The following is a 144179-nucleotide window of genomic DNA, read 5'->3' on the forward strand; positions in this document are numbered from 1 at the left end:
TACTACATTTACCCATATTATCAAGTCCCCACCCACACCCCAATGCAGTCACTGTCCATCAGGGCAGCAAAATGCTAGAGATTCACTATATGCTTGTCTGTGCTACACTGTTCTCTCCGTGTTCCCCACACCAGGTGTACTAAACATAGTACCCCTCAGTCCCCTTCTCCCTCCCTCCCCACCTGCCCTCCCACAGCCTCCCCTTTGGTAACCATTAGTTCATTCTTGGAATCTCCGAGTCTGCTGCGATTTTTTTCCTTCAGTTTTGCTTCTTTATTATACTCCACAAATGAGGGAAATCATTTGACATTTGTCTTTCTCTGCCTGGCTTATTTCACTGAGCATAATGTCCTCCAGCTCCATCCATGCTGTTGCAAATGTTAGAATTTCTTTCTTTCTTATGGTCGAATAGTATTCCATTGTGTATATGTACCACGTCTTCTTTATCCATTCATCTTCTGGTGGAGCCATGCATTGTTAATCTTCTCAAGTTGCTCCAAAAAAGAAAATCCAACTCCAGATGTTCCTACTTAACCTAATAACACGATTTGTTCTATCTTGCCTAGAAGCCATAAAAGTGCAAATAGTAATAGAAATGGAACCCCGAATAGAAATGCCAATCTTCTGTGGCCCTTTCAACTGACCATTTGTGGAGACCTAACTGCACCCCTTACCCAACCCCTCTCAGGATGAAGCAAGCAGAGTGGTCATGGCCCCTTTTTCCTAGAAGCAGCTAGAGTCTCTGTCTGTAGAGGGGAGAATGAGACAAGGACTGTGAGCTTAGACAGAATAAGGTGAGGGCCTCTGGAAAAAGCAGGGCCAGATATTTGCAGTCAGAGCAATGTACTAACTACATGCAAGGAAACCCCCTACCAAAACTCAGGGTCACCCAACCAGACAGCCCCCAAGAATTTGACTGACAAACCAGGTCCCTGAAACGTGGTGCTGTTCACAGCCCATCCTTTCTCCTGTAAGTGTTGCAGCAGTCTAGGTGCTGCACAATGTTTGTTGCATGCAGGTCTTCTGGTAAGAAAAGAAAGAGTCAGCATGATATCATCAATGTAATGGTCCAGCTGCACCATTGGCAGGTTCTCCCATGCTGCATATCCTGGGCTCCAAGCCCATGGCACACGGGGGGGCTGTGGAGGTGCTCTTGTGGAAGGACAGCGACAGCCCACTGCCGTCCTTCCCGTGTGAAGGAAAACTGCTCCTCACTGTCCTGTGCTATGTTTATGGAGAAGAAAGCATTAGCCAGATCCACAGCATAGTATGTCCCTAGTTCATGACTTCGGGGATTCATGAGGGCTGCACTAGTGGGGACAGCAGCCTGCAGAGGGGTATGACTGACTGAATCAGTTCTCTGTAATCCACGGTCATGTGCCAGGAGCCATCTGGCTGTTCCACCAGCCACTCCAGCAGGTTAAAAGGGCTATGAGGACGCTTTATAATGCCCAGTTTTCCAGTTCCTGGAGGGGTTCCCCAATTTCCTTATGCCGTCCAGGGAATTTGTATTGCTTGGCATTCCTCCCCTACTGATGTTGAAGAAAAGCTATAGGCAGGTGCTTAGCATGTCCACTCAGAACTGCCTTTACCAGACGTATCCTCAGTCTGAACTCACCTGCAGTGGTCTGCAAGCACAGGCCCTGGAGGATGTCAATCCCCAAAATATATTCAGGGATGGGAGAGAGATACACAGTATATTCCTTCAGGTATAGATGCCCTACTCCCAACAGGATTCAGGCTTGTTTCACTCTGATAGCCTTAGCTCCGCACCTAACTATTAACAGCGGGGGTCCATGAAAACTGCTCAGGGTTGCCATAAATCAGTGAACATTTAGCTCCTGTGTCTACCAGAGTTGGGATGTGTTGAATATTCACTGGGTAGCGATGAATTGATATTTGCACATGTGGCCTCTGGTCCCCACCTGGTTCCCCAAGGTGTGTGCCTTGACCCTCCACTCAGTAAAACTGTATAGTCCAATCAGCTTCCCGTGTGGGTTCAGGTGAGGATGGTTCACTGTCTAGCAGGCAGTCTTGCAGGCTCCTCCTTTCCTCCAGTGACAATCGTCCCACATGAGGCTGCATCCCCACAGTGAACCAAGCCTGGACACCTGCCGGTGATACCCCAGAATTAATCCATCCCCAGCATCACCATGCACCTGGGAGTAGCGTTTACTGCAGCCCACGCTGTGTTTACAGCAGGGTGTGCCCTCAGAGCTGTGTCCCCCTCTGTGTGCCTATGCCTGCACCCATTAGGGGGCACCTTGGCATTTCAGACCAGAAACCCATGGCTGGTTTTGCCCCTAATGAGGAAAGTAGGCGGGGAGCCTGATGTTCACTGGTAGGACAAGTCCAGATAGCAGATGCAAATCCCTCCAAATGTATCTACGTATTTAACTTTATTTTGCTAAAATACTGAGAGAGGTTTAGGTGAGTGGAGAGTTGATGATATGATTCCAAAATTTACATGGAAGAGCAAGTGGGTTTTCCATGGAGGAAAGTCAACCCATGCCCGCTCAGCCATCTCTGAATTTCTAGTCCACAGAACCTGTGAGCATATGGAATTGTTCTCTTTTATGTTCCCAGGTCTGGGATGGTTCAATACACAGCAGCAGATAGCTGGAATGTCCCTCATTCACGAAGGACACTGGCCTGCTTTCACAACCTTCCTCTAGATCCTCCTATCCCTTGGGTGACTTCAGTGTCCCCACAAACAAACTTCAGAGCACTCCTGTCTCCACCTGCTCACACTCAGTGATGTCCGTGTGTGGGCCCCCTCAGCTGCCCGCTGTCAGTTTACCAAAGGGCTGGCTTTCCCTGAAATTGTAAAGACCCTGGGAGGTTTGGGGATAAGGGACAAATGGAGGCCTCATCTTACCACCCCTGCAAACTCCTGCCTGGGGTTGCCCACAGGGAGAGCACTGGGCAGAGCTGCAGTTCACAAGGGCACCATGGCAACCTCTTGTCCATCATAATGGACATACCTCAGCAGGGCGGGGCAAAGGTGCATAAATACTGGGGCTATCACCCCACAGGCAACCACTTGCTACTTGGACCCCCAGGGCAGGTATCAGGTGGCTGCTTGCAGGTGCAAGATATATTGATTAGCGCGTGAGTAGAGCTGAGGTTGGGAGTGCCGAGGACCCTGAGCACGGGAGGAAGCAGAGGAGGTGTTGGCTTGAGGTGGCCTGCAGGTTACGGGCTCCAGGATGCTGGGGCCCACGCTCGTCGTCTTCCTGCTGCTGCTGCTGCTGCTGCCATCTCCGCTCCTGACCACCAGCAGCACCCCCCACCCCTACCGCACCCAGGACCAAGGTCACCACCCCAGCTCCAGGCTCCAGGAGAGCCCAGCAGATGTGGAATCCTGCTGGAGCACTTACGACGTGTACTTCGTCCTAGACTCGTGAGTGGCCCACCTGCTCTAGTCAGTGCCATAGAATGTCCCTGGAGTCAGTTTGGGGCCCCAGGCTCTGAGAGAGGGAAGCAGGGACTGTCTTGGTCACATTCAAGCAAGAGACTCTCTGCTGCCTCCCTGTTCCTGGGGCAGAAAGAATGCCCCAGGCATTTGTTCCCTGGGACTTTTTCTCCTGAAAAGGATTAAAGGCCCCCATCTGGTTTGTAGGTGACTCAGTCCCTCCAACCACATGGCCCAGATCTGTGACCTGCAGGCCCTTAATCAGCTGGCAGGGAAATTCCTGGGGGCAAACTTCTCAGCAGTTAGCGCCCTCTGGGCTTTGGCTGTTGGTTTTTGTCTGTTGGCATGTTTTGTTTTGTTTTTCACACTGATGACTATTGTGTAAATGGTCCCCAGGGAGATGGCCAGGTGGCTTTTGGGCATCCCCAGTGTCACTAATTGAAAGTCCTTTGCTTTCATGCTGCCAAGTGCTTTGCTTCTTTCTCGAACACCTTGGAGACCCAAGGTACAGTGTGTGTGTGCACCTCCAGGGCACTTTGGTTAGTCCAGAGCCCGGGGGAGCTAGGCTGTGGGGTAGGCCCCTGCCAGCCCTCAGAGAAGGATGGGGGTTGGGGGTCTCAGTCTTTGGGGGAGATGACCTTGCGTCCATATTCACCTCCTGTGTTGGGATGGGATAAATGCTACTTACTCAGTGTTGACAGTGGTGTTGAAAGGACTCTCTGGTGTCCTAGAACGTTCTTGGCCTCTCTGACATCCTCAGAACCGTCCCTGGAGGGAGAGCAGGGCAGGCCTGTGATGTGCAGTCTCCTGAAAGGGGGCGGCTCCTGGGGGCTGGAGGAAGCAGCCCAGGGGCTGGAGGGGCTGCAGGACCCAGGCCCACTGAGCTGCCTCATTCCCTCCCAGGCGGGATGGCCTCTGACTCCCCCTAGTGTCACTGGAGCCTGCTGGAAGCGGGGTGCAGGCCCAGCTGAACCCGCAGGGCTGGGCGCCTCCCCTGCCAGGAGGAAAGATCCCTCCTCACTGTCTCGGGGAAGGGCACTGTGTTGCCCTGGGCATCTCTTGCCTCCCTGATCCTCCGCACAGCCCAGGGGCTAGTGACCCCCAGCTGTGGCGTGGGTTGGGGTCTGAATGGTCCTGGGGGACTGAGAGCCTCCTTGGGTCAGTCTTCCCAGAGAGGGCCAGTGAGCACAAAGGGGCCTCTCAGCTGCCATGCTGTTCTAGTGCCCCTGCCTGCACCCTGCTCTCTGCTGCTGGGCCTGCTCAGGCACATCTAGGCCCTGGGGTGCATGGGGAATGGCTCAGGGTGCAGGAGGGGCATGTGTAATAATAATAATTGGGCATCATGTGCCAGGCAACGTGCCCTCCCATGTAGGCCTCCTAAACCTTAAGGCAATGGATCTTTCCTTATTTTGGGGTGACGGAACTGAGGCTGAGGTGCAAGTGATTTACTCAATGTCAGCTGAGCTAATTTGCTTCCAAACACTAGACTGTGGGAAGATAGTCCCCTCTCTTCCCCAAGGAAGTGTGACATGGGCGTGTGAGAAAGGCACTAGAGAAAGAGCTTTTGAGCCAGGACCTCCCCACTCCTGCCCCTCTCTTCACACTGCCTCCTTTGGCTTCTTTTTTTGATATTTTATATTTTATTATTTATTATTAATTTTTATTTTGGTATCATGAATATACAATTACATGAAGAACATTATGTTTACTAGGCTCCGCTTTCAGCAAGTCCTCCCCACATACCCCTTCACAGTCACTGTCCATCAGTGTAGTAAGATGCTGTAAAATCACTACTGGTCTTCTCTGTGTTGCACAGCCCTCCCCGTGCCCCCCCACACTATACATGCTAATGGTAATGTCCCCTTTCTTTTTCCCTGCCCTTCTTCCTCCCTCCCACCCATCCTCCCCAGTAACTGTTAGTCCATTCGTGGGTTCTGTGATTCTGCTGCTGTTTTGTTCCTTCAGTTTTCCTTTGTTCTTATACTCCACATATGAGTGAAATCATTTGGTACTTGTCTTTCTCTGCCTGGCTTATTTCACTGAGCATAATACCCTCTAGCTCCTTCCATGTTCTAGCAAATGGTAGGATTTGTTTTCTTCTTATGGCTGAATAATATTCCATTGTGTATATGTACCACATCTTCTTTATCCATTTATCTACTGATGGACATTTAGGTTTCTGACATTTCTTGGCTATTGTAAATAGTGCTGCGATAAACATAGGGGTGCATCTGTCTTTTTCAAACTGGGCTGCTGCATTCTTAGGGTAAATTCCTAAAAGTGGAATTCCTGGGTCAAATGGTATTTCTATTTGAAGTGTTTAGAGGAACCTCCATACTGCTTTCCACGATGGTTGAACTAATTTACATTCCCACCAGCAGTGTAGGAGGGTTCCCCTTTCTCCACAACCTCGCCAGCATTTGTTGTTTGCTTTTGGATGGCAGCTATCCTCACTGTTGTGAGGTGATATCTCATTGTGGTTTTAATTTGCATTACTTTGATGACAAGCGATGTGGAGCATCTTTTCATGTGTCTGTTGGCCATCTGAATTTCTTCTTTAGAGAACAGTGTATCCAGCTCCTCTGACCATTGTTTAATTGGATTATTTGCTTTTTGTTTGTTGATGTGTGTGAGCTCTTTATATATTTTGAATGTCAACCCTTTGTCGGATCTGTCATTTATGAATATATTCTCCCATACTGTAGGATACCTTTTTATTCTATTGATGGTGTCCTTTGCTGTACAGAAGGTTTTCAGCTTCATATAGTCCCACTTGTTCATTTTTGCTTTTGTTTCCCTTGCCCGGGGAGATATGTTCAAGAAGAGGTCACTCATGTTTATGTCTAAGAGATTTTTGCCTATGTTTTTTTCTAAGAGTTTTATGGTTTCATGACTTACATTCAGGTCTTTAATCCATTTTGAATTTACTTTTGTGTATGGGTTTGACAGTGATTCAGTTTCATTCTCTTACATGTAGCTGTCCGGTTTTCCCAGCACCATCTGTTGAAGAAACTATCATTTTCCCATTGTATGTCCATGGCTCCTTTATCGAATATTAGTTGACCATATATGTTTGGCTTAATGTTTGGAGTCTCTCTTCTGTTCCACTGGTCTGTGGCTCTGTTCTTATGCCAGTACCAAATTGTCTTGATTACTGTGGCTTTGTAGTTGAGCTTGAAGTTGGGGAGCGAGATCCCGCCCACTTTATTCTTCCTTCTCAAGATTGCTTTGGGTATTCGGGTCTTTGGTGTTTCCATATGAATTTTTAAACTATTTGTTCCAGTTCATTGAAGAATGCTGTTGGTAATTGATAGGGATTGCATCGAATCTGTATATTGCTTTGGGCAGGATGGCCATTTTGACAACATTAATTCTTCCTAGCCAAGGGCATGGGATGAGTTTCCATTTGTTATTTTCCTCTTTAATTTCTCTTGAGTGTCTTGTAGTTTTCAGGGTATAGGTCTTTCACTTCCTTGCTTAGGTGTATTCTTAGGTATTTTATTTATTTTGATGCTATTGTGAATGGAACTGTTTTTCTGGTTTCTCTTTCTATTAGTTCATTATTAGTGTATAGGAAAGCCACAGATTTCTGGGTGTTAATTTTGTATCCTGCAAGTTTGCTGAATTCTGATATTAGCTCTAGTAGTTTTGGAGTGGAGTCTTATGGTTTATTATGTACAATATCATGTCATCCGCAAATAGTGACAGTTTAAATTCTTCTTTACCAATCTGGATTCCTTGTGTTTCTTTGTTTTGCCTAATTGCCATGGCGATTACCTCCAGTACTATGTTGAAAAGCAGTGGGGAGAGTGGGCATCCATGTCTTGTTCCCGATCGCAGAGGGAAAGCTCCTTTGGCTTCTTAAATGCTGGCAGGCAGCCCTCAACCCTCCGACCACAGCTGGCTCTCTCGGCATGTCAGGGTGAGGAGTATAGGCCTTGTCCTGAAAGTAGAGAAGGAAGGAGAGGAAAGGGAGCCACTGAAGTTCCTGGTACCCCACTCAGGCTCCAGGACGAGCTGTGCAACAGCACTGTGCCCCCCACACCCCATCATGGCCTTTGCCTTGACACTTGCCCTTTTCGTTGGCCAGGACTAAATCCTGCCAGATTGTGCAAATAGGAGGAGGAGCTGAGGGTGCCCCAGAAAGCATTTACACACACAGTTCCCAGACCTGGGCCACCAGTGGGGAATGTGCCCAGAGTGTTGCTGCAGTGGCCAGGCCAGACCTGAAACCACAGCAACCTCAGCCCCAGGGCCAGGAGTTGCACACACCCAGACAGGGCCCACTGGGTGAGAAGTGCTTAGAGAGAGAGAACATCCTCCCTCCTGGGGCTGCTCCCTGCCCTTCCCGGGGAACGGGCAGTGGGAGGCAGCCCCAGCCCTACAGTCAGGCAGTCTCCATTCACCATCAGGGAGCCTTGGGCCAGTTGCTCCATCTCTCTGAGCCTCAGTGTCTCCATCTGTACAGTCAAGGTCTTCATACCCATCTCACCATGTTGCAATGAAGGGGAAGGGGAATTTGTAGGTAGTTTGCTCAGCACAACATCACACATAGTCATGGAAGATAAGTATAAAGTGACCTGGCATTTAAGCCAAAATCACACCTACTGGGATCTCCCTGCCCCACGGGGGCCGCTGACCCAGCCCAGATTCCCTGACTCGGCTTTCTTCCCATGTGCCCTCTGGAGTGGGGGATGTGTGAGCCTAATGTCTCTGCTGGGAGCCCTCCTGAGGTTTTCTGGGCGCTGTCACCATGTGATGAGTAGACCTGTTCATTCATTCTAGGCCGGGGGAAGTCAAGTAGGATCCCAAGGTGGGTGTGCCCAGTGAGAGGATAATGGAGAGTCAGAATCCAGGGGAGCACCCACACACGTGACAAAGGTGGAGGAAGAGGGGATGGCCTAGGGGAGAAAGCAGAGCTTCTAGATCCGTCCACTCCGGATGCAGGATGCTCATTACCCAGCACCTTGGCACCAACCCCTGTGGGACAAAATGGGCAGAAGTAGGATTAGGTGGAGCTTCCATGCGGGTCCGACAGCCTCAGCTGGCACTCAGGGTTGTCCCAAGCTGGACCAGATGTTAGGGCCACCCGTCACTGCCTGGGGCTACCACGGGAAAGGCGCGCGGAGAGGTTCACAGAGAGGATGACAGCTGAAGGGGCATCGTCAGTGAGGCATCTGGACCCAGCATGTGTGCGTCCTGCCCAGCTTCCTCCCGAGTTCCGGTGAGCGGAAGGGCAGAGCTGTGCAGGCCTGGCTGTGGATCTGCGCTCCCCATTGGATGGGCCGTTCCGTGTCTTTTGTTTCTTCCTGCTCAGGGCCCTTCACACGTTTTCCTCTCCGAGTGAGCCATGGCTTCTGTGCTTCTCAGGGACAGAGGCTACTGAAACTTGTATGAACAATAACTCCACATTCACCCCTCCCCAACTCCTGGCAACCTCCTTTCTGTTTTCTGTATCTACGAATTTCCCTGTCCCAGACACTTCATATAAATGGAATCATAGGACAGTTGGCATTTTGTGTTTGCCTTGTTGTGTGAGGTCCACCCATGTTGTAGCATGTATCAGATTTAAGCCTCTGTTCAGTGTTTCTTTGTGGAATTGAAGGCTTAGAGCTTCCAAGTCTGCCATTTTCACACTTCATGCCACTAGTTTGTAATTTCCTTTTTAAATTTATCATGAAAACTCTTGAACTTAAATTTAAGATGGAACACTATTCCAAATACACACACACACACACACACACACACACACCCACATATGGACTCTTGCCCCATATGGCCCCACTTCTGATCCTGTTCTTCAGAGACAGCCATTTGCAAGTACTTCAGGATTGTTTTTTGACGTTGTTACCATGTATCTCATAATGTGTTCACACGCTAAAACATATTTATACTTTATGGTATTTCTTGCTGCTTGAGGTTACATATTCTCAGTTAACTTCTTACCGTGGAGGAAGAGTATTTAGCTTAGTTACATCTCAGCTCACTTATATGATTCTGCTCTGTGCGTCCATTCTCCCAGAATAGTTATATCACCAGGATGTCTTGGCCTCAAGGTTTAATTGTGGAGCTGTCTATGGATGCCCATCTCTCCATGCTCATTTAAGAGTGGGACACTGTATCATGGCTGGAGCCCTGAGTGCCAGAAGCCCACGTGTCTGCTGGGTTCCCTACTGCCTCCTTGCTGGGAACTGTAGGTCCCTGTGGTTGCCTATGAGCTCTCATATTCTTGTGTAAGAGACTCAAGAGTTTCCTTCCAAATTATCATAAATTAACAGCTATCCCAAAGAAGATAGGTGGGTTGAAGAATCTTGTTTCCTTTAAATTGTCTTTGGAGTGTCCTTTTCATTCAGTGGGATAACAGGAGAGAGGTAATGGGGAGGAAATGGAAAGTGTTAGTTAGGAATGGAGTTGTCTTGCATGTCTGCGTGGGTCTTAGAGTAAATCTCTACTTAAGCAGGTTGACAAAGTCTGCTGCTTTGCTTTCCAGCAGTTGTCTGACTCAGTGTCATCCTGACCTGCCAAGTGCAATGGGTAGAGTGTGGGGTTTGCCGCCAGGGCTGGTTTCACATCCATGCTAGCTATTGAAATTGTATCACATTCTATGACCTGTGGAATCCTCTTTTCTCATCTCAAAAGTGGGAATAATTACCATCATAGGGGTTGTTCTGGAATCAGAAATCATGTAGGTAAAGTGCCTGGTAGATATGTACCCACTGGAATCTTGATGTTCACGTCATTTGTCCTTAGTTTCCTCACTATTCGTGGTGGTTTTAGATGTAGCCATGGAGGCAGAGGGAATGGTGGGGAGGAAGAACCGAGAGCCACGACCCACCCCCGTGTTCAAGCGGTGGAAGAGAAGCAGAGAGCTGGGAATGGTGATTCCCAAGAGGAAATGGGGCAGCAGGAGAGCCAGCATATCAGAATTTCCGGAGGCTTTACTGACCAATGCATCCTACCTCATTTCCTAACATTCCCGTGTAGGATGATCAACCGTCCATGTCTGCCACCAAAGGCCCCTTATCTGAGAAGTCCCCCATCCCCTCCACACAGGTCTAATCGGTCAATTGCTGCCACTCACATTGAGTAAAGTCACCACGAGGGTAACCCACTGACCTCAGTCCGGGAGCTGTGCTGCCTTTAGCTATTTCAGGAGCTGGGGGCTCTCATGGAGGAGCTTGCTAAGGGCCTGCAGGAAGGCAGGGAAGGCAGAAAGTATGCTCACATGATACATGCACCTCTGTCTGTGACTCATGTCTTCTTCTTTTTCAGATCCCGCAGTGTAAATGACACCTGGGAGTTCACACAGCACTTTGTGCAGGATTTGGTGAACAGATTTAAAAAGTACGGCTTCTCCGCTCTGTGTTGCAGGGCATTTTCCTCTGACTGAGTACATTGCTATTTAGATGCAGTGGACCTGGGACTGCCTCAGGTCCCAAAGCTCAGGGCAGTGTTCTGAAGGAGGGGAGGAGAGATCCCATTTGTTTCCTAAGATCTCCACAGCCCTGCCTGGCTCCTTCCTGGGGGTCAGGCCTTGTTCTCAGGGGCACAGTGTTCCCGGGAGGACCTCACAGACTAGGAAATAGGCAAACTCCTTAACACTGTAACTAAACATCTGGATATGGAAATTTTCTGTAGATCCTGAAGGATGAGAAATACAGGGTAACAAGAACCATGAAGGTCGTTTGAGCAGGAAGGGGTCTATTTGGCTGAACATGGTTAACATGGGAAGGCTGGCAGATGAAGCGAGAGGTCAACTTGTGGCCAAGGCAGAGAGGCAATAATGCCAGGAAGCAGGTCTTGGATTTCCTGCTGCAGGCCATAGGGAGCTATGGATGATGCATGATCAGAGGGGCTGGTGGGACTTCAGAAAGACAGGGCTCCAGTTGTACTCCAGGCAGAGAAGTCTCATAATGGTGGGCAAGAGCCAGGACCAGTGGGGAGCTCATACAGGGACCTATGGGAACAGTGTAACTAAAGGATAATGAGGGCCAGGTGATCAGAAGAGGGGCCAGAAGGTGAAAAGGGAGGGGAGAATATGAATGGTGATGAGGGAGGAAAATTTGTTAGAGATGAGGGGAGGGAGTTGGGGAAGATGGTCCAGAGAGGAGGAGATGTGAAGTTACAAAGAATTTGTCAGGAGAGGAGAGGCCAGCTTGGGAGGGCCCTCGTGGAAGAGCATGTAGCTGTCTATCCCCTTGTGCATGCAGCCGCCCTGTGTGCATGTGTGTGTGTGAGAGAGGCAGAGAGAGCCAACAGACTTTTGGGATTTGGGTCTACAGGGTGCCATGCCGCACTTTGACAAGAGGGCAGCACGCCTTCCAGGCCTCATAATCCTTCACTAAAGTGATGAGAACTCCTGGAGTCCAGGAAATGGACTCCACACTAAAAGAGACAGAATGGAGAACAGAGAAGTTGGTGGGCACCCCCTCCCTGTTGCACATCAGCATCACTTTCCGCCTGTGTGTATAGTTGCTCACAAGCCCATGTTTCCTCCCAAGCCCCACACAGCGTATGTCGTTCATTACCTACTCGACGCATGGCCACGTCAATATGCAGCTGACCTCGGACAGGTAAGTGTTTCACTGATCCCCTAAAGCAGACCCAGTGGTCAGGCCACAGGGATGGCCAGGGAGCAGAGGGGGTCCCTGAGCCCGCACCGAGGAGCCCATGGGTGTGCAGGCATGGCTGTGCTGGACCCTCCCCTCACTGCCCACCGTGACCTTCAGGCCAGCCCCCCGGGTCCCTCATGCCGCCTCTGCACTGGCACTGGCTGGACCCTGTGCTAGTAGACAGACTCCTCCCCTCCTAGCCCAGCCCTCCACCTGACCAGAGTCCTTCCCTCCGTGCTCTACCCTTCCCCTAGAGCAGGCTGACTGTGAAGATTCCCTGATCAGGTGGTGCAGTTCTAGTTGGACATACCCGGCACCTGCTGTTGTGTGTCACTTTGTGCCCTGGGTGCTGGGGAAAGGGGGAGACAATCAGAACCAGGGAGGAAGGGATGGGTGTCATCCAAGTGTGGGTGCTTCAGTGGAGGGGAACATGTTCCCAGTGAGTCTGGTCAGGTGAGCCCAGGAGTGGGTCCTGAACCCCAGACAGACAGGGTGCTGGAGGAAGGCCCTGTGGGCCTGCATCCCAGGAGGGTCTAGGTGGGAGGTGGGACGTTATGGAGGTTCCGAGTAGCAGGGAGGTTAGATTCTCATGGAGGAAAATGACTGGAACCCCCCTGAGAGTGGGAGGAGCACCAGGCAGAGCCCGAGGACGCTGCACTATAGGGTCCCAGGGCCTGTGGACAGGAGGGGCCAGGGTGAGCCTGGTGACGTTTCCAAGCTCTGCCCTAAGTGTGGGGGTACAGTGTGCCCTCTCCAGGGCCCCCGAGGGGCGGTCGTGCTGCCAGTCACTCTGTGGTGGAATCACCGTTGGGATCTCCCCGTACTCACCATGAACAGTCAGGGTGTACTCCTCGGGGGTCCCCAGTTCTGCACGGCTTAGACAGAGCTCAGCGCAGACACGGCCAGGCCACACCTATGGGGCTAGAAGGCAGCGTCCCCTCACCACCCTGCTCACCCGATAGGGGACTGGGAAGGTGGGAACCAGGCCATCCAATGCCAAAGGCACAGGACAGAGGGCCGGGACCGGGCTCCTTGACGTGGTCCTCCCCCTTCCCGGCAGGGCTGCACGTGCAGACGGGCAAGGACAGCCTGGGGCTGGTTGTAAGAGGCAACCCCTCATTCCATCTCCCACCTGCTCTGATTTTTTTTTCAGAAAAAAAATAAACAATGCTCTTGTCGAATTGCTCCATGTACTACCTACTGGAGCCATAAATATGCAGCACGGATTGGAAAAGGTACAGAAGCTAAATTTCTGAGATGTGGCTCTGCTTTATCAAGTGCTCAGAGGGTCATCATTGGGTCATCTCACTGTCCCCCCGACACACTTTTTCCTTCATTTTGTTGCAGGCCAATGAGCAGATCAAAAGAACACGTGCTGCAGGTAAGTGAGCTGCTTCCTGCCTTCTTGGTGATGGTTTCCCGGCAAGAACCAGGCCTGGGCCTCAGTGAGGTCGGTGCAGACCGTCCCAGGCCACATCCACGCTCTGACTCCTGGAGCCAGCTGCTTGCCCTCTCTGAGGGGCAGCCTCCTGCTCTGAGCAGTGGCGATGACAGCCACCCCGTGATGTTCCGCAGCACAGGAAGGGGTCGCGTGTGCAGCGTCACGGTTCTTGGGAAATATGGGGTGCTGGACCTGGAGCTGGGCTGCCTGAAGAAGAAATGGGGAAACCCAGCGGGTCCTGGAGCAGTGTGGCCTCCTTGTAAGAAGGGAGCCTGACCTTCCCCCTTGCTGAGCTCACACTCCTCCCTGACTCCTTCTCCCTTCAGCTCCTTCCCTTGGCTTGATGCTCCTGCTCTGTGTCTCCCGCAGTGTAAACAACTGTGCCTGTCCCAGAAACATCTTCATCTTGGCTGTAGGGTCTAGGGAATATGTGTGGCCCAGGGAAAGGCATTGAGCTGGGGAGGGGGTCTACTGGTCACCTGCCTCTGACCTCAAGCCCTGCGCCTGGGTCTACAGGTGCCCACGGGAGAGCTGTGGGTGAGGCCCAGAGCTGGAACAGGCCTGCATGGACCTGCGGGAGTCTTGCACAGGGGGTGTGCCCACTCCTGCTTTTGCTCATCTGGAAGGCTGATGCTTAACCCGTGTAATTGCTGGCATTGCCTTTCAGGGCCAAGGTTATACCTTCTGGTAGAAGTGACAGTTCTGTAGGAAGAACCCTAAACTGGGCTCAGTCCCCTCATCTGCAAAGTGGGTCTTGGGCTACGGGCCCTTCTTGTTGCATAATAAACTGCAAAGCCTTCCAGGCATTTGGGTGGCAGGTGCTCAGCTCTGGGTGGCCTCTCCCCAGGAGGGTGAGGTGTGGCGAGCAGTGCTCAGGTCCTGGAAGCCTGTGGCCATTGCTCTCATTGACCCAGTCATTCCCTGCATCTCCCACAGGACAGAGGGTTCCCAGCCTCATTATCGTGCTGACAGGTGGAGAACTGCTGCCAGAATCGTTTGCACAGACACAAGTTGAAGTGAGTCAAGCCCATTGTTACCAGCCTTTGGGTCCACATATTTGGATGAAATTTATTATACCCAACATTTCCTCTTTCTCAGGCTGCAAAATCCAGGGAGTTGGGGGCAACTCTGTATTTCGTGGGCATGCAAGATTATCAGCTGTACCAGGTAGTTCTGAGCAGGGAACAAGGGGTCACTTGTGAGCCTAGGTGGAGAAAGCTTCAAAGATGGCGGGTCTCTCAGGGTCACCCAGAGGATGGGCCTTTACTCACCAACAAGTGCCTGGGGAGTGGGGTCGGGGCCCTCTCTGCTTAGGGTGGGCCCACAGAGTTGAAAGATGTGCAAGGTGGCCATTCAGAATGATTAACAAGTGTTGTGTAAGACCTACCCAGCAGAGGTGAGGGTGGAAGAGCTTTCCCTCCCCTGAGGGTGGGCTGCTGGCGGGTGCCAGGGTCTAGCCCTCGGTGTCTGTCCCCTGGGATGGGGACCTCTGAGTCATCACCCCTGGCTGTGTGCCCAGACTGTCTCCTCTCCATTTCAGCTACTGGAAATTTCTGGTGAAGAGGATCATGTGTTTGGAGTGGACAATGGATACAGTGGACTGGAAGACATCGTTGGTCCCGTGAGTGAGGGCGGATGAAGGGGGCTGCACACCATTCCCCCCGCCTTTCCCTCCCGTGACCCTGCCACTCCTCTCTCTCTATTTCAGCTCATAGCGAGGTCATGTGTGCAGATTACATCTGTCGATTACTCCACTACCTGCGCTAGAGGTAATTAATGGAGTCACTGTTGTAAACACAGGAGTGTGTGTGTGTGTGTGTGTGTGTGTGTGTGTGTGTTTTGTGAATGTGCCATGTGTGTGGTGGGAGTCGTGTATGTGGTTCCATTTTGTGCAGTGTGTTTGAGCGCGCTGTGTGTGTGTGTGTGTGTGTGTGTGTGTGTGGAGCATGCGTGTGAGTGTGAATAATGTGGTGTGTGTATGTGAATATGGTGTCTACGGATGCATTGGTCTGGAATGCGCATTGGGTCCATAGAACGTTCGTGTCAGGTACATATGTAAGTCTGTGTGAGGTACGGGTGCCTGGGGATGTGGAGGTGTGGGTATGTGATGGCATCTTTGCCCAGGATTGTAACGGGCCCCCTATCACTTCAGAACCCACTGCACAAGGCCTTGGTGACCATACTGCAAAATGACTGCCGCATAAGTTTAGTGTAATTGCTTTCTTTAATCTCACAACCAAAACATTGATTAGGAAATTTAAAAAACTGTTTTAAAAAACCTGAACGACACTACCAAATGGGACCCAACCACGTATAACCAGGACAATAGGCCAAACTATTTAGAAACCACCCCAGAAATCCAAGTCTGATTAGTATTTGAAATGTAATTTGAGTGGGTAAGGGACCTCCGGGATGATGGCTTCCATCTGAGCCAGCTGTTGGGGGTAGCTGTCTGCGTCCCCATCTTCTGAACATGCAGTGTGGAGGGTGCTCCTTCCCTTTCCCTCCTGGGTTGAGCGCCCAACCATGCAGCCAGTTTGACATCTTCATTTCTGTGATTATGTCTGCTGTACACACCGGCCATGGCATCTGACCACCATGACAAGCCACAGGTGAGGGTGCCAGTCACCATTCGTCCCTCATGGCAGCCAAGACGAAGTGGCAGGTGCCTGCCACATGCCCTCTACCAGTGTGGCCCAGAGTTTTGGCTCTGATCTGTTAAACTGCTGCCTTCTTGTCAAAGGCCACTACACAGAGTGACAGTCACTTGGAAGTACAAAGCAGAAACCTGGAGCCCAAAGGAAGTAAAAGAGCCCGTTTCATCAGGCTGCCCTGGGGAAGCAATCAGGGGACCCTGAGGAAGCAGGCAGGGGCTGGGCATGAGGCTCAAGGGCTCCTCCCGGCCCCTACGCCTGTGCTCCAGCCCGTCACAGGTACAAGTGCTCAGAGAGGCCACTTACTCACCCCAGGCTGACCACAGAACCTGAGGTCACTAGCTGACCACCTGCAGGGCAAGGACCCCTCTGCTCTAAACCTCATTTGCTGCAGAGGTGGGGTTGGGTAGCGAGGCTACTGTAGGCCCTGCCTCAGTTTCCCACCCATCCTCTGAGGCCCAACTCACAGGAGTCTCACCCTCCAAGCTGCTTCTGGTAGAGCGCCCCCTCGGCCTCCCTCTGCCATTGGTCTCTGCCTCTCATTAGTCACTTGTCATCCAAGGTGCACCATGACTTCTGCTGGGCTCTGTCCATGATATTATTTCTATCAGGCAGCTTTCTGTTTCCAGTCTTTTATTATGCAAAGCTTAAAATCTTCAGCATTGGAAACAATTGTACAATGAACCCCCATCTCCACTAACTGGTGCTCAGAATCCCTGTGTGACCGTATTTCCTTATGATGAATGGAGCTAGTCCTTGCTGGCTCTCCCTCTCTCTCCTTCAATGCCCCATCTGATTTCTGAAGCATCTCACAGTGAAATACTGGCATCAGGCTACCTCCCATGAAACCCTTCAGTCTGCATATCTCAAACTAGGGACTAATGATCGTTGAGAGTTCTCTTTCTGAAATGCAGAAATGGTAACGGTGCCATTTGACAAGACTGAGAATTGTAAGACAACCCTGTGTAAGTCAGCCCACGGACATTCAGAATTGAGCGCTGCCCCAGGAATACCCCCTGGATGCCCTCCCAGGCAGTTGCCTCCAGCCCGGCCCCTGGGGGCAGCTCCCCTCCTGGCATTTCTGCCACAGGCAGTCGGCTGCTTTGCACCTCTCCTCAGTGGGCCACGTGCTGTGAATGCTGGCTCTGGCCTGGTGCGCTGTGCACAGGGGTCTGACATTCATCCCGCCTGTGTATTTGCTGGGGATGCTGGGGCTGTTCACCCCCAGGTGGCCATGCTGGAGGTGGAGCCTTGAATTATTTTACTTATGTGACTGGCCATTGCAGGACCTTCTGTGCAGCATGGGTCCCTCCTGCCACCAGCTTGGGTAGCCACTGCTCCTCCACTTTGATGAGGGTCCCCATTGGTCCCATCCAACTCTCTCCCAGAGAGAACTACTAGGAGGACTTGACTGCATATGGCACATACCTGTGTAATGAGAACTTGATTACATGTATGCACACCTATCTGAGTAGACTTGACAGGGATATTTCCATATTAGTGGGATTGTGCACTACATAATATTTTCCAGCCATCTGCACACCAGTCTGTTATGTTGAAGGAGCAAGTTAATTTCACTAGTGTCCCTGGTTCAACGGTAAGATTGTTCTGAAGGAGATGATATTATGAGCCGCCCTGTGGCGCTTTCCCAAGCGTCCCTCTCTTTAGGTGTGGGGCAGGGGTCTCCTGGGATCAGTCCCCGCAGTAGAATAGCTGCAGGCAGGGGACACACAGGTCAACAGTGGGGGAGCAGTGTGCGAATTCTCTCCACGAGCCTGTGCCGGGCAGCACGTGGTGTCCCAGCCCCTCCCTGGCCGCCCCAGAGTGGGCACCTCCCGCCTTACTCCTGCCAGTACTGGCGGTCAGCCACCCTTCCTCACCGCCCAGCTCCACCTGGACTTTCCAGGGAGCTGCCCACCTTCAGTCCCCTGTCCTTGGGTCCCGGGCAGCCTGGTGTATAACTTTTCTCCCAGAAAGAATGCCCTCCCTTCCAGAAAGGATCTGCCTCCAGTCCTGGGCTGCAGGTCCCTCTGCGCTCTCAGAGCTGGTGGGCAGGGGGAGTGTAGCTGGGGAAGCGCAGCTGCCTGCAAGCTGGCTCTGCTCACTCTCCGATTCACTTTCTTCTTGGGGTTTTTGCTGTTGGAGGAACAGGGTGCGGGCAGGTCGAAGGTAAAAGGAGCAGCTCTCTGGGCAGAGCGGAGTCCTTTAACTCAACCTCTGTTCTGCTCAAAACCCCATCCTGGCCCCACTTGGCTACAATTCCCAGAGTAAACCAGACCCCTGAGAGCTGTAGTTCCTGCAAGAGGACAAGTGGCCAAGAGCAGGGCCTGAAGGGCAGCAGGGACACAAGGCAGGGTACAACGCATGGAGCAGAGGGGCGCTGTGCACCATTCGCAGGAGTGCCAGGGCCTGCCGTGCTCCGGGCTCTCAGCCCTGCCCTGGGCTGCCACACTCCCTGCGTGTCACAGACACGGCAGTAGAGGCTGTTGCCAAACTTCCCCACGAGGCTCAGGACAGCCAGTCCCCTCTAGGGTTTCAGGCTCAGCAGTCACAGCCCCATGAGTTGGAAAGCAGAGCGCAGGGCATTGCAGAGGAGCTGCGTGGTAGCTATTCAGCTGGGTGTAGAGCAGAGGCGGCATCCTCTGTGGTCCTGGATCGGTCACTGACAGCAGGCCCTGACCCTCTGACTGCCAGGTGTTGGGGGAAGCCACATAGTCTTTTGAAACTCCACATTCTCTTTCCGCAAGAACATGCCTGTCTTCTCCGGTTTCCATTCTGCTATAGGCCCCCCGAAAGAGTGGGGGGGCAATAAAGCTTTGACTCCAGGTGGCAGAAAGTCCCCAGGCCCCCAGGTGTGCGTGTGCAGCTCAGACATGACCCAGGGCTGACTCACCAGGATGTCTTGGCTCCTCTCTCAATTGTGTAAGGTTGCCTGGTACCTGCCTGTGCCCCTTAGGGGGACCTTGGGATTTCAGAGCAGAAACCCATGGCTGGGTTTGCCCCTATGGAGGGAACTAGGCTGGGTGCCTTTAATGGATGGATTTCATGGGTCATGGGAAGTGGGAAGCAGCCTCTGAGTGCCCTGGGCCTAGCCCAGGCTCCTGAGAGTGGGCCCTCAGTGACCCCAGGGGAGGATCTGGCCAGAGGATTGCCCAGATGTTGGTTCAGCTACAGCTGCTTCCTCCCAAGAGTTCATGGGAATTCTGTTTTGGGGGCAGCCTCCCATAGTTGTGATCTGAGGAAAATAAGTCAGTGCTACCTCACAGAGACATTTGGATATTACTCTTGCAGGTAAGAATGAAGTCAAGGTTATTGGGAAAGGTTTTGAAAACACACAGAAGGAAGAAGTCGTCTGTCAATTTCGAATTGGAAAGAAAACCATCCGTAAGTAGCCCCTCCGTTCCTCCAGTGACGGCTGTCCCCCAGCAAACCAAGCCTTCAAAGCCGTGTTGACCATTCGTTATGTACACACTGAAAACAAGCAACACGGACAGTGGAAGGGGTAACTGGTTGGGCGCCTGGGCACCTGCCACTCGTGCCCAGGACTGAATCGATCCGCAGCACCATCACACCCCTGGGAGAGCCTCTCCTGCAGCGCTGGCTGGGTGTGGGGTGGGTGTGCCCTAAGAGCTGCACCTCCTCCCTTTCCTGGGCTGTCCCTTCCCTTGAGAGGCAAGCACTTGATTCCATTAGTTTGTGGGAGGGAAGTCGAGGCAGCCCCAGGGCTCTGAGTCTCGGCCAGGTCTCCCAAGATGGTGCGTTCACTTGAGACTGAAAGATGATGCCTTTAAAAAATGCTAAAGAATCCACTCCAAAACTACTAGAGCTAATGTCTGAATCTAGCAAAGTTGCAGGATACAAAATTAATACACAGAAATCTGTTGCATTCCTATACACTAAGGATAAATTAGCAGAAACAGAAATCAGGAAAACAATTCCATTCACAATTGCATCAAAAAGAATAAAATACCTAGAATTAAACCTAACCAAGGAAGTGAAAGACCTATACCCTGAAAACTACAAGACACCCTTCAGAGAAACTAAAGAGGACACTAATAGATGGAAACTCATCCCATGCATGTAATATTGGTTTGAAAACTCCTTTCCAGTCAATCATGCTTGTCCAGACCCCTCTGCATGCCGGGCTGACGTCACATCATTCTTCTCTCGCGACTGTGAATATCCAATGGGAAAGTCAGTTTGCACCTTTTTGGGGATTTTTTCCTCATTTAATCCTAACCATTCTAGACCCCAGACACCAATCCTTTCCCCTAACCATATAGTTTTCATTATGAGCTCCAACAAAGGGGTAAGAATGGTCAGAAGGTCGTAGCTAATCTGACAGTCTGGTCAGCAGCAGTACTTGGTGTGATGTAGGTGCTCTGGTGAAGGCAGAGAACAGAAGCCGACATCTGCCAAAGGGTGGGCTCTGCTTGCCAAGGGCCACAGGAGGGGAGACGGAGATGTGGGGACATGTCCATTCACATTATTTGCGTGTAAATTTCTTCCAGGAATGAAGGCTGTATCTGTGGAAGATACCTCCATTACATGCCCAGGACCCAAGTTAAATGATCGGGGCCAGTAAGTGAAAAGCTTTAGGCACTATGGCGTGACCAGCGTCGGAGATGCCTCCTCTGGCCAAGCTGCTCACACCTGTTCTGGGAGGGCTCAGGGCTTCCTCTGCATGCACCTGTGCGGGTGGTTCCCTGAAGTGCTGTGATCCGCTGTCACACCGGTTATATCAAAGAGGGCAGGATGTAGGAGGTGACAGGCCCCAGGGATGGTACCTTTGGCCCAGGCAGCCTTTCAGGGCCAAGCCAGCATACCCTGTCATAGAAAAGAGTTTGCATGGTAACAGCAAACAGCCCGCCTGGCTACTTGGCCCATGGCCACGAGGGCATCTGGGCCATGCAGGGCTCCTCACGGCCCGCTGAGCCTTCATTGCAGAGGGTGACCTCATCTCGCCTGGGGTGGGCTCTCCTGTTCCGTGCTGCCTCCTACACGGTGTCCTGACTACCCAGTGATCACAGCCATTACATCGAGGACCACTGTAGGGCTGCAGTTTGAGCCAAGTGCACGCACTGTGCCGTCTGAGCTGCTGGTCACCATCTGGCCTTTCTGTTCTTTAGGGCCATCTTCATCGATATCAGCCTGAATAATGGCCTCACCTTCTTCAAGACGGATTTAGATGTCAGCAGGAGGAACTGCGTGACTTCCAGGGTGAGACTGCAGCCTCCCTCTGGGACTCTACTCAGTCCATTCACTGGACAGAGACACACACACACTGGGAAGCACCAGGCAGGAACAGTGTCCAGGGCAGGCCCAGCAAGCAGCTTGTGCAGCTGGGCACCTGCGCAGCACATCACAGCCACTGCAGCCCCTTTGCCCTTACCTGCGGAGCTGTGACCCACTCAGGCTTCAGAAGTGCCCTGGGGGTCCCTCTGTGAAAGTGTCTGGGGCCACGCAGCTTCTCTGCTGTGTTGCAAGCCCAGGCTCCCTGAAGGCACATGGCACCGACCACTTGGAGCACTGAGCGGACTCCGGAACAATGCTGAGTCCGGCCCCTTGACTCCCACCTTGCCACCTCCCTGGCCTGGTTCTCCTGGAGGGGAGTTCAGAGCTCCATCTGGGTCTGGCTTAGGTGAGGGGTGGAGGCTGGAGGCTGGAGGGAGCTAGAGTCCAGGCCCTCAAAACTGGGGCCCCAGAGCCAGGAGCCCTGGAGGCCTGGACCACCTGTGGCCCTGCACAGTCGAGGTGAATTTCCACTGCCCTGGTGCTTGGGCCCCTGCCCCCAAGCCTGGCTTGCAGCAGCCCTGACACTCCTGTGCATGTCTGTTTATACTGATCCCTGGGTGTCCGCTCACAGATCAGCAGACAGAACTGACCCGTTTGCCAATCAGGAGTCCCACCCGGTGACGACCGCCCTTCAACAGGCACATTGGGAAAAGAACTCAGGAGCCAGCTGGTGTCTACTCCCAGCACAGTGGCTTCTCCCCCAGCCCTGGCCTGGCCTCTCCTCTGCCCTGCCTCCTGGGCACTGAGTCACTCTCGCCCCGTCCCTCTCCCACTTGTCTGAAGCATCTCACTTGGTTGAACGGTTCAGGCCTTGCAGCACCTGACTGCACAGATGCAGTGAGCTTCTCCTTGGCTATGACTAACAACAGGACAGGAGCCCCCATTCCTTACGGGCCGGCCCTGTACCAGGACAGGCTATGAACTCTGAACCTCACAGGTGTCCCCTCACTCGCTCCCGCAGATGGGGAAGTGCAGGCTCAGAGGGCTGAGCATCTCTGTGGAAAGGGGCAGGGAGGGCGAGGCTATGCGGAGATAGACCCAGGGTGCCAACCTGATCCTGCAGTCCCCCTTCCTCCCGGCCCCAGCAGCCGCCCTGCACCCCCTGTGTGCCGTCACTGGTGTGCTCCTCCCCAGGCCCCTGTGCTGTCAGCCCAGCCGTGCCGTGGGGGCTGCCTGTCGCCCAGCACGGAGGATGCCGGACTCCCTTATGGGGCTCTGGGGCGGAGCCTCTGAGCGGGTTCTGTGGCCCGGGGCTCTTCAGGGGCCCCCAGGGTCCAGCCCTGCGCTCCTAGTCCTGCTGTGCCATCTCTGTGTGGGGCAATCTGAGTGTAAGGGGGAAAGGGGATATGGGGGTGTGGGCTGGGATGCCAAGTGACAGGCACCACAGGAAGCTGCCCAGGTGCACAGAGGACTTAACAAGTGTGCTTTCTTCAGGAGGGGTCCCCACCTGCCGTGACACCAGCTATGCCGCTATGTGCCCTTCTCGAAGATGAGCCGGAGGACACGGAGGATACTTACCAAGATAAAGAGTCTCCCAGGCTAGCGTTCCTCACCTTCGAGCCTATCTACTGGCTTGTGCCTCTCCTGTCGCTGCCCTTCCTCCTGCTGGCGTGCTGTTGTTTCTGCCCATGCTACATTCAGTGTGTGAGCGACCCCGACTACACAGCCCCGTGGCCCAGGCCCTCCCTAGCCCCCCGAAGTATCAGGCCTCCTGGCTGCCCCAGGAATCTGCCTGTTGGAAGGTTCCCATCAGTTCCGAGGTCATCACCTGAGCACGTGGAGGCTCAGAGCTGCCCTCCCATTCCTGGGCACGCAGTCTGGCCTCTAAGGAGTGCCTCAGGCTTGCCCCAGAGAGGGGACCTGTGAGCTGCCCTACCCCTGAGGAGAAGGGACCCCAGGCCCTGACTCAGGCTTCTGATGGACTCAAAGGGGCAAAGGCCAGGGAGAGGCTCTTCTGTGGATTGCATTATTTGTTGTACCAGCTTTGTATGTTCTAGTATAGTTTCAAAAACTATGAACATACTGAAATGGAAACATGAAGTATTAGAAATCAGAAACAACAAAGGGATGTGGTGGTCAACAGCATAGCTTCTATGCACCTCACCTCCCCATTCCCACAGGGACCCACCATGGGGCCTCTCAACGGTGCCGTGGTCACATTCCAACAGTCCGTTTTGGAACAGCAACCTAAGGCCCAACGGAGCCAGGCCGTTCCACCCAAAGGAAGGCCAAAGGAAATGGGGCGCGGCCGTCCGATGCCGGCTGAGGCGCGGCGCCCTCGGCAAGAGGTTTGCCTGCAGGTCAGTACTGAGAGCTGTGCTGGGTCTGGGTATCATCAAGGGTCTGCTGGAGCTCCTCATCTTCAAACCGCCCCTGCAGGCTTGGGATGGGCAACAGACCCTGCCTGGGCAGCAATGGCCCCAAAGGGAGGGCCAGGTGCCCCAGGATTCCTCTCTTCTGGGGCAGCTGTGCCTTTACAAACAGACATGGCCTCTGCCCATCTCTAGAGCCCTGTCCTTCCTTCCCAGTCACCACTCAGGACCAGGTTGTGCTGGGCCCCATGCTGAGCAGGGGACAAAATGAAGTGGCCCCATTCCTGCCATGTAGGTCCAGGTTTGGTGTCTCGACTGGCCTTGGTCCCTTGGGTACTGGGGGAAAATGTCACCTTCATGGCACGTGGCCAGTGTCCTGCCTAACCAGGGCAACAGCAAAGGGCAGAAGCAGCTCTGGGGAGGGTGGGCGCAGAGACCTGGCTAGCTGGGCTCCCAAGGACAGGTGTGCGAGCACGGCGGAAGGAAGGACCCCTGGGGGTGTGAGAGGGCAGCACCAGCAAGATGCCTGCAGGCCTGAGGTCTGCAACCTGTGGGCCTGAGGACAGGAAGCCAGGGTGCTGGGTGGACTTCCCTGAGGGCCAGGCACAGGGGCGGTTCAGGCTGTGCGAAGGAAGGGGAGGGAGGAGCAGGAAGGGAAGGGGAGGATCTCTTATCTTCATGAGACATACAGGCTGCTGATGAAAACGACCTGGTTAGACACCTGTACCAGCACCAGGCATCCCAGGCTGAATGTCTCCCAGGGACCCACAGGGAAGGGTGGGCTCAGCTCAGGCAGGGGGAGCCAGCTGGCCACAGACCCACACGCAGCGAGCACTCAGACGGACACGCAAAGCCCTGTTCTGTTCCTCTGCTGCAGAGCAGGTCCCTCCTGGGGGCATGGCTGAGCCAGAGCCGTTTCACCCTGTGTTTATCACTCCATCTTTCTATGTCCCGGAAGCCGCCACCAGCACCAGCCAAGTGAGGTCATGTTTGGTTAGGTTGCGGTGGTGTCCGAGCCTGAGGGCACACACGCCTTCACAATGAGGCCTCCCTCAACCTAGGTAGATCCCCCCGCACCCTCCAGCCCTCATGGCCTGAGCAGAGAGAGCTGGCAGAAGAGGGTGACAGGGGCCTGGTGGGCCCCCTATAAGATGTGGGGCTCCCAGTGTCACACAGAGGACACCCTTCTCGTGCTCCCATCAGAGCCTGACCAAGGGACTCGGTCATCGAATTAGCACCTCAGGGTCCTGTTTCTGCAACTGCTATGATTCCCCTTGAAACAAAGGGGCTTTTGTGCAATCCCCAAGGGCCTGTGTGTAGTAGGCTCTTCCACAGAACTCAGAGGAGTTATGGTAAAGGGGCTCAGGTTTCAGGACCCGGTCCCCTCCTCTGGGCTCTCATGTATGTGGCGCTGCATTTCACAGGCCTTCATCGCTGAATCCTGTCTGAGAGACGGGCTGCGGTGGGGTTGGCCTTTGGGGTTGCAGGGCTGGGGAGAGTGGAGGGCATCTTATGTGGCATTAGGCTGTGAGGGAGGCCCAGCCCAGGTGCACACAGAGCCCAAGTATCAGGTGAGCAGGCAGGGCTTCCCTGGGGTGGGTGTCCCGAGACAGGAAACGAGGGTCTGGCGTTAGTGGAAGGTGGGCCTCCCTGCCCGGGTCAGTACCCTGTGTGGAAGCAGGTGGCCTGGGGAGACCCATCTGCCAGGGTCTCGTGAGCACAGCCCTGTCCTTGCGAATGCTCTCACCCTGGCCACCCTCTCGGTCACAGAGTCCCAGGACCGGGTCTCTTGAAGGAGAGGTGCCTCTGGAACGAAGGGGATATGATGGAATTTCCTGCCCTTTCGGGGAACAGCCTTATTTGCAAACTAAGATTTTGCTGGCTTTTCACCAGGACGGCTCAGTCCTAAGGGACAGGGTGCTACTCCTTGGTCCTTGGGTTTCCCAGCAAACATTGCGGACTGGCCAGGAAGTGACAGGTGCAGGGCAACAGCTGCAGTGTCCCTGCCCCAGGAGCTGCCTGGGAGGAAGCAGACACTGTTTTCTCTTTCTAGTACACAGCGTTATCGAGACAGAAGGACCGCACGGTTAATATGTCGTATTATAAAGAATACGAAATGACAATGCAGGTGAGAAGGGCACTGGACACCTGGACAGGTGCTGATACCCCAGTCTGGGCTGAGGGAGAGGCAGCCGGCTCCTGCCCCACACCAGAAGGCCTGCCTTCCGTGGTGGTGAGGTTATAGGTGCTGGGCTTTGATCACCCGGCACCACAGTAAAAGCCACCATCCCGGCCCTCGAGGCCTGGGAGAGAGAAAAGGCCTGAGAGCCTGTATTCCCCGCCCCCACCAGGCAGGTCCCAGCCCCTGGGGCTCCCCCTTGGCTCGGGCCCAGGCCTCTGGGTGCGGGGGCTGCCTGACAGGTGCCAGTCCGTGGTTCGGACAGATCTTGTCATCCGCCCCAGCAAAGCTCGGGCTTCACTGGCCTCAGGTGGATCGCGGAGAAGAAACTGAATGGCACGAGCCCGCGCAGGGCAGGGAAAGGCAGGGAAGTTCTGTGCCAAGTTCTTTCTGCCATGAACACTCCCTGGAAATATGAGTGCCACCTACTGCTCTTGCAGAAGTCCCCTCCGCAGAGTGAGGGAGAGAACTGCAGGGTCCCTGTGACCCACTGAGAAAGGGTTACATGATGCAGGAAAGACAGGTTCTCGGAAGCCTGGCGTTAGCAGGGTGCATGGTGCCCCTAGCAGACCTGGCGAGCAGATAAGTGGGATAAGGGCCAGCAGGACCCGGGTGGGCTGGAGGGGACACGGGACCTGGCCAACCCCAGGAGTGAGGGAAACTATAGCCTTCAGCCCCCAATACCAGTGGCTTCTCAGTGACTTTCCGTCTCTCCTCTTCCCCACAGGTAAATTATCATGATGTCCACCTACAGATGCCCGTAGTGGATCATCCTGCTGTGCAGTGCACCAGCCCAGCTACCATTCCTCCATCCTCAGCAGCACGTGCTCATGGTGCCAGGGTCCCAACCCAGTCGCTGCCCATCTGAATAATGCTACTCATAACTCTGGCAGCCTGGACGCTCTGGAAAGCCCTCTATAACTCTCACCCCATATAATACGATCTCTACAGCACCAAAACCCCAGTATTGTTTTTTGTTTGTGTGTGTGTGTGTGTGTTTGAAATTTTGGTATGATTCTTATATACTTAAGTGAGCAACATTGTGGTCACTAGATTCCCCTCTTTATCAAGTCCCCCCCACATACCCCATTACAGTCACTGCATCTCAGTGTACTGAGATGCGATAGAGTCACTACTTGTCTTCTCTGTGATGTACCGCCTTCCCGTTGCCCCCCCACAGATTATGTGTGCTGTTCATAATACCCCTTTTCCCCCTTCTCCCTCCCTTCCCACCCATCCTCCCCAGTCCCTTTCCCTTTGGAAACTGTTAGTCCATTCTTGGGTTCTGTGAGTTTGCTGCTGTTTTGTTCCTTCAGTTTTTTCCTTTGTTCTTATACTCCACATATGAGTGAAATCATTTGATACTTGTCTTTCTCCACTTGCTTATTTCACTGAGCATAATACCCTCTAGCTCCATCCATGTTGTTCCAAATGGGAGGATCTGTTACCTTCCAGTAGCTGTATCAGCCCCTTAGGTATCATCTCAGGTTTCTGTGGGACTTGGTGTAAGTCCCTTTTATTTATTTTATTTTAAATTTTTGTTAAGGTATTACTGATATACACTGTTATGGAGGTTTCACATGAAAAACAGTGTGGCTACTACATTCCCCCATATTACCGAGCTCCCCCCATACTCCATTGTAGTCACCGTCTGTCGGTGTAGTAAGATGCCACAGAGTCACTATTTGCCTTCTATGTGCTACACTGTCTATCCCGTGATCACCCCGACACCATGTATGCCAATCATTATACCCCTCAACCTTCTCCTCCCTTGCCATTGTCCCGTCCCTACTCCACCCCTTTGGTAACCACTAGTTCCTTCTTGGAGCTGTGAGTCTGCTGCTGTTTTCTTTCTTCAGTTTTGCTTAATTGTTATACCCCACAAATGAGAGAAAGCATTTGGTACTTGTCCTTCTACACCTAGCTTATTTTACTGAGCATAATGGCCTCCAGCTCCATCTGTGTTGTTGCAAGTGGTAGGATTTGTTTCTTTCTCATGGCTGAATAATATTCCATTGTGTATATGTACCACCTCTTCTTTATCCATTCATCTACTGATGGACACTTAGGTTGCTTCCACATCTTGGCTATTGTAAATAGTGCTGTGATAAACATAGGGGTGCATAGTCTTTTTGAATCTGAGAACTTGTTTTCTTTGGGTAAATTCCTAGGTGTGGGATTCCTGGGTCAAATGGTATTTCTATTTTTAGTTTTCTGAGGAACCTGGATACTGCTTTCCACAGTGGTTGAACTAACTTACATTCCCACCAGCAGTGTAGGAGCGTTCCCCTTTCTCTGCATTCTCACCAGCATTTCTTGTTCTTTGTCTTTTCTGTGGTGGCCATACTAACTGGTGTGAGGTGATATCTCATTGTGGTTTTGATTTTCATTTCCCTTATAATTAGTGATGTGGAGCATCTTTTCATGAGCCTGTTGGCCATCTGAATTTCTTCTTTGGAGCAGTGTCTGTTCAGATCCTCTGCCCATTTTTTAATTGGCTTATTTGCTTTTTGTTTGATGTGGCATGTGAGTTCTTCATATATTTTGCACGCTAACCCCTTGTTGAATATGCCATTTACAAGTATATTCTCCCGTGCTCTAGGATGCCTTTTGGTTCTGCTGATGGTGTCCTTTCCTGTACAGAATGTTTGTAGCTTCATGTAGTCCTATGAGTTCAGTTTTGCTTTTGTTTCCCTTGGTGTTAAGTCCCTTTTAGAGCATGCAGTGCACTCCTGCTGGGCTGTGATGACTTGTTCAAAGGTTAAACTCCAGGCCCTGCTGAAGGGCTACAGCCCACATTGGCTTTTGCCCCGGATGCAACAAACATTTTTGTAACCATTGGGTCACATCAGAGTCAGGCTTTCCTTCAAGCCAACATACCTGGGCCAATTCATCTGCTTCATCAACTCATGGAGATGTCAGCAGCAAATGGGGCCTGCTCTTCTTCAGAATTTTGACCAGAATTTGGTAAGTTGGTGAGTCCATTCAAGCTACTTCCAGGGAACCCAGCCATAACTGTCTTTGGTCACATGGACATCCATTTCAGAGGGTCTTGACAGGTGTAGCGCACTCAAAGGCTAGAAGGCGTTGACTGCCCATTTTGCAGTGGTGAAAGAAAATGCACATGTGTCATCGTAGGCCCACCTGATGCCCTTTCATACCACATGGTATAAGGGCTTCATCATTTGTGCCATGTGCAGGATAAACAGTCTCCAGTAGCCTAAAAGTCCCCCAAACTCTTGCAATAGCGTGACGGATGTGGGGGTAGGATAAGCCTGAACTTTATCTATAATCTCTGCTTCTGGGATAACAATATGCACACCAGACCCCAGAAAGTCACTCCGTTCTTGATTGGCTTATGGCTGGATATACAGGTAAGGCTATCAGAGTGAAACAAGCCTGAATCCTGTTGGGAGTAGGGCATCTATGCCCGAAGGAATATACTGTGTATATCTCTCCCACCCCTAAATATATTTTGGGGATAGATATCCAGCGGGGCCTGTGCTTGCAGACCACTGCAGGTGAGTTCAGACTGAGGATATGTGTGGTAAAAGCACCTGCCTGTAGCTTTTCTTGTGCATCAGAGGACTTAACTATCCTCTCCCACTAGATGACAAACATATGCTGAGCTTCAACAGGTGTTATGGGAGTTAAGCATGAAAAATGCCATCCATAGTCTATAGAATTATGCCCTTATGAGGAGCCTGTTACTGCAGGGATGAGAAATATGGTGCTTCAGATGGCTTCCATGTCCCTCTTTGGGTTCCTAGTGGCCATTCTTGTCCCTCACTTAAGGCAACCCATAAGTGAGATTATTCATATGGTAGCAGACTTGGGAGAGGTTGAAGCAATGATAGCACAGAAGGTAATATGGTCTGCTACTCAAAGGAAGAATTTAAAAGTCCCAGGGACCCAGGTGTGGGTTGATTTAATAGGGGAAGGAACAGAGAGAAATTAGGTGTGTAGTCAAATAGAATCTTCCTGGAGCTATGGCAACAATTGAAACTGGAGCAGCAGTTCTGGCTGTTGAGGACCAAGAAGCAGAGGCTGGAGATAGAGCCACAAGTCTGACCTGTGTGTTTGCAAGACTTCCTGCTAGGGAGTGAGCCAGCCTCACCTGAACCCACACAGGAAGATCATTGGAGGACTCGGTTTGACTGAGGGGGCGTTGAGGTACTTGGCCTGAGGGACTTGGAGGGGGACCAGAGGTCACATGTTGAAATATCAATTTATTGGTACCTAATGAGTGTTCAATACATCCCAGCTCTGGTAGACACAGGAGCTGAATGTTGACTGATTTATGGCAACCCTGAGTGATTTTCAGGGCCCCCCACTGTTATAGTTGGATATACAGGTAAGGCTATCAGAGTGAAACAAGCCTGAATCCTGTTGAGAGTAGGGCATCTATGCCCAAAGGAATATACTGTGTATATCTCTCCCACCCCTAAATATATTTTGGGGATAGATATCCAGCGGGGCCTGTGCTTGCAGACCACTGCAGGTGAGTTCAGACTGCGGATACGTGTGGTAAAGGCAGTTCTGAGTGGACATGCTAAGCACCTGCCTGTAGCTTTTCTTGTGCATCAGCAGGTGACTAATGCCAAGCAATATAAATTCCCTGGAGGAAAAGAAAGAAATTGAAGAACCCCTCCAGGAACTGGAAAAGTGGGTATTAAAAATGCCACCCATAGTCCTTTCAGTTCTCTAGTGTGGCTGTTAGAAAAGTAGAATGGGTCCTGGCACAAGACCATGGATTACAGAGAATTGAAAAAAGTCATTTTGTCTGTTGCATATGTGATGGATACCCTGAATCATGAACTAGTAACATAACATTATGTTGTGGATCTTGCTAATGTCTTCTTTTCCATTGAAATAGAACAATAAAGTCAGGAACAATTTGCGTTCATGTGGGAAGGGCAGCAATGGACTTTCACTGTCCTTCCACAGGGATACCTCCACAGCCCTCCATCTGTCATGAGCTTGTAGCCAAGAACTTGCAGCATGGGAGAAACTGCCAATGGTGCCGCTGGGCCATTATATTGATGATACGCTAACGTCTGAATCTGTTTCAGATATGGAAGTTGCAGCACCTAGTCTGCTGCAACATGTACAGCATAAAGGATGGGCTGTGAACAGCACTAAGGTTCAGGCACCTGCTTTGTCTGTCAAATTATTGGGGGTGATCTTGTTGGGAAGACTGAAGTTTTCCCAGAAGTAGTCATAAGGTGAAGTCCAGGCGTTCCCTATCCCTACAATGTGGTGTTGTTACAGGAGTTTTGAGTCTTTCAGGGTACTCGAGTGTTTATCTTGCCCCTGGCACAAATTCTGCAGCCCTTGTACCTTTTCATTTAGAAGAGCATCTGGTGGGAGTGGGATGAGACATTTGTGTCTGCTTTTAGCGCTTCGAGGAAACTCCACCCGCCACCAGTACCCGACCCCAGAAAGTCACTCCGTTCTTGATTGGCTTATGGCTGGATATACAGGTAAGGCTATCAGAGTGAAACAAGCCTGAATCCTGTTGGGAGTAGGGCACACGCGTCTCCACATCTCGAGGGTCCTCGACCTCAGCGAAGGTGAAGGGTGGCCCCCCGTGGCAATTCTTGAGGTCGGAGTCACGGTGAGCGCGGCATTTGTAGAACACATGCTCAGTGCCCTTGGTTCACAAGTCTGGTGGTAAGTTACCTGCGTAGATGTGGCAATCGGTGCGCGCCCTGCTGGGCCACGAATCACACCACCTCCCGTCATGGCGGCCACGAAAAGCGTGGACCCGGGCACCGGCCTTCCCACCGAGTCTGGCGCTCCGTGAAGCGACCCCGCAGGACTCCACGTCTGCCCTGTGGCAGCGTGTTCCTGAGATTTATCCTTGGTGCCTGTATCAGATCCTTCCTTTTTTTTTTTTTATCAGGTAGTGGCATGTTAACATGTGGATACATCCGTTTGGTCATCTGTTCTACTCATGAACATTTGAGTTTTTCCAGTTCACGTACAATATTTTTAAACCAGAATTTTGTTCATGGCATTTACCAGCTTTAAAGTGTTGTCATCTGGTCATTGTCAGATGCATAATGCGATTAACCCAAACTTGAATTTCTTTTTTTTGTTAATAATACTTTCTGGCTTTCCATTAGAATCATCTGGGGTGGTTAAAAAACAAAACCCAACAATCAGGCCACACCTGAGACCAATTAATGAGGATCTCTGGAAGTGGGGCGCAGAGGCAGTGGTTTTGAAGCTCCTCGGGTGAAGGTACTGTGCGGCCGGTCGGGAGAGCTCTTACATGGTCTTCCAGAGACTAGGTTGGAAGGTTGCTCGCTAGTCTTTCACTTCCTGTAGTGACTGCTTCTCACTCCTCTTAAGTCCGGTATTTTTTTTCTTCTCTTGAATTTGATGACATTCAGATTTCAACTCTCTACTTGTGTTTTTTCTTTAAGGGCTTTAGTTTTCCTTCCTAAAGTATTGTTAAGTTCCTTCTTACAGGCTTTCCATGTCTCCTTTACATTCTCTTCTCTCTCAGTTCCCCCAGATAACAGGTAGTTTTTCCTTGCACTGACCCTGAAGCCTTGTAGAAGATTGCATTTTAAAACTCAGGCACCTCTTCAGGTAAGTTCTTCTTTTATGCACTGATTTATTCAAAATATGTCTTCTAATAGGTGGAGCATCTTCAGGCTCATCCATTTACGGTCTTGTTCTGTCTTCTTCTGTGCTGTCTTGCTGTTTCTTTGCTGGGCCATGACCCTGACATTCTCATTCACCATAGCTTCAGTTCCAGGGTCTTCTGGGTTTGGCTGCTTGCTCCTGTATGGATCTTGGGAAGCGGTCAATGGGGCATCTTTCTCCACTGTCGTGGCTGTCTGTCTGTACCTGACCCAGAGGGCATTCCCTCCAAGGGTGAGTACTCCCCCACCTCGCTTCTGTGCCTCCCAGCTGTGGATGTAGAGCAGTTGAATTCCAGGGTCATAAAACTAGGCAGGAGGACTGAGAGGTTCCAGTGTTGGACTGGGGCAGGGTAATGGGCATTTAGCCCCAGGTCCTGGCAATAAGGCAGCGCTTGATCCATGGAGATTTGTCGTCGTAACGTTGCCTTGTGTTGATTTAGGTTGTCTAGCTTGAATATCTAATATAGATTGTTTTCCCTGTTAAATGATTTCCCACCTTCAATCTTACATCTGTGGCTTTTTTCTTACATTCCTGCAAGGTTGCAAAATGTAAAATTGATGAGACAGATGTAGAGAATTTAAGAACAATAATAAAACTGATTAGCTTCTCTGTTTTTTATTATAAAACCTTGCACTGGCAATCCTAAAACATGGCAGTGATAAAATGCTCCTCGCACTGTCCCCCAAAATCTTTTGCTACAATTGCTTTGGTCATTGCTGAATTTCAGTTAAAAAACAAGTCTATCTGTGTGCTTGAAATTAGCACACTTCTATTATTTTTCCTTTATAGTGTGCATGGAAGCTAATTTGGAGAATCCCTGATATGTACAGTAGAAAAACTCCCCCAACACAGGCACATAAAGTCAGCTGTATGGGTTCTTTTGGAAAGTACGTCCTTAAAGGTTTGAAATCCTACAAGCTCACGTCAGTTGTACTTTTTTGTGTGTGTGTCTGTGTTTGACTGTGTTTTTCAATTTTAGTATCATGTACAATTACATGAGCAACATTATGGTTACTAGACTCCCCACATCATCAAGTCCCCACCACATACACTGTTACAGTCACTGTCCATCAGCATATTAAGATGCTATAGAATCACTACTTGTCTTCTCTGTGTTGTACAGCCATCCCCGTGCACCCCAGCCCAACACATAATGTCTCCTTATTGTAATGCCCCCTTTTCCCACTTGTCCCTCTCTTCCCATCCATCCTCCCCAGTTACCCTTTGGTAACTGTTAGTCTATTCTTGGGTTCTGCAAGTCGGCTGGTGTTTTGTTCCTTTAGTTTTTTTCTTTGTTCTTATACTCCACAGAAGAATGAAATCATTTGATACCTGTCTTTCTCCGCCTGGTTGATTTCACCGAGCATAATACCCTCTAGCTGAATTCTTGTTGTTGGAAATGGTAGGATTTGTTTTCTTCTGATGGCTGCATAATATTCCATTGTGTATATGTACCACATCTTCTTTATGCATTCATCTACTGATGGACACTTACCTTGCTTCCATTTCTTGCCTATTGCAATAAACATAGGGGGGCATATATCTTTTTCAATCTGGGCTGCTGCGTTCTTAGGGTAAATTCTTAGGAGTTGAATTCCCATGTCAAATGGTATTTCTATTTTGAGATTTTTGAGGCACCTCCATACTGCTTTCCACAATGGTTGAACTAATTTACATTCCCACCAGCAGTGTAGGAGGAGTCCTCTTTCTTCCACATCCTTGCCAACATTTGTTGTTGTTTGTCTTTTAGATGGTGGCCATCCTTACTGTTGTGAGGTGATAACTCATTGTGGTTTTAATTTGTATTTTTCTGATAATTAGCGATGTGGAGCATCATTACATGTGCCTGTTGGTCATCTGAATTTGTTCTTTGGAGAACTGTCTGTTGAGATCCTTTGCCCATTTTTTAATTGGATTATTTCATTTTTTTTTTGGTGAGGTGTGTGCTCTTTTATATATATATTTTGGATGTCAAGCCCTTATCATTTATGTCATTTATGAATATATTCTCCCATACTGTAGTATGTCTTTTTGTTCTATTGATGGTGTCCTTTGCTATATAGAAGCTTTTCAGCTTGATATAGTCCCACTTGTTCATTTTTACTTTTGTTTCCCTTGCCTGGGGAGATATGTTCATGACGAAGTTGCTTGTGTTTATGTCCAAAAGATTTTTGCCTCTGTTTTTTTCTATGAGTTTTATGGTTTCATGACTTACATTCAGGTCTTTGATCAGTTTTGAGTTTACTTTTGTGTATGGGGTTAGACAACAATCCAGATTCATTCTCTTACATGTAGGTGTCCAGTTTTGCCAACACCAGCCTTTGAAGAGGCTGTCATTTCCCCACTGTATATCCATGGCTCCTTTATCATACATTAATTGACCATATATGTTTGGGTTAATATCTGGACTGTCAATTCTGTTCCACTGGTCTGTGGCTCTGTTCTTGTGCCAGTACCAAATTGTCTTGATTAGTCTGGCTTTGTAGTAGAGCTTGAAGTTGGGAAGCAAGATCCCCCATTTTATTCTTCCTTCTCAGGATTGCTTTTGCTCTTCAGGGTCTTTTGTGGTTCCATATGAATTTTAGAACCACTTGTTCCCGTTTGTTGAAGAATGCTGGTATTTTGATAGGGAGAGCATTGAATCTGTAGATTGCTTTAGGCAGGATGGCCATTCTGACTATATTGATTCTTCCTACCCGTAAGCACGGGTGTGTTTTTATTTTTTGGTATCTTCAGTTTTTCTAATGAGTGTCTTGTAGTTTCATGGTATATGTCTTTCACTTCCTTGGTTAGGTTTATTCTAGGTATTTTATTCTTTTTGATGCAATTGTGAATAGAATTGATTTCCTGATTTCTTTCTCCTAAGTCATCAATAGTGTATATGAATGCAACAGATTTCTATGTATTAATTTTGTATCCTTCAAGTTTGCTGAATTCAGATATTAGATCTCGTAGTTTTGGTGTGAATTCTTTATATTTTTTTATGTACAATATCATGTCATCTGCAAACAGTGACAGTTGAACTTCTTCCTTACCAATCTGGATACCTTTTATTTCTTTATGTTGTCTGATTGCCATGGCTAGGAACTCCAGAACTATGTTGAATAAAGAGGGGAGAGTGGGCATCTTTGTCTTATTCCCAATCTTTAAGGAAAAGCTTTCAGCTTCTCTCTGTTAAGTATGATGTTGGCTGTGGGTTTGTCATATGTGGCCTTTTTTATGTTGAGGTTCTTGCCCTTTATACCCATTTTGTTGAGAGATTTTATAATAAATGGATGTTGAATTTTGTTGAATAGTTTTTCAGCATCTATGGAGATGATCATGTGGTTTTTGTCCTTTTTGTGGATATGGTGGATGATGACGATAGGTTTCGAATGTTGTACTGTCCTTGCATTCCTGGAATAAATCCTACTTGATCATGAGGGATGATCTTTCTGATGTATTTTTGAATTTGGTTTGGAATATTTTGTTGGGTATTTTTGCACCTATATGCATCAAGGATATTGGCTTGTGATTTTCTCTTTTTGTAGTGCCTTTGCCTGGTTTTAGCATTAGAGTGATGCTGGCCTCATAGAATGAGCGTAAGTCCCTCCTCTTCTACTTTTTGGAAAACTTTAAGCAGGATGGGTATTAGGTCTTCACTAATGTTTGATAAAATTCGGCTGTGAAGCCATGAGATCCAGGCCCTTTGTTCTTAGGTAGTGTGTTGATTATGAATTCCATTTCATTGCTGATAATTGGTATCATCAGATTTTCTGTTTCTCCCTGGGTCAGCCTTGCTAAGTTGTATTTTTCTAGAAAGTTGTCCATTTCTTCTAGGATATGCACTTTGTTAGCATATAGTTTTTTATAGTATTCTCTAATAATTATTTTTTCTGTGGTATCTGTAGTGATTTTTCATTTCTCTTTTCTAATTTTGTTTATGTGTGTAGATTGTCTTTTTTTCTTGAGAAGTCTGGCTAGGGGTTTATTTATTTTATTTTGTCGAAGAAGCAGCTCTTGCTTTCACTGATTACTTCTGTTGTTTTATTTTTCTCTATTTTATATTTTTCTGCTCTGATCTTTATTATGTCCCTCCTTATGGCTTTGGCCCTAAAGTTTTCTTCTTTTTCAGTTTAATTTATTGTGAGTTTAGACTGTTGATATGGGATTGTTGTTCTTTCCTGAGGGAGGCCTGTATTGTAATATACTTCCCTCTTAGCACAGCCTTGACTGCATCCCACAGATTTTGTATTGCTGAATTATTGTTGTCATTTGTCTCCATGTATTGCCTATTGTCTGTTTTTATTTGGTCATTGATCCATTGGTTGTTTAGGAGCATGTTGTTAAGCCTCCATGTGTTGTGGGCTTTTTCATTTTCTTTGCATAATTTGTTTCTTGTTTCATACCTTTGTGGTCTAAGAAGGTGGTTGGTACAATTTCAGTCTTTTTGAATTTACTGAGGCTCTTTTTGTTGCCTAGTATATGATATATTCTTGACAATGTTCCATGTGCACTTGAAAAGAATGTGTATCCTGCAGTTTTGGGTGTAGAGTTCTGTAGATGTGTGTTAGATGCATCTGTTCTAGGGTGTTATTCATTGCCTCTGTGTCCTTACTAATTTTCTGTCTTCTGGTTGATCTGTCATTTGAGTGCTGTGTTGAAGTCTCCTAAAATGAATGCACTGCATTCAATTTCCCCCTTTAATTCTATTAGTATTTGTTTCACATATGTAGGTTCTCCTGTGTTGGGTGCATAGATATTTATAATGGTTATTTCCTCTTGTTGGACTGACTCCTTTATCAATATGTCAAGTCCTTTTTTGTTTCTTGTTACTTTCTTTGTTTTGAAGTCTATTTTGTCTGATACAGGTTCTGCAACACCTGATTTTTTCTCCGTATTGTTTGCATGGAGTATCTTTTTCCATCGCTTCACTTTTGGTCTGTTCTGTGCATGTCTTTGGGTTTGAAGTGAGCCTCTTGTAGGCGGCAGCATATAGATGGGTCTTGCTTTTCTATCCACTCTGTAACTGTGTCTTTTGGTTGGTGCCTTCAGTCCATTTACATTTAGCGTGATTACTGATAGATATGGACTTAGCTGCCATTGCAGGCTTTGGATTTGTGGTTACAAAAGGTTCAAGGGCAGCAGTACCTGCAGGGCCTGCTGCACGTCTCTAGGGGGTGAGGCTTTGCGGGAAGCCACCTGGGCTTGCTGGTGTGTGGGAAATTCCAAGCGGGCGGGTCAGTGAGTGAGAAAACAGGCGTGGGGTGGGGCGTGTGCAGGGCCCATGATGCCCTTCTCTTTGGCCAATCAGCGCCTGCTGCGGGTGCCTGTGAGGCCGCACTTTCTTCTCTGCACTAGGCGGCGCAGACGACGGAAGGGGCATCTCCTCAGCTCCAGCCGGAGTCCTGGGGCGCAGCGGCGAGGCCCGGGTGCTCTGGCTATGGGGCCACTGAAAGCGGTCTGATGGACATTTCGAAGCTGACAACTTTGCTGCTGCCGCCATTCCCCTCGAGGTCCACCGCCACCCGTTAACAGGCTCCTCCGCAAGCCTCTGAGGGCCCCAGGGTGGGGGCAGCTGGCGGCGACTCCTCAGTGTGTCCCGCGAGGGTCCCCGCCCATCTGTGAGCGTTGGTGGTGGCGGCCGCTGCACCGCTGGGCCTGCGCGTTGCCCGTAAGCTCCGGCCGGGACCCGGTGCCACGCGGTGGGCGCCTGACTCCAAAGTTGAGCGCAGGCCGGCGGTGCGGGTGGTGGCCGCTCTGGATGCTCCAGCTGCACCTGCTCCAGGCTCTGCTTCAAGGTAGGACGGGGCGCGGGCACGGGGTCCCCCTGAGGAGCAGGCCGGTGGGTTTACTGGGACGAGGCCGCCAGGCGGGGAGTCCTGTGAGTCTGCTGCTGTTTGTTCCTTCATTTTTTCTTTGTTGTTATGCTTCATAAATGAGGGAAATCATTTGGTACTCGTCTGTCTCTGCCTGGCGTTTTTCACTGAGCATAATACCCTCCAGCTCCATCCATGTTGCAAATGGTAGGATTTGTTTCTTTCTTCTGGCTGAATAGTATTACATTCTGTGTATGTACCACATCTTCTTTATCCATTCATCTACTGATGGACCCTTAGGTTGCTTCCATATCTCGGCTCTTGTAAGAAGTGCTGCACTAAACATAGGGGTGCACATGCCTTTTTGAATCTGAGAAGTTGCTTTCTTTGGGCAAATTCCTAGGAGTGGAATTCTGGGTCAAATGGTATTTCTATTTTTAGATTTTTGAGGAACCTCCATACTGCTTTCCACAATAGTTGTACTAGCTTACATCCCCACCAGCAGTGTAGGAGGGTTCCCTTTTCTCTGCATCCTCACCAGCATTTGTTGTACCTAGTCTTTTAGATGTTGACTGTCCTAACTGGTGTGAGGTAATACCTCACTGTGGTTTTAATTTGAATTTCCCTGATAATTAGTGACGTGAAGCATCTTTTCATGTGCCCGTTGACCATCTGAATTTCTTCTTTGGAGAAGTGTCTGTTCAGATACTCTGCCCGATTTTTAATTGGATTATTTCATTTTTGATTGTTGAGGTGCATGAGCTCCTTATATAGTTTGGATGTCAACCCCTTGTCGAATATGTCATTTGTCAATATATTCTCCCATACAGTAGGATGCCTTTTTGTTCTATTGATGGTGTCTTTTGCTGTGCAAAAGCTTATCAACTTGATATAGTCCCACTTGCTCATCTTTGCTTTTTTTTCTTCCTACCCAGGGAGATATGTTCATGAAGAAGTTGCTCATGTTTATGTCCAAGAGATTTTTTCCTGTGTTTTTTTCTCAGAGTTTTATGGTTTCATGACTAACATTCAGGTCTTTGATCCATTTCTAGTGTACTTTTGTGTATGGGGTTACATGTAGCTGTCTGGTTTTGCCAACACCAGCTCTTGAAGAGGCTGTTATTCCCCCAATGTTGTATTTGCTGTTTTTTCAGAATATATATGGTTTCAGGAGGAAATTTCTGCTGCCCTACCATGCCGCCAACTTGAGAAAAAAAATGAAGATGTCTGTTTTAATAAGAGAAATATAAGGAATGGAAATTCCTTTTGTTGAGGGTAAAGAAAGTAATTGTTCCAAAATGCAGCTGTTTACTTAAAGAGGAAGAACTATAAATGTAAAAAAATATTGTAGAAACTTTGTGGAAGAATTAGAAAACTTTTTGCAATTTGTCAACATTAACAGCAAATTGAAATTTTGTTTTCAGTGAAAAGGGCAAGTATTTTTAAACTGTTAGTCTCCTCTTAATGTTGAAAAATTGCAGAAATTTTTCTAATTGTTTTATCGAAGCAGTTTCTCATGCTTAAAGTCTCAATGAATTTTATGAGCATTTGAGAAAATGTGATCTCCATATTAAAAGGACTAAAAGCTAAACTTTGCTAATAACTGTGTGACCTTCTGTATCTGCCATGGAAGTGTTTGTTGTCAGTCTAGTTAAATGAATAAGTATTGCTTCATGGCAATCTGTAATCATATTTAAGCAAGTGCCAAAGAAACTTTCTTCTGACAGCTTCCCAAAATCAAATTCAAAAAGGTGCTTTTACCTCTAGTTAACTCTGATACTTTCTAGAGGGCCCCTGAAACACGTCAGAGCAATTTTTCTCCTCATTGGGGAAAATATTTAGCTAATTTGGCTTATTTATCTGATATATATTTACCTGGAAAGCACTGTCAAAGGGAATGGTGCTATACTTTGTTACTGAATGTTTTGTGTTACAGAAATATCCAAATTTCCTTATGTCAGCTGTCTTATAGTAAGCTCTCATCGCATATTTCACCATAGTCAGTTGTAAGTCTTTTGTCACTTAAAGTAACTGTTTTATTACTCCTAAACTAATAAAGAACTAGATTTCAGAAGAACAGGTATTGGTTACATAGGATTAAGTAAACTAAGGACAATGATTTTGTGGCTTTATGTTTCAAATGTTGCTGATAAAGTGTTTTAAGCTTTTTCTCTTAAACTGACAGCAGTTTAGTAAATGCCAATATCTTTATAGGCAGAATTGAAACAATTATCTTTCTCTCTACCTGATCCCTCCACAATTTAAAAACTCTCAGTGAGTACTTTCATATTTCAAGGCAGTATGTTTATTTGCATAAGTTCAATAAGGATCTGCTTTCCTTGTAAGAGGACCAATTAAAAACACAGGCGATATTACCAACGCTGTGACTGGAATGTCATACTTGAGAGACACGTGCATAAACTCAGATATGAACAGCTTTAAGGAACTAAGGTTGACTTTATAAAGCCAACAAATCCCCGTGGAAGAACTGGCCTGGTACCTTGCTTACAGGGTTCCCAGCAGCCTTACCAGGTGAGTAAGGAAGGTCACTTCCTGGCAGGTGCCAAAACCTCAGGATGTCTTAGGGAAGAGAGGAATTCAGCCAAATCTACAGGTACTGCAGGCAAAACCTGAAGGCAAGTCTGGCTTGGCTTTCTGGCCTGGAGAGGCCTTTAAAAGTCCAATCTGCACTTCCTTATAAAAAATTCCTTCAAAGCACATTTAAAGGATTCTGTGTAATCAATTGCTCTTCTTGCTGCACTTATGCAAATAGTCAAGCCAAGTGTTAATTAGTTTCTTAATGTAGGTACTTCTAATAAAAATGAGGGTGATTTTAGAGAAAAGTATTGTTTCAATCATACAGCCTTATCTATACTAAATCCTAATACTAGTCATTGAGACGTAGACCAGATCCAGAATTCTCGTTTCCGCAAAATATCTAGCTATGGTTCTCCAGATGTTTTAGTTTTCTCCCATCATTTCAATTAAAGTTTTACTATTTCTAGTTCTCATATTCAGCCATGCATTCTTTTTTTCTTTGTTTGTTTTGTTTTGATTTTTATTAAGGTATGATCGATACACACTCTTCTGAAGGTTTCACATGAAAAAACAATGTGGTTACTACATTTACCCATATTATCAAGTCCCCACCCACACCCCAATGCAGTCACTGTCCATCAGGGCAGCAAAATGCTAGAGATTCACTATATGCTTGTCTGTGCTACACTGTTCTCTCCGTGTTCCCCACACCAGGTGTACTAAACATAGTACCCCTCAGTCCCCTTCTCCCTCCCTCCCCACCTGCCCTCCCACAGCCTCCCCTTTGGTAACCATTAGTTCATTCTTGGAATCTCCGAGTCTGCTGCGATTTTGTTCCTTCAGTTTTGCTTCTTTATTATACTCCACAAATGAGGGAAATCATTTGACATTTGTCTTTCTCTGCCTGGCTTATTTCACTGAGCATAATGTCCTCCAGCTCCATCCATGCTGTTGCAAATGTTAGAATTTCTTTCTTTCTTATGGTCGAATAGTATTCCATTGTGTATATGTACCACGTCTTCTTTATCCATTCATCTTCTGGTGGAGCCATGCATTGTTAATCTTCTCAAGTTGCTCCAAAAAAGAAAATCCAACTCCAGATGTTCCTACTTAACCTAATAACACGATTTGTTCTATCTTGCCTAGAAGCCATAAAAGTGCAAATAGTAATAGAAATGGAACCCCGAATAGAAATGCCAATCTTCTGTGGCCCTTTCAACTGACCATTTGTGGAGACCTAACTGCACCCCTTACCCAACCCCTCTCAGGATGAAGCAAGCAGAGTGGTCATGGCCCCTTTTTCCTAGAAGCAGCTAGAGTCTCTGTCTGTAGAGGGGAGAATGAGACAAGGACTGTGAGCTTAGACAGAATAAGGTGAGGGCCTCTGGAAAAAGCAGGGCCAGATATTTGCAGTCAGAGCAATGTACTAACTACATGCAAGGAAACCCCCTACCAAAACTCAGGGTCACCCAACCAGACAGCCCCCAAGAATTTGACTGACAAACCAGGTCCCTGAAACGTGGTGCTGTTCACAGCCCATCCTTTCTCCTGTAAGTGTTGCAGCAGTCTAGGTGCTGCACAATGTTTGTTGCATGCAGGTCTTCTGGTAAGAAAAGAAAGAGTCAGCATGATATCATCAATGTAATGGTCCAGCTGCACCATTGGCAGGTTCTCCCATGCTGCATATCCTGGGCTCCAAGCCCATGGCACACGGGGGGGCTGTGGAGGTGCTCTTGTGGAAGGACAGCGACAGCCCACTGCCGTCCTTCCCGTGTGAAGGAAAACTGCTCCTCACTGTCCTGTGCTATGTTTATGGAGAAGAAAGCATTAGCCAGATCCACAGCATAGTATGTCCCTAGTTCATGACTTCGGGGATTCATGAGGGCTGCACTAGTGGGGACAGCAGCCTGCAGAGGGGTATGACTGACTGAATCAGTTCTCTGTAATCCACGGTCATGTGCCAGGAGCCATCTGGCTGTTCCACCAGCCACTCCAGCAGGTTAAAAGGGCTATGAGGACGCTTTATAATGCCCAGTTTTCCAGTTCCTGGAGGGGTTCCCCAATTTCCTTATGCCGTCCAGGGAATTTGTATTGCTTGGCATTCCTCCCCTACTGATGTTGAAGAAAAGCTATAGGCAGGTGCTTAGCATGTCCACTCAGAACTGCCTTTACCAGACGTATCCTCAGTCTGAACTCACCTGCAGTGGTCTGCAAGCACAGGCCCTGGAGGATGTCAATCCCCAAAATATATTCAGGGATGGGAGAGAGATACACAGTATATTCCTTCAGGTATAGATGCCCTACTCCCAACAGGATTCAGGCTTGTTTCACTCTGATAGCCTTAGCTCCGCACCTAACTATTAACAGCGGGGGTCCATGAAAACTGCTCAGGGTTGCCATAAATCAGTGAACATTTAGCTCCTGTGTCTACCAGAGTTGGGATGTGTTGAATATTCACTGGGTAGCGATGAATTGATATTTGCACATGTGGCCTCTGGTCCCCACCTGGTTCCCCAAGGTGTGTGCCTTGACCCTCCACTCAGTAAAACTGTATAGTCCAATCAGCTTCCCGTGTGGGTTCAGGTGAGGATGGTTCACTGTCTAGCAGGCAGTCTTGCAGGCTCCTCCTTTCCTCCAGTGACAATCGTCCCACATGAGGCTGCATCCCCACAGTGAACCAAGCCTGGACACCTGCCGGTGATACCCCAGAATTAATCCATCCCCAGCATCACCATGCACCTGGGAGTAGCGTTTACTGCAGCCCACGCTGTGTTTACAGCAGGGTGTGCCCTCAGAGCTGTGTCCCCCTCTGTGTGCCTATGCCTGCACCCATTAGGGGGCACCTTGGCATTTCAGACCAGAAACCCATGGCTGGTTTTGCCCCTAATGAGGAAAGTAGGCGGGGAGCCTGATGTTCACTGGTAGGACAAGTCCAGATAGCAGATGCAAATCCCTCCAAATGTATCTACGTATTTAACTTTATTTTGCTAAAATACTGAGAGAGGTTTAGGTGAGTGGAGAGTTGATGATATGATTCCAAAATTTACATGGAAGAGCAAGTGGGTTTTCCATGGAGGAAAGTCAGCCCATGCCCGCTCAGACATCTCTGAATTTCTAGTCCACAGAACCTGTGAGCATATGGAATTGTTCTCTTTTATGTTCCCAGGTCTGGGATGCTTCAATACACAGCAGCAGGTAGCTGGAATGTCCCTCATTCACGAAGGACACTGGCCTGCTTTCACAACCTTCCTCTAGATCCTCCTATCCCTTGGGTGACTTCAGTGTCCCTACAAACAAACTTCAGAGCACTCCTGTCTCCACCTGCTCACACTCAGTGATGTCCGTGTGTGGGCCTCCTCAGCTGCCCTCTGTCAGTTTACCAAAGGGCTGGCTTTCCCTGAAATTGTAAAGACCCTGGGAGGTTTGGGGATAAGGGACAAATGGAGGCCTCATCTTACCACCCCTGCAAACTCCTGCCTGGGGTTGCCCACAGGGAGAGCACTGGGCAGAGCTGCAGTTCACAAGGGCACCATGGCAACCTCTTGTCCATCATAATGGACATACCTCAGCAGGGCGGGGCAAAGGTGCATAAATACTGGCGCTATCACCCCACAGGCAACCACTTGCTACTTGGACCCCCAGGGCAGGTATCAGGTGGCTGCTTGCAGGTGCAAGATATACTGATTAGAGCGTGAGTAGAGCTGACGTTGGGAGTGCCGAGGACCCTGAGCGCGGGAGGAAGCAGAGGAGGTGTTGGCTTGAGGTGGCCTGCAGGTTACGGGCTCCAGGATGCTGGGGCCCACGCTCGTCGTCTTCCTGCTGCTGCTGCTGCCATCTCCGCTCCTGACCACCAGCAGCACCCCCCACCCCTACCGCACCCAGGACCAAGGTCACCACCCCAGCTCCAGGCTCCAGGAGAGCCCAGCAGATGTGGAATCCTGCTGGAGCACTTATGACGTGTACTTCGTCCTAGACTCGTGAGTGGCCCACCTGCTCTAGTCAGTGCCATAGAATGTCCCTGGGGTCAGTTTGGGGCCCCAGGCTCTGAGAGAGGGAAGCAGGGACTGTCTTGGTCACATTCAAGCAAGAGACTCTCTGCTGCCTCCCTGTTCCTGGGGCAGAAAGAATGCCCCAGGCATTTGTTCCCTGGGACTTTTTCTCCTGAAAAGGATTAAAGGCCCCCATCTGGTTTCTAGGTGACTCAGTCCCTCCAACCACATGGCCCAGATCTGTGACCTGCAGGCCCTTAATCAGCTGGCAGGGAAACTCCTGGGGGCAAACTGCTCAGCAGTTAGCGCCCTCTGGGCTTTGGCTGTTGGTTTTTGTCTGTTGGCATGTTTTGTTTTGTTTTTCACACTGATGACTATTGTGTAAATGGTCCCCAGGGAGATGGCCAGGTGGCTTTTGGGCATCCCCAGTGTCACTAATTGAAAGTCCTTTGCTTTCATGCTGCCAAGTGCTTTGCTTCTTTCTCGAACACCTTGGAGACCCAAGGTACAGTGTGTGTGTGCACCTCCAGGGCACTTTGGTTAGTCCAGAGCCCGGGGGAGCTAGGCTGTGGGGTAGGCCCCTGCCAGCCCTCAGAGAAGGATGGGGGTTGGGGGTCTCAGTCTTTGGGGGAGATGACCTTGCGTCCATATTCACCTCCTGTGTTGGGATGGGATAAATGCTACTTATTCAGTGTTGACAGTGGTGTTGAAAGGACTCTCTGGTGTCCAAGAACGTTCTTGGCCTCTCTGTCATCCTCAGAACCGTCCCTGGAGGGAGAGCAGGGCAGGCCTGTGATGTGCAGTCTCCTGAAAGGGGGAGGCTCCTGGGGGCTGGAGGAAGCAGCCCAGAGGCTGGAGGGGCTGCAGGACCCAGGCCCACTGAGCTGCCTCATTCCCTCCCAGGCGGGATGGCCTCTGACTCCCCCTAGTGTCACTGGAGCCTGCTGGAAGCGGGGTGCAGGCCCAGCTGAACCGGCAGGGCTGGGCGCCTCCCCTGCCAGGAGGAAAGGTCCCTCCTCACTGTCTCCGGGAAGGACTCTACGTTGCCCTGGGCATCTCTTGCCTCCCTGATCCTCCGCACAGCCCAGGGGCTAGTGACCCCCAGCTGTGGCGTGGGTTGGCGTCTGAATGGTCCTGGGGGACTGAGAGCCTCCTTGGGTCAGTCTTCCCAGAGAGGGCCAGTGAGCACAAAGGGGCCTCTCAGCTGCCATGCTGTTCTAGTGCCCCTGCCTGCACCCTGCTCTCTGCTGCTGGGCCTGCTCAGGCACATCTAGGCCCTGGGGTGCATGGGGAATGGCTCAGGGTGCAGGAGGGGCATGTGTAATAATAATAATTGGGCATCATGTGCCAGGCAACGTGCCCTCCCATGTAGGCCTCCTAAACCTTAAGGCAATGGATCTTTCCTTATTTTGGGGTGACGGAACTGAGGCTGAGGTGCAAGTGATTTACTCAATGTCAGCTGAGCTAATTTGCTTCCAAACACTAGACTGTGGGAAGATAGTCCCCTCTCTTCCCCAAGGAAGTGTGACATGGGCGTGTGAGAAAGGCACTAGAGAAAGAGCTTTTGAGCCAGGACCTCCCCACTCCTGCCCCTCTCTTCACACTGCCTCCTTTGGCTTCTTTTTTTGATATTTTATATTTTATTATTTATTATTAATTTTTATTTTGGTATCATGAATATACCATTACATGAAGAACATTATGTTTACTAGGCTCCGCTTTCAGCAAGTCCTCCCCACATACCCCTTCACAGTCACTGTCCATCAGTGTAGTAAGATGCTGTAAAATCACTACTGGTCTTCTCTGTGTTGCACAGCCCTCCCCGTGCCCCCCCACACTATACATGCTAATGGTAATGTCCCCTTTCTTTTTCCCTGCCCTTCTTCCTCCCTCCCACCCATCCTCCCCAGTAACTGTTAGTCCATTCGTGGGTTCTGTGATTCTGCTGCTGTTTTGTTCCTTCAGTTTTCCTTTGTTCTTATACTCCACATATGAGTGAAATCATTTGGTACTTGTCTTTCTCTGCCTGGCTTATTTCACTGAGCATAATATCCTCTAGCTCCTTCCATGTTCTAGCAAATGGTAGGATTTGTTTTCTTCTTATGGCTGAATAATATTCCATTGTGTATATGTACCACATCTTCTTTATCCATTTATCTACTGATGGACATTTAGGTTTCTGACATTTCTTGGCTATTGTAAATAGTGCTGTGATAAACATAGGGGTGCATCTGTCTTTTTCAAACTGGGCTGCTGCATTCTTAGGGTAAATTCCTAAAAGTGGAATTCCTGGGTCAAATGGTATTCCTATTTGAAGTGTTTAGAGGAACCTCCATACTGCTTTCCACGATGGTTGAACTAATTTACATTCCCACCAGCAGTGTAGGAGGGTTCCCCTTTCTCCACAGCCTCGCCAACATTTGTTGTTTGCTTTTGGATGGTAGCGATCCTCACTGTTGTGAGGTGATATCTCATTGTGGTTTTAATTTGCATTTCTCTGATGACAAGCGATGTGGAGCATCTTTTCATGTGTCTGTTGGCCATCTGAATTTCTTCTTTAGAGAACAGTGTATCCAGCTCCTCTGACCATTGTTTAATTGGATTATTTGCTTTTTGTTTGTTGATGTGTGTGAGCTCTTTATATATTTTGGATGTCAACCCTTTGTCGGATCTGTCATATATGAATATATTCTCCCATACTGTAGGGTACCTTTTTATTCTGTTGATGGTGTCCTTTGCTGTACAGAAGGTTTTCAGCTTCATATAGTCCCACTTGTTCATTTTTGCTGTTGTTTTCCTTGCCCGGGGAGATATGTTCAAGAAGAGGTCACTCATGTTTATGTCTAAGAGATTTTTGCCTATGTTTTTTTCTAAGAGTTTTATGGTTTCATGACTTACATTCAGGTCTTTAATCCATTTTGAATTTACTTTTGTGTATGGGTTTGACAGTGATTCAGTTTCATTCTCTTACATGTAGCTGTCCAGTTTTGCCAGCACCATCTGTTGAAGAAACTATCATTTTCCCATTGTATGTCCATGGCTCCTTTATCGAATACTAGTTGACCATATATATTGGCTTAATGTTTGGAGTCTTTGTTCTGTTCCACTGGTCTGTGGCTCTGTTCTTATGCCAGTACCAAATTGTGTTGATTACTGTAGCTTTGTAGTTGAGCTTGAAGTTGGGGAGCGAGATCCCGACCACTTTATTCTTCCTTCTCAAGATTGCTTTGGGTATTCGGGTCTTTGGTGTTTCCATATGAATTTTTAAACTATTTGTTCCAGTTCATTGAAGAATGCTGTTGGTAATTGATAGGGATTGCATCGAATCTGTATATTGCTTTGGGCAGGATGGCCATTTTGACGACATTAATTCTTCCTAGCCAAGGGCATGGGATGAGTTTCATTTGTTATTTTCCTCTTTAATTTTTCTTGAGTGTCTTGTAGTTTTCAGGGTATAGGTCTTTCACTTCCTTGCTTAGGTGTATTCCTAGGTATTTTATTTATTTTGATGCTATTGTGAATGGAACTGTTTTCCTGGTTTCTCTTTCTATTAGTTCATTATTAGTGTATAGGAAAGCCACAGATTTCTGGGGGTTAATTTTGTATCCTGCAAGTTTGCTGAATTCTGATATTAGCTCTAGTAGTTTTGGAGTGGAGTCTTATGGTTTATTATGTACAATAAATATCATGTCATCCGCAAATAGTGACAGTTTAACTTCTTCTTTACCAATGTGGATTACTTATGTTTCTTTGTTTTGCCTAATTGCCATGGCGATTACCTCCAGTACTATGTTGAATAACAGTGGGGAGAGTGGGCATCCCTGTCTTGTTCCCGATCACAGAGGAAAAGCTCCTTTGGCTTCTTAAATGCTGGCAGGCAGCCCTCAACCCTCCGACCACAGCTGGCTCTCTCGGCATGTCAGGGTGAGGAGTATAGGCCTTGTCCTGAAAGTAGAGAAGGAAGGAGAGGAAAGGGAGCCACTGAAGTTCCTGGTACCCCACTCAGGCTCCAGGACGAGCTGTGCCACAGCACTGTGCCCCCCACACCCCATCATGGCCTTTGCCTTGACACTTGCCCTTTTCGTTGGCCAGGACTAAATCCTGCCAGATTGTGCAAATAGGAGGAGGAGCTGAGGGTGCCCCAGAAAGCATTTACACACACAGTTCCCAGACCTGGGCCACCAGTGGGGAATGTGCCCAGAGTGTTGCTGCAGTGGCCAGGCCAGACCTGAAACCACAGCAACCTCAGCCCCAGGGCCAGGAGTTGCACACACCCAGACAGGGCCCACTGGGTGAGAAGTGCTTAGAGAGAGAGAACATCCTCCCTCCTGGGGCTGCTCCCTGCCCTTCCCGGGGAACGGGCAGTGGGAGGCAGCCCCAGCCCTACAGTCAGGCAGTCTCCATTCACCATCAGGGAGCCTTGGGCCAGTTGCTCCATCTCTCTGAGCCTCAGTGCCTCCATCTGTACAGTCAAGGTCTTCATACCCATCTCACCATGTTGCAATGAAGGGGAAGGGGAATTTGTAGGGAGTTTGCTCAGCACAACATCACACATAGTCATGGAAGATAAGTATAAAGTGACCTGGCATTTAAGCCAAAATCACACCTACTGGGATCTCCCTGCCCCACGGGGGCCGCTGACCCAGCCCAGATTCCCTGACTCGGCTTTCTTCCCATGTGCCCTCTGGAGTGGGGGATGTGTGAGCCTAATGTCTCTGCTGGGAGCCCTCCTGAGGTTTTCTGGGCGCTGTCACCATGTGATGAGTAGACCTGTTCATTCATTCTAGGCCGGGGGAAGTCAAGTAGGATCCCAAGGTGGGTGTGCCCAGTGAGAGGATAATGGAGAGTCAGAATCCAGGGGAGCACCCACACACGTGACAAAGGTGGAGGAAGAGGGGATGGCCTAGGGGAGAAAGCAGAGCTTCTAGATCCGTCCACTCCGGATGCAGGATGCTCATTACCCAGCACCTTGGCACCAACCCCTGTGGGACAAAATGGGCAGAAGTAGGATTAGGTGGAGCTTCCATGCGGGTCCGACAGCCTCAGCTGGCACTCAGGGTTGTCCCAAGCTGGACCAGATGTTAGGGCCACCCGTCACTGCCTGGGGCTACCATGGGAAAGGCGCGCGGAGAGGTTCACAGAGAGGATGACAGCTGAAGGGGCATCGTCAGTGAGGCATCTGGACCCAGCATGTGTGCGTCCTGCCCAGCTTCCTCCCGAGTACCGGTGAGCGGAAGGGCAGAGCTGTGCAGGCCTGGCTGTGGATCTGCGCTCCCCATTGGATGGGCCCTTTCGTGTCTTTTGTTTCTTCCTGCTCAGGGCCCTTCACACGTTTTCCTCTCCGAGTGAGCCATGGCTTCCGTTCTTCTCAGGGACAGAGGCTACTGAAACTTGTATGAACAATAACTCCACATTCACCCCTCCCCAACTCCTGGCAACCTCCTTTCTGTTTTCTGTATCTACGAATTTCCCTGTCCCAGACACTTCATATAAATGGAATCATAGGACAGTTGGCATTTCGTGTTTGCCTTGTTGTGTGAGGTCCACCCATGTTGTAGCATGTATCAGATGTAAGCCTCCGTTCAGTGCTTCTTTGTGGAATTGAAGGCTTAGAGCTTCCAAGTCTGCCATTTTCATACTTCATGCCACTAGTTTCTAATTTCCTTTTTAAATTTATCAAGAAAACGCTTGAACATAAATTTAAGATGGAACAGTATTCCAAATACACACACACACACACACACACACACACACACACACACATATGGACTCTTGCCCCATATGGCCCCACTTCTGATCCTGTTCTTCAGAGACAGCCATTTGCAAGTACTTCAGGTTTGTTTTTTGACGTTGTTACCATGTATCTCATAATGTGTTCACACGCTAAAACATATTTATACTTTATGGTATTTCTTGCTGCTTGAGGTTACATATTCTCAGTTAACTTCTTACCGTGGAGGAAGAGTATTTAGCTTAGTTACATCTCAGCTCACTTATATGATTCTGCTCTGTGCGTCCATTCTCCCAGAATAGTTACATCACCAGGATGTCTTGGCCTCAAGGTTTAATTGTGGAGCTGTCTATGGATGCCCATCTCTCCATGCTCATTTAAGAGTGGGACACTGTATCATGGCTGGAGCCCTGAGTGCCAGAAGCCCACGTGTCTGCTGGGTTCCCTACTGCCTCCTTGCTGGGAACTGTAGGTCCCTGTGGTTGCCTATGAGCTCTCATATTCTTGTGTAAGAGACTCAAGAGTTTCCTTCCAAATTATCATAAATTAACAGCTATCCCAAAGAAGATAGGTGGGTTGAAGACTCTTGTTTCCTTTAAATTGTCTTTGGAGTGTCCTTTTCATTCAGTGGGATAACAGGAGAGAGGTAATGGGGAGGAAATGGAAAGTGTTAGTTAGGAATGGAGTTGTCTTGCATGTCAGCGTGGGTCTCAGAGTAAATCTCTACTTAAGCAGATTGACAAAGTCTGCTGCTTTGCTTTCCAGCAGTTGTCTGACTCAGTGTCATCCTGACCTGCCAAGTGCAATGGGTAGAGTGTGGGGTTTGCCGCCAGGGCTGGGTTCACATCCATGCTAGCTATTGAAATTGTATCACATTCTATGACCTGTGGAATCCTGTTTCCTCATCTCAAAATTGGGAATAATTACCGTCATAGGGGTTGTTCTGGAATCAGAAATCATATATGTAAAGTGCCTGGTAGATATGTACCCACTGGAATCTTGATGTTCATGTCATTTGTCCTTAGTTTCCTCACTATTCGTGGTGGTTTTAGATGTAGCCATGGAGGCAGAGGGAACGGTGGGGAGGAAGAACCGAGAGCCACGACCCACCCCCGTGTTCAAGGGGTGGACGAGGAGCAGAGAGCTGGGAATGGTGATTCCCAAGAGGAAATGGGGCAGCAGGAGAGCCAGCATATCAGAATTTCCGGAGGCTTTACTGACCAATGCATCCTACCTCATTTCCTAACATTCCCGTGTAGGATGATCAACCGTCCATGTCTGCCACCAAAGGCCCCTTATCTGAGAAGTCCCCCATCCCTTCCACACAGGTCTAATCGGTCAATTGCTGCCACTCACATTGAGTAAAGTCACCACGAGGGTAACCCACTGACCTCAGTCCGGGAGCTGTGCTGCCTTTAGCTATTTCAGGAGCTGGGGGCTCTCGTGGAGGAGCTTGCTAAGGGCCTGCAGGAAGGCAGGGAAGGCAGAAAGTATGCTCACATGATACATGCACCTCCGTCTCTGACTCATATCTTCTTCTTTTTCAGATCCCGCAGTGTAAATGACACCTGGGAGTTCACACAGCACTTTGTGCAGGATTTGGTGAACAGATTTAAAAAGTATGGCTTCTCCGCTCTGTGTTGCAGGGCATTTTCCTCTGACTGAGTACATTGCTATTTAGATGCAGTGGACCTGGGACTGCCTCAGGTCCCAAAGCTCAGGGCAGTGTTCTGAAGGAGGGGAGGAGAGATCCCATTTGTTTCCTAAGATCTCCACAGCCCTGCCTGGCTCCTTCCTGGGGGTCAGGCCTTGTTCTCAGGGGCACAGTGTTCCCGGGAGGACCTCACAGACTAGGAAATAGGCAAACTCCTTAACACTGTAACTAAACATCTGGATATGGAAATTTTCTGTAGATCCTGAAGGATGAGAAATACAGGGTAACAAGAACCATGAAGGTCGTTTGAGCAGGAAGGGGTCTATTTGGCTGAACATGGTTAACATGGGAAGGCTGGCAGATGAAGCGAGAGGTCAACTTGTGGCCAAGGCAGAGAGGCAATAATGCCAGGAAGCAGGTCTTGGATTTCCTGCTGCAGGCCATAGGGAGCTATGGATGATGCATGATCAGAGGGGCTGGTGGGACTTCAGAAAGACAGGGCTCCAGTTGTACTCCAGGCAGAGAAGTCTCATAATGGTGGGCAAGAGCCAGGACCAGTGGGGAGCTCATACAGGGACCTATGGGAACAGTGTAACTAAAGGATAATGAGGGCCAGGTGATCAGAAGAGGGGCCAGAAGGTGAAAAGGGAGGGGAGAATATGAATGGTGATGAGGGAGGAAAATTTGTTAGAGATGAGGGGAGGGAGTTGGGGAAGATGGTCCAGAGAGGAGGAGATGTGAAGTTACAAAGAATTTGTCAGGAGAGGAGAGGCCAGCTTGGGAGGGCCCTCGTGGAAGAGCATGTAGCTGTCTATCCCCTTGTGCATGCAGCCGCCCTGTGTGCATGTGTGTGTGTGAGAGAGGCAGAGAGAGCCAACAGACTTTTGGGATTTGGGTCTACAGGGTGCCATGCCGCACTTTGACAAGAGGGCAGCACGCCTTCCAGGCCTCATAATCCTTCACTAAAGTGATGAGAACTCCTGGAGTCCAGGAAATGGACTCCACACTAAAAGAGACAGAATGGAGAACAGAGAAGTTGGTGGGCACCCCCTCCCTGTTGCACATCAGCATCACTTTCCGCCTGTGTGTATAGTTGCTCACAAGCCCATGTTTCCTCCCAAGCCCCACACAGCGTATGTCGTTCATTACCTACTCGACTCATGGCCACGTCAATATGCAGCTGACCTCGGACAGGTAAGTGTTTCACTGATCCCCTAAAGCAGACCCAGTGGTCAGGCCACAGGGATGGCCAGGGAGCAGAGGGGGTCCCTGAGCCCGCACCGAGGAGCCCATGGGTGTGCAGGCATGGCTGTGCTGGACCCTCCCCTCACTGCCCACCCTGACCTTCAGGCCAGCCCCCGGGTCCCTCATGCCGCCTCTGCACTGGCACTGGCTGGACCCTGTGCTAGTAGACAGACTCCTCCCCTCCTAGCCCAGCCCTTCTCCTGACCCAAGTCCTTCCCTCCGTGCTCTACCCTTTCCCTAGAGCAGGCTGACTGTGAAGATTCCCTGATCAGGTGGTGCAGTTCTAGGTGGACATACCCGGCACCTGCTGTTGTGTGTCACTTTGTGCCCTGGGTGCTGGGGAAAGGGGGAGACAATCAGAACCAGGGAGGAAGGGATGGGTGTCATCCAAGTGTGGGTGCTTCAGTGGAGGGGAACATGTTCCCAGTGAGTCTGGTCAGGTGAGCCCAGGAGTGGGTCCTGAACCCCAGACGGACAGGGTGCTGGAGGAAGGCCCTGTGGGCCTGCATCCCAGGAGGGTCTAGGTGGGAGGTGGGACGTTATGGAGGTTCCGAGTAGCAGGGAGGTTAGATTCTCATGGAGGAAAATGACTGGAACCCCCCTGAGAGTGGGAGGAGCACCAGGCAGAGCCCGAGGACGCTGCACTATAGGGTCCCAGGGCCTGTGGACAGGAGGGGCCAGGGTGAGCCTGGTGACGTTTCCAAGCTCTGCCCTAAGTGTGGGGGTACAGTGTGCCCTCTCCAGGGCCCCCGAGGGGCGGTCGTGCTGCCAGTCACTCTGTGGTGGAATCACCGTTGGGATCTCCCCGTACTCACCATGAACAGTCAGGGTGTACTCCTCGGGGGTCCCCAGTTCTGCACGGCTTAGACAGAGCTCAGCGCAGACACGGCCAGGCCACACCTATGGGGCTAGAAGGCAGCGTCCCCTCACCACCCTGCTCACCCGATAGGGGACTGGGAAGGTGGGAACCAGGCCATCCAATGCCAAAGGCACAGGACAGAGGGCCGGGACCGGGCTCCTTGACGTGGTCCTCCCCCGTCCCGGCAGGGCTGCACGTGCAGACGGGCAAGGACAGCCTGGGGCTGGTTGTAAGAGGCAACCCCTCATTCCATCTCCCACCTGCTCTGATTTTTTTTTCAGAAAAAAAATAAACAATGCTCTTGTCGAATTGCTCCATGTACTACCTACTGGAGCCATAAATATGCAGCACGGATTGGAAAAGGTACAGAAGCTAAATTTCTGAGATGTGGCTCTGCTTTATCAAGTGCTCAGAGGGTCATCATTGGGTCATCTCACTGTCCCCCCGACACACTTTTTCCTTCATTTTGTTGCAGGCCAATGAGCAGATCAAAAGAACACGTGCTGCAGGTAAGTGAGCTGCTTCCTGCCTTCTTGGTGATGGTTTCCCGGCAAGAACCAGGCCTGGGCCTCAGTGAGGTCGGTGCAGACCGTCCCAGGCCACATCCACGCTCTGACTCCTGGAGCCAGCTGCTTGCCCTCTCTGAGGGGCAGCCTCCTGCTCTGAGCAGTGGCGATGACAGCCACCCCGTGATGTTCCGCAGCACAGGAAGGGGTCGCGTGTGCAGCGTCACGGTTCTTGGGAAATATGGGGTGCTGGACCTGGAGCTGGGCTGCCTGAAGAAGAAATGGGGAAACCCAGCGGGTCCTGGAGCAGTGTGGCCTCCTTGTAAGAAGGGAGCCTGACCTTCCCCCTTGCTGAGCTCACACTCCTCCCTGACTCCTTCTCCCTTCAGCTCCTTCCCTTGGCTTGATGCTCCTGCTCTGTGTCTCCCGCAGTGTAAACAACTGTGCCTGTCCCAGAAACATCTTCATCTTGGCTGTAGGGTCTAGGGAATATGTGTGGCCCAGGGAAAGGCATTGAGCTGGGGAGGGGGTCTACTGGTCACCTGCCTCTGACCTCAAGCCCTGCGCCTGGGTCTACAGGTGCCCACGGGAGAGCTGTGGGTGAGGCCCAGAGCTGGAACAGGCCTGCATGGACCTGCGGGAGTCTTGCACAGGGGGTGTGCCCACTCCTGCTTTTGCTCATCTGGAAGGCTGATGCTTAACCCGTGTAATTGCTGGCATTGCCTTTCAGGGCCAAGGTTATACCTTCTGGTAGAAGTGACAGTTCTGTAGGAAGAACCCTAAACTGGGCTCAGTCCCCTCATCTGCAAAGTGGGTCTTGGGCTACGGGCCCTTCTTGTTGCATAATAAACTGCAAAGCCTTCCAGGCATTTGGGTGGCAGGTGCTCAGCTCTGGGTGGCCTCTCCCCAGGAGGGTGAGGTGTGGCGAGCAGTGCTCAGGTCCTGGAAGCCTGTGGCCATTGCTCTCATTGACCCAGTCATTCCCTGCATCTCCCACAGGACAGAGGGTTCCCAGCCTCATTATCGTGCTGACAGGTGGAGAACTGCTGCCAGAATCGTTTGCACAGACACAAGTTGAAGTGAGTCAAGCCCATTGTTACCAGCCTTTGGGTCCACATATTTGGATGAAATTTATTATACCCAACATTTCCTCTTTCTCAGGCTGCAAAATCCAGGCAGTTGGGGGCAACTCTGTATTTCGTGGGCATGCAAGATTATCAGCTATACCAGGTAGTTCTGAGCAGGGAACAAGGGGTCACTTGTGAGCCTAGGTGGAGAAAGCTTCAAAGATGGCGGGTCTCTCAGGGTCACCCAGAGGATGGGCCTTTACTCACCAACAAGTGCCTGGGGAGTGGGGTCGGGGCCCTCTCTGCTTAGGGTGGGCCCACAGAGTTGAAAGATGTGCAAGGTGGCCATTCAGAATGATTAACAAGTGTTGTGTAAGACCTACCCAGCAGAGGTGAGGGTGGAAGAGCTTTCCCTCCCCTGAGGGTGGGCTGCTGGCGGGTGCCAGGGTCTAGCCCTCGGTGTCTGTCCCCTGGGATGGGGACCTCTGAGTCATCACCCCTGGCTGTGTGCCCAGACTGTCTCCTCTCCATTTCAGCTACTGGAAATTTCTGGTGAAGAGGATCATGTGTTTGGAGTGGACAATGGATACAGTGGACTGGAAGACATCGTTGGTCCCGTGAGTGAGGGCGGATGAAGGGGGCTGCACACCATTCCCCCCGCCTTTCCCTCCCGTGACCCTGCCACTCCTCTCTCTCTATTTCAGCTCATAGCGAGGTCATGTGTGCAGATTACATCTGTCGATTACTCCACTACCTGCGCTAGAGGTAATTAATGGAGTCACTGTTGTAAACACAGGAGTGTGTGTGTGTGTGTGTTTTGTGAATGTGCCATGTGTGTGGTGGGAGTCGTGTATGTGGTTCCATTTTGTGCAGTGTGTTTGAGCGCGCTGTGTGTGTGTGTGTGTGTGTGTGTGTGTGTGTGGAGCATGCGTGTGAGTGTGAATAATGTGGTGTGTGTATGTGAATATGGTGTCTACGGATGCATTGGTCTGGAATGCGCATTGGGTCCATAGAACGTTCGTGTCAGGTACATATGTAAGTCTGTGTGAGGTACGGGTGCCTGGGGATGTGGAGGTGTGGGTATGTGATGGCATCTTTGCCCAGGATTGTAACGGGCCCCCTATCACTTCAGAACCCACTGCACAAGGCCTTGGTGACCATACTGCAAAATGACTGCCGCATAAGTTTAGTGTAATTGCTTTCTTTAATCTCACAACCAAAACATTGATTAGGAAATTTAAAAAACTGTTTTAAAAAACCTGAACGACACTACCAAATGGGACCCAACCACGTATAACCAGGACAATAGGCCAAACTATTTAGAAACCACCCCAGAAATCCAAGTCTGATTAGTATTTGAAATGTAATTTGAGTGGGTAAGGGACCTCCGGGATGATGGCTTCCATCTGAGCCAGCTGTTGGGGGTAGCTGTCTGCGTCCCCATCTTCTGAACATGCAGTGTGGAGGGTGCTTAGCAACCCCACACACGGGGTCCTTCCCTGCCCCTCCTGGGTTGAGCGCCCAACCATGCAGCCAGTTTGACATCTTCATTTCTGTGATTATGTCTGCTGTACACACCGGCCATGGCATCTGACCACCATGACAAGCCACAGGTGAGGGTGCCAGTCACCATTCGTCCCTCATGGCAGCCAAGACGAAGTGGCAGGTGCCTGCCACATGCCCTCTACCAGTGTGGCCCAGAGTTTTGGCTCTGATCTGTTAAACTGCTGCCTTCTTGTCAAAGGCCACTACACAGAGTGACAGTCACTTGGAAGTACAAAGCAGAAACCTGGAGCCCAAAGGAAGTAAAAGAGCCCGTTTCATCAGGCTGCCCTGGGGAAGCAATCAGGGGACCCTGAGGAAGCAGGCAGGGGCTGGGCATGAGGCTCAAGGGCTCCTCCCGGCCCCTACGCCTGTGCTCCAGCCCGTCACAGGTACAAGTGCTCAGAGAGGCCACTTACTCACCCCAGGCTGACCACAGAACCTGAGGTCACTAGCTGACCACCTGCAGGGCAAGGACCCCTCTGCTCTAAACCTCATTTGCTGCAGAGGTGGGGTTGGGTAGCGAGGCTACTGTAGGCCCTGCCTCAGTTTCCCACCCATCCTCTGAGGCCCAACTCACAGGAGTCTCACCCTCCAAGCTGCTTCTGGTAGAGCGCCCCCTCGGCCTCCCTCTGCCATTGGTCTCTGCCTCTCATTAGTCACTTGTCATCCAAGGTGCACCATGACTTCTGCTGGGCTCTGTCCATGATATTATTTCTATCAGGCAGCTTTCTGTTTCCAGTCTTTTATTATGCAAAGCTTAAAATCTTCAGCATTGGAAACAATTGTACAATGAACCCCCATCTCCACTAACTGGTGCTCAGAATCCCTGTGTGACCGTATTTCCTTATGATGAATGGAGCTAGTCCTTGCTGGCTCTCCCTCTCTCTCCTTCAATGCCCCATCTGATTTCTGAAGCATCTCACAGTGAAATACTGGCATCAGGCTACCTCCCATGAAACCCTTCAGTCTGCATATCTCAAACTAGGGACTAATGATCGTTGAGAGTTCTCTTTCTGAAATGCAGAAATGGTAACGGTGCCATTTGACAAGACTGAGAATTGTAAGACAACCCTGTGTAAGTCAGCCCACGGACATTCAGAATTGAGCGCTGCCCCAGGAATACCCCCTGGATGCCCTCCCAGGCAGTTGCCTCCAGCCCGGCCCCTGGGGGCAGCTCCCCTCCTGGCATTTCTGCCACAGGCAGTCGGCTGCTTTGCACCTCTCCTCAGTGGACCACGTTCTGTGAATGCTGGCTCTGGCCTGGTGCGCTGTGCACAGGGGTCTGACATTCATCCCGCCTGTGTATTTGCTGGGGATGCTGGGGCTGTTCACCCCCAGGTGGCCATGCTGGAGGTGGAGCCTTGAATTATTTTACTTATGTGACTGGCCATTGCAGGACCTTCTGTGCAGCATGGGTCCCTCCTGCCACCAGCTTGGGTAGCCACTGCTCCTCCACTTTGATGAGGGTCCCCATTGGTCCCATCCAACTCTCTCCCAGAGAGAACTACTAGGAGGACTTGACTGCATATGGCACATACCTGTGTAATGAGAACTTGATTACATGTATGCACACCTATCTGAGTAGACTTGACAGGGATATTTCCATATTAGTGGGATTGTGCACTACATAATATTTTCCAGCCATCTGCACACCAGTCTGTTATGTTGAAGGAGCAAGTTAATTTCACTAGTGTCCCTGGTTCAACGGTAAGATTGTTCTGAAGGAGATGATATTATGAGCCGCCCTGTGGCGCTTTCCCAAGCGTCCCTCTCTGTAGGCGTGGGGCAGGGGTCTCCTGGGATCAGTCCCCGCAGTAGAATAGCTGCAGGCAGGGGACACACAGGTCAACAGTGGGGGAGCAGTGTGCGAATTCTCTCCACGAGCCTGTGCCGGGCAGCACGTGGTGTCCCAGCCCCTCCCTGGCCGCCCCAGAGTGGGCACCTCCCGCCTTACTCCTGCCAGTACTGGCGGTCAGCCACCCTTCCTCACCGCCCAGCTCCACCTGGACTTTCCAGGGAGCTGCCCACCTTCAGTCCCCTGTCCTTGGGTCCCGGGCAGCCTGGTGTATAACTTTTCTCCCAGAAAGAATGCCCTCCCTTCCAGAAAGGATCTGCCTCCAGTCCTGGGCTGCAGGTCCCTCTGCGCTCTCAGAGCTGGTGGGCAGGGGGAGTGTAGCTGGGGAAGCGCAGCTGCCTGCAAGCTGGCTCTGCTCACTCTCCGATTCACTTTCTTCTTGGGGTTTTTGCTGTTGGAGGAACAGGGTGCGGGCAGGTCGAAGGTAAAAGGAGCAGCTCTCTGGGCAGAGCGGAGTCCTTTAACTCAACCTCTGTTCTGCTCAAAACCCCATCCTGGCCCCACTTGGCTACAATTCCCAGAGTAAACCAGACCCCTGAGAGCTGTAGTTCCTGCAAGAGGACAAGTGGCCAAGAGCAGGGCCTGAAGGGCAGCAGGGACACAAGGCAGGGTACAACGCATGGAGCAGAGGGGCGCTGTGCACCATTCGCAGGAGTGCCAGGGCCTGCCGTGCTCCGGGCTCTCAGCCCTGCCCTGGGCTGCCACACTCCCTGCGTGTCACAGACACGGCAGTAGAGGCTGTTGCCAAACTTCCCCACGAGGCTCAGGACAGCCAGTCCCCTCTAGGGTTTCAGGCTCAGCAGTCACAGCCCCATGAGTTGGAAAGCAGAGCGCAGGGCATTGCAGAGGAGCTGCGTGGTAGCTATTCAGCTGGGTGTAGAGCAGAGGCGGCATCCTCTGTGGTCCTGGATCGGTCACTGACAGCAGGCCCTGACCCTCTGACTGCCAGGTGTTGGGGGAAGCCACATAGTCTTTTGAAACTCCACATTCTCTTTCCGCAAGAACATGCCTGGCTTCTCCGGTTTCCATTCTGCTATAGGCCCCCCGAAAGAGTGGGGGGGCAATAAAGCTTTGACTCCAGGTGGCAGAAAGTCCCCAGGCCCCCAGGTGTGCGTGTGCAGCTCAGACATGACCCAGGGCTGACTCACCAGGATGTCTTGGCTCCTCTCTCAATTGTGTAAGGTTGCCTGGTACCTGCCTGTGCCCCTTAGGGGGACCTTGGGATTTCAGAGCAGAAACCCACGGCTGGGTTTGCCCCTATGGAGGGAACTAGGCTGGGTGCCTTTCATGGATGGATTTCATGGGTCATGGGAAGTGGGAAGCAGCCTCTGAGTGCCCTGGGCCTAGCCCAGGCTCCTGAGAGTGGGCCCTCAGTGACCCCAGGGGAGGATCTGGCCAGAGGATTGCCCAGATGTTGGTTCAGCTACAGCTGCTTCCTCCCAAGAGTTCATGGGAATTCTGTTTTGGGGGCAGCCTCCCATAGTTGTCATCTGAGGAAAATAAGTCAGTGCTACCTCACAGAGACATTTGGATATTACTCTTGCAGGTAAGAATGAAGTCAAGGTTATTGGGAAAGGTTTTGAAAACACACAGAAGGAAGAAGTCGTCTGTCAATTTCGAATTGGAAAGAAAACCATCCGTAAGTAGCCCCTCCGTTCCTCCAGTGACGGCTGTCCCCCAGCAAACCAAGCCTTCAAAGCCGTGTTGACCATTCGTTATGTACACACTGAAAACAAGCAACACGGACAGTGGAAGGGGTAACTGGTTGGGCGCCTGGGCACCTGCCACTCGTGCCCAGGACTGAATCGATCCGCAGCACCATCACACCCCTGGGAGAGCCTCTCCTGCAGCGCTGGCTGGGTGTGGGGTGGGTGTGCCCTAAGAGCTGCACCTCCTCCCTTTCCTGGGCTGTCCCTTCCCTTGAGAGGCAAGCACTTGATTCCATTAGTTTGTGGGAGGGAAGTCGAGGCAGCCCCAGGGCTCTGAGTCTCGGCCAGGTCTCCCAAGATGGTGCGTTCACTTGAGACTGAAAGATGATGCCTTTAAAAAATGCTAAAGAATCCACTCCAAAACTACTAGAGCTAATGTCTGAATCTAGCAAAGTTGCAGGATACAAAATTAATACACAGAAATCTGTTGCATTCCTATACACTAAGGATAAACTAGCAGAAACAGAAATCAGGAAAACAATTCCATTCACAATTGCATCAAAAAGAATAAAATACCTAGAATTAAACCTAACCAAGGAAGTGAAAGACCTATACCCTGAAAACTACAAGACACCCTTCAGAGAAACTAAAGAGGACACTAATAGATGGAAACTCATCCCATGCATGTAATATTGGTTTGAAAACTCCTTTCCAGTCAATCATGCTTGTCCAGACCCCTCTGCATGCCGGGCTGACGTCACATCATTCTTCTCTCGCGACTGTGAATATCCAATGGGAAAGTCAGTTTGCACCTTTTTGGGGATTTTTTCCTCATTTAATCCTAACCATTCTAGACCCCAGACACCAATCCTTTCCCCTAACCATATAGTTTTCATTATGAGCTCCAACAAAGGGGTAAGAATGGTCAGAAGGTCGTAGCTAATCTGACAGTCTGGTCAGCAGCAGTACTTGGTGTGATGTAGGTGCTCTGGTGAAGGCAGAGAACAGAAGCCGACATCTGCCAAAGGGTGGGCTCTGCTTGCCAAGGGCCACAGGAGGGGAGACGGAGATGTGGGGACATGTCCATTCACATTATTTGCGTGTAAATTTCTTCCAGGAATGAAGGCTGTATCTGTGGAAGATACCTCCATTACATGCCCAGGACCCAAGTTAAATGATCGGGGCCAGTAAGTGAAAAGCTTTAGGCACTATGGCGTGACCAGCGTCGGAGATGCCTCCTCTGGCCAAGCTGCTCACACCTGTTCTGGGAGGGCTCAGGGCTTCCTCTGCATGCACCTGTGCGGGTGGTTCCCTGAAGTGCTGTGATCCGCTGTCACACCGGTTATATCAAAGAGGGCAGGATGTAGGAGGTGACAGGCCCCAGGGATGGTACCTTTGGCCCAGGCAGCCTTTCAGGGCCAAGCCAGCATACCCTGTCATAGAAAAGAGTTTGCATGGTAACAGCAAACAGCCCGCCTGGCTACTTGGCCCATGGCCACGAGGGCATCTGGGCCATGCAGGGCTCCTCACGGCCCGCTGAGCCTTCATTGCAGAGGGTGACCTCATCTCGCCTGGGGTGGGCTCTCCTGTTCCGTGCTGCCTCCTACACGGTGTCCTGACTACCCAGTGATCACAGCCATTACATCGAGGACCACTGTAGGGCTGCAGTTTGAGCCAAGTGCACGCACTGTGCCGTCTGAGCTGCTGGTCACCATCTGGCCTTTCTGTTCTTTAGGGCCATCTTCATCGATATCAGCCTGAATAATGGCCTCACCTTCTTCAAGACGGATTTAGATGTCAGCAGGAGGAACTGCGTGACTTCCAGGGTGAGACTGCAGCCTCCCTCTGGGACTCTACTCAGTCCATTCACTGGACAGAGACACACACACACTGGGAAGCACCAGGCAGGAACAGTGTCCAGGGCAGGCCCAGCAAGCAGCTTGTGCAGCTGGGCACCTGCGCAGCACATCACAGCCACTGCAGCCCCTTTGCCCTTACCTGCGGAGCTGTGACCCACTCAGGCTTCAGAAGTGCCCTGGGGGTCCCTCTGTGAAAGTGTCTGGGGCCACGCAGCTTCTCTGCTGTGTTGCAAGCCCAGGCTCCCTGAAGGCACATGGCACCGACCACTTGGAGCACTGAGCGGACTCCGGAACAATGCTGAGTCCGGCCCCTTGACTCCCACCTTGCCACCTCCCTGGCCTGGTTCTCCTGGAGGGGAGTTCAGAGCTCCATCTGGGTCTGGCTTAGGTGAGGGGTGGAGGCTGGAGGCTGGAGGGAGCTAGAGTCCAGGCCCTCAAAACTGGGGCCCCAGAGCCAGGAGCCCTGGAGGCCTGGACCACCTGTGGCCCTGCACAGTCGAGGTGAATTTCCACTGCCCTGGTGCTTGGGCCCCTGCCCCCAAGCCTGGCTTGCAGCAGCCCTGACACTCCTGTGCATGTCTGTTTATACTGATCCCTGGGTGTCCGCTCACAGATCAGCAGACAGAACTGACCCGTTTGCCAATCAGGAGTCCCACCCGGTGACGACCGCCCTTCAACAGGCACATTGGGAAAAGAACTCAGGAGCCAGCTGGTGTCTACTCCCAGCACAGTGGCTTCTCCCCCAGCCCTGGCCTGGCCTCTCCTCTGCCCTGCCTCCTGGGCACTGAGTCACTCTCGCCCCGTCCCTCTCCCACTTGTCTGAAGCATCTCACTTGGTTGAACGGTTCAGGCCTTGCAGCACCTGACTGCACAGATGCAGTGAGCTTCTCCTTGGCTATGACTAACAACAGGACAGGAGCCCCCATTCCTTACGGGCCGGCCCTGTACCAGGACAGGCTATGAACTCTGAACCTCACAGGTGTCCCCTCACTCGCTCCCGCAGATGGGGAAGTGCAGGCTCAGAGGGCTGAGCATCTCTGTGGAAAGGGGCAGGGAGGGCGAGGCTATGCGGAGATAGACCCAGGGTGCCAACCTGATCCTGCAGTCCCCCTTCCTCCCGGCCCCAGCAGCCGCCCTGCACCCCCTGTGTGCCGTCACTGGTGTGCTCCTCCCCAGGCCCCTGTGCTGTCAGCCCAGCCGTGCCGTGGGGGCTGCCTGTCGCCCAGCACGGAGGATGCCAGACTCCCTTATGGGGCTCTGGGGCGGAGCCTCTGAGCGGGTTCTGTGGCCCGGGGCTCTTCAGGGGCCCCCAGGGTCCAGCCCTGCGCTCCTAGTCCTGCTGTGCCGTCTCAGAGTGGGGCAATCTGAGTGTAAGGGGGAAAGGGGATATGGGGGTGTGGGCTGGGATGCCAAGTGACAGGCACCACAGGAAGCTGCCCAGGTGCACAGAGGACTTAACAAGTGTGCTTTCTTCAGGAGGGGTCCCCACCTGCCGTGACACCAGCTATGCCGCTATGTGCCCTTCTCGAAGATGAGCCGGAGGACACGGAGGATACTTACCAAGATAAAGAGTCTCCCAGGCTAGCGTTCCTCACCTTCGAGCCTATCTACTGGCTTGTGCCTCTCCTGTCGCTGCCCTTCCTCCTGCTGGCGTGCTGTTGTTTCTGCCCATGCTACATTCAGTGTGTGAGCGACCCCGACTACACAGCCCCGTGGCCCAGGCCCTCCCTAGCCCCCCGAAGTATCAGGCCTCCTGGCTGCCCCAGGAATCTGCCTGTTGGAAGGTTCCCATCAGTTCCGAGGTCATCACCTGAGCACGTGGAGGCTCAGAGCTGCCCTCCCATTCCTGGGCACGCAGTCTGGCCTCTAAGGAGTGCCTCAGGCTTGCCCCAGAGAGGGGACCTGTGAGCTGCCCTACCCCTGAGGAGAAGGGACCCCAGGCCCTGACTCAGGCTTCTGATGGACTCAAAGGGGCAAAGGCCAGGGAGAGGCTCTTCTGTGGATTGCATTATTTGTTGTACCAGCTTTGTATGTTCTAGTATAGTTTCAAAAACTATGAACATACTGAAATGGAAACATGAAGTATTAGAAATCAGAAACAACAAAGGGATGTGGTGGTCAACAGCATAGCTTCTATGCACCTCACCTCCCCATTCCCACAGGGACCCACCATGGGGCCTCTCAACGGTGCCGTGGTCACATTCCAACAGTCCGTTTTGGAACAGCAACCTAAGGCCCAACGGAGCCAGGCCGTTCCACCCAAAGGAAGGCCAAAGGAAATGGGGCGCGGCCGTCCGATGCCGGCTGAGGCGCGGCGCCCTCGGCAAGAGGTTTGCCTGCAGGTCAGTACTGAGAGCTGTGCTGGGTCTGGGTATCATCAAGGGTCTGCTGGAGCTCCTCATCTTCAAACCGCCCCTGCAGGCTTGGGATGGGCAACAGACCCTGCCTGGGCAGCAATGGCCCCAAAGGGAGGGCCAGGTGCCCCAGGATTCCTCTCTTCTGGGGCAGCTGTGCCTTTACAAACAGACATGGCCTCTGCCCATCTCTAGAGCCCTGTCCTTCCTTCCCAGTCACCACTCAGGACCAGGTTGTGCTGGGCCCCATGCTGAGCAGGGGACAAAATGAAGTGGCCCCATTCCTGCCATGTAGGTCCAGGTTTGGTGTCTCGACTGGCCTTGGTCCCTTGGGTACTGGGGGAAAATGTCACCTTCATGGCACGTGGCCAGTGTCCTGCCTAACCAGGGCAACAGCAAAGGGCAGAAGCAGCTCTGGGGAGGGTGGGCGCAGAGACCTGGCTAGCTGGGCTCCCAAGGACAGGTGTGCGAGCACGGCGGAAGGAAGGACCCCTGGGGGTGTGAGAGGGCAGCACCAGCAAGATGCCTGCAGGCCTGAGGTCTGCAACCTGTGGGCCTGAGGACAGGAAGCCAGGGTGCTGGGTGGACTTCCCTGAGGGCCAGGCACAGGGGCGGTTCAGGCTGTGCGAAGGAAGGGGAGGGAGGAGCAGGAAGGGAAGGGGAGGATCTCTTATCTTCATGAGACATACAGGCTGCTGATGAAAACGACCTGGTTAGACACCTGTACCAGCACCAGGCATCCCAGGCTGAATGTCTCCCAGGGACCCACAGGGAAGGGTGGGCTCAGCTCAGGCAGGGGGAGCCAGCTGGCCACAGACCCACACGCAGCGAGCACTCAGACGGACACGCAAAGCCCTGTTCTGTTCCTCTGCTGCAGAGCAGGTCCCTCCTGGGGGCATGGCTGAGCCAGAGCCGTTTCACCCTGTGTTTATCACTCCATCTTTCTATGTCCCGGAAGCCGCCACCAGCACCAGCCAAGTGAGGTCATGTTTGGTTAGGTTGCGGTGGTGTCCGAGCCTGAGGGCACACACGCCTTCACAATGAGGCCTCCCTCAACCTAGGTAGATCCCCCCGCACCCTCCAGCCCTCATGGCCTGAGCAGAGAGAGCTGGCAGAAGAGGGTGACAGGGGCCTGGTGGGCCCCCTATAAGATGTGGGGCTCCCAGTGTCACACAGAGGACACCCTTCTCGTGCTCCCATCAGAGCCTGACCAAGGGACTCGGTCATCGAATTAGCACCTCAGGGTCCTGTTTCTGCAACTGCTATGATTCCCCTTGAAACAAAGGGGCTTTTGTGCAATCCCCAAGGGCCTGTGTGTAGTAGGCTCTTCCACAGAACTCAGAGGAGTTATGGTAAAGGGGCTCAGGTTTCAGGACCCGGTCCCCTCCTCTGGGCTCTCATGTATGTGGCGCTGCATTTCACAGGCCTTCATCGCTGAATCCTGTCTGAGAGACGGGCTGCGGTGGGGTTGGCCTTTGGGGTTGCAGGGCTGGGGAGAGTGGAGGGCATCTTATGTGGCATTAGGCTGTGAGGGAGGCCCAGCCCAGGTGCACACAGAGCCCAAGTATCAGGTGAGCAGGCAGGGCTTCCCTGGGGTGGGTGTCCCGAGACAGGAAACGAGGGTCTGGCGTTAGTGGAAGGTGGGCCTCCCTGCCCGGGTCAGTACCCTGTGTGGAAGCAGGTGGCCTGGGGAGACCCATCTGCCAGGGTCTCGTGAGCACAGCCCTGTCCTTGCGAATGCTCTCACCCTGGCCACCCTCTCGGTCACAGAGTCCCAGGACCGGGTCTCTTGAAGGAGAGGTGCCTCTGGAACGAAGGGGATATGATGGAATTTCCTGCCCTTTCGGGGAACAGCCTTATTTGCAAACTAAGATTTTGCTGGCTTTTCACCAGGACGGCTCAGTCCTAAGGGACAGGGTGCTACTCCTTGGTCCTTGGGTTTCCCAGCAAACATTGCGGACTGGCCAGGAAGTGACAGGTGCAGGGCAACAGCTGCAGTGTCCCTGCCCCAGGAGCTGCCTGGGAGGAAGCAGACACTGTTTTCTCTTTCTAGTACACAGCGTTATCGAGACAGAAGGACCGCACGGTTAATATGTCGTATTATAAAGAATACGAAATGACAATGCAGGTGAGAAGGGCACTGGACACCTGGACAGGTGCTGATACCCCAGTCTGGGCTGAGGGAGAGGCAGCCGGCTCCTGCCCCACACCAGAAGGCCTGCCTTCCGTGGTGGTGAGGTTATAGGTGCTGGGCTTTGATCACCCGGCACCACAGTAAAAGCCACCATCCCGGCCCTCGAGGCCTGGGAGAGAGAAAAGGCCTGAGAGCCTGTATTCCCCGCCCCCACCAGGCAGGTCCCAGCCCCTGGGGCTCCCCCTTGGCTCGGGCCCAGGCCTCTGGGTGCGGGGGCTGCCTGACAGGTGCCAGTCCGTGGTTCGGACAGATCTTGTCATCCGCCCCAGCAAAGCTCGGGCTTCACTGGCCTCAGGTGGATCGCGGAGAAGAAACTGAATGGCACGAGCCCGCGCAGGGCAGGGAAAGGCAGGGAAGTTCTGTGCCAAGTTCTTTCTGCCATGAACACTCCCTGGAAATATGAGTGCCACCTACTGCTCTTGCAGAAGTCCCCTCCGCAGAGTGAGGGAGAGAACTGCAGGGTCCCTGTGACCCACTGAGAAAGGGTTACATGATGCAGGAAAGACAGGTTCTCGGAAGCCTGGCGTTAGCAGGGTGCATGGTGCCCCTAGCAGACCTGGCGAGCAGATAAGTGGGATAAGGGCCAGCAGGACCCGGGTGGGCTGGAGGGGACACGGGACCTGGCCAACCCCAGGAGTGAGGGAAACTATAGCCTTCAGCCCCCAATACCAGTGGCTTCTCAGTGACTTTCCGTCTCTCCTCTTCCCCACAGGTAAATTATCATGATGTCCACCTACAGATGCCCGTAGTGGATCATCCTGCTGTGCAGTGCACCAGCCCAGCTACCATTCCTCCATCCTCAGCAGCACGTGCTCATGGTGCCAGGGTCCCAACCCAGTCGCTGCCCATCTGAATAATGCTACTCATAACTCTGGCAGCCTGGACGCTCTGGAAAGCCCTCTGTAACTCTCACCCCATATAATACGATCTCTACAGCACCAAAACCCCAGTATTGTTTTTTGTTTGTGTGTGTGTGTGTGTGTTTGAAATTTTGGTATGATTCTTATATACTTAAGTGAGCAACATTGTGGTCACTAGATTCCCCTCTTTATCAAGTCCCCCCCACATACCCCATTACAGTCACTGCATCTCAGTGTACTGAGATGCGATAGAGTCACTACTTGTCTTCTCTGTGATGTACCGCCTTCCCGTTGCCCCCCCACAGATTATGTGTGCTGTTCATAATACCCCTTTTCCCCCTTCTCCCTCCCTTCCCACCCATCCTCCCCAGTCCCTTTCCCTTTGGAAACTGTTAGTCCATTCTTGGGTTCTGTGAGTTTGCTGCTGTTTTGTTCCTTCAGTTTTTTCCTTTGTTCTTATACTCCACATATGAGTGAAATCATTTGATACTTGTCTTTCTCCACTTGCTTATTTCACTGAGCATAATACCCTCTAGCTCCATCCATGTTGTTCCAAATGGGAGGATCTGTTACCTTCCAGTAGCTGTATCAGCCCCTTAGGTATCATCTCAGGTTTCTGTGGGACTTGGTGTAAGTCCCTTTTATTTATTTTATTTTAAATTTTTGTTAAGGTATTACTGATATACACTGTTATGGAGGTTTCACATGAAAAACAGTGTGGCTACTACATTCCCCCATATTACCGAGCTCCCCCCATACTCCATTGTAGTCACCGTCTGTCGGTGTAGTAAGATGCCACAGAGTCACTATTTGCCTTCTATGTGCTACACTGTCTATCCCGTGATCACCCCGACACCATGTATGCCAATCATTATACCCCTCAACCTTCTCCTCCCTTGCCATTGTCCCGTCCCTACTCCACCCCTTTGGTAACCACTAGTTCCTTCTTGGAGCTGTGAGTCTGCTGCTGTTTTCTTTCTTCAGTTTTGCTTAATTGTTATACCCCACAAATGAGAGAAAGCATTTGGTACTTGTCCTTCTACACCTAGCTTATTTTACTGAGCATAATGGCCTCCAGCTCCATCTGTGTTGTTGCAAGTGGTAGGATTTGTTTCTTTCTCATGGCTGAATAATATTCCATTGTGTATATGTACCACCTCTTCTTTATCCATTCATCTACTGATGGACGCTTAGGTTGCTTCCACATCTTGGCTATTGTAAATAGTGCTGTGATAAACATAGGGGTGCATAGTCTTTTTGAATCTGAGAACTTGTTTTCTTTGGGTAAATTCCTAGGTGTGGGATTCCTGGGTCAAATGGTATTTCTATTTTTAGTTTTCTGAGGAACCTGGATACTGCTTTCCACAGTGGTTGAACTAACTTACATTCCCACCAGCAGTGTAGGAGCGTTCCCCTTTCTCTGCATTCTCACCAGCATTTCTTGTTCTTTGTCTTTTCTGTGGTGGCCATACTAACTGGTGTGAGGTGATATCTCATTGTGGTTTTGATTTTCATTTCCCTTATAATTAGTGATGTGGAGCATCTTTTCATGAGCCTGTTGGCCATCTGAATTTCTTCTTTGGAGCAGTGTCTGTTCAGATCCTCTGCCCATTTTTTAATTGGCTTATTTGCTTTTTGTTTGATGTGGCATGTGAGTTCTTCATATATTTTGCACGCTAACCCCTTGTTGAATATGCCATTTACAAGTATATTCTCCCGTGCTCTAGGATGCCTTTTGGTTCTGCTGATGGTGTCCTTTCCTGTACAGAATGTTTGTAGCTTCATGTAGTCCTATGAGTTCAGTTTTGCTTTTGTTTCCCTTGGTGTTAAGTCCCTTTTAGAGCATGCAGTGCACTCCTGCTGGGCTGTGATGACTTGTTCAAAGGTTAAACTCCAGGCCCTGCTGAAGGGCTACAGCCCACATTGGCTTTTGCCCCGGATGCAACAAACATTTTTGTAACCATTGGGTCACATCAGAGTCAGGCTTTCCTTCAAGCCAACATACCTGGGCCAATTCATCTGCTTCATCAACTCATGGAGATGTCAGCAGCAAATGGGGCCTACTCTTCTTCAGAATTTTGACCAGAATTTGGTAAGTTGGTGAGTCCATTCAAGCTACTTCCAGGGAACCCAGCCATAACTGTCTTTGGTCACATGGACATCCATTTCAGAGGGTCTTGACAGGTGTAGCGCACTCAAAGGCTAGAAGGCGTTGACTGCCCATTTTGCAGTGGTGAAAGAAAATGCACATGTGTCATCGTAGGCCCACCTGATGCCCTTTCATACCACATGGTATAAGGGCTTCATCATTTGTGCCATGTGCAGGATAAACAGTCTCCAGTAGCCTAAAAGTCCCCCAAACTCTTGCAATAGCGTGACGGATGTGGGGGTAGGATAAGCCTGAACTTTATCTATAATCTCTGCTTCTGGGATAACAATATGCACACCAGACCCCAGAAAGTCACTCCGTTCTTGATTGGCTTATGGCTGGATATACAGGTAAGGCTATCAGAGTGAAACAAGCCTGAATCCTGTTGGGAGTAGGGCATCTATGCCCGAAGGAATATACTGTGTATATCTCTCCCACCCCTAAATATATTTTGGGGATAGATATCCAGCGGGGCCTGTGCTTGCAGACCACTGCAGGTGAGTTCAGACTGAGGATATGTGTGGTAAAAGCACCTGCCTGTAGCTTTTCTTGTGCATCAGAGGACTTAACTATCCTCTCCCACTAGATGACAAACATATGCTGAGCTTCAACAGGTGTTATGGGAGTTAAGCATGAAAAATGCCATCCATAGTCTATAGAATTATGCCCTTATGAGGAGCCTGTTACTGCAGGGATGAGAAATATGGTGCTTCAGATGGCTTCCATGTCCCTCTTTGGGTTCCTAGTGGCCATTCTTGTCCCTCACTTAAGGCAACCCATAAGTGAGATTATTCATATGGTAGCAGACTTGGGAGAGGTTGAAGCAATGATAGCACAGAAGGTAATATGGTCTGCTACTCAAAGGAAGAATTTAAAAGTCCCAGGGACCCAGGTGTGGGTTGATTTAATAGGGGAAGGAACAGAGAGAAATTAGGTGTGTAGTCAAATAGAATCTTCCTGGAGCTATGGCAACAATTGAAACTGGAGCAGCAGTTCTGGCTGTTGAGGACCAAGAAGCAGAGGCTGGAGATAGAGCCACAAGTCTGACCTGTGTGTTTGCAAGACTTCCTGCTAGGGAGTGAGCCAGCCTCACCTGAACCCACACAGGAAGATCATTGGAGGACTCGGTTTGACTGAGGGGGCGTTGAGGTACTTGGCCTGAGGGACTTGGAGGGGGACCAGAGGTCACATGTTGAAATATCAATTTATTGGTACCTAATGAGTGTTCAATACATCCCAGCTCTGGTAGACACAGGAGCTGAATGTTGACTGATTTATGGCAACCCTGAGTGATTTTCAGGGCCCCCCACTGTTATAGTTGGATATACAGGTAAGGCTATCAGAGTGAAACAAGCCTGAATCCTGTTGAGAGTAGGGCATCTATGCCCAAAGGAATATACTGTGTATATCTCTCCCACCCCTAAATATATTTTGGGGATAGATATCCAGCGGGGCCTGTGCTTGCAGACCACTGCAGGTGAGTTCAGACTGCGGATACGTGTGGTAAAGGCAGTTCTGAGTGGACATGCTAAGCACCTGCCTGTAGCTTTTCTTGTGCATCAGCAGGTGACTAATGCCAAGCAATATAAATTCCCTGGAGGAAAAGAAAGAAATTGAAGAACCCCTCCAGGAACTGGAAAAGTGGGTATTAAAAATGCCACCCATAGTCCTTTCAGTTCTCTAGTGTGGCTGTTAGAAAAGTAGAATGGGTCCTGGCACAAGACCATGGATTACAGAGAATTGAAAAAAGTCATTTTGTCTGTTGCATATGTGATGGATACCCTGAATCATGAACTAGTAACATAACATTATGTTGTGGGTCTTGCTAATGTCTTCTTTTCCATTGAAATAGAACAATAAAGTCAGGAACAATTTGCGTTCATGTGGGAAGGGCAGCAATGGACTTTCACTGTCCTTCCACAGGGATACCTCCACAGCCCTCCATCTGTCATGAGCTTGTAGCCAAGAACTTGCAGCATGGGAGAAACTGCCAATGGTGCCGCTGGGCCATTATATTGATGATACGCTAACGTCTGAATCTGTTTCAGATATGGAAGTTGCAGCACCTAGTCTGCTGCAACATGTACAGCATAAAGGATGGGCTGTGAACAGCACTAAGGTTCAGGCACCTGCTTTGTCTGTCAAATTATTGGGGGTGATCTTGTTGGGAAGACTGAAGTTTTCCCAGAAGTAGTCATAAGGTGAAGTCCAGGCGTTCCCTATCCCTACAATGTGGTGTTGTTACAGGAGTTTTGAGTCTTTCAGGGTACTCGAGTGTTTATCTTGCCCCTGGCACAAATTCTGCAGCCCTTGTACCTTTTCATTTAGAAGAGCATCTGGTGGGAGTGGGATGAGACATTTGTGTCTGCTTTTAGCGCTTCGAGGAAACTCCACCCGCCACCAGTACCCGACCCCAGAAAGTCACTCCGTTCTTGATTGGCTTATGGCTGGATATACAGGTAAGGCTATCAGAGTGAAACAAGCCTGAATCCTGTTGGGAGTAGGGCACACGCATCTCCACATCTCGAGGGCCCTCGACCTCAGCGAAGGTGAAGGGTGGCCCCCCATGGCAATTCTTGAGGTCGGAGTCACGGTGAGCGCGGCATTTGTAGAACACATGCTCAGTGCCCTTGGTTCGCAAGTCTGGTGGTAAGTTACCTGCGTAGATGCGGCAATCGGTGCGTGCCCTGCTGGGCCACGAATCACACCACCTCCCGTCATGGCGGCCACGAAAAGCGTGGACCCGGGCACCGGCCTTCCCACCGAGTCTGGCGCTCCGTGAAGCGAGCCCGCAGGACTCCACGTCTGCACTGTGGCAGCGTGTTCCCGAGATTTATCCTTGGTGCCTGTATCAGATCCTTCCTTTTATTGTTTTTTTATCAGGTAGTGGCATGTTAACATGTGGATACATCCGTTTGGTCATCTGTTCTCCTACTCATGAACATTTGAGTTTTTCCAGTTCACGTACAATATTTTTAAACCAGAATTTTGTTCATGGCATTTACCAGCTTTAAAGTGTTTGTCATCTGGTCATTGTCAGATGCATAATGCGATTAACCCAAACTTGAATTTCTTTTTTTTGTTAATAATACTTTCTGGCTTTCCATTAGAATCATCTGGGGTGGTTAAAAAACAAAACCCAACAATCAGGCCACACCTGAGACCAATTAATGAGGATCTCTGGAAGTGGGGCGCAGAGGCAGTGGTTTTGAAGCTCCTCGGGTGAAGGTACTGTGCGGCCGGTCGGGAGAGCTATTACATGGTCTTCCAGAGACTAGGTTGGAAGGTTGCTCGCTAGTCTTTCACTTCCTGTAGTGACTGCTTCTCACTCCTCTTAAGTCCGGTATTTTTTTTCTTCTCTTGAATTTGATGACATTCAGATTTCAACTCTCTACTTGTGTTTTTTCTTTAAGGGCTTTAGTTTTCCTTCCTAAAGTATTGTTAAGTTCCTTCTTACAGGCTTTCCATGTCTCCTTTACATTCTCTTCTCTCTCAGTTCCCCCAGATAACAGGTAGTTTTTCCTTGCACTGACCCTGAAGCCTTGTAGAAGATTGCATTTTAAAGCTCAGGCACCTCTTCAGGTAAGTTCTTCTTTCTTTTATGCATTGATTTATTCAAAATATGTCTTCTAATAGGTGGAGCACCTTCAGGCTCATCCATTTACGGTCTTGTTCTGTCTTCTTCTGTGCTGTCTTGTTTCTTTGCTGGGCCATGACCCTGACATTCTCATTCACCATAGCTTCAGTTCCAGGGTCTTCTGGGTTTGGCTGCTTGCTCCTGTATGGATCTTGGGAAGCGGTCAATGGGGCATCTTTCTCCACTGTCGTGGCTGTATGTACACGACCCAGAGGGCATTCCCTCCAAGGGTGAGTACTCCCCCACCTCGCTTCTGTGCCTCCCAGCTGTGGATCTACAGCACTTGAGTTCCAGGGTCATAAAACTAGGCAGGAGGACTGAGAGGTTCTAGTGTTGGACTGGGGCAGGGTAATGGGCATTTCAGCCCCAGGTCCTGGCAATAAGGCAGGGCTTGATCTGTGGAGATTTGTCCTTGTAACATTGCCTAGGATTGATTTAGGTTGTCTAGCTTGAATATCTAATATAGATTGTTTTCCCTGTTAAATGATTTCCCACCTTCAATCTTACATCTGTGGCTTCTTTCTTACATTCCTGCAAGGTTACAAAATGTAAAATTGATAAGACAGATGTAGAGAATTTAAGAACAATAATAAAACTGATTAGCTTGTCTATTTTTTATTTTAAAACCTTGCACTGGCAATCCTAAAACATGGCCCCCAAAATCTTTTGTTATAATTGCTTTGCTCATTGTTGAATTTCAATTAAAAAATAAGTGTATCTGTGTGCTTGAAAGTAGCACACTTCTATTATTTATCCTTTATAGTCTGCATGGAAGCTAATTTGGATAATCCCTCATATGTACAGTAGAAAAACTACCCCAACACAGGCACATAAACTCAGTTGCATGGGTTCTGTTGGAAAGTACATCCTTAATGGTTTGAAATCCTATGAGCTCACTTCAGTTGTATTTTTGTGTGTGTGTTTCTGTGTGTGATGTCTTTTTATTTTATTTTAGTATTATCTACAATTACATGAGCAACATTATGGTACTAGACTCCCCACTTCATCAAGTCCCCCCACATACGCTGTTACAGTCACTGTCCTTCAGTGTAGTAAGATGCTATAGAATCACTACTTGTCTTCTCTGTGTTGTACAGCCATCCCCATGCCGCCACCCCCACATAATGTCTCCTTATCATAAATCTCCCTTTTCCCCCTTGTCCTTCTCTTCCCATCCATCCTCCCCAGTCCCTTTCCCTTTGGTAACTCTTAGTCTATTCTTGGATTCTATGTGTCGGCTGGTGTTTTGTTCCTTTAGTTTTTTCATTGTTCTTATACTCCACAGATGAGTGAAATCATTTGATACTTGTATTTCTCCGCCTGGTTGATTTCACTAAACATAATACCCTCTAGCTGAATTCTTGTTGTTGGAAATGGTATTATTTCTTTTCTTCTGATGGCTGAATAATATTCCATTGTGTATATGTACCACATCTTCTTTATCCATTCCTCTACTGATGGACACTTACCTTGCTTCCATTTCTTGGCTATTGTAAATAGTGCTGGAATAAACATAGGGGGTCATGTATCTTTTTCAATCTGGGCTGCTTTATTCTTATGGTAAATTCCTAGAAGTGGAACTCCTGTGTCAAATGGTATTTCTATTACGAGTTTTTTGAGGGACCTCCATACTGCTTTCCACAATGGTTGAACTAATTTACATTTCCACCAGCAGTATAGGAGGAATTGTATATCCCCATTGTATATCCATTGTTTGTCTTTTAGATGGTGGCCATCCTTACTGTTGTGAGGTGATACTCATTGTGGTTTTAATTTGCATTTTTCTGATGATTGGTGATGTGGAGCATCATTTTATGTGTCTGTTGGCTTTCTGAATTTGTTCTTTGGAGAACTGTCTGTTCAGATCCACTGCCCATTTTTTAATTGGATTATTTCATTTTTTTTTTGTTGAGGTGTGTGCTCTTTTATGTATATATTTTGCATGTCAGCCCCTTATTGGTTATGTCATTTATGAATATATTCTCCCATACTGTAGTATGTCTTTTTGTTCTATTGATGGTGTCCTTTGCTGTACAAAAGCTTTTCAGCTTGATATAGTCCTACTTGTTCATTTTTCCTTTTGTTTCCCTTGACTGGGGAGATATGTTCATGAAGAAGTTGCTTGTGTTTATGTGCATAAGATTTTTGCCTATGTTTTTTTCTAAGAGTTTTATGGTTTCATGACTTACATTCAGGTCTTTGATCAGTTTTGAGTTTACTTTTGTGTATGGGGTTAGACAATAATCCAGATTCATTCTCTTAGATGTAGCTGTCCAGTTTTGCCAACACCAGCCTTTGAAGAGGCTGTCATTTCCCCATTGTATATCCATGGCTCCTTTATCATACATTAATTGACCATATATGTTTGGGTTAATATCTGGACTGTCAATTCTGTTCCACTGGTCTGTGGGTCTGTTTTTGTGCCAGTACCAAATTGTCTCGATTAGTGTGGGTTTGTAGTATAGCTTGAAGTTGGGAAGCAAGATCCCCCATTTTATTCTTCCTTCTCAGGTTATTGCTTTTGCTATTCAGGGTCTTTTGTGGTTCCATATGAATTTTAGAATGATTTGCTCCAGTTTGTTGAAGAATGCTGGTATTTTGATAGGGATTGCATTGAATTTGTAGATTTCTTAGGCAGGATGGCCATTTTGACAATATTAATTCTTCCTATCCATAAGCACAGGATGTGTTCCTATTTTTTGGTATCTTTAATTTCTCTAATGAGTGTCTTGTAGTTTCATGGTATATGTCTTTCACTTCCTTGGTTAGGTTTATTCTATGTATTTTATTCTTTTTGATGCAATTGTGAATAGAATTGATTTCCTGATTTCTTTCTCCTAAGTCATCAATAGTGTATATGAATGCAACAGATTTCTATGTATTAATTTTGTATCCTTCAAGTTTGCTGAATTCAGATATTAGATCTCGTAGTTTTGGTGTGAATTCTTTAAATTTTTTCAGGTACAATATCATGTCATCTGCAAACAGTGACAGTTGAACTTCTTCCTTACCAATCTGGATACCTTTTATTTCTTTATGTTGTCTGATTGCCATGGCTAGGAACTCCAGAACTATGTTGAATAAAGAGGGGAGAGTGGGCATCTTTGTCTTATTCCCAATCTTTGAGGAAAAGCTTTCAGCTTCTCTCTGTTAAGTATGATGTTGGCTGTGGGTTTGTCATATGTGGCCTTTATTATGTTGAAGTACTTGCCCTCTATACCCATTTTGTTGAGAGTTTTTATCATAAATGGATGTTGAATTTTGTTGAATAGTTTTTCAGCATCTATGGAGATGATCATGTGTTTTTTGTCCTTTTTTTGGATATGGTGGATGATGACAATAGGTTTTTGAATGTTGTACTGTCCTTGCATTCCTGGAATAAATCCTACTTGATCATGAGGGATTATCTTTCTGATGTATTTTTTAATTTGGTTTGGAGTATTTTGTTGAATATTTTTGTGTCTATATTCATCAAGGATATTGGCCTGTGATTTTCTTTTTTGTAGTGTCTTTGCCTGGTTTTTGCATTAGAGTGATGCTGACCTCATAGAATGAGTGTAAGTCCCTCCTCTTCTACTTTTTGGAAAACTTTATGCAGGATGGGTATTAGGCCTTCATTAAATGTTTCATGAAATTCAGCAGTGAAGCCATGTGGTTCAGGCCTTTTGTTTTTAGGTATTGTGTTGATTATGAATTCCATTTTGCTCCTGATAATTGGTCTGAATGAATTTTCTGTTTTTCCCTGGGTCAGCCTTGCTAGGTTGTATTTTCCTAGAAAGTTGTCCATTCCTTCTAGGATATGCACTTTGTTAGTATAAAATTTTTCATAGTATTCTCTAATAATTTTTTTTCTGTGGCATCTGTAGTGAGTTTTCAGTTCTCATTTCTCATTTTGTTTATGTGTGTTTGACTCTTTTTTTCTTGAGAAGTCTGGCTAGGGGTTTATTTATTTTATTTTCTCAAAGAATGAGCTCCTGCTTTCATTGATTACTTTCTATTGTTGTATTTTTCTTGATTTTATTTTTTTCTGCTCTAATCTTTATTATGTCCCTCTTTCTTGTGACTTTGGGCCTCATTTGTTTTTCTTTTCCAGTTTCATTAATTGTGCATTTAGATTGTTCATATGGGATTGTTGTTCTTTCCTGAGGTAGGCCTTTATTGCAATATACTTCCCTGTTAGCATGGCCTTCGCTGCATCCCACAGATTTTTGTGTTGTTGAATTATTGTTGTCATTTGTCTCCGTATATTGTTTATTCTCTATTTTTATTTGGTCATTGATCCATTGGTTGTTAAGGAGCATGTTGTTAAGCCTCTATGTGTTTGTGGGCTTTTTCATTTTCTTTGCATAATTTATTTCTTGTTTCATACCTTTGTGGTCTGAGAAGGTTGTTGGTACAATTTCAATCTTTTTGAATTTACTGAGGCTCTTTTTGTTGGCTAGTATATGATGTATTCTTGACAATGTTCTATGTGCACTTGAGAAGAATGTGTATCCTGCAATTTTGAGTGTAGAGTTCTGTAGATGTGTGTTAGATCCATCTGTTCTAGGGTGTCGTTCATTGCCTCTGTGTCCTTACTTATTTTCTGTCTGGTTGATCTGTCGTTTGAGTGGTGTGTTGAAGTCTCCTAAAATGAATACACTGCATTCTATTTCCCCCTTTAATTCTGTTAGTATTTGTTTCACATATGTAGGTGCTCCTGTGTTGGGTGCATAGATATTTATAAGGGGTATATCCTCTTGTTGGACTGACCCCTTTATCATTATGTCATGTCCTTCTTTGTCTCTTGTAACTTTCTTTGTTTTGAAGTCTATGTCTGATACAGGCATTGCAACACTTGATTTTTTCTCCCTATTGTTTGTAAGAAACATCTTTTTCCATCCCTTCACTTTTGGTCTGTGTATGTCTTTGGGTTTGAAGTGAGTCTCTTGTAGGCAGCATATAGATGGGTCTTGCTTTTCTATCCACTCTGTAACTCTGTGTCTTTTGGTTGGTGCATTCAGTCCATTTCCATTTAGGGTGATTATCGATAGATACTTATTTACTGCCATTGCAGGCTTTAGATTTGTGGTTACCAAAGGTTCAAGGGCAGCAGTACCTGCAGGGCCTGCTGCACGTCCCTAGGGGGCGGGGATGGTGCGGGAAGCTGCCTGGGCTCGCTGGTCTGTGTGAAGTTCCAAGCGGGCCGGTCGGAGAGTTAGAGAACAGGCGAGGGGTTTGGGGCAGGGTGTGGAGCCCACGAGCCACCTCCCCTCGGCCAATCAGCGATTGTGGTGGGCACCTGTGTGGGCGCACTTTCTCCTCTAAGCCGAGCGGAGAGGACGACAGCAGCGGCGTCTCCTCAGGTCCAGCCAGACTCCTTGGGAGGCACAGTGCCACCCGGGCGCTCTGGCTGCAGTGCTGCTGAAGGCGGTCTGACAGGTATTTCCATGCTGATGCTGTTTTTAACAGTATTTTGCAGTTGTTCTCTGTCTCTCTCCCCCATGAGTCTGTTAGCTTGTTAAGGGTGGACCTCATGCAGTGTTTGAAGATGTTTTCAAGTACCTCTTGCCAAGGCTTGTTTTGAAATTCTTTTGGAGCCATATTTGTTGTTATAAAGATCGTATAAGGGAGGTAGTGGTGGTGTCGATGAGCCTAGGATATTGGTACGTTTAGTTAAATTCTCAGAAGAGAGATGGATCACAGTAAGCACTCAACTATTAGATATCATTTTTACAACTTCCTGATCTTTGGCTTATTTTGCTCAACTTCCCTAATGATGAGAGCCACAGCACAGGGGGACCAGGACATTCTTTAGCAGCACAGGTTTTGGCCAAAAATGCTACAATTTCCTGGCTGTGTGGCCTTAAACTTAGTCTTGATAAATATCAATGTTCTCATCTTTGAAAAGGAAATGTCAATAATATCTCAAAGGAATGTTTTTAAATGTAATGATTAATTTAAAAACACAGAGCAAGTACCTGACACCCAGTAGATGTGACCTGTTATTATAATTACAGTGGAATTGGTTCTCCCAGGGGACCTACAAGTTCCTCATCTGTGGCTAATTACTAAAGTATAAGGACACTTTTGACCCCCTCAGACAATTCCTAGATTTCATACCAAACTTTGATCCCACCTCTTTCTCTAGTTCTCCAATTAATAGAATGGATGAAGCCTCTTCATTAGAATATCATACCATCACTGAACTGTGAACACACAAAGCAGAATTTGTTTTTTTCACCCTTGCTACTTTAATGCCATTATGACCATTGGTAGCACCACATTACTCTAGCTCAGCTGGGAGCTTCTATGTTTTTGCACTAACTAAAAAGGCTACCTGCAATCTAGATTGTCATTTCTGTGGTCAATACTGACTGTGCCAAGAGGTTGTATTACACAGTATCTCTGCTTCTTATGAAATACTTGATAACCTTTTTACCTGAATAAACCCATCTGACTTGACTATGATTTTGTGGAGTTAAGCCTCACTGTTGGCTGAGAATTGCAACTAATTGTGAATTTTTAAGACTTTTTTGGATATAATTTGTAAATTATTATTCCTATTTCATCTATGCACTCATTATATTCATTCATTAAAGAACTCCTTGGAAGGAAATGAAAGTACTTATTTTTGTTTGTGATTCTGGTAAAACTGATTATTATTATTTGAATAAACTTAACTGTATAATAAGTAATGCATGCAAACTTACTTTTTCCATTTAAAAAATGTGAAAAACAAAACATGCTATAATGTCATTGTTAACATCCCTAATTCCTATATTGTTTTATAGTAAATAGGAAAATAAGGCTTTGAAGGATTTTAAGCATTCAGGCTAATTTAATGCTTTGAAAATATTGAACATCAGATAGATAGAAAATGAGTTTGGAGGAAAAGTAGGGGGGCCAACAATAGGAAAATATATATATGTTGCTAAGGAAAATCATAATTCAGTTTCAGTTTTTCTGACGTTCCACTGATTTAATATTAGTACTTTCTAAGGACATGGCCACATTAGCTAATTGTCAGTGGAATAATGTGATTTTCTGGTGCCAAATTCTGCATTACACTAAGACTAACTGCTGATGAAATTAGAAGAGCTTGTTGTATATTAGAGATTCTGGTCTTTTGGCTTGGAAATTAAACCACATAACTTTTTATGCCTACTTTATCTAATTTCTTCACTGAAAATTGGCAAGGAAACTTTTTTCCCCAGTAATTTATTTACATGAAAATCTGTATAAATGCCTATGAAATGCAATTTGTACATATTGTTATTCAGGAAAGAAAATTCTAAGGGCAAAAATAATTGCAGTCACTTTGTACTTCTGATTACACAAAAGATACTTCACAGAAAAACACGTAAAAAAATCAAAAAATATTTTCCCCCTTCCTCATTTTGCAATTTCAAAATTTCCAGAAATTGATCTGTATTCTTTTTTCTCTATCTCCTGCCTTTTTCTTTTCTCTCCTTTTCCTCCTTTTTGTTTATATAAAGCAAAATATAAACTAAAGTTTGATTGTTTACTGTATATATTTAATAAATATAATGTGCTTTTTTTGGTATCATTAATCTACAATTATATGAGGAACATTATGTTTACTAGACCTCCCCCATCACCAAGTCCCCCCAACATACCCCATTACAGTCTCTGTCCATCAGCATTGTAAGATGCTATAGAGTCACTACTTGTCTTCTCTGTGTTGTACAGCCCTCCCTGTGCCCCCTACTCATTATAGATGCTAATCATAATGCCCCCTTTCTTCCCCCCCCTTATCCCTCCCTTCCCATCTCTCCTCCCCAATCCCTTTCCCTTTGGTAACTGTTAGTCCATTCTTGGGTTCTGTGAGTCTGCTGCTGTTTTGCTCCTTCAGTTTTTTTCTTTGTTCTTATACATCACAGATGAATGAAATCATTTGATACTTGTCTTTCTCTGCCTGGCTTATTTCACTGAGCATAATACCATCTAGCTCCATCCATATTGTTGCAAATGGTAGGATTTGTTTCTTCTTATGTAATGCACTAACTTTTTAATACAAAGTTTATTGAGGTATAATTTACAGATAATAAAATGCATCTGTTTTAAGTGTATATTTGATGGGTTTTGATAAATGTATGTATCCATGAAACCATCACCACAATTAAGATACAGAGCATTTCCACCCCCCAAAAAAAGTTTTCGTGTGTTTCATTGTTCAAATTTTCTCTAGTTTTATCTATTTCTCTATTTTCTATCTACTTGTTCTCTCAACTGGTAAATGAGGAGCATAGAAAACTCTAACCATAATTGTGGAGCTGTCTTTTCTTTTACTTCTGTCAGTTTTGGTTTCATGTATTTTGCAGTTCTCTTACAGGGTGCATACACACTTAGGAATATTATGTCTTTTGGTGAATTGATCCCTTTTTTTTGTTATAACTTGTCCTCTTTCTTCATGATAATATTGTTCTTTATAATAATCTTGTTCTTTAATATACTTTGCCTGATGTTATCACAGACACCCCACATTCTTTTGAAAAAAGTTACATAATAATACTTTTTCATCCTTTGACTTTATCTGTATCTTTACATCAAAACTTTACAGGCCAAGTTTTCCTTGCATCTATTTAACTTTATCATTATAGTGTGAAAGCATCCATGGACAATGCATAAACAAATGGGAATGGCTGTGTTCCAATAAAACTTTATTTACAAAAGCAGGTAACAGGCTGGATTATTTGATGAATCCTGTTTGGACTGTTGAAACTTAAAGTAATTATTAATCTGGATGGGTGTATAGCTCTAATCTTTCTATTTGCTCTTGTCTGTATTTCTCTTTTGTTAAGACAAAAGTTTAGTTTCTATCTTGTCTTCATTTTATAAAGACTGTATTTGTTCTGTATATGCAGTACATTTTTTTTTTGCAGTAAATTTTTAAAAATTCTTTTGAAGTAAGAAAAAAGGCCTAATTCATTTTATAGTTACTTGATTTCAGAAAAATTAAACAGTAGATTTTAGGGAAAAAAACATCTCACAGCAAGCTTGCAGACAATTTTAAAGTATTTTACTATAGCAAACACAGTTGATCTCAAAAACTTATGCATAGCAAGGCAACCATGGAAAAGCAGTGAGAAAAATTGTTTAACTGGCTAACAGATTAATAAGAACTCAAGAAGCCCACCACACATAAGGCTGTTACAATCCTAAATTAAAGAAGCAAAGAAGAATCCAAGGGATTCTACAAGGATCGTGACAACTTTATATATATCAAAATGTGGAATCTGACACCAAACCCAGTGAGACTCATGGATGATTATGATTGTAAAATGCATAGTCAGGAATGAAAAGGAACTAGCAGGGAGACTCAGTTTAGTCTTTGTATCTGACTTTTTGAACCATCTGAAGGAAATCTCAGATTTTCGTGTGAAATGACCCATCGACTTACTGCATAACAGCAGGTGAAACCAAATTAGCCAGCCTTAGAAGCTGAATTTTCAAATACCCTGCTTCCCCTTGAATCTCCATGCTGATCAGCTTCACCGAATCCAAGTCTGACTGCATTCGGATAGTCCGTGTGCCTACCTCCAGCACAAAAAGAGATGGTTTTATGCGGAATGAACACAATACAATGCCACATGATATAGAAGTTTATACATTTACAAAAGTCATTATCCCACATCACAGTGCATAATTAAAACAAAATTTCAGAGAAGGGGACCCTAGAATTGTCAGACAATAGTCATCTTCTTCCACAGTGTGTTTCAGGATCACTTCTGAGAGAGCTGAGAGAAAAATTGAGGAGAGAGGGAGGGAAGGAGGGAAGGAGAGAGACACCTGTGAAAGAAAAAGTGGAAGGACTTCGAGAAGCCGAGTAAAGTGCCATCCTATTTGTGGACTTCATAGAGGAGCAGAGGATTTGGCTGAACTTTGAAATGAGAACGATGGATGTCTCTGAAGTTGCTGCAAGCGCTACACCACCATGTTTCCATCAGTGTGTGGAAAGAGTGGTGACATCCACTTGGATGTGGCTGTGCCTGGAAACAGTGACCTTCGTCCATTGTGGGAGGCCATGGTTCCCTCAGAGTTCATGGCCACCCAACTCATCATGCGTTGAAAACAAAACCTCATGAGCTTCAGAATATAATTGTTTTATTTTAAATTCAAAACTAAATGGGTACATCTATAGTCTTTGCAAAGGAAGCAAAGGGGTAAGAGTAAGTTATTACACTTAAAATTGTTGCAAACAGCTTGTCAAAAAGATGGTATGTTTGGGAGGAAAATGTTACTGGTAGCCTTAGAGAAGACTCACTTAACAAAAAAAGCTTACGACCCTCTGAACTCACGTAGAACAAGTATTTTTATGTCCTTTTGGAGAAAAATGCTGAGGCAAACAATGGTAGGCCTCCCTAATGCCAAATATCTAATTAAAAGTAGAAAATATACCAGAACATTTATCTCTTAATTCCCAGTGCAGTATATTTTCTTCTCAACCCTGGTGCCTTCCTCTGTGCCCATGGTGAGATACCCTTTAAAAAATCCTGCTTAAATCTATGTGGACCCTGGAGTATAAGGTAATATCAATAAACATCTTAGTTTTAATAGCCTTTGAATATATGTAGCAGGTATTATAAATGCTGGATTTGAACAATAATAACAATACATTTAATGGGTTGGTATAAAAGTTTTGATTTCTTGAAATAATCATGTTCTACACTTGTGGACTTTAATATGTATGTTCTTTCTTATTAGAGTATATCAGACTATTTTTTTATTGACATATTTTTGACAGTGTAGCACATTTGCAAGAACTTTGAAGCTATCCACTCTGGGGATTACAAATATTTTTTTACTTGGATTTTCAAGATATGAGAATCTTGGCACATGATCTGTGGCTCTGCATTCCAAGAAATAGTCTGAGTACTCATGATATTGAGGGAGGATCATATTTGGAACTAATTTTCCTTCGGCTTCTGCTTTTAAGAGAACGCATGTACAATTCCTCTGAAATAAAATTCCTTTGGTTATTGAAACAAAATTAAAAGATAACCGAATAGAGCTGTAGGGCTATAATGAAAGGTAAATGGGCAAGAATCTGTTACTTTCTCAAACTTTTTTTGGACCTCTTTCAAACATACCAACTGAAAATATCTTTGAGACACCTGGGATATGAACTGACATTGTCAAATTGAATAATGGCATAGTGTCTGTGTTCTTTAAAAAAGTTTTTACTTAAAGATGCAGACTGGATGATGGGTAAAATAAAAAAAGGATGATAATAGTGTTGATAATACTGATGTTAGATAATAGATACCTGTGGGAGATTCTAATTTTCTAATATTATCAAATTATACAACTTTATAAAAATTATTAAAAATTAATTACAAAATATACATTAAAATGCAATTCAAAGTATATAATTATAAAATATAATGTGTAGATGTCTGCTTCTGGGCTGTAGGAGAGCCGAGCTGGAGGACTGCCCCGTCGCCCTAAAGCCCCAGCGTCGAGCTCATCCCAGTGCTACCAGGGCTGCAGTGGCTTCAGCCAGCCTGCCGTTCTCACTCCTACCTTTTACTCTGAGATCGCTGAGAGCAGCAATGCAGAAACAAAAGGGTGTGAGGAGTACCAGGAGCCGGGGGGAAGGCTGGGCGCCCAGCCAATGTCCCTACCAGTCCCCTAGCCAGCCTGGAAGAGAAGAAGACCATTCCTGTCCCCTCCAAGGACAGCAACCTCTCCGCCAGACAAATCAAAGCAGAATTCCCTGCATTTGGAGAGGGTCAGCCTTGGCCAGCCCTCCCCCAGAATGGCAAAGGCAGCCTAACTATGCCAAGGTCTGCAGCCACTGTGGCTTCTGCTTCCCCGCCAGGCAGCAGTCCCGCAGGCCCAGCCTGCCAGCACTAGGAATCTAAGTCAGCCTCCTGCAGCCCAGCCAGGCTGCAGGGCTGCGGCCTGCAGAGAGTGACTGTGAGGTGCTGCAGCCCCCTGGAGGGTCCCTGTGTCCTCCCCTTCCACCCGTAACAGGAGTAACAGTAGTGAAAGAGGCCCAGGTGGAACTGACCTCTGGGGCAGGCACATGACCAGCGGACTTGCCTATGGTGTGACCCCCACCTCTCCTCGGCAATAGCCAGGGCCAGCAGGGAGCCATTGGGAGCTTCTTCACGTTCAGCCTCAAGTTCGAGCACAGAAATCTGTTTCAGGTTTGCCAGAAGGAACCTGAATGAAGCTGAAAGCAAAGACCAGTTGGAAATATTTCCACCAGAGGCTACCCGTGTTCACCACGCTGTACGCAGACTGGAAAGCTCAGCAGCTCATGGAGCCCAAGGAGATAATGTGGAAAACTGGTCAGTGCTGGAAGCAGACAGTTGCCAGTATGGGCTGTGCGTGCACACTGCGGGGGGCCAGGAGGACCTCCTGCAGTGAATGCAAGGCAGAGGTGTGCAAACCACCATGATCTCTCAACTCGGTTCAATTTGAGTATTGGCATCACCATGGCCTTCAAAATAACCAAGAACATGGGCTTGATAAGACTGCCAGGACCTGTGACAAAAGGAGGGGCTGGCGGGCCCTGGCTGCCCACTGGCCGCGCCATCCTCATCCGAGCGAAATCACAGGGACTGACCTGGCGTGTTTCCCCAGGGGCCCTCCCGCATCCTCCATCTCCCCATCCCTTAGGCCTCCTCCACCACCTCCATCTCCCTTTTCCCTCCTTTCCTTCTGTGTTCATCTAGGACAGGAGATGGTTCTTCGTGACAAAATGGTTCATCTAGTCATTGTCGGCATAAAGGGTCTCCTATTTCCTCCGAAGAGAGGAGGCACAGGGACAAGAGACATGTTGATTAGGTCACAAATTCTCATCTTCTGCCGCTTCGCCATTTGCCCACAGCTGCGGCTCTCCACTGATGAGCCTTTGGCCTGCAAGGATGGGGGGAAGATCATGTCAGTCCTTGAAATTCTGAATTTACATTTTAATATGAAATGTAAAATCACAGTGCACTAAGAATTTGAGTAGCCATTTGTAGATCTAAAAATTTCCAGAACGCTCTGCTCATGACAAAATCATCCACTGTCTTTTTTTTTTTCTTAAAAGCACTTTAGACCTTGTGTTAGAAACCGCAAAATCTCTGCAGTGTATTTCTGCCTCTCACACAAGAAATTCCGAGGAGCCAGGGCCATGAAATGTTCCCTCTTCCATTTCATTCTAAATGGCTCTTGTAATCAGATCAAGCCCCTTTGTGTCTCTGGATGAATTTTTAACTCCATGCACCACTTTTGATAACTGTTACTTGAGGGTAAGGGGCTGTGAAAGTGGGAATTGTTTGCATGAAATGAGTGATGACTAGCTACAGTGGGAGAAATTTTGTTTTTGTTTCTAGTTATGTTCCCCTCTGCCATGAGAATTAGCGGCCACCAAAGTGCAAGGAGATAAGTGACAATGCCTTCGTGGGAAAATAATTTAGTCCAGCTTGTATAGCCCTTGGCATTCCTTTCTTCCCTTTTTAAAAGGGGAGAATAGAGGCACTTGGAAGTATGGAATCATTTCTATACGTAAAGGCATCTAAGGTGATAACAGCTCTGTTACCACGATGGTTTGCTTTTGAATATATTTCCAACATTAACTTTCCTACTCAGAGCCTTGAGTTTTCTGTTTCTTTTCTACCAAGTTTTTCTGGGTGAGTTTTTGACCCTTGTTGGGCTAAATTTTCTGTCCTCATAAAAGATACAAGCTTAGCAAACTGTGGATGCTCAGGTTGTTGTTAGAAATTTAAAATCCATTATCATTTTTAGAAACTGTCAATCTCTGCCCATTTCAGTTACTGACCTACAGCATGCCTCCTATAAATGACATGTCTTTCTGTACCATAGTTCTTTCTATATTATGACATACTTTGTTATTGTTGTTGTTAAATGTCTCACAAACCAGCCACCAAAATAGAGCTGCTTCAGGGGAAGCCTGTTGTGTGCTGAGGAAGGAAGTCACAGGGGCAAATGTTCTCTGCAGGGAGCTTGCTGATGTACCTGTTGTCCTACAGGGACTCGTGCTGTGGAGGAAGTCCAGGCAGAGAAGGAAAAGGCACAAATGCAGTTGGCATCATCATATCCACATCTGGTCATGAGATTTAGCAATGCTCATTCTCATATATGGAAGTTCATTGAAAAAATCTTCAGACTGGGCATCATTTATAGAGGGCTTTTACAGATTTATAGATAGCTTCCCATTGAAGGGCTTCCCATTTTTTATTCTTCTCAAAGGAAGGGTCCAAAGACATCTAAAATGGTGTTCTGCCTAAAGCGCTTGTTGAAAAAGGCGTAACTGCATTTTGGCTTTCCTGGTGCTTTAGACTATGTCATATTACACATATGTGCCCCTTCTGCCCTTGGCTCTTAAGTCATCATACTATTGGTAGTGCACAATAGGCTAAAAAGAGCAAAGAAATAGGAATCAGGAAACTTGACTTTTGATCCTAGTTTTCCAAATCCATGACTTCAGAGAAGTCCATTGTAATGTAGGCCTAATGTTACTTGTGAAGATTAAATGAAAAACAACACTTTACATCAAGGTCTTAGTACAATAACTGGGTAAGTGCTGAATAAAGGCAATTTGGTGTCAACTCTATTCCACAGTCATCTTGCAGCTCTGTGTGGCCATGTGACTAAGTTTTGCCCCATAGAATGTGGTCAGAAGTGATGCGGGCTATTTATAGGTTCCCTAATCAAGGGAGAGAACCTGAGCGCTCTTGTTCCCTTTCTCTATCCTGGTTCTTGGAATGTGGATATAGTAGCAAGTCCTCTTCAACCAAGCAGATAGGGGCAATATACTAGAGACGGCAGACTCAGATTTTTCATAGCAGACCTTAATTATTCATGGCTGAACTATGCGAAGACAGAGAAATAAATTCCCAGCTTCACTTAGAAATCTATTACATACTACCAAATCTATAGTCTACATAATGAACATCCAGTTAACCAACAAAGTATTTGGTTTGTTAACATACAAATAATTTTTATGTTAGCCATACTATTTTTTATGTTAGCCATACTATTTTTTTTTTTACTTGAAGTACAATAATACATGAGCATTTTTTAAATGGATGACATTAAATGTGTTTTCTGTGTCCATGGTCATAGCTACAGATTGTTCATATATTATCACATACACACCTCATAGGGTATCACACGTACATGTATCAAAATGTAAAATAACTTACATATAGTCTTATTTGATACTATACAACCCCATTTTAGACAATTAAAGTATATAATTAAATTACAAATTATAAACATTACTTGAGATATTACTTTGTTAAAGGATGATGATATTTGAAAGCTTCATTAGGATTAGAGATTTGTTGTAGCCAAGTTTATATTATGCCACTTTCCAATAGTCTCATTCTTTTTTGGCCACATAATGGAAGCTTGACATCTTATCGGTTTCCCAATCCATAGTTCACAAACCTAGAGCATTTTGAATGAATAAGGAGAAAATATCCTTTAGAAAATACACTACAGTACCATCATGGGGGAAGACAGAAGAGAGATGCATCAGAATGGGTAGACAGATTCAAAGCATAAGGAGTTCATCAGCCATTGCTGGCTTTGAAGAGGAAGGTGGTCATGAGCCAGAGAATGAAGTGGCCTCTAGAAGCTGAGAATAACCCCTGGATGAAAGCCAAAAAAGAAATGGGGACCTCAGTCCAGCAAATACATGGAACTAACTTCTGCCCACAGCAGGATTGAGGCTAAGAGCAACATCTTAATTTTAGCCTGCTGAGGCCCCTGTCACAATCCTAACCTACTGATTTGTGAGATAGTAAATAGGCATTGTTTTAAACCTCTAAATATATGGTAATTTGTTTGTATCACAGAGAAAAACCTGATACTGGGACCCAGAACATCTGTGTGGTTCACCAGTCTTAATGGGCTTAAGGGAAGTTGAGGTCAGGTGATGTGTAGAATTTTGGCTCAAGACCATGTCACAGTGGGCCTATCAGATGTGAAAACCTGGCTTTCCCATTATTCATCCTGTTTCCTAAGTATATTATTGGATTACACATACTCAGCTGATTTCCAAAATGGTATGAAGACTCATGGAAGAAGAAATGGTAGATAGTGGAATACTAATTCCCTACCAAAATATAAGCCAAAGAAATACTGTATTCCCAAGGAATCTTAGAGATTACTTCCACTGTGAAAAACTGGAAAGAGGCAGGCATGATTATCCTTAGTATAGGCTCATTTACCTCAGCTGTTGTACCTGGGCCTTAGAGAATAAGGGTTATGAATGTAAGCTTAGTAAAGTGGAAACCCCACTGAAGATGTAGTCTTTTTACTAGAGCAAATGGACACAGCCTCTGGTGTCTCATATGGCACTATTAATCTGGAAAATACATCCCCCCCACCCATGTCAATGATTGGATTTTAAAGAGTTGGCTTTTACCCTGCAGGGACAGCAGTACACTTTCAGGGTTGACTGGAATAGAATCTGTTAGCGTGACTCCAAGATACACTCCCTCCTGCATTTTCTTAGCTCTCATTTCAGGAGAGCACTTAAACCAGGGAGGCCAAAGGTGAAAAAAGAACCCTTGATAATGAACCCTCTGATTGAACTATATTCCATTATCATATTTTGTATGGCACCTAGATTGATGATGTCTACCAGGCTCATAGCCAGATTAGCCAGTGTGAAGATCTTTCTTGGGTTTATATGACATTAGATATATGAAGATATATGACATTAGGCTAGAAGAGGAGCATTTGAACTTCCAGAAAGTTCAACATAACTTTCCATAAGGTTTTCAAACTACAATTGTTCCCCTTTTCAAGAGAACATGGAAACTTGCATGCAAATCGCATGCAAATGAAGGATACGCTGCTGATCCTTCAAATATTCTGATTGCAACATTCTGATTTGCAATACTCTGATTGCACTAACTTCTTTTCATAGTAAGATAGGTAAACCTTAGGTAAGTCAACTTTATTTTATATTTCTGTGTCATCTCTGTGTCTTCTTTTACCATCAGTCTGATGTGACTGTTTGCTAATATGGTGATTTTATGGCTCAACATATATGTCTCCTCATAGAAGCTGATCAGGCTGCTGCCCCTGCTAAGTGCCTAGGTTTCCAGGCAGCACTCAACTCTGACATCACCATCCCGGCCACCCCCATCCCTGCCCAGGCCAGCTGCATACCAGGGAGGCCTGGCAGCCAACTGATGTCAGCTTGGAGGAAGTGATCTGGTGGCAGGTGCATTGTGCACTGCACAGATCTTGTTGAGACTAAAACCCTCATGTGGAAGTTGCCCGGATGTTGCTACTGAAAGCTCTCAGCTGAGTCTATCTCCAGGCACTGCCTGGCCTTGGAAGGCAACCAGAGGAACATACCTCTGGTCCCTCCCCAGGACAGCTTGTATGCAATGACTAACCTCTTGGTCTAAATCTGGGACAACTCCAAATGTCCAGAGCTTCCTATGGGATTGCCTGAGGCCTATGTTACTTTTGATTACAGCTCCACATCTCCCTGTACCTTATGTCACTTCTCTTACTTTCTTACAGGTTGTTTCTGAGAGTATTCCTGGTTAACGCTACAGAAACCTCTGCCTCAGGGCCTGTTTTGCAATAACCTGCCCAAGGCATTTGGTTTGTAGAGTGGTGGTGTACAGTGTTCTGAGGGGAAGTAATGCTGAAATTTCTAGTATCTAGTCCCAGGAACTTGTTGAGATTTAATATTCATCTCTGTTAATTTAATTCTGACTGTATACATGAGGTGTTCTATATCAGAGATAGATTTTATATTTGTTAGTTTATAAGTAATAAGGATATTATTCTCCCTCACCTGAGTTTTTACCCCTAGGGTGATATGATGAAAACCAAATGGAAACATCCCTTACATATGTCGCTGGACACTCCGTTAGTGAGGGACAGAGAAAAATAGATTCTCTCCTTCTACACAGAACAGCTGAGTTCCCTTTCTTCTTCTAAAAGGAGGGAGAAAAACCTTTGCTGTGTACAAGTGAGATGGAAAGGATCCTGGGTCTCACTCTGACCTCATGGAATGTATACGCATCTTGTCAGGGACCACATAAACCCTGTGTATCTCTCTGGCTTTTATGACCTACAGATGTCTCCAAGGTGCTGGACCTCATTTTCTTTTGAAATGTAAATACATACCTTCAGAGCTAGGTAAGTCTCTCTGGAATTCTCTTACCATCTTATTCCAGTATTCCAGGTTTTCAACAGAATTTATTCAGAAAGCCCAGATGGCATAGAAACATAAGAATATTCTGTCTGCATTCCACAGCATCACAATTGCAGATTAGAAACAGTGGTGTTTTCATTAAGGAAGCTTCTGTGATATGGTTGGATTACATAGTTTAAGACTCTGCCTTTCTGAGGATCCTGGAGAGTCTAGGAACTGCTTTACATCCTATAATAAAGTCTTTTTCTGTTTAAACTAAACAAAGATTCTTTTGCATTTGCAACTAAGATTCCCAGCTGATAACAACAACACATTTATATTATAAAACAGGCATATAAAGTTACATATTATTTAAGTAACCATGAAACATACATATTTAGTAAAACTGAAAAACATGTCTAAGAATAAGAAATACATTAAATTCAAGATCACCTGATATTTACTGTGGAGGTTGGGGGAAGAATTGTGATTGGTATGGAGTAATAGGAAGCACAAGCATGATGGTAATGTTTTATTTATTATGAGTGAAGGGTACAGGCATAGTCACTATGTTTATGAGGTATATGTGCTTGTGTACATATATAATATATACATATTGCATAATAAATGATATTGCATAATAAATATAAAAATACTTAAATGAAAATCTTTAAGTGCAAACATAAGCTGCTGCAACAAAGAGCTTCTCAAATAACTTGGCTTAAAGAAAAACATGAATTTATTCCTCTCTCACATGAGAATCCTTAGAGAAACAATGCAGGTTCTTGGGATATCTCTGCTCCACACTGTCATGCAGGGACTCACATTTCTTCCCTCCTTATTACTCCCTCCTCCCACAGGGCACTGTTATCATCTGCCTGGTAAGAACACAGATGTGCATGTCTCAGCTCACAGGAAGGGAGAAAAAATCATAAACGTCCAAGGTTAAAGTAAGACCGAAACCAGGAAGTGACTCACATCACCCCTAGTCACTTGGCAGTAGAAAGAACTGATGTCTGTGCCAGACCAGGCTGCAAGGGTGGGTGGGAAATGTCTTTCCAGCCAGATATGTGCCCAGCTCCAATTTTCTTGCTAGAAAACAAGCAAAGAAATGGCTTTTGATGAAAACTAACAGTTTTTTTCCAAAAGGACTTAATGAGAACTGTGTACAAAAAATGATTTAATGAGACATAAATACCAAAGTACAGTTTTCTTTCCTGCTCACAAATCTCAAATATTATATCACATTTAATCTTATTTCAGAAGTAAAATTCTGCATCTTAAGAGTCAGAATAACTCCAGAGATAAACTGTATCTGACCCTTAGTGTGCAGAAGGACTTTATGTGAGTAACAATGTACTTAAGACTTAAAAAGGAAAGTTAAGAGCTTTCATAATCCTCTTTATCGGAACTCATGCCATTATTTACCAGTTTTCTCTATGAGGAAATCTAGTTGTCTGCTGTACAAGTCTTTCTCTGGTTTGGCTTGGTTTTAAATTCACTTTTCAGTTGCATGTTATCACTTATCTTCTCATAACAAAGAATGAAGAGGAGGAAAATTATCATTATTATTTTTGTATGTGTTAGAACTTGGGAAAATCTTCCCCAAATTAAGAAAAGGTTACATTGACAACAGTGTGTCTAAATTATTCTCCCCAACTAACTACTACTGATTACTGGCCATTCTTCTGTAAAAGCAAAGGTTTGCTTAAGCAGAATTCTAGATGTTTTGCAAATTAGTTTGTGCATTTGGCACAGATTCTCTCTTCTGATTTTTAAATTTTTCTCTGAATATTTTTGAATAAGACAGCTTTTAGATAGAAAAATGTGGTTATTTCCACCTACTCTACTCTTTCAGCTACAAGAGACCCAGAAAGAAAATCAAAATAATAGAGTCCCTCCCACCCCCATCCCAGTTGACTAGTAAGATTTCAGTAGGTTGGGACTTAAATTGGAGTCATAATTTTAGGTTTGGGATCACACAGATTAATAAGATACCAAAGATTCAGGTTCGACCTGAAATATTCCATATTAATATGTCTTACCATGACCACTACAACGTATCTTTCCTTTCATATCTTGATAACATCATTTTTCTTCTTTTTAAGGTTGGACATAAAATCTTGATGGATTTGCATTTTTTAAATCATCTGTTGTTAATTGTGCCTTCCAAATTGTTGCATGTGGTAAGTAATCCTTAATAGTTGAGGGAGAGGTAAACTCTTTTTAGGCAGATCTCTAAACCACTCAATGTTTCATACTGTTAATGCCATGAGACTTCTTTATGGAATCATACTAGCTACTGGTGTGAAAACAATAAACAATGATTTCTTCTTGAAACACTTTGACATTTTGTTTTAGTAAATCCATATGTGGAGTGGAATTGTAATGTTATCCAGTAAACACAACTCCTGACAGGCTTTTGAATAGATTTTATGACAATCCTGAGTTATATTTTTTTCCACTGAATTTCTCTACCAAAAGCATCAAGTTTGAGTTAAATATTTACAATGTTTTCATGTTATCAACAACCTTATGTGTTTATTCCTAGAGTGCATGAGTATAATTTGCACAGATTTAAAATTATAAAACGGAAACAATCCTAGACATAATAGAGTCCAACCCTGTTGTTTTACAAATAATGAGGTTAAAAAATGGGCTTGGAGAGAATCACACAGCTGGTTAACTATAGGTAATACTGCTGAGGGTAGGCACGCCACATGATCACCACTGTCTCCACCCCCAAACATGCTTTTTTCCATACCTGTCTATTGTAAAAATTGCTAATCAGTATTTTTCTAAGTCTATTATGTGGATTTTTCTTTGACCCATCTTTTAATTTGCTTTATTTATGATATTCAAGAACTGAAAAGCCTCTTCCATCCTGTTCCTTGTGCTGCCCTCTTCTGGAGGAGGAAGGAATGGCAGTGATATAGATAAAGATTTCTCCTGTTCTCCCACAGTGAGTTTTTTGTAGGGTCATAAAAAGTTATGACTTAAAACTTAGGTTAGGAATACATTCTAATCTATTTATTTTACAAATAGAGAAACTCATTTTTATCACATCTTATTTTACATCTCCTGAAAGAAAAAAAGTACTTCTGAATTTTTCATATTATGCTCTCAAAATTATAAATTCCAGAAGTTCATTGTCCATAATGAATATTGTTGACCAAAAAATCATTACCCGCAATTTTAATTCAATTCTTCCCTTAATATAAAATGAAGGGCTATAGTTATGGGACTATATATTTCTGGCAATTATTATCTCACACCAGAATTATGATTTTCAAGGTTGTATAGATAAATTCTATTTTTTGGGGGGGGTCTAAATCTGTAGGAGTTGTTTTGAGATCTACCTGCTTTGCCACTGTCATGGGCAGAAGTGTGATTTTTTTTGAATTATACCCTTAGCATTAGGAGTTCCTCAACCTTTTTTGTAGAGTGACACTAGTGGCTTACCTCCACCCCATTCTCTCTTTTCCAAATATTGTATTCTTGGGAGGCAGATTCTGAATGGCCCAGTTCAGGTCAGAAGACTGCCTGTGGATTAATTAATAGTGTAGCCAGGGTTGCCTGGTCTCTTAAACCAAATACCTATACCTGTATGTAAAATTAATTCTCAGAGAAGAATAAATTAGTGTGACTTGATTACCCCCTCCTTATAATGGTATTTATTGCTATGTAAATTGCTGCAAAAGTGGTCACATAAAACAACATGCACTCAGTATTGTGCAGTTCCTGTGGGTTAAGAGTCTGGGCTGAGCTTTACCAGCTCCTGTCTCAGGGTGTCCTGACATCTCTGCCATACAGATGTCAGCCACGGCTGGGGTGTCATCTGAAGGCTTGACTGGCTTGGAAGACTTGGAAGATTTACTTCCAAGGGGAAAAACTGACAGAATTCATTTTTTCAAGAACTGCTGGATTTAAGATCTCTTTGATTAGCTGGTTGTTAGTTCTAACTTGCCATGTGGATCTGGTTTCACCAAAGTGTACAAACCAAGGAGGCAACATAGAGAGTCCGCTAGAAGATGGAAATTATAATCTTAAACTATCTTAATCATGGAAATTCCATCACATTTGCAATGTTTTGTTGGCTTGAAACACAGTTACAAGCAAAGGGAGAGTATTACACAAGGGTGTGAACAATACCTGGAGGGACCACCAAGGGGTGCTGCCTTGCCCCATAAGTACTATTAATCAACCAGAAGGGCATTTTGGTTAGTTTGATGAGCACCATATATCTAATGTAAGGCACTGTAAGTCCAGGCAGAGGAAATCCTAGGGCAAAATACATCTAAAAACCGAAAGCAGTTAGAGGGAGAAATAAAGTTTAAAACCCATTTATTGCTTATAAACTGCAGTCCAGGGCCGTCTTTCTCCTCTGCTCTGGAAGAAGCCAGCAAGCAAGCGAGCCCCTCCCCTTAACCTCTCAGGTTCAGACACGCCCTCGGTTGCCCAGGTAATTACCCATTGACATGGAGATGAACTTCTCTCCACCCCTGAGGATATGCAAATTTACTAAAGCCAGGCGAGATGTTCTGGAAATGTTACAATTTTACCCACAGGCACTATGTTACAAGATTGGGGATTTAAAAAAAAGACAAGGTTCCTGTTATTGTCCTTATGAAATGCATAGTCTAGCAGATGTGTCAATAAACCTGTGAATCAGACCATATATTCCTCTGCTTAACATTTAATTGCTCGTCTTGCTCTGAGAGTAAAATACAGCTTCTTATGACTTCGCAGGACCTGGTTATATAGTCTTTTCCGATTTTGACATTCTCATGTTGTGTTTTGCTCACTTTTCCACTATACTTTTCCATCTTAGCATGTGGCAAATTCTGGGATATGTGTATATTTGAAAACATTTTTTTAAGGTTTATATATTGTCACTAAATTCCCATCATTAAAACCTCAGTCATCCAAAGCATGTCTAACTTTACAAACATAATTTTCTATTGTCACCACTAAGATAAACTAGTTGTCAGAATGTACCCTTTGATAATAAACTACTGAATTGCTTTATAGGACTATTAACTACACATGGTTTGATTGTTGAAAGTAGCCTTCCAAACATGAATGTTTTGATTTAAAGAAATTCCTCAGCTAGACTTCAGAGTCCTTGGAACACTCTGAGTTAGAGGGATCCTTAACCAATTCAGTTTACTTCCTGTTTACTGTTATTTTTCTGCATCCAATAATTCTTACTTATTGAGTAACCACAGAAGAAATTCTCTAAGTTTCAGAGAAGCTTTTCCTTAGCCATTGTTTTTAGTTCACGTTATGGACATTTAATTGTACAACTGATCAGAATTCTTTTTTTCTTTGTCAAAAGACACATTCAGAGTCATAGCCACACTGAAACCTACATATTCTGGCTCCAAAGCCCGTTGACCATTTTTATGTGGAGTTCACATTTTTTTCCCTAAGTCCCTTTGTCTTTATCTTAAGGTTCACTCAAGTCAGTCAGATCTCCTGTGTTATAAAAGCTTCTTTTCCTTCTAGTTTATAGAGCCTACCAAACTGTGATCATGGTCTTTTTAAGCTTCTGGAATATTTGGGGTGCCACATATTGTTTCTCTTACACATTTTTCTGCATTTTTCTTTGTGACTTTGATGTTAAGAATCTGCTTCAAGAATTATGAACAGCTAAGTAGAAGAAAAAATCTTTCTCTCTCTCTTTTTTCTCCTACCCTCCTTCATCCCTTCTCCTCTTTCTTCAGTCTCTTCCTGTACCTTCTATTACATATGTGTCATACCTGTCTGTGTTCAAGGTAGAATGTATAAACTGAACAAAAAACCCCTCAGGTTCCATTAAGTCCATGAAGAACTTGGCACATGATACACACATGTGCACACTCCTGTGGCCCTCCTTCCTTCTCTACGTAATTATGTGCCTGGGGAATACTTTATTGACATCTCCTGGTGTGGAAGAAGAAAAGAAAGAAGGACAAGGGAAGGACAGAGAAGAATGACTTCCTAATTAGCCTGAGGATATAGGCTTTCTGAGTGTGAATGACATAGGGGGTCATGGCTTCAGTCAAGGGGAAAAACTGACTTGGAAATGGATTTAGCCACACATTTTAGGCCTCAAGGGACTTGATTTTCACTTACGTTACTTAAAGATGATTGCTCTCTGGATGGGTCAGGTGATGCTAAAAGAACAAGGTTCCCCTGCTCTCCTGGGAGTGTTGAGATTTATTTCTCCGGGGTGGCCTAAGTGAGTACTGGTTCATTCCAACAAATCATCCTGTTTTCATTTAGAGATTAGTATGTTACACCGTAACACCCAAAGAAAACTGGGGGAATTAGTGACGCTATATTTCAAGAGCCATCTTACCATAAAATAAATTGAAAACGTAATTAGATATGCATAGAATTGTATAAGATTACCTAAAGGAATAATTTTGAAACCTAGGCCAGGGCATTACAGAATTACAGTATTTGGATTTCACATAGATTTACGAGAAACCACAGGAAGAGTTACATTTAGGATTAGCAATCTGTGTTATGTAGATTTCCATTTTTACTGTTGGGAATTATTTATATCAATTCCTTCCCACTTAAACATGATTCATTCACTTACTCATTCAATTAATTTAATGAATATTTACTGTGTGCTAAATATATGCTAGGTTCTTAGGATAAAAAGATTTATAAGTGTGGCATCCGGCTGCAAGGAATTTATAGACCGTTGAGATTAGAAGTCTCTGAGGAGCTTCATTCTCTCTGCTGCCTCTCCCTCTTCTGTGTGGAAGGAGCAGAGGAAAATAACGATGAAGCAAGGTTTAATGCTATTTTGCAATTAAAAGATACATCTGGAGTATAATCCACTTAAAATACTATTTTCTCAAAATCATCCCATTCTGTACTTGCATATTGACACTCCCAGCATCCAATGGTTGCCTCAGTTTCTGGTTTCATCAAACTGGGTTTTGCCAGTGGGGGAGCCCAGCAGATCAGAAGGAGGCGGGAGAGCAAGGTGCTGATTCCTTCCTCCCTGGGGAGTTGTCTTGGGCCGATGGTGTCTTCCCACCAAGAGTCATGGCTCTTCTCTAGGTGGATTTATGAGACCCTGATTCTCGGTTATATTAACTGCTCTCACCTCTCTCTGTTGAGTTTCCTCTTAGTGGAGACTTAGTGCTCCTATCTCTAAGTGCTGTGGTGGTCCCGCAGTTCCCCGACACTCTGCCCAGGCTTTTGAAGACAGTCCCTTTGTACATACACGTTCCTAGAATGTTTATATTTTGAATATGGAGTCCGTTACTCTCAGTGTTGTTGTGTCTTATTTCTTTGCTTCCTGATGTGTTCTAAAAAAACGCTAAGAAAATTTACGTGGTATATTTTATTGTTTCTAAATACAAAATAATAATTTCCAAACTATCTGAATCTAACTCAAAATTACAAACACGAAAATAATATTCTTTTCCTAAAGCCGTATTTTCTCACCTATTTTCATAGATGTCAGAATGATACTAGTATAAAAAACAAAAGTACAGATCTCACATACACAATGAGATGGGTAAAATTGTGCCCTAAATAGGAGTGATTTAGTCTTTGGCGTTTTTTTGATATTTGGCGTTCTTGATTTATTTTCTTTTCCATTCTTCAAAACAGAAATAAAACAATACCTCTTTTATTTCTTATTTCAATATTACTATGGTCTTGTTTGACTTTTCAAGGAGCATGTGTAGTCTCACAGGATAACAAATCTGGCACGATTTCTTAAGAGAAACAGAAGTAATACTCTAACAGCAGGTGTTTTGTTATTCTCACAGGCCCAATTAAATGACTGAGTTGAAAGTTCAAATGAAGTTTAGCAGACTTGCTTCAGTCTAAAGGACATTTTTGTTAAGATGGCTTAACTGATACTTCTCAAATGGAGTGAGCATAAGTCATAGTAGATTAAATGACTTCAATTCTCATGTATTAGAAATATGAATACATTCATTTATGTTTATTCTATGGGATCTTTTGATATATTTGCAGACAGGTAAATATAAATTAAAATTCTGCTAAAATATAAAAATTCTGTTTATAATCACCAGAACTAAAGTATATTCTGTTTTTTTCCCCAAAATATCACCTTTCAATTCTGTAACATTTACAATACTTTGATTTTTCCTGGCACCAAAGCTATGGAACATCAAAGCCATATAATCAGGGGTTATTAACCTAGAGTCTATGTCTTCTGGTCCTTGGGTTGACTATAGGGGTTTCACAAGGCCTAGGATACTATATGAAAAATATTCCTTTTGTTACATACTTGCATTTTTCTGGGAAAACAATAAGAATTCAAAAGAGGTTAAGGACCACTAGTTTAATTTTTTGAGGATGGTAGATTTTACTAATGTTTTTAATATTCAGAAGCTTTATATATAGGGCTCCTCTGTGCAGGGCCCAATATCCAGACAAGGATAGGCATGTGACTAGTTTTTGTTAATAAAATATGGGTAAAGGTGAATATGTCATATCTGAGTAGAAGCTATTAAACATTTTGAAGTTTCAGCATGTTCTGATTGACCTCTGCCATCAGACTAGATCTATCCCAGATGGAGGCTGCACCATTAGCCTAGGTCCTATGATGGAGCAATAAATGAACTTTTGAGGGGCTTCTTTTTTCCTTCAGGAAAGATCACCCTAAGGTGACTGCTAAGTAAAATGGTCAATTTCCACCTCTTTTCTAGAATAGATCAAATTAATTGCCTTGCACCTGGGCTTAACGAGTAAATCAGTTAAATTTGATTCATTAGTTTACATGCTCTTCCACAATGGTTATATCACTGTGTATGTCATCTACAGTTACCTCAACACAGGGTCTTCCCTCTTTGAAAACTTTTCATGAATGCTTTCTTGTCAGTTCAAACATTTTGCCTCCAATCTAGGAGTAATAGGGACCATATTTACTGTCTCCGCTGAAGCAACAGCAAGAAAAATACAGTCAAAATATATGAAACAAAGTGACCCCTGAGAGACAGGAGACAAATTAGGTGAGTCTTATCTGATAGTATCCTTCACCTGATTTATTAAACTGCCAGTATTTGAAGTTGCAAATTGTTTTAGTCCATGAAATAGTAAGTTTAAAGAATCCCGAAACATTTTTTTCTTTAGCATTGAAGGTATTTTCATTGCTTGGCTAGCCTCGTCAATAAAAACTAGAAAGTGATTTAAACATATGTTGATTTAATAGTAAAATAGAAGTTAGCTATTCTGTAGCCAAACAATGTGCAGTTCGTTGAATTGTAGAAACAATTGCATTCAGATGACAATAAACCGCTTCTGAGTGTGAGCCATCTTTGAGGATTCTAACTTTAAACTCATCTAAAAGAACTTCCACATGAGCTGGCTTGCAAAATGCAGCTTGTTTCTTGTTACTGTGAGTATTACATGTGGAAGCTCACATTTCATCCTGATATTAAATCATGATGCTTCTGCTCTAAAGTGAGGAAGAACAACTGGAAACTCTTTCATTGAAATTAAAGATTTTATGACTCTGGGATACTGTTAGGAAATGATACTCATAGTTTTCTACAAGTACATATTTAAGGGAATTAGGAGTTGGTATTTTTATCTAGGAAATTAGAGAAGTAGAAAATATATAAGACATTTGGACTGTGTAGCGTTGCTCTCAAGCATGACAGTTATGTATATGAAAGTTTCAAATTGTAAAGTGCAAAATGAGTGAAAAAGTTTTGAGATTTCTTTTGAAATAGGAAGATCTCTATAATGAAACAAATCAGCAGGAAAGTGGGGAAGCAACATACTGGATTCTATTCCCAGATTTCCTGGCTGTCTCTAAGGCTTTGAGCAGGGCCATTAAAATATCTGTCTATGCCTTTGTTTCTACAGTCTTTTTTTTTTTTTTTTTGAGAGCAAGGTACAGGCTTTTATTTAGAGATACAGTGAAAGGACAGAGCTCCCGGCTCACGCCTGGAGGGGACAAGAGAGTCCCTGTTTCTACAGTCTTAAAATGATAGTTTTGGAATTCCCTCCCAATTAGAAAATTGTCTAACATTATAAAACAACCTAAGAAAGCTTTCAAAGGAACCTTATGTCAACAACATCAAAATATTATACAGCTTTTAACCTAGAACCATGGCAGAGTGCTATGTGAGAAAAACAAATGAGAAGTTTGTAGTTTTTATTTTGAATTCAAACTCTTCCTTATCCATAGATTTTTTTCCAGAGTGAATCAATTCTAGATATAGTAAAGTATAAAAATGCTATGAAGAATGAATTCAGTTTTCAACATTTTGTTTTTTGTTAAAAACACACATATATACATATATTCACAAACAATAAACATTAGTTTGGAACATTAGTCAGGTACAGACCTTATCTGTATGCATTTGACAGTATTTATATTCATGGTTCTCTAGAGAACATAAAGGAGAGGTATTCACATGTCCACATTCCTTGGCCAGCCTGCAGTCCAGCTGGGTCCGGGAAAGAGTGAGGACTCACTTCTCTGCTTTCTTGGGTAATGACTCAAGGACTTTAGCGTTTGTTTCAAATTAAGAGGAAATCTACTCAGCCTCTGCCCCAAGGAATACAGTTTTAAGATTTTTAAATCAATATTTTGCCATTCTTCTTTCCCCAAATTCGTGTTCCCTTTTGGCCATTGTGCCCTTTCTCAGGCTTAAGTCATTATATCTAAGTTGGAGATAAGATAGCTCATGTAAAGTATAGAACTGAAACTCAAATTTCAATAGCCAAGTCACTTGGAAAGCTACAAGAAATTTACCTGCTGGGGAAGAAAAATGGTAAAGGAGTTTGTCTATATCACCCTGGTCTCCGGGTGATCTGATTTTTTAAAATTAAAACTTTTGTATATCAATTATTCTTCAATAAAAATACACAAAATTACATTAAAAAGCAAATTGAAATGCTTTTAACATTAAATCTCTATGGCTATCTGCTTATTCACGTTGAGAAATGAAGCATATTTGATTTAAGAAAAAAAAGCTCTTCCTCTTCAGTGTCAAAATACTTTCTTTTGGTTTCATTCCTTATCATTGTTACATTTGTTTTTCATTCCAGAAAGTAAGAAATACTACGGGAGGAGAGGGTGAATGGGAAAGGGAAAGGTGAATACTGGGAAGGAAACACATTGTGTTCAAATTCAGTTCCATCTTGTACCAGCTGTGTACGATCTTGGGCAAAGCCATTTCTCAGCTTCCTTTTCTATAAAATGAGATAATGATACTGCTTGCTTTGCTCGCTTTGAGAATTAGTACAAGTAAAGTACATAGAACACTGCCTGATACAATATAAATATTAGCTGCAAATATTAATACATTATGTGCCTTATAAACATATATATTGTAAGCTATTAATATGTTTAAAATATTTTAAAATTTATTAATATCACAAGATTTTTTTGCTTTTAGAAGTAGATATTTTCCTTCTTATTAATAGTGTTTTAATGTCCTTCTTTTCAATATTTTGCTTGTTGCAAAGAATGTCTTTCTTACTAACATTAGTTCATATCCTAATGCATAACATACCCTGCAGACAAGGATGTAAACCCGTATTTCAATATCCTCTTGGGCAGTGAAAATAATTTATGCTAGCTTCTTGGCACATGCCATTAATCATCATTATTTGACCTTTTAATGTGTTTGACTATAAATTCATACTGGCAACAGAATGTAAGCTTTCCTGTTTCTTGTTCTCTTGGGTTTGTATCATTAAGACTATATATTTTGAAGATTTTTTGCAGGATTAATTTAAAACCATGTGGCTCTTTTATTAGACTAGATTATGAATGAATGCATCTGAAATCCATTTATCAGATCACTGTTTCTCTTTTGTGCATTTCTAGGGTCAGATGACATTTTTGTATCATTACTTTTATGTCTTACGTCCTTGTGCTTTGATGCTGGACAACTTGGAGCAGTTCCTGGACACTGTTTCTACACTGAGGTTAATAAGTATTTAATTATACATGAGAGTGACTACACATTATGTGAATATATCCCACTAAAACATGACTAAAGGGATCCCCAATTGCAAATCCTCTTAGCTAGGTTCCCAAAATAACTCCAGCACTGTCCCAGACATTCTGTATCAACCTTGGTGTGTGAATTCTAAAGCCATTCCCAGAGATTATGAATATGCTGTATAGCAAAACTCTGTTATTACCCAAGATCTACAAAGACATTTAGAAATGAGAGGTCTGATACTTGTGGGATACTGCAGGGTATGTATGTTATGCATTCACTGGGGGTCTGGTTCATGAAAATAATTGACATGCCTACTTCTTATTTATTTCTTATGAATCCAGGTTCTTCAAATAGCATTCAAAAAATAGTTAAGGACAGACATCAAAGATCTAATGCTCAAATTGTTCTTGCTCCTTTCCAGGATAAATTTTAGGTCAGTTTTGCAAAAACTTTTCTGGGAATCAGGAGGGAGTCATTAATTCTTGAGACTAGAATGTCAGCATGTTTGGGGAATTCCTCATGTGCATGAACCTCTTTAAACTCCCCTGGTTATACAGGGATTTCAGGGATTTTTGTTCAATATATGAGTGAATGGTAACTTAATGACGACACTCCTGAGAATCAATTTGAATTCATTCATCATTCATTCGACAAATTCCAGCGAACTTTATAGTCTTGTTTGACCAATTGTTCAACCCCAAAAGGTCAGAGTCAATAGCATTCGGTTTACTCCATCATAGGAATTGTGTATAGGAATTAATTCTATACAACAAGCTTCTTTAAAACACTTACCTTTTAGCCCGTACATCCCAACATCCCAAGGAGGTTGTTACCACTGATGATATGGTAGTGAATAGTCAAAATAGAAGTTTTCTATTTTGACATTTTATTTTTTCTTATACTCAGAAGTCAGATACTTTGTCATGGGCAATTGCTTTAAAAATATCTGTACTCTGGGAATGGCTTTAGAATTCGCACACCAAGGTTGATACAGAATGTCTGAGACATTGTCAGAGTTATTTTTAACACATGACAGAAATCATGTTGTAGGAATTCAGAAATGTGAAACAGTAATTCTTTCTGCAATCATATCTTAGATAATTAAAGTAGGTAACATCAATTTCTTGTGTCCCATCTTGATTATTCACAAATCTAAAACTAGAAATTCTATCTTGGGAAGTATGCATTCATCATTTACTGAAATTATAATTGTTGAATCACTATGTTGTACACCTGAAACTAATATAATATTGTCTTTCACCTATATCCCAACTAAAAAATTTAAAAAATCCCATTTAAACCACCATACTATTAATATACTGATACACCACTTTGCAGATATTTGCATGTCTGGACATATGAAAATGTTGGTCCTTCAAAGATATTTTTGTGTGCATCTATCTGAGAATGTTGTTGTTTAAAAAAATTGATTCATATTCTTTTTTTAGTATTTTTTTCCTTTTAATTCCAGGAGATCAGACATCTTTGTTTTGTTTGTTGATGCCAGTCCCTGGCACATAATAGGCCATCAATAATTAATTTTTGAACTTGCTAGTACAGTTTGACTTTTATTTCTTTGAAAATATCCTATAGAACAGCTATAGGATGGTCTATTGAGCGTGCATTTTAACTTAGGCAGTGAACACACTGTTGTTGGGAATTTAGATTTTTTTCAAATTTTTATGCATAAAATTACCAGAACACTCTTCTTCATGATTCCCTTTTTGTACAACTCTGATTACTTGAAATAAATTTAAAAGCTGGAATTCTCTGAAATTCCTTACTTTAAAAAGACTTCCATTAAAGTTGAATCAATTACTACCCCTCCTTCATGGAAATAGCATTCTCCTTTTCCTTTGGTGGACCTTCCTTCCGCCAGTGTTCTCAGCTGGAGGGTGTTGGAGGGATTGGCCCTCCAGGTCAGAGTGAAGAACTAAGAATGGATCCATAACTTAGGCCACTGAGGTGAGAAATATTTGCTTTTCAGCACCGCTGGGAAAATCATTCTCTGGCTCCTTGAGGAGGAAGAGGAAGAACAGCTATGGGGACTGCCGGCACTCTCGTGGCACATGGTGTAGGGAAAATGGAGGTTCCAGTGGCCAGGATTCCCACCTGACCCCGGTGGGCTCACTCACTGAACACGTGCAGGCAATGTATTATACTGACCGTATAAAGAGCCCCGCCCAGGGCTCCGGGCTGCGCAGCTGCAGGAAAGCAGAGCCTGGAGTGGTGGCAGCACTGAGGACAGAGACGGCTGCGGCGGCGGAGAGGCCCAGAGGCAGGGACCGGCTTCCTGCATCCAGACTCGCTCTGGGTGAACAGGATTCTAGTGCTTGACCTGCCACCGGGGGAGTAAAGTTGGGTAAAAACCCTTTCACTCTATGAACATTCCATTGTCATTTTTCGGTCTCACCAAATCAAGAGTGAACTTGCCTGGGACTGAAACCCACTGTTAAAACAAAGGGGAGTCGACTTTAGGATAAACTGGACACCACAGAAAGCAGACAGACGAGACAGAAAGATTCTAGACTTTTATACCCTAAGGCCAGTCCTCACTTGAAGATTGACCTACCTTTGACCTTTTCAGATCTCAAGCGAAAAAGTTCCTTCCTTTCCCAGTTTGAGGTAAGTTTTTTATTAGCTATAATACAAAGAACCTGGTACTATGAATATCCTTCATAGTGTGTAAAGGGATCATTTTCTCAAAATCTACTTAATATTGGTTATCATTATATATTGGCTGATGTCACAGAAATCACATTGTGTCTCATGTTGATTTGTATGTTTTTTTGACTGCTCGTGAAGTTAAACATGTTGCATTGGACCATCAGCACAATCTAATTCTTTTGTGGTTCCTTGTGAGACATTCCAACCACTCACATTCCATGAGGTACACCTGTATCCTTTTGTTTTAATATTGCCTTTTATTTTGAAATAACTTGAGATTTTCTCAAAAGTTGCAAAGCTATAGCAGAGAGTAACCATATGCCCTTCACTCTTCCCCCTCATCCAGATCTCACATAACCATGGTGCATTTGCCAGAACTAAGACATGAATATTGTACAGGACTCTTAGCCAAATTACAGATGCCTTTTGGGTTTCAGCAGTTTTCCCATTAATGCCATTTTTCTGTTCTAGGATCCAATCAAGGTTATATTTATGCCAGTTATTCTTGTCAGTGAATTTCTCCCTGAAGATATTCCAATTCTTGCAACCAAATTTCACTTGCCCAAGTCAACCCCGAGCATATGGAGTGCTAAGGGATCCTTAACAATCAGCAAATTTGGGAAAGAGCTCCATATAACAACACTTCGATTATTTCTGTTTTTACTGTCTGTAATGCTGCTTAAGCAAGTTTCCAGAATAATACAGAGATGATGGACTCTGCTTTTGGCTAATAAGTAGGCTAATTTTACGTTGTGGGTACAAAATGAATAACAATTACTGAGGTCGCTTCCAAATGTGCATTCACTTTGGAGTAAGAAAGCCTGAACGTCAAATACTGGAACATGTACCAAGTATGTCTGATCTTGGGCACAGGACCTAAAAATTGTCTTTGAGTTTCTTGTCTGCAAACTATCACTTTATTAAGCATTGCAAGCTTAACATGCTTCACTGAGAACACTTGAGTTCTTCTCCATTTCCTCCCGGGGCTCTAAATAGTTTCCTCCTGTCCTTAGCCAACACTCTCATCTTCAATCCCGCTGCAAGACCAGAACATGCCATCTACGCATTCCTCTCTTCCTTCACGTTTGGCCCATCAACAGGTCCTCTTAGCTGACCTTTTGAGTGATACCCTGCATTGATCAATTTCTCTTTGTTTCCACTATTAGAATCTTAGTTCAGGGGACCATCACCTCCTACTTGGATCAGCGCACCAGCTTCCTAATTACCTCTCTGATTCTACATTTACTCTTACAACGCATTTACCACCTTGTACCAGACTGATATTTTAAAAGGATAAATCAGATCTTGGTTTCACATTTTTGCTTAAAAAAATTGCAGTGGCTCCTGACTTCACTTTGAATTAGGTCCAATGTCCTTATCGCTGCCTGCATATCGTATAGGATGTGGGTCCTGACTGCCTCCCAACATTATCCAGCGGTGTTCTTCCCCCTGCTGAGGATGCTCCAGCCACACTGGCTTTTAGTTTGTCCTCAAACAAGCTCTAGTTGCTGCAGCCTTATGGCCTCAGATCCCTGCTGTTCTTTTCCCTCTGTCTCTACTTAGACTGTTTCAGGGCTGGATACTTCTCATTATTTAAGATCACTTCCAGCTTAAAGAACTCCTTCTAATTTAAAATTTTAGTGGTGTATATTCGTGTATTTTCTCTTGGTCCATCTCTGCCTCTAGGGTGTAAGTTCTACGAGGGCAGGACCTGTGTCTGAGTTTAACTATGTCTCTGGTGCCAGGACAATGAGCAGGACCTAACAGGTCTGTGGACTGACCGAGGAGTAAAGATAAAATGATATCGGTTTACCTACTTGAGGACAGTTCCGGTGGAACTGAGGGGACAAATGGGAGTGAAAAGAGGAATTATAACAAACAAAAAAATATATAAAAGGAGACCTACGTACTTGATTTTTTCATAATGTATTTGAAATTACCTAAATTGCTCCTTTATGTCTAGTGACTGGGCTTCCATTCTGTGGGGAGGCTGACATTTTTCAAGATTATATCAGTTGTGAACAAACAAGCAATTGATAAGTGATTCAGTTCCAGAAATTACTCTTTGTTAATCTGGGATCAGGAAGGTGTGTACGTGTAACGATAATGAAAAACTGCATGCATTGAAGCCATGGGTTTTTGGTCAGCTCAGGCATTTTGAGGATAGGTCCAGTGTTCCAAAAATATAAATAGAATAATGCAGTCCTTACATTAGAATTTATTCTAAATATATCGCATATTCTACAGTATATCGTAGGTGGCCGATGATCTTGCTGAGGAAATTGACATTTGCCTGAGACTGGAAGTTTGAATGGGAGGTATTGGATAAATGGGATGTGTAAAGGGGTGTGGGAAGTGGGGAGACATTTCCAGGCTGAGAATAGCATTTGCAAATAGCTTTGGGGAGTGAAGGAGTCATGGGCTAGGGTTGCAAAGTGAGCTAGTGAGCCTATATGCAGACAGTGGGACGGGGCGGCTTTCTTTTGGTAAGAACCTGACAGGCCTAGAGAAGTGGATGAGAGACGGCACTGGGTGCTGGGGCTGGGGGCGTGGGGGTGGAAATATGTGTAAATGTAGTGGGGAAATGATTGACACTTCTCATGTTGCTTGAGGTCAGCCTTGCCCTTATGTCCGTGAGATTTGCTATAAAAGTCCATATATTGTCCCCAATCCCATAACCTCATTCTAACCATGAGGCAGCCATCATCACACAGACCCAAACTGTATGACATTCTCAATATAACTAACAAGTATTTTTCACAACTGAGACCCATCACAAAGAAAGTTGGAGAAGTTGTCAGAGCTAAGAGGATCCTAAGGGAATAGAGCAAATAAATATAAAATGGTGTGCGGGATAAGGTCCTCTTGCAGGAAAAGGACATTAGGTAAAAACTAAGGAAATCTGAATCAAGCATAGATGTTAGTTAATAATAATGTGTCAATATTGGTTCACTAATTGTAACAAATGTATTATACTGTTGTGAAGATGTTAACAGTAGGTACAACTGGGTGTGGAGAATACGGGGACCCTCTGTACTATCTTGCATTTTTTTTCTGTAAGTCCAAAACCCTTCTAAAATAAAAAATTTATTTAAAAAATTCTTGTATCTCAGAAAACATTTTGAGGGTTCTGAGTGTTAGCTCCCCAAATTTTACGCTAAGATGTTTGAACTTCACAGAACCAGATACAGTATTTTATTCAAAATTCTACTGTTGACTTTTTTCCCTGGACCAAGTTAGTATCTCTGTCATACATTCAGATGTATTAAAGTAAAATTGCTTACTTTAAACCTTGGGTTCTAGTCATAGCAAACCATTGACAGTTCTCTTGCTGTGCTGGGCCATCTCAGTTTTTATTCTCCTCAGTTCATCCTGCTACCAGAACACACGTCTGCCTTTTCTGGGCCACAATAACTCGTACTCCTTCTTACAGGCTCAGCTTTTTTGATATTTCCTCCGCAAAATCAACCGTGCTTTCTTCAGACAACTTGTGCCTCGTTCCATCACAGCATTATTCTCCCTATACTGAGGCTAATGACTTACTGTACATAGGTCCTTAAGGGTGAGGTCTCATATCTGATTCATTTTTCCGTGCCCAATGTCAATCACCCTGTCCCTACCTACAGCGACACTAAAATAGTTCTGTTGATGAATAACTGAACGAATGTGGGTAATTCCTTTAAGAGGCCTTGCACCACAGTGCCGTAAACATACACAGGAATAACTGCTGAAGACTTATCTCTTCTGCTCCATGAGATGTTGCCATGTGAAGATTTTGGTTATGAAAACAGATGGCTGGGGGAGGCCATCAAAAGAGTCCATCAGTGTCTTGGAGTTGGTATCACGATGAATTTAGGTCTTTCTTCCAAAATGAAATAAGCAGAAGCAACTGGAGCATCAACCACCTCCTTCCCCTCCCCCAGATGGAAATTGAGAACAAGGGAATTTGGCAAAGAAATTTATTGAGGACATGGTAGAATGATTATCTCCAAAAAAATTTTTTTTTTCTAAGAGATCTGCCCTTGAAAAGTACACTTACTGCTATATTTAATAATGTGACTCACTGTGTTAGAGGAGACAGAGGTACCTCCCGAATTATAAAGCAGCTGGGACGCAGTTGGGAAACTATTTTCTGCTCACTTATGGGTTCAGGCTGTCTGAACAAAGCTGTGTGGCAACTTGTCTTTGTCCTGGAGAGGTAGGTGTGTCCCTTGTCCCAATAGTCCACCTACAGGTTGGCCCTTAACAAAAGGATCTTAACAGTCTTGTGAGGCTTGGGGCACTAGATGGCCTTTGTCCTCAGCTCATACATTTGGGAAATGAGGGGCCTGCTTCTCACCAACTATACTGCTGAAGTCTCCCACCCCTTTCTTGAGTATTATATGGATGGAATGAATCAGATTTGGGGCGCCATGCTAGTAGGATGGGAGTGGGTAGGAAGAGTGGTTGGATATCCTGGGTAGAAAAGTGGGTGTTTGGAGTGAAAAATAGAATGAAGAGTCTCACAGGGGACTAAGAAGGAGTTGTTTTAGAGAGTGTGCAGAACAACCCAAGGGAAAGGGCACGCTTTAATTTTTTAGAATTCTCACCTTGGACTCTAAAAATGTTCCTCAAGTTTGCCATCTTGTTTCCTCTGGAGGCCACATTAAGATGGCAGTGCCTACCGAGGGGGGCGTATGTGGGATGGCAGGATGTGACCTGCTCCAGTAACAACGGCTCCTGGTTGGAGCCTGGGGTGAGAGAAGAGAACAGCGAGGTGCAGGGGCAGGGGGAGTTTGCATGTGCCCGGGGAAGGTGACTGCGCAGGGTAGGGGGCGATACTTGAATCAGACCAATCATGTGGATCCGTTAAAGTCCAAAATGACATGAATCAACACTAAACTTTCATTATTTACCAGTTTAATCCTAAGAAGAGAAATTAGAGTCTCAGTGAACATGCCAAAGAAAACTAAAATCCTTTGGGCAACCTACATTTCTTTGACTTCTTGAAGGATTTTTATATGACCTTCTCTGTCTGCATTACCAGATTTGCCTATCAGTTTCCAACTTACTGCTTAGAACCCCAAGGTGTTTGAATTGAGACTTCATTTACTGGATTACCTTCCAAGAACATGACCAGTATTGATGAAGAAAAGCAGTACTTCACCATTAATCTTCAGAAAAGAGAATCTACCTTTATGGGCAGGCAACCGTTCATTTGTTTATTATTTCACTATTAGTTGGCAATGAAGATGGATCTTGGTGGTTGGGAGTCAAGAAGGAACAGGAAAAGACCAGAGTTAGAAGTCATGTTTGGGTTTCCAATGGGGGCAGTCTTCCAGCGGAGACTTTTTTCAGGTTTTCTTATTATCAACCTATAGCCTCTCTTGGAAGTAGCCTCTTCCATGAAGTCCCGAAGTAACTGCCCTTTTTTTTTCCTTATCTTCTCTAGGGATTCAGTCTAAAAGTGTAGAGGCCATCCCTAGCTCTGTTTCCTGACCTCCCACCCCACTGGTCAGCCCGTAGCACTCTGCTGTCACCCTGACCACAGACAGACATGACCGACTCTAAGGTCACATATGACCTCCTGAAGATTGAATCCAAACAGTGCTTGTAAAAATGTATGGTGTAGGGCATAGGATTTCTCTGCTACGTTTGGCCATCAAGAGCTCTTTGTAATTTTGGAAAGTTTTCCTTGGTTTCTACTCTCTAATTCTTCTGCCTGTCTGATCACTTTTTCTCAGTCACTTTCTTCCCTCTTAGGCTAAAATGCTGCTTCTTACTACTTTTCAGATAATTGCACGTGAGTATGACATGGATCTTCAACATAATTTGTTCTTCATAGAATTAACAATTGTTTATTGAAGTATTATTAATATGCAATCTTATGTTGGTTTCAAATGTACATCACAGTGGTTCAACAGTCCCTGTGATCAACTTATATTGTCATTGCGAATTATTGTGCCCTTTTATCCCCCTCCCCCTCTGCCGCCCCCGCCTCCACCCCAACCACTCCCCTTGGGCAACACTTCGCAGTGTCTGTGAGTCTACTGCTGTTTGGTCCCCTCTGTTTTGCTTTGTTTTTATATTCCACAAATAAGTGAAATCATATGGTATCTGTCTTTCTCTGCCTGAGCATTCATCATTCTTACACCACAGCCTCACACCCATTCCCTTTACTGAATTCATGATTCCATTTGATGATCCTGTCGTTTAGCTGGAACCCTACGCCCAAAGGTAGTGACAGGTCATTGGGCCCTCTTCACCTTCCACATCCCATGGGTCCCTAAGGCATGTTAATTCTGCTTCCTATATCTTTCCCTCATTATTTCAAAAGTTATGCAATTCATATATAATTATCATTTAAAAATTATGCAATCTAGAAATATAAGGGAGAAAGAGAGAAAATTCTCCTTCATTCACTCTTGTCCATAAATCCTAGCCTATGTACTTTGTCCCCATGCCAAAGAAATAGCTTCCCATCAGCTAGCCTCTGGGTCTGGGAGTATCCACACCCATAGCAGGGTCTGCTCGGGGGAAGACGGACTCAGAGAAGTAGACTGCACAGGCCCTGAACACGGACTCCGGTAAATTCTGTGTCTGAGACCCCAGAGCACCCTGTGAAAGGGGGATCGTCGGCTTCATAGCCATGTCATATTGACCATGGGAGAGAGGGGGGGCTGTCCTAGCCTGCTGCAGAGGGGCTGCTTCTGAAGGAGGGCAAGAGGGGGCCTTCTCCAGTGGAGAGTCCCGCATGCCTAAGGGTAGTACTAGTTCCTAGTGTAGACCCAGGTTTCATTAGAGTTAATTCAGAAATTGAGTAGGGCAGAGACTATAGATTATTTAATGTTTTTCTTCATCAGATATTTGATCTGTTGCTAGAAACTGGATCCTACACATGTACTGAAGAAAACAACTGGTGAACAAGCCACAGAGCCTGTCTTCAAGGAGTCGTCCTTCACACAGAGCATCCTTAACCTCAGGTAGGTCTTCAGCAATGTGGCTCCGCAGGCAGCAATTCATGTGAACATAGATAATTTAGTGTTGACTTTATTTCTTTAACTGTTCTAAAACAATGTTATATTGCAAATATCAGAATAGTTTTTAATTATCATACAGTGTAAATAAATTATTATTCTTACATAAATTCTATCTTCAGGTGAAACTGCTTCATTTTAAGGTTGCTGAGGTCCATTATTTAGAGTGTACTGCCCTCTAGTGATTAAAATACAGCATTTTTTTTTCAGTTTACCCAAGGCTCCCCCAAAAGGAAAGATTTCAGGAGCCTTTTCTTTGGTGATTAATTTTTTACATTCTCAATTTTCTCATTAGTATTTATTTTTCCATTTATTACTGTTTTCTTGAAAAATATTTCATTGTTTTTGAAATTCTGTTAAAGTAAAATCAGACAAAATAACTACTGCATGGAGAGTTTTTAACAATACACTGAGAATCCCAGAACCAGTTCGAATGAGATCTGGGGAGAAAAACCTGATTAAAAGATTTTTAAAATTAGCAGAAAAAACATTAAAGAATGGTTTAAAAGTTGTAATGCTCCACCTAAAGAAGAAACCTCTTGATAAAATATGAATACAAAAGACATTATTAGCAAAGGTATTGCAAAGCTACTGTCATTTTTGAAAAGGCTTGCCATTAAAAATGGCAGAAATATAGATGACACAGAACCACAGAGAAAATCTGGAGACAGTCATATAATAATTTTTTAGCATTACAAATGTACTATTCAAGGTCGTCGGTCTACTTATCAAATGATATTAGAATAACTGGCTAATTGGCAAAAGAAAATTTAAATCTGTACCTCATAGCTTGGATAAAAACTCTTGATGTATAGAAATGGAACTGGAGAAAATACAGAGGTATTTGTATGAAATCAAAGTCAGAAAGCAAAAGGAAAATTTTTACAGGTTTGATTACAGAAAGTTGGTTACAGAATACACACACACACAGACATACACACACACACATATACACATGTCTATATATACATATAGATATATAATAAATAGCAGAGTGGAAACAAACAAATATAGAAAAAAATGGCAATATATGATAAAAAATATTCTACAACAGTGCTATATAAAGAACTTCCACACTATAAAAAAAGTTAGAGAAAGAAATAAAAAGCCAATTTATGAAGAGCTATTAAAGGTGAATGAACAAAAAATGCTCTTTCGATTGTGTAATTCAAAGAATGTAAATAAAAATACCAATGCAAGATAATTTGTCACGTACCAGATGGACCACGAAGATGGAATTGACCAAGTGTTAAGGCATGTTTGGGCAATGAGAATCTCATATACTAGTGATGAAGCATTAAACAATATAAACTTTGGGGTAATAGTTAAGTCATGTGCTACATTGTAAAATGTGAACATATTTTAAACATAGCAATTCTAATTATATTAATTTTCTAAGAAGACAAAACTAGCAAAAATACTTTTACATTCTTTACAAAATTGGTCAGATTGTATGATTTTATTCTTTTTTATGTTTTTTTGCATTCATCTGAATTTCCTTTATTATTTCAACAAATCTTTATTGAATGTCTATTAAATTAGGCATTGTGATCATTGCTGGGGATTCAGTGAACGAGACAGACACAACCCCTGCCTTTGGAGCATTACTTTTTATTGCTTTAGAGATTAGAATAAAGGAAAATAATCACTTAAACATTCTTTGGCAAATTGTTTTAAGGGGTTACTTACATTTTTAGGTTGTTTATATAATATGACACTACTGAACTTATAAAACATGAAAAGTCTCTGCAAAAAATGATTGGTAGACTTTTATGGGATCATGTATTGCAATTATGAATATGCATTCTTATTTCTCTTCTGAATTGTAAAATCCTTTAGGGCATTAAGCATTTTCACTATTTTTTCCAGAGTTTCCACATAGGCATTTCTTACTAGGTATGTGCTTTGGGAGTGATTTAAAAACTGGAAAAACATGTTGATTTAAGAACAAAGGAATCTTGACAAATAGTAATTCAGATAAGTACTTTAAAAGTCTCTTTAGAAGTTGGGGTGTAGCCTAACAAGGTTCCCCTGGCAGGGGGCGCCACCATCACACTTCCTCTGGAAGGTGATTGTAATACACCCCTCTGGCAGTAGCAAGGGGAGGGAAAGGGTTGGGTGGGGGGGGGTCCCTGATTAACCATTTCCTGCCAAAATTCATATAGTGACAAATATATATTTTCGTGTATCAGTGCATCAGTATATACAAGCTTGAGTAATAATTTACTTGGAGAAGTACTTGTTGAGTACATAACTATACCCAGTCTGCACAAGCTTCTGCATTCCAAACATGTGCTTCCCATTCTGAGACCAAGAGAAGCACAGTCCTCTGGGAAACAGTGAGCAAAAACGCCAGAACGCTTTGCCGATGGATTGATTGAGGTGCAGTAAATCCTCTTAGTTCCTCTCTATTATTTCTGCTTGAAATTGTCTGGGGAAGGAAGATGCCTTCTGTAGGAGTTCCACTGGATATCTACCCTTAGCCCCAAGTCAATTTGACCATCACAGGGGGAGTCTCACCACTTGACTGGAGAGGGATTCTTTCTACCCAAGTTAGAGGACCATTATTAGAAACTGTTAATTGTTTCGATATGTGTCTTATTAAATCTATCTTTTCTTTTGCTGATGGAAAAATTTGGACCCTTTTGAGGAACAATTCTGCAATATTTGCTAAAATTTTAGATAAATATATACTATGGCCAGTCAATTCTGTGTTTAGGATTCTGATGTATAAAAATATGAACATGTGTGCATTGCTAGAGGTATATTTGAGAATTTTATTTTCATTTCAGTGTTTTTATGGTAGCAAAACAAAAACAAAAAGAGAGATCAATATACATGCCTACCAGTAGAAGAATGGGTAAATATATTTTGTTATAATGTGGTCCACCATGGAGTTCTTAAAATCGGAATTAAAAAGGTACACATAAACTACCTTAAAAAGCTATCCATATTGATGTTATGAAGTGAAAAAAGAGATTTAAAAATAGTATGTATCCACTAAGAAACTACTAGACCTAACAAATGAGTTCAGCAGGATTGCAGGATTCAAGATCAATACACAAAAATCAATTGCATTTCTGCACGTTATCAGTGACCAATCTGAAAATGAAATTAAGAAAATAATTCTGTTTCAATAGAATAAAAAAGCATAAAAATATTTGGGAATAAATTTGCCAAAAGAAATTCAAGTCTTGTGTACTAGAATCTAGAAAATATGGTTGAAAGAAGTTAAAAATGATCTAAATACATGGAAAAACATCCCGTATTCACAGATTGAAAGACTTAATATTCCTAAAATAGCAATATTCCTTTAATTAATCTGCAGATTCAATATAACCCATATCAAAATCCCAGTTTAATTATTCTTTTTTTTTTGGTAAGATTGGCAAACTGATCCTAAATTGCATACAGAAATGCAAGGAACTGAGAATAGCGGAGAACTCTTGAAAAAGGGAATAAAGTTGGAGAACTCAAGAGTTTCTCATTTCAAAACGTATTGTGGTTACAGCCAGCAAGACAGTGTGGTACCGGAGTGAAGTATACACACAGATCAGTAGAATACGCTGAGAGCCCAGAAATCAACCCTGACATTAGTAGTAATTCAGTCTCAACAAGGTACCAAGACAATTCAATGGGGGAAAATAGTCTTCCACAAATGGTGCCGGGACAATTAGATATTCATACTCAAGATAATGAATTTGGACCCTATCCTCATATGATATGCAAAATTTAACTCAGAATGGATCAGTTACCAAAGTGCAAGAGCTAAAACATACAACTCTTAGAAGGAAATAAAGGAGCAAATCTTCATGGCCTCAGGTCAGTCATTGACGTCTTAGATATGCAACCAAAAGCACAAGCTATAAAAGAACAACAGTAAGTGATGAATGGATTAACAAAATACGTTAAGTCCATACAATGAAATACTATTAGACATTAAAAAAGGAATGAAGTACTTATACATGTAACAACAATGGATAAACTTCCAAAACATTATAAGTAAAAGAAGTCAGACACAAAAGATGTATTATATTGCATTTTTATATTAAATGTCCAGAATAGGCAAAATCTATATAGAATCCTTAGCTCCATCTCTCTGGAAGGTCTTTAGCATTCTGGTTATAATGATTTGTATACACATTTTAGCTCCTTGTTCAGACTATAAGCTGCTTGATGACAGGGACTCGTTCTTTTCTTGCGTCTGTCACAGAATCCAGTGTAGTTCCTTATACAAACGGATGCTCAACATTTATGACATGCATAAATGATCTGCCACCAACCCAGGAAACTTAAACTACTGAAATTTACACTCCCCCTCGCTGATACACTTGGACTCAGAGAATATTTCTTTGAAATCCCTGGGAAAAGTAAATCAAAATCTAAATCTACCATGTCACTTCCTTTATACAGTCCATTGCAACTATTCTTCTGGATCCATAAAAGTGTCTGGGACATTTGCCTGAGTATATTACTCTAAAATGTAAAATGTCAGCACTTTAGAAAGTTTCCCTTTTAAGTTCTTTCGCAATAATTAGGGTTTCCTTCCATCAGGTACCACTAACAAATATAGTACCTTAAAAAAAAAGTATTGTTTGAGATTCAGACTCTAGTTTTCAAAGTAACTTAAAATAATCAACCAAGCCTAAGTAATACTAAAGATATGTAATCAAAGATATTTGAAGAAACAATGATATACTTTGGGATTTGCTCACTTACCACATTTCTTCAGGTCTAAGCTGTCTTTTTATATTAATTGGCACCATTCTTTTAGGTACACCAAGAAGTAAACGACTGCCAACTAAACAAAAATGTAATGTTTTCTTGTCATTTAGATTTCATTTTCAGGTCTATTGAGGTATGATAAAAATTGTAAGATGATTTGATACATGTATATATCATGAAAAGATTCCTCCCATTTAGCTAATCATCACATGCATCACCTGGGTTATTTATCTTTTCTTTAGGATCAAATGTATGACATGGTGATTATGGTTGGTAACACTATTGTATAATTGAAATGTACTGAGAGTAGAAATTAAATTTCTCACCCCCCCAAAAAAAATTTACAATTATTGAAAAGAGATGTTTGTGTCGTATTACACCTCTCTGTTTCCATGCTTTTCTGGGTATATGATAACTTTTTATTCAATGCTGAATCATACCATGATCTTTTTGAGGGCATTTGGTGGCAATTCAACTCAACATGCCTACTCAAAATGAACAAAATCATTAAATATGACAAAAAAAATAGCTACTACCAAATTTGTGCATGATTAGGCATAAATTAGACTGATGCCACCAGAATGACAGAGACTTTAAGATGAGTGATTAAAATGCTGATTTTAGAGACCACTTGCCATTTTACTGTGGAAAAATTTGAATTTAGAATCAATGAAATATAGTATCTTTATCTTTGTTAAATTGATTTGAATTTTAAGGAAGAATCAAAAGCCCCTCCTTGAGCTTCAGGCTCCTTTTCCCTCAGCAGTGTCTGTTTTTACTGTCTTTCTAGAGCCCTTATTCCAACCCAATCAAAAAAAGATATTTGATTTGCTCTTTCAGTGCTGCTGAGTAGCTAGAAAAATCCACATTACAGCCTTTGACCTAAATAATTCTTTCAACCCATGAGAAGATGAAGGGACAAGCCCACAGAACACTGAGTTTAAAAGTTCTATGGCTAGATTCCTTCTAATCACAGGAAGTAATTTTCAGCTTTTTAAAAAGAGCAAAACATACACTCCAGCCCCCCAAATCATCTTTCTGGTTGTATTTACATCCTGTGCTCCATATCTCAGCAATGTCCTAAAGAGAACTTAACCTCTGGGACTTTTCTTTCTTGGCCAGTGGTAGAACACAGTCATCCTCTTTCTTATAAGGTTGCAGGTTTATTGGCATCTTAAGATAATACTCATAGGAAATCCCACTTTTCCTTAATCCTGGGTCAAATAATCCCAGTTTAGCAGCAACATGAGGATTGGAGAAAGATTATGTATTTTTGAAAGCTCTTTCTGGGGAAGACATTTGAAACTCAACTGAGTATTCCACACTGAGATGATTATTTTCCTTCTGATCGCATGAAGCACTGGGTGCCCTCTCTCAAGACTGACAGCCGTCACCACTCCCTCAGCTGTCTAAGCCAGTCGCTGGACACTTTCAAAGAGACTCATGCCATCAAAGCCTTTAGCCCACCTTTAGTTACTTGCCTGTCTCTGTCTATTGTGGACATGTGTTTGTGTCTCCCCCAAATCCATAAATTGAAATCCTAACCACCAATGTGATGGTATTAGGTGGGGCCTTTGGGAGGCAATTAAGTCATAAGGGTGGGGAACTCAAGAAGGGAATGGGTGCTGTTATAAAAGAGACTTCAGAGAGTTCTCTTCTCCTCTTCACCATGTGAGAACATAAAGAACACAGCAGCGCAGCAGAGGGTCCTCACCAGAACCTGATCATGCTGGCACCCTGATCTTGCACTTCCAGCCCCCACAGCTGTGAGAAATAAATTTCTATTGTTAATGAGGAGCCCCGGCCACGGTATTCTGTCAGAGAAGACTGGACAGAACAAGCCACCCACTTGGGACTGTAGGTTCCACTCTAGACAATAGGGACCCTGATTATTCTCTTTATCTTTGCAACCCCAGGTCCTGCTGCATAGTGTATATATTAAAAACCCAAATGGGAATTCACTTCCTTTGTGTCTTGAGCGAGTAACCCACTTACTGCTAGTTAAGGACAGAGATTGGAGAGAAACATGGGTTTGAAGCTCTTCGAATTTACTAAGATTTTATTTTGTGCTATTTTGTACCTTAGTAGGTCAAACCCATGAGGTTGCCTGCTAAGTGTTTAAGCTACTTAAGCCTGGTAAGTGCTTAAGGGATGCAGAATTTTAGAATTAAAAGGGAACTTAGAGACAGTTCATCCTAAATACCAGGCCCAAAGAAGCTGCTCATCATCTGAAGTTTTGAAGAAAGAGCTTTGACGCAGTTGGTTAAACACTATAGAGTTGACTTGGGTTTCCTTTCTCTCTCCCCAGTTGGTGGGAAAGAGATGTTGCTAACGAAACATCTTTGTAAATAAATTAAAAACTGGGGCCGAGACTTTCCCTCTGATAGAAAGCTAACTAAAATTAATACTGGGCTCAAACTTTGTCACAAAGTTGATATGTTACGAACACTGTAACCCTGAAATTCAAAGACTGTCTAAGTCAGGTTTCTTTGGAGTGTAAAAAGCACCTCTGAGGGTATCGAAGGGTGCAATAGATGAAGTGGGAGGTAAACGTTACAGGAAGTTAAATCTTTCATTTGTTACTTTTGACCAGCTAAACCCAAGTTATAAGGGCAAGGTAGTATATTCTAATCAAGCATGCCTCACTGGTTGTAATTGAGTTAATCTGCTTTCATGTCCATCATGTCAACTTGCCAAGAATTTGAATAATCACAGTGCACACGAGGATTAGGGAAGCTCTATACAGTTAAGGTGGTTAATGCAGTAAAGTGTTGTGAGACATGTTTTCTCAGATGGGAAAAAAAATTGAGAAAAAATAACTGGTTTGGATGTAGTATCCGTTTGCTTCTTTAAAAGGAATAATCTAGGAAGGCTTCTTACAGTCCTCTGCATTTTGCCCTTTTTTGTCTTTCCTGGCATCAACAGTTCACTGAAACTATCCTTATTAAAAAATATTCTGGAGACAACGGGAGCAAGGAGAGTTCTAACACTTCTGGAATCCTTGTAAGTGGCAAGTGTGTTAAGCGCTCAGACCTTGCCCAAACCCCTTTGGGTAGGGATCATTATTTACATTTTAGAGACCAGGAATGTGAGGTTCGTGGACGTGAAGTACTTGCCCTGTCAGGTGGAAGCTAGTGTACCAGGTGGAAGAGCCTGGGTTCAGTCGTGTGTCTGTCCCAGCTCCACGGTGGTTTTCTTTTAGCTCCCTTTTGTCACTTCTCAGTCTACGGCTGCTGTAAAAATTTGGTCTGTGTTCAGATTCCAGTTTTGGTTCGGTGCATGGAAAAGTGTGTCGGTGGGACACCCTGACACAAAGTGAGCCTTGCTATCACAGACATATCCCACCACAACAGTAAATTAGAAAAAAAAAATCACATGATAATTATTCTTACCATTTGCCTCAGAACTGCCATCTAGTTTTACTGTATCCAAAAAATAGACAAATTTGAAAAGTGGTTAAAATAAAAACAATGACATACTATTATTGAAGTACTTTTGGAAGGTTAAATCCAGATAAACACAGTTTACTGGTAAGAGTGAACAACTAGGTGTCCTGAAGGAATACCACGTGACTTTGAATACATTTCTTCCTGTGCTTGCCCCTCCCTTTACATAATGTCACCAGAAAAATAAAGAATACGGTTGTTTATTTTTCCCAGCACTCCTCATTCTTCTCTGTCCCCGTTACGACAGGGTCTCTAGGCTGCCAGCAAAATGGCCTTTGGCTCATCAATCAGTTTCACAGCCAGAGACCACATGGTGTAGTTGACAAACCCATTTCAGTATGAAAGAGCAAACTATCCTTGGATTAGAGTAGAATTTGTTTCTTCCTCTCCCAGGGGAACAAATGGGTTACAGTGCCACACACGTGTATCAGGAGAAAGTTAATAAAAAGGCCATCAGAAGACTGAAAGTCAAGGCCAATATACTTAATGATAAATTCAAAACCGTCTATCTAAGACTGAGAAGCTATTAGTAACATGTTTACCATAATTTGTACAAGTTAGTCAAAATAAATACTTAGATCAAGCACTTATGGAGGCTATCATTTTAATTGCTTTCTATTTTTGAAGAAATGTTTAACAGCCTTCCTCTAAAGTAGTAACTAGTTCAACAATGTAACAATTTGGGTATTACCTAATTTTCAAAGAACTCATTCTAAATCAAAGTGGCATATTTTAAACCCAGATTTCTTCAGGTCAACTTTCTTATCTGAATTTCAGGGAAACCTATCATAAGGCCACAAAAGGAAATCAACCATGCTAATGGTATATGCTTAAATAATAATCATATGGCTTGACATGAATGTACAATAAATATCCATTTTTTCAAGGCAATTGCTAACATATGTTCACTTACTTTTTTGTTTAGCAAACTGAGTTAAAAATACCATTATCCTAAAAAAAGACATTATAACATAGTTTTTGATCATTTAAAGATAGCTCTTTAACCCATTTTCAGTCATTCATCTACACTATTTAAACCTATACACACTCACATCATCATAATAAGTTTTGGAGAATAATAAGGAAAACCTTCACTAGCCCAAAGCTTTAGGATTGATGCTTAAAGTTACTACCTTTTAGATTCCATATGAAAATTACTCTTTTGGTTAGTTTTATTTATTGAACACTGCTACCTAGAAAGAGGCTGTGTGTAACTACAAAATAATAATAGAAAACTTAAAAATACAGCTGTGGATCTACAAGGATGTTATGTTGTACCTTAAAGGTTTGAGGATTGACAAATATTAAATAAAACAAAGCTACAGCTATGTATCCTTAGTGAACTGGCTTGAATTCTAGGGTTATAAAGTCTCATGAAGTTCATTTTTAATCCCCTAATTTTGTGTGGCACATGAGAATCCAAGAGTAGAAATAGTTTGAGAAAGATTCTAGATCACTAACTATAAGGAAAACAACATCCTGTTTTTGGAATAATCATGTCCTTTTCATCAGTGGTGTGGGGTTCTAGAAGGGGTTAACTGGGACCAAATCCTCAACTCCAAATTCAGAACCAGTGGAGGGATAGACAGAAGAGTCAGAAAGGAGGAGGCTACTTATAAAGTCTAATGGAGATTAAAGCTGGATGGGAGGACGTGGAGCAGGCAGGTGGCTGCTCCGGCCTTTCTGACCTTGACTTCTGAATTCAACAGGCTTGCCCGCCAGTTTCTGGCACCATTGGGTCAGCACAGCAACCCTGAACAGGTTCTTGCTTTAATAAGACAGACTGAAAGTTGAGCAGAGCAGCAAATTTTTCCTTTCCCCCCCATTCCCCAGTCCGAGAAGAGGAGTGAGAGAGGGAGCAAAGGATGTACCTGCAGTAAAAATGTCTTTCCCACCGGGGCCAAGGGAGGGGTGGGGAACCCCTCCCCTCGGCTCGAAATTCAAGTGTGAGATGCCTGCCTCATCATTTTGGACTTCTCACACCATCAGGGAAACAGGCAAAACAGGCTCCATTAAGTGACCCTGCCTTTGGAGGAGAACTGTGTCTGTTGCCACCAAAAGGATGGCTGGAAACCCTGGCCGGGGCATGCAGGGTTGGGCGGAGGGGTGGGGGGTGCCCAGGTGTTCTTTTTTTCTACAATGTACTCCAGAGGAAAAGTTAACACAGAACTATTACCTTCTATGCTGATTTCCTTAGAAATAATGAAATTCGGACTTCAATTACATCTCCCCCCACCACCCCCACCAGGGGAAAAAATCAACTGGAGGTGCCAACTGAAGGTAAGGGAAATAGGAAATAAGTGGCAAAGGAAGGAAGATCAGTTACAGTTTAGAATAAGTTGTCGAAAATGAGAAATGTAGTCTCTATACATCCTTAAGGTGTTTCCCTTTCCTCCTCTTTCTGTTCCGAATAGGGAATGTTTCCCATTTTGTCCATAGGTTGCAGAATATTGAGAAGGCGCTGGCAAGAAACTTGTGGGAATGGCTATGTCCTAGGGATCCGGATTCAGGGGACAGAGGCCCACAGCATTACCCAGAACATTCTCTTATTTATGGTCCTTACTCTGGGAGAAAGTTATTTAAGCATTCTAAGAAATACAAACTCTCTCTGTTGCTAAGTATAGAAGTTAATATGAGCTAGAGCAGGATACACAAAGACTCTGCATGTTGAAATAATTATTGGGACGTAGAGAACTGTGGGTCTCAATGATTTGCATCTTGTCAATGCTTGGTTATAGCAAACAGACAAAATAAAACCAGAAACGAGTGGGACTGTGATGTTATCAGGAAATGGGAATGGGTAATAGACTTTGCTTCATGAAGTTCTGTTGTATATATATAAATCCCTAACTGTTATTAAAATGTGTTTTCAGCATAACCTTTATGTATAACACCAAAAAAGTTTATTATAGAGGGTGCTTGTATGAAACCTACTTTCTTCTTAATGAGAATGCTCCCTTAATTGGGGTACCCTTTTCATACTCTTTTAAGGTGTTACTAAATATCCATTACTAGTGTCCAAATAATGGTACCATTCCCACCAAAAGAAAGACAAAAATTTAATATAATAGATCAAGTGCCTACTATATCTCAGGTGCTAATTACAGTTGGGGAAAGATAGCAATTTGAGTAAGATGTTTCAAAGGAGATGCAAATGTTAAACACAATCAATTATTATTATGTAATATTATTCTGGAAAGGTCTTTTGAAAGATGAGTATATATATCATGTATATTCTCATTAGCATCTAAAAAAGTGATATTTTCAATTTTTTCCTAAAATGTCTGATTTAATTTGGCCTGGAGTAAGGTGCTGTTATTAATTTTCTTACTACTGGCAATATTTACTAAGTTTGTTTTTTATTTCTGATTGTTATTAAGGTTCATGATCTTTAAGAATAAGAACTTGAAAATATTAAAAAGTAAACCACAGCATTTAGGAGTTTAGTTCTGTGTCAGCTTTATGTTTCCGCTCTTTCTACAAAGGATATTTGGCAGTCTAGAAGTTATAAAAACCTGTAAAATATGAATTACAACAGAGAAGATAAAAAAATCTGTTTATATATCATATAAAAATTGATTATTTCATTATTATAAATTCATGTTTGCCTTTTTTTCTCCCCCTCCTTGTCTCCTACCAAATATTGCTTAACAGCAATACTGTAGATCTAAAACTTGATGATGTAACACCTGCTGTCTAATTAATTAATTACCATGTTGTACAGTCAACAAGGAAAGTCACTGAACTTCTAGGGCCTTTTTTTCAGAATGAAAGATGAAACACTTCCAGCATATGGAATCTTTGAAGTCAAGTCATTTCTCTATTTACTTCACTTGACACTACATAGCCTTAGAATAAGACTTGACTTCTGTGTATAAAAAAAAGGCTTTATGGAATAAAAAAGTATCTCTTTCCAGAGATATAATTCCTGTGTAAGCCTGAGCCATGCTGACTAATACAAGGCGTTGCATTAAGAGACGCTTGATTTAGAATTAGATTTATGTCTGTTTGGTGATGTTTGCATAAGGAATGTTTAAGTTATCTGTTGTAGGAGATTTCTGCCTTAAACATCTTTCTTTTCCTAAACTAAGTGGACTGAAGGATCTGTAAAACTGAAATTAAGGACAATTACTATTGTGATTTGTCCAGACTCCTGGCTCTTGACTGGTTGTACTTCTCTTTTCCTGTCACTAGTAAAATTCTGAGAACTTCTACCTCTGGGTGCAAATCATGTACAATTAATGTGCTTGGTGAGAGTTATTCAATAAATCTACAAATCAACTCACTTTGTTAAATATATATACATCATACGTATACCACGCCATGGATTATTTGGCAATCCACCTGTGAAAAAGACACCACCTGGTATTTCAGAGCTCCACTCCCTCCCTGCTAAGGACACAGAGTCGAATCTTTCTCAGCTCCATGTAACAGAAAATAGGGGGCTTAGTACTGGGTACTGAATGGCAGTTTTGATTAGGAAGTCCACCAACAGGTATGAACTGGTCTGCATCTGGCATTGAATAGTTTATAATTTTAGATCTACAACCTTGTTTTGGTGATACTCTTGAGAACCACAAAAGAGAAAACCATAAGAATTCTGAATAAAATTCAATAAACTTAACAACATAGGAATAGGTAGTTGCTTTAAATATGATAGTGAAATGTATGCTTCAAATGAAAGGTAAGTCAGCATAGAATGACTGCAGTTATAATGAATAGTCTGAGAGCTGTTAGCACCATTATTAGTCAGGGCTGTTCCAGAAGAATTTGTTGATGCAGTTTGAAAGACACACAGCATAAATGGCAGGAATGCAGTTTCAGCCCTTGTAGACAATATCGTGGAGATGTATTTTCTCAACAAAAGAAATACTCAAATGATTACAGAATTGAGTACATCATTTAGAAAACAACAAAATACAACAGCATTCCTGGCACAATTTATAGCTGGATAGATAATATAATGGAATAAAAGATTGTCACGATAAAAACAAAAATAACTGGCTACAAATAAATGTATACAAGTAAATATAAAAATAACTAAAACTAACTCTAATGCTCTTATAAAAGATTTATGCTCCCTTAATATATCTCCTAATGCAGTACCAATAAAAATGAAAGTTTATTTTTGTTTAGAGAGAAAGTGATACTAAAATTGATTTGAAAATAAATGAACATGTGAAAATACACAGAGTAGTTTCTAAGAGGGTGAATAATAAAAGTATACTAGTTCCCACCAGGTGTTAAAATATTTTATAATGTGGCAGAAGCTAAAACTGTTTTACTGGACTCTGAATAAACAGATGGATCAAGGGAAATGAACAGAGTCCAGAAATACTCATGATATTGTTTCCAGATGAGAGTGACTTAATGAAAAGAATCAGAACAGATTCCATCACTCGCTTGAAATGACCCTCCTCATTGAAGCAAAACAACCTGCTTCCAGGTCAGCCACTAAGGAGCCGACCAGTAAGACTGACCAAGGAGAAGCAACTGGCATCCAGGAGAACCTTCAAGATAAGTCCAGGTACGTGTGTGCTGCCACAGAGTGAGAGCATAGCATGGTCTCAGTGTGGTTATGCACAGAGAAATGTTGGAAGGGAAGATGGCAGAACGCAAAGAAGTGATTACCTGGCATACCAGGGTTGTGAATGACTAAAAAATTTCTGTAACACCTTCATAACCTTTCTTATTTTCAAATTTTGCAAGAAATGTTGCGAGTCTGTTTAAGTAGAGGTCTGTGTTCCACTGTCCTCACTGGTGGGCAGGGAAGGTCTGGTTGTCACATGTGGTTCAGGTCCTTGGTGATAAAAGGCAGAGCTACTACCAGCTCTCCCGTCATGCACATTTCGCCCTTGTGTAGATACAGTCTTCCTTTCACCGCATCTAAATAGGTTTCCTCTCTTCCTCTCACCCTGTTACTCCCTCCCTTCCTTCCCATTAGGGGCTTCTCTGTCATTATCCTCAAGTTTTGGTTGTAAGACTTAAAATCATTTATGCCTCTTATATTAAGGATGAAATGTTTATTTTTAAATATATCAAATTTATCCACAAGATCTCTCTCTCTCGAAATTGGTGTCTTAGTCATAGTCTGATGACATGTAGGTGAAAAATGTATGGGTGCAGGTCTTTTCTTTCTGTTGAAAAGTTTATTGAAAAGCATTATATTTTCATGGCACTTGGTTTTATATCATTTGTCGATCAAGTCACATGAGCTTGAATGAAAACGGGCAGGTTTCCCGTGCGACATGCTTCGAGGGCTGCGAAAAGCAGGAGCCACTGGCACAGACTCTCTGTGGAGGAGGAGCAGTACAGCTTCAGCATCTCTCTGTCTCCTGCAGTTCCTCCTCCGTTTTGTAAATTCTCTGTTTTTAGATCTACTCTACTCATATCTTACAACCTTCCCCTCTGCCCTTCCATCACATGCTCTACTTGATTCTGTTTATTTCACAGTCATGTTCTTTTGCTCATGGATTTCCTTAAGGGTCTCCACTTCCTGTGGCAAGCGGTTGCATTTATATTTTCATCAAGCTTTTGTCAACTTCTGGGGAAAAGTATCATTTGCTAAATTGTTGATCCATTTTGTAGCTCATCCCTAGATGACAGCTCATCATTCAGCTTGGGCTGTCAGCAGCCTCTGGCTTCAACTCTCATTACTACAGTTTTTATCTGTGAGACACCTATCATTTTCAGTTTTCTCACACCAGTAGTCTGTTCGTTGGCTGAATTTATTCCATCTACACAGATTTCCTTTCTTATTAGATACATCCTTAGGTTCAGAATCGGTACTAAGTCCTGTCGTCGGTGAAGTGTGATCATTCAGACTTTCATTTCATTCATTTTCTAAGCTAGAAGTTGGATGGCTGAGACTTCTGATTGAATTTGGTATGTTCACTGAACTCGGTATGTTGCCTCGTCTAGCTCTCCACTTCCTGCTTTGTTTTCAAGCTTGACACTTTCTTCTCAAGCAGAAGGAGTTTTTGTTTTTCTCTTCATTTATTTTAGCTTCATTAGGGAACTTTCTACCTTTGAAATTTTACTGACATCTTTACAAAAGTAGATGAGCAGAAATACTAAATAATATAAAATAATGGAAGACAATATATTACTGGTTCTATTATACCCTATTTAGAATACATTTAAGGGATTTTCCAGATTCCAAAAATAGATTCTATAGCTCCAGAAAAAACATGTGATGTCAGTTCTAAATGATTCAGTTGTCAACTCCCAACTCTAATTAACAAATGTATCAGTCATTACCCTGTGACCTTAAGGTTTTAACTTCTTTTATTTTAAATTCCTAACATTCATTTATTACATAAAGTGTGAGTGAGATTCTTAAAAAATAACTTGGGTGTTAATCTGTTATTTCTTTATAGTCGATGTGGTGGTTCTTCAAACTTCAGAGCTGATCAGTCATCTGGAGGGCTTGTTATACCACAAAGTGCCAGACCCCACCCCCAGAATTTCTAATTCAACAAATCTAGGGTGGAGGAGAAGTATTTCTGACATGTTCTCAGGTGATGGCAATCTTTCTGGCTTGGGGACCACACTAGTTTGTGCTGATGAAAGGTTCTGTAAAAATTTTATTTATGTCTTTATTTCACTTAATTTTTATCCATGTTCTCCATTTCCTAAGTTTTAAAATCTGATGTTTATCTGTAAAGCTACATTTAAAAGCTCATTTCAACATTCCCATAAACAAGACATGTTCCTGACCTGCCTGAATGTTACAATTCCCTTTCCGAGAAGCAAGCACTTTCAGCTCTCAGGACTCTTCACGAACATCGGATCAGGCTGCTGCTGAGCAGCCAGGGCAGCCGGTGGTGTCTAAGGAACCACACCATCAAAGCCCGAAGTCTCGGTGAATCTTCTTGGCAGCTATTGCTCTGAGTCTGTAGGGGTACCTTGGTTCATACGCATGCTTATGGCCAGACCTCTCTCAATACTCAGCTCCTGGATGCCTCGACTCCCTAGATTACCAGGCACGGATGCCTCAGACCTCACGATGTTCAAATGACAGCTTCTCCAAACACGTTTGAAGGTTTCCTGTGCGACGTACTTCATATTGTCAACTTCAGGCTTTTTCTTTCTAATGCCAGCTTTTGTATTTATCCTCTGTTGGCCACTTGGAGTCCAGGGATTCTCTCCTTCTTTATGCTACTGATTTGTTCTCCTGACAGCTTTTGAGTTTCTTTTAGAGTCTTAAGTGGTTCCCACTCAGCATCTTCTACAGGCTCAGCTGTGGCCAAGGAGATACCATCTTCCACTGAATTATGATCATCGCCAAAATGGCTCAGAGCTTAAGCGCATCCAAAGAGGGACTCCTTCGGCAGAATCACAGATGAGCATCTCAGGTCCCAGGTTTTGATTCCAGCTAGTTTAGCATACAGCATATTCTCTGCTAAATCCACAATATGTGCTTTGAAAGAGAAAAAGGTCTTGTCTGGGCTGCCCGGCTGACTCAGTATCAAGTCTGAGCCTATGGCAAGCAGATGTCTGTCTTCTGAGGGCACCGGGATGGATACCAGAGGTAATCTTTGTACTGCTCTTCAAGCCTGCTTTTGGGCAGGAAGCCTTGAGGTCGGGGGTCTGTGCCGTCCCTTCTGGCCTGAATTGCCAGGGATTCTTTACTGTTCTTAGACCCTCTTGCTTCTTTAAATATGTGCATTCTTCCATGTTCTCGTGGTCTCCTTGGGAGAGTCTTTTTTCACAGGATTTTTCTTTTTGATGTGTCCACTCTCAGATTATCACGCCTCTTTACCTAAATATTAACTATGAATCTTTTTAAAAGTTACTTTTCACTGTTTCTATATAATTATTTAAGATGTTCTGTTTTTTAAAAACCCTTTCTTCTATTCCTAGTACATGCTGATTGGTTCTGTTTGCAACTTTTCAAGCTTTTCCTATTGAAGATCGTAACAGAAGCAGTGTATTTCGGATCATGCACCTCATGGTAGCTATGGAAATAAATGCCAGGTCAGTAGCAACAGGTGAAGAAAAATTGTAATGAATAATATACAGTGGCATCTGAGGGGATTAATAATAAGTCACACTACTTTCTTTACCTCCGAATTTCAGAATTAATTGAGAACTAGGAGCCAAGTGCCTGGCAAATGCCTGTCAATATAGCAGTGTAGTACAGATAAAGTTCAATAGAAACCGTGGCTGGGATCTGGGGCCAAATGGATTTTTCTAATATTTCATTCTAAATTGAAATTACTATCCATAGCCAGAGTTGAGTGGCGATAGCTCCATTCCCCACCCACCCCAGTTTTGGTGACAGTGTGCCCCTTTGAACTCACAGCTTGATGGAGCCGGAAATGGGTGTTTCTTGAGGAAAGCCACTATGAAAGAGAAAGAGGGAATGCCCCCAAAGGGAAAACGTAGTCTATGCTTAGTTCCTTCTGAGCTCACCAGTCAAGATAAGCTGACGGAACTCTGTCTGAACAGGAAGGTTGCCTCTATCGTGTCCAAGTTTTCTGAGACACACAGCTATCCAAGAGACAGTACAGAAAATGTCTATCACAGTGGTCAGACATAAAAATTTCTAAATAGACTAAGTTTCTTAATAGAAATAATGCTTTTTCCCTCTTTTGGCAGATTCAATACTACAAGATAGGTGGGGGTAATGCTCTGTGAAATATGTAAATATGATTAATGATCCAAAAAAAAATAGCCACACAACCCCTCAGGTTTGTTTTTTAAGAGCAGAGTTGCTAAAATTAAAAGAAAAATGAAAACAGCTGTCCAAAGAAACAGTTGTCTAACAATACTTCCAGAAAAACCACAAAATAATAGATGGGGTTCTTATTTGAACTCAGAATTAGCTTGGTTATACTGAACTTAAAGAGGATAAATGTGTAGATGGATCAAGAGGCTTTGCAACCAATGTATACTCTTAATATCTCTTAAGACGAATTTCATGATTTGGAGATTTCCTTCATAATCATTGTCCATAAGACAATGAAAGACTCTCTTGGGAACAATTGCAGTTGACAATATGAAATAGCTCAAGTGTGTGTATTCTGCTGGCATATGATCACACAGGAAAAAGATGTCCATAAGGCATACTCACTGTGAGAGCATTTCAGCCTTCAGGTTCAACAGATGGACCACAGAGTTTTGCCGAGCAGAGGAGTTGACAAGTTTGGGAATATTGCCACGACCTGTGGGGACAAATTTCAAAGGAGGATTTTGTCTTCCTATCTCCAATGACTCTAATGAACCTACATTTATAGTTTAGGGTCTTGTGGGTACTGGGGCAATATATTCAGTCTTGTCTCTTCTAGGCTGAATGAAGAAAGCTAAGTGAAGTGGTTGCTTATTTTCAGTGGTGTGTTAATTAAATTTGAATTAAAATTAACAAAACTTCAAATTTGCCATTAATTCAATCACTTCAAATCATTCATTCATTAACATTTATTGAAAATTGATAGGTACCGTACATTTTGAGAGTTATAGGAGGTATAAAACTGAAGATATAAAACTTTTCAATCAAGAAATTCTTAGGCGATTTGGGGAGGCAGGCTTGTAAACAAATAATGTATGTATAAAGTATGATAAGTAATACCATGTGTTAGCAATGTAAAAGTACATTAGTTGCACAGAACAAGGAATCAACTTGAGAAATCAAAGGTTTCATAAAAATTTACAAAAAACAAATCTTTTCATAATATGCTTCACAACATTCAAATACAATCTCTATTGTGTCATATAGGATGATTTTTCAGATAATTTTTTATAATATTTAGCATAGCTCACTGAACAAAGATTTTTTTAAACATACTTTATTACAAAGAAGAAAGTTAATGAGTAAAGGTTTTGTTTCATTTTTGTGGGGCTTTTTTTTTTTATGATGAAAGGCGATGGCGTAATGTAGACAAAACTCATAGTAACTTTCCCCATGACTTTAATTACATGAATTTTCAAGATGAGCCCAGAGTCAAATGTTGAGATTAAGCTGAGGTCCTATGCTTTCATTCTTCCCTCTGTGTTAAAGAATTGAGTAATTATGAGATTAGATTTTGCCAAAAATGTGAGGCATTTTCACGTTATTTTTCTATGATATAAACCTGTAAAGAGATATATGATAAGAAAGCATGAAATTCAGGTTTCTTTGTTCTAAAGAACCAATTTATAGGCCAAGTTGCACAGATGATTGTTACTCACTAGATGGCAGAATACTAAAAGAATACTGTGGCATAATACAGCTGGTTTCATGAATGCACTGGATAATTTGATTCTAAGGGCTTCACATCATGGCAAAATTCAATGATTCACTATTAAGTGACATTATGTATATATGACTATTCTGAAATAGCCCTGGACACAGATAAAGGTAGTTTCTGTAAATACACAGTAGAACCTTAGATGTGTAAGGGACTTTCTATCATCCCCACTTCCTCTGGCATACCCCCAAGTCTTTGCTTCTGTGTTTTTTAGGACAGTTGTTTTCATTATTATCCCCTGCTTCCTAACTCATAAACCTGGGAGATATTCTTGAATCCCTCCTCTCTCTCACCCACCTTTAACACAATATTAAATATCATGAACAAAGGTCTGTTGATCTACTTCAACAGCTGGTCTTTCTGCTATGGCCTCCCCTCCGAACACATTCAAGGCAGTGCTTGGGTTAAGTCATCCTCCTTTCTTACACAGTCTCCTACCTGTCCTTTCTGCCTTGAGTCTTGGTGTGATCCAGGTAACCTCCATACTGCCTCAGCATTTCCTAAACACACATTTTCATTGCCTCAGGCTATTTTATACAATACTGCAGGCATCACTTTTTACTTAACAAATGGGCAAACAATTTGAAAACAAAATTTGATGAAAACTCACCATTGGCAGGACTGTGTGGTAGTAGCATTCTTCTAGACAGATGGTAAAGCTACTGAACATCTCTATTTATGACAGGCAATTGTGCAATATTTTTAATATTAAAAACAAGTATTTCCTTTGAACAATGCCTCCGCTGTTAATTTTGTTGCAGATTTATTTCTCAGAGTCAAACCTGTAATGAATTTAAACATCAACATAGATAAGTTGAAGTGCAGTTTGGAATGTTTACGTAGTGCAATATTATGTAGTCCTTCAAAGAGTGGCTCAAGGTGCATTAAGGCACTATCTTCCAGGTGTGTTACTACTGGGAAGAACAAGGTGCAGAGTATAATGTAGAAGACGGGTCATCGTATTAGGCTATTTATTTCATCCTGTTTCCATGTATACGTACAACACACGTTAAAACATGAGGCCCTGTTGCGCAGTGGTTAGTAGCACGGGTCATGGAGCTGTGTTTGCAGGGCTCAAGCCTGACTCCGCCAGCTGGTTCTGTGACCATGGCTAAGTCAGTTCTTTTTTCTGTGCCTCAGTTTCCTCCTTGTGAAATGGAAATAGTAATAGTAACTACCTAATAGGGCTGTCCTGAGGACTGAGTTAATACAATTTACTTTGAAAAGCATCTGGCATGTAATAAGATGTAGATTAGTGTTTGCTATGAGTTAATACATTAGCTTCTTTCTGGAAGGATATGCAAGAAACATTTTGGAAGGTGGGTCTAGGGGCTGAGAGATGTTTTTAAAAAAAATACCACACAAGTAACATTTAAAAGAGAATATATTTTTAAAAATCCTTCAGTGATTCTTCAGTGCTTTAGGATGAATTTGAAAGTAGTGTGTCCTTCAAGACCTTTCACAGTCCCTGTTACCTCCCTGTTTGGCTTCCATTGTGTCCCTATCCTGTCCTCTGGTCACAGGATTTATTCCACATTCTTTAAATCTATTACATCCTTTCAGATGCTCTTTCCTCTGACAGGATGCTCTGCCCTACTTAGACTCCTATGTAAACTGCAAAGCCCTCTCCTCACTCCTCCAGAGAGCCCACTCTTGCACTCTTGTTCCTCTTCAAGTGCACTGGTAACCCTTCAAGTGTTTCTGTGTAATAGAGACTATTTACTTGGCGATTGTTAGTTCCAATGTTTACCTCATTCATTTATTGTGCACACTTAAAGGCAGGACTATGTCTTTTATATCTTTATATATTCACTGTCACAGTGACCAAATGCTTTCTTAATAAACATCAAATTAATGAATAAATGAACTATAAACAAAATCTCCCTTCCCCCCACCTGGCATACCCAGAAATGCCTTCTGAAACAGTATCAGGTACTGGGAAACAGAAACCTCACTGAGGACTTCAAACTGAGTGGATTAGGGAATTAGTTACATAGGTGTAGGAAGGCTCAACGGAAGGAAAGGGGCGCAAGTATCTAAGTTTAATAACTGGACAAGTTAGAGCAACAATGGGGAGAGAAGGTTGTGGAACCTAGGAGTTTGATGGAAGGGCTCAGTGGGGCTGGAGCTTTGGAACTCTGAGGGAGGCTCTGTACAGCTTGTACTGGGACTCTGGAGAGGGGCATGGCCCGCTAGGTGTTAGAACTCTGAAGGTGGTGTGGACTGGGAGGAGCTCGGACTGCAGAGGTGGAGGTGACAGGCAGCGGGCACACAGCTTGGCTGGTTCTCTGCCTACCGCGTAGTGCTGCTGGCTCCTGGTGCCTTGAGGGGTCTTGGAGAAGCTGGTGCTAGGAGTGCGGACGGAGGCTAGGGCAGGCCTGCAGCTGCAGGGCCAGTGCTGGGAAGCCAACAGGACGTTAGCGCCCCCCTCTCTTCCTCATCCTTCCAATTTTCCTCCACTGTAGATTTTCTACCTTTTCCCTCCGCTGTCATTTTCCTTCATCGGCTGATCTTAACAGGAAACCAACTGGCAGGAGAGTCTGGAAAAGGCAGTTCTCAGAGTTTCAGCTCCAACATCGCAGAGGAAGGTACAAGAAGCCTGAACTTGTTCCTGAAAGACAGTAACTGGTTCCAGAGTATCAAAGATTTCCTATGCTTCCCCAAATTGGGTGTGTAGAACTGCAGTTCAATTGACAGCATCTATCTCCCCTTTAAACTCCTGTCTCAGAATTTCTGCAAAACTACCTTAAGTTTATGTAACACTTCATGATCTTTTTAGTTTAGTTTAGCATATAGTATTTCTTTTTGGACTTCACAACACAATTATTTCCATTTTACATGTCAGCTTAGATCACACTGTACTTCTTAGAGATTTTTTTGTTGTTTTATTTTCAAGCTTTATTTTTAAATAATTTTGAAACATACAGAAAATTGGCAAAAATAGTACAGATATGTATTACCATCAACAATGTATGAGCATGTGTGTTTACTCTTCAGGCTTGCTGGGAAAATATTCCCAGCCTGGGGCAAAATACATTTGGAACTGAAATCAGTCGAAGGGAGAAATAAAGTGAGAAAACCCGCTTATTGCTTCCAAGCAGTTGTCCTCTTCTGCTCACCTGTGTCTTTCAGGACCTGGCTAAGAAATAGGGGGCCCCACCCAACCTCTCCAGTCCAGATATGCCCTCGCCCCCCTTCTAATTACCTATTGATATGGAGATGGACTACTTCTCTTCACCCTTTGGAAACACCTGTTAATATGGAGATGCACTAAAGGCCAGGCGAGAGATTCTGGAAATACTGCAATTTTACCCACACTTGTCAACAGGATGTGTTTATAACTTTAAAAACTGTCATCGTGAAATATCTCAGTGTTGTTTTAGATTTCTCTATGAGTGATTTTGAACATTTTTTTTTTACAATTGGGGGTTTTTCTGAAGAATTTGTTGCTGGAGACAGTTTCTTGGTCCCCTCAAGAGAAAGAATTCAAGGATGGACACCAAATTGGTTGAGTTTTCGTTTTTTAGAATATAAGAGTTTAAAGAAGAAAGAAATTACATGCTTGAGAATTGAATAAGGACAAATTGGAGGTGAGTTGCCTGAGGATACAATGGGGAGCTTTTCTATGCAAAGGGAGGTGAATCTTTAGTAAGTGGGAATAGCTTTCAAAGGGAATAGGCAGAGAGTCCTCAGAGTCGGGCTTTCTCTGCCCTCGTGCCTGGCAGGGGAGTTGTTGGCTATATTTGGTTCTCACTGAAACTGTCAAGTCGTGGGGAGGTGGGATTTTTACTATATTAATGAGTGTATGATGTGTTTTGGGGTGAAGTTTGGGTCAACATCTCCATACTGGAACCAGTTTTGGCCAATTGCTATTCTCATTCCCTATATCCTGGGAGAATAGCTTCTGTGTAGAATGTAAACAGCAGCCAGCTGAAGTCCCCACTGCCCCCCCCTGCTCATATCTGGCTGTCCAGCTACTCTAACAAATTGTCTGTTTATATCTATTTCTCATTTTTCTACCATATTTTTGGATCTTTGTCCGTCAGTTTTTTAGTTATTTATACATATTGCATTTTTGCCCTTTGTCTGTAATAAATGTTGCAAATATTTTGTACTAGATTTTTAGCTGCTTTTAGACTTTATTTATGGTGTTCTTTGCCATAGAACCATGTGATTTCTTTTTTAGTTTTCATGTAGTCAAATTTATCAATCTTTTCTTTTATTGTCTCTGGATTTGGAGTCAACATGAAAAATCTTTCCCTACCCTGTAGTTAAAGAGGAATTCTTCCATGCTTTCCTCTAGTACTTATATGGTTTCAAATTTTATATATAGAGCCCTCACCTGTTTGGAGTTTATTCTTACGTATGGTGCAAGATATGCATGTAATTTTTTCTTTTCCCATATGTTTACTGAGTGGTCCCAGCACAATTTATTAAAATATTCATCTTTTTCCTGATGATTTAAGATGGCATTTTTATCATATACTAAATTTCCATGCATGTGTATGTACTTCTAGACTAGATTTCTAGGCTAGAAATTTAGTTCACTGGTCTATTTGTTTCCATGAGCCACTACCAAGCAGTTGTAATTATAGACACTCTATATTATGTTTCAATATTTGATTGAGCTAGTCTCTCATGGTTTTTGTTTTTCAGTGTTTTCCTGAATATTTCTGCAAGTTTGTTTTTCCACATGAATTTTAGTATCGACACCTCTAATTTCATCAGAAAAAACACTTGTCAGTATTTTTATCGGGATTGCATTACATTTATAAATTAATTTGGGGAATACTGACATCTTTAGGGTGCTGCATCATCCTGTCTAAGAACAGGTGATATTTTCCCATTTGTTTAAATTTTACTTCTGTGTCTTTTAGGAGTTTACATTTTTTTTTCAAAAATAGAATCTATTCTACACATTTCTACATTTAATCCTGTTGCTATTATAAATGAGAGTTTCTCTATCATTTATCTCTTGGGTATTATTAGTGTATTTGAAGGCCATTAATTTTTTATGCCAATTTTATATCTTGCTATCTTACTGAATTATTTTTGTTGTTAGTTTTATGATTGATTCCTAGATTTTCTAGGTATACTATTGAAATGACAGCAAATAGAGATAGTTTTACTTCTTTCTAGCCCATTTATATGCCTTTGGTTAATTTTATTTGTCTAATTGTATTAGCTAATACCTATAGTACAGTGTAGAATACTAGTGGTGATAATGGCATATTTTTCTTGTTCCCATCTTAGGGGAAATCTCCAAAGTTTACCCACTAAATTAGACACTAGCTTTATAACTAAGGTATACATATTTTACAATGTTAAGAAAGTATTCCTCAATTCCTGCTTTTGAGTGTTTATTTATTATCACGAATGTGTTTGAATTTTGTCAAAGGCTTTCTTGGTATCTATGGTTACAATCATAGAATTTTTTTCTCCTTAGATTTATTAATGTGGTGTATGATGTTAATGGATATCCTAATATTGAAACAACTTGTAATCCTAGAATAAATCCACTTAGTTATTAAGTATTATCTTCATTATCTGGTGCTGGATTAATAATATTACATTTGGTGTTTTTTTAAATGTTTTTTAAATTTTCATTTTATCAAATCTTCTTCAGGTTTAGGTATTAGTGTAATATCCATTTCATAAAAGGAATTTGGAAGTTTTTCCTTCTTTTTCTCTGGAATAATTTGTAGAGTAGAGCATTAGGTCTGTCTGGTCTTTGAAGGTTTGATAGAATTCTGTGAAACCCTTTGAACTTGGTTCTTTTGTGTGGAGTGGATCCTGTAGTGGATTGAACAGTGGCTCCCCAAGTAATGTGTTCAACTCCTAATCCCCAGAACCTAGGAAGGTGACTTGGTGTAGCTCTGGGAGGAAGGGGATTCCTCACCTGGGGCAAGTTTACTATGAATCTGAAGAAACTGAAGGAGGACAAAGGGAAAGGCAAGTTGGGAGAAAGGATTTTTATTGCTCACAGCTGGCTTGGGTTCACCAGCCAGTTCCCTGCTCCATCAGTCCCCTGTAGCTTCATGCCCACTTCTGCTGCCTGCTCCTTCTGGGAGGAACTCAATGGGCAGGTCCCTGGTGACTGGTGGGCAACAGACCAATTAATACCAGGAAGGAGGAGAGGAGCAGATGGCTGTTTTCTCTCCACCCCTTGCCCTGGCAGCAGCACTGTTATGGCCTATTGATATGAAAAGGGCTGGAAATTCTGGGTACAATCTTCCATTTATCCCACACCTAGAAAAATGGTCTTAGAGTCTTTGCAGATGTAATTAAATTATGGATCTCAAGATGAGTTCCTCTCAGATTAAAGTGGCTCTAATTGCAAGTGGGTATCCTTACAAGAAACAGAAAAAGAGATGACATATCTACACAGATGATAAGGCCATGTGAAGAAAGAGTTAGAGATTGGAGTTATTCTCCTATAAACTAAGGAATACCAGTAGCCATCAGAAGCTGGAAAAGACAAGGAAGGATTCTCACCTGGAACCTACAAAGGGAATGATGTGGCCTGCCTTTACTGTGGTTTCAGATTTCTGGCTTTCAGAACTGTGTGAAAAAAAATATCTCTCTTGTTTTAAACCATCAAGTTTGTAGTAATTTGTTACAATATCCCTAGAAAATTAAAATAGTTCCTTAATAACTTTATTCTTTTTACAGAGATTGGTCTTTTAAAGTGTTCTAATTCCAATGGGTCAAATTGGGTAGTCTATATTTCCCTAGGAAATTATCTATTTTATCTAAGTTTTAAAATATATTTCCATAGATGTTTATATATTTTCTTATGATTTCAAAAATTTTTTTCTTCTGTTTCAATGTTTATTTTCTCAATGACATTTTTAATTTTTTATATTTCTACTTTCCTCCTTTTTGTCAACTCAGCTAGCTGTATCTGTATTTTCAATTTTTTCAGAATAGGATTTTGATTTACAAATCAGATGTACTGTTTTTCTATATTCTTCCTTGTTTTCTGCTTTTAAAAATTATTTCCTTGTCTTTTTGTATTTTCTTTTAGCTTTCTTTGTTCTATGGTTCTTTCTAAGTGGGGCATGAATTCATATATTTTTGTTATTTCATTTTTACTGATGAAAGTATTGAGGGCTACACATTTGTCCCAATCATTGCTTTAAATGTATTCACCAGTTCTGATATGCAGTATTTTTATGGTCATTGTCATTATTTTTATCTGTGTTGTTTCATAGAAGTTGTTTTTTTGTTTTTGTTTTTTTCAATTTCCATGTGGAAAGGTTTGTGCTTGGAAATGTAAATAAAATTAGCCCAAACCCAACCCTCATCCTATCAAATGTACAATGATTTTCCTATGACTTCTGCAAATTCTCAAGGTACTAGAAAAGTCATACGTAGTCCAAGGTAGATGAGTCACATCTAGTCTAAGGAGCAATATAAATACTTGGGGAATTTTTTCTGTTGTGTTCAAAAGTAAAATATTAAGGAGTGAGACAATTGGTCCTGTTTCCTTTTATTTTCAACTGCATTCAAATACACAGACTTTCTCTGAGCCCCCATGGAGGGTGTCCCCCATGGTAAGATGGTTTATTTTGCTTAAAACATGTAAATGAACTGTGGAAAAACTGAAGCAGGCTAGATTTAAGTTATAAAAGCTATTCCAGAAGCCAAGTCTATAACATATGTTTATTGAAAGGATAAAAGTATTTTAATATTTAGAAATGAGTTTTTAAAGAATCTACAGAGTTGGAAAAAGAATTTTAGAAGACAGTTTTGTATGATATTATGTGTATTAAAGTTCTTAATTGAGTAATTGACTTTGTAAATTAGTGAGTTTTATAAACTAGTGAATTTAGCTTTAGTTTTAATATTTAGATGACATGTAAAACCAGTAATAAATAACCCGAGGGTTAAGTAGGTATCCTAGCAGATTTTTAATTTAAACCTAAATTCAAAAGTTTAACTAAGCCATTTGAGAATATCATCTGCCTTTTTTTGTTGTTAATGATAAGAGAGTGCTGATTTCCTTAATAACACCATTCCTGAGTCCCAGTTATACAGTGTGAATGAATGTTGACCTAATTTATTTGAGATTAGGTCTAAATGAAGGGAAAAAATCAGAAGCTTAAATTGTTAACCTACAATATATTATCAAAGAAATCAACATGCACTGAATTCTTTTACATGGAAGAACAAAGTAAAGTCAGTCTCCTAGGCCTATAAAATTATCAGTACAATATTGTGAGTATTGAGTGGATATGGTAGGTGCAATGAAAATAGTTTAAAATCTCCTTTGAAGAAGAATAAATCAGCAACATACTGAGAGAATACAAAAATAAAATGAGTAATTAGTAATGTCTGCTGAAGCTCAAAGTTTAAGCTGAGAGTTAATAATGACTTCATCTTTGATTACATAATGGAAATTTAAGAGCTCAGTAGAATTCTCAGAAATAATGTGCCATTTGATAATATAATTCAAACATAAAATCAATGAAAAATGTTGGATAAAATAAAGAACATATATACCCTATGTTATAAGGAAAATTAACTTCTGGGTAAATATGCCAGATTTATAATTTAGAACATTTAATTGGGTATTAATCAAGTACAACATAGCACATTAGCTCTTGTGTATTTTAAATAAATACTCTGAAAGGGAATATTAAACAAATCATCTAAGGTTTATTTGAATGGTTGATGGAGTTTGGAAACTGAGAACTAAAATTTATTATATAGGCTCTTTAAACCTTATTCCTGCTTTGAATTGTGTTGGTAGAAACATGTAAGTTTTAGTCAGAGAAGGGTGATTTAAATCCCAGTTTCCAGATGAAATAGAGAAAGGAAATGAAGTGAAATCCATCTCTACATAAACAAACTATGCCCCTTATTAATATCCTTTAGCTATACAGGATAAACTAGGAGGACTTGTAATACCTCGATCCTATTATTCAGTAAAAACAAAAGGAAATGCAAATCATAATCCCGGATTTTGCTTGAATAAATGAGAGATTATTTGGTTTAAAAGACCATTGTGTACAAGGTGAGGAGACGAAATGGAAATGCTAAACAAGAACTCTAAGAGAAGGGGTGGAGGGGGCACATTTTCACCTTATCGCATTCTTCTAGAAATATACAGAAAAAATGGGGAACACAGACCAAGTCATGGTACTTTTCTTGTCAACCTTGCAGACATCTCACCTACCTCTCCCCTGGATGAGGGTGAATTAGGGTGTTGGTCCCTGGAAGTTTCCCAGTGGTTTTATGTGTGTGTGTATATATATGGTAATGAAATACATAATTTCTATTATACAATACATGTTTTTAGCACTATATATAATTTTCTAGAAATTCTTGGAAATTATCAGGCCATCAGAGATTTTTAAAGACCTGAGATATTTTCCAAGACTTTCTAATTTAATCTGTGCTAACATAGTTTCGCAGCTTGAACATGCGGTAGTCCTAGGCGGGGCACAGGAACGTTAGGGAATCACCCTGTTGCTTTAGAATCAATTAAGCCTGAAAGATCTCGGTTCTGTGAAGTCACGCTGCCCTGAACTCCTAATTTGATCCAAAGTACAGACCAAATATCTAGCAAATAACCATTTGGAACTTTAACTTAGAATTCCCTGACTTCTGAAATCATAGAAATCCTCTCATTTTCTACTCTTGACATTTCACTAGTCATCCCCTTCTTTTTTCACTTTGGGAATTGCCAAACAACTGCACTAAATTTACTGCCAGAAAATTGAGAAAATAAGCAGAGGAGATTCATGCTTTCAACAAATACTAAGAGCCTACTATGCTGTAGGTTGTGAAAGGAGCAGAGAATGTTTATACTTTAAAAATTTTTATGGACTTCAGCTTCACCATCAGTGGTTATTTGGCATGGGATTTTAGTTTATTTAGTATTTCTGGTATTTTCCATTACTGGCAACTTTTCCCACTACCCGATAAAATATCATTTGCCAAATTAAGTGAATATATTAACGCTTTATTAATCAGTATATGGTAATATGTCAGTCAAGCCTTTTATAAGCTCTTGAACTCTGAGGCTGTTTTAATATTTGGTGCCAGACAACTTTCATTTGTTCCTTCATTCTGCAGCGACTCCCAGGGAAATAGCTGTTCATTGTTTTCTTCTGAGACTTGTGGCCTCCTTTGCTTAAATGCCACCAGAGAATCTGGAACAGGGACCAATCAAAGCAGGCTTTCTACATTTAGTGAATAACTCTAACACTTAAAATTTTGTTTCTGATAGTATCTCTGTGTTGTTTTGTATGGAGTAGAGAAATGGACAGAGAAGGAGGTAATTAAAGAGATGTTCAGAGAGAAACCAAAGAAAAAGATGGACAAATAGCCCTGATTGCATTCAGACCCAGGTGCCACTTGTATCTGTGACCCAACTCTAGTCCTACTGTTGGGATTGTGAGCAGTTCCTGCATTCTTTTCATAAATTCCCTTGTATTTGACTTAGTCTCAGTGTGGAGTCTCTAACCTGTACACAGTTCCCTTCTACCCAATACAATCCAATGTTACTCAATGGAAATTACTGAACTGCTAAGATTTATTGAGCTTTATAGTAGATGCTCGGATAAAAAGGTAAGTAAGACCTGGCCAATGATCTCAAACACCCCTGATATACACAAATCTTCACAAGCACAGAGGAATGAGGAGAAATTTTGATTTTAAATAGTGGTAGGTTTGTTATAATATCTAAAAAGGTCCATAGGGGTCTCTCATGATTTACTGAACCAAATGATTTACCAAAGCACTAAGTTATTTATAGACTTAACACACTTTCTTTTCATGGTCTTGGCAATAGGTTATACTAAGCAATTGTATGTGAGTAAATGAGATGGATTTGACTTGACAGTGCTAAAACAGGCTTTACCATCCCCTACAAATCTGAAAATATATTTTTACTAATTTAAGAGTTGATGTTTCCATTTAAAATACAGAATTATCATTGGAACTTTGTTGTTC

At 44.3% G+C, this 144179-nt stretch overlaps 2 protein-coding genes and 1 long non-coding RNA gene across 12 annotated transcripts; all 3 read left to right on the forward strand.

Annotated features, from left to right (window-relative positions):
* The first annotated feature begins 295 nt into the window (after window positions 1-295).
* Window positions 296-26771, forward strand: LOC140846856 (anthrax toxin receptor-like). 2 transcript variants are annotated; one of them, XM_073224951.1, is made up of 16 exons: window positions 305-3403; window positions 10688-10759; window positions 11917-11988; window positions 13181-13262; window positions 13375-13408; window positions 14405-14484; window positions 14567-14635; window positions 15009-15089; window positions 15177-15237; window positions 19414-19506; window positions 20634-20703; window positions 21252-21342; window positions 22852-22955; window positions 23538-23717; window positions 25783-25857; window positions 26636-26771. In XM_073224951.1, the coding sequence occupies exons 1-15, from the start codon at window positions 3210-3212 to the stop codon at window positions 25847-25849; spliced, it is 1350 nt and encodes a 449-aa protein (XP_073081052.1). In that variant the 5' UTR covers window positions 305-3209; the 3' UTR covers window positions 25850-25857; window positions 26636-26771. The 2 variants fall into 2 exon arrangements, with proteins under 2 accessions (XP_073081053.1, XP_073081052.1); XM_073224952.1 differs by lacking the exon at window positions 25783-25857 and having other exon boundaries at window positions 296-3403; window positions 26636-26767.
* Window positions 26772-28004: 1233 nt separating this feature from the next.
* Window positions 28005-82732, forward strand: LOC140846855 (anthrax toxin receptor-like). 9 transcript variants are annotated; one of them, XM_073224947.1, is made up of 17 exons: window positions 32429-32508; window positions 32666-32796; window positions 52169-52240; window positions 53398-53469; window positions 54661-54742; window positions 54855-54888; window positions 55885-55964; window positions 56047-56115; window positions 56489-56569; window positions 56657-56717; window positions 60899-60991; window positions 62119-62188; window positions 62737-62827; window positions 64337-64546; window positions 65023-65202; window positions 67268-67342; window positions 68121-82732. In XM_073224947.1, the coding sequence occupies exons 4-17, from the start codon at window positions 53411-53413 to the stop codon at window positions 68259-68261; spliced, it is 1326 nt and encodes a 441-aa protein (XP_073081048.1). In that variant the 5' UTR covers window positions 32429-32508; window positions 32666-32796; window positions 52169-52240; window positions 53398-53410; the 3' UTR covers window positions 68262-82732. The 9 variants fall into 9 exon arrangements, 7 of the variants coding, with proteins under 7 accessions (XP_073081049.1, XP_073081048.1, XP_073081047.1 ...); XR_012126364.1 differs by lacking the exons at window positions 32429-32508; window positions 32666-32796 and adding an exon at window positions 44417-44878 and having other exon boundaries at window positions 68121-73999; window positions 74158-82732; XR_012126365.1 differs by lacking the exons at window positions 32429-32508; window positions 32666-32796 and adding an exon at window positions 44417-44878 and having other exon boundaries at window positions 68121-72876; window positions 73528-82732.
* Window positions 82733-99062: 16330 nt separating this feature from the next.
* On the forward strand, window positions 99063-132016 carry LOC108384453 (uncharacterized). Its single transcript, XR_012126366.1, has 7 exons — window positions 99063-101177; window positions 104012-104112; window positions 106120-106757; window positions 113642-113761; window positions 124184-124266; window positions 127343-127513; window positions 130852-132016. It is a non-coding gene; the product is annotated as an uncharacterized lncRNA (long non-coding RNA).
* Window positions 132017-144179: the final 12163 nt, after the last annotated feature.

The sequence above is a fragment of the Manis javanica genome, chromosome 16, assembly GCF_040802235.1.
Source record: "Manis javanica isolate MJ-LG chromosome 16, MJ_LKY, whole genome shotgun sequence".
NCBI classification, from domain to species: Eukaryota; Metazoa; Chordata; class Mammalia; order Pholidota; family Manidae; genus Manis; species Manis javanica.

Coding starts and splice junctions, on each gene's coding strand:
- LOC140846855 (XM_073224943.1), top strand. CDS start 44,691: ATGCTGGGGCCCACGCTCGTCGTCTTCCTGCTGCTGCTGCTGCCATCT. Junction 55,965..56,046: donor TTGCACAGACACAAGTTGAA/GTGAGTCAAGCC, acceptor CCTCTTTCTCAG/GCTGCAAAATCCAGGCAGTT. Junction 56,718..60,898: donor CTCCACTACCTGCGCTAGAG/GTAATTAATGGA, acceptor TTACTCTTGCAG/GTAAGAATGAAGTCAAGGTT.
- LOC140846856 (XM_073224951.1), top strand. CDS start 3,210: ATGCTGGGGCCCACGCTCGTCGTCTTCCTGCTGCTGCTGCTGCTGCTG. Junction 11,989..13,180: donor ATGCAGCTGACCTCGGACAG/GTAAGTGTTTCA, acceptor TTTTTTTTTCAG/AAAAAAAATAAACAATGCTC. Junction 21,343..22,851: donor GGAACTGCGTGACTTCCAGG/GTGAGACTGCAG, acceptor TGCTTTCTTCAG/GAGGGGTCCCCACCTGCCGT.